General features: G+C 38.4%; 12 protein-coding genes, 1 long non-coding RNA gene, 1 other non-coding gene and 1 pseudogene across 16 annotated transcripts in view; 7 read left to right on the forward strand and 8 right to left on the reverse strand.

Moving 5' to 3' along the window:
* The window catches only part of LOC102710379 (proteinaceous RNase P 1, chloroplastic/mitochondrial-like), a 4,780-nt gene extending 4,584 nt beyond the window's left edge, over positions 1-196 (reverse strand). The window contains exon 1 of the mRNA XM_015833063.2: positions 1-196. This exon is cut by the window's left edge and continues 1,418 nt beyond it. Within this exon, the coding sequence (XP_015688549.2) occupies positions 1-175 (175 nt within the window). The 5' untranslated portion in view covers positions 176-196.
* Positions 197-1,391: 1,195 nt separating this feature from the next.
* LOC102721614 (protein FERTILITY RESTORER RF2, mitochondrial) lies at positions 1,392-6,453 on the forward strand. The gene is made up of 5 exons (XM_006647091.3): positions 1,392-1,549; positions 3,162-3,246; positions 4,343-4,416; positions 5,665-5,749; positions 5,832-6,453. Exons 2-5 carry the CDS (start codon positions 3,180-3,182, stop codon positions 6,062-6,064), a joined length of 459 nt encoding a protein of 152 aa, XP_006647154.1. The 5' UTR covers positions 1,392-1,549; positions 3,162-3,179; the 3' UTR covers positions 6,065-6,453.
* A 6,018-nt stretch (positions 6,454-12,471) lies between these two features.
* On the forward strand, positions 12,472-21,366 carry LOC102721898 (peroxisomal fatty acid beta-oxidation multifunctional protein). The gene is made up of 18 exons (XM_006647092.3): positions 12,472-12,695; positions 12,819-12,890; positions 13,815-13,877; positions 13,960-14,016; positions 14,166-14,233; positions 14,333-14,414; positions 14,521-14,576; positions 14,984-15,286; positions 15,695-15,781; positions 16,492-16,666; positions 16,849-16,970; positions 17,206-17,369; positions 18,250-18,504; positions 19,150-19,271; positions 19,409-19,530; positions 19,644-19,792; positions 20,377-20,515; positions 21,011-21,366. The coding sequence occupies exons 1-18, from the start codon at positions 12,599-12,601 to the stop codon at positions 21,056-21,058; spliced, it is 2,181 nt and encodes a 726-aa protein (XP_006647155.1). The 5' UTR covers positions 12,472-12,598; the 3' UTR covers positions 21,059-21,366.
* Positions 21,367-27,367: 6,001 nt separating this feature from the next.
* On the reverse strand, positions 27,368-33,859 carry LOC102710669 (protein tesmin/TSO1-like CXC 5). 2 transcript variants are annotated; one of them, XM_015833581.2, is made up of 8 exons: positions 33,494-33,859; positions 32,391-32,471; positions 31,618-31,795; positions 30,619-30,960; positions 30,416-30,492; positions 29,911-30,014; positions 28,341-28,706; positions 27,368-27,884 (listed from the first exon to the last, which is right to left on the reverse strand). In XM_015833581.2, exons 1-8 carry the CDS (start codon positions 33,601-33,603, stop codon positions 27,715-27,717), a joined length of 1,428 nt encoding a protein of 475 aa, XP_015689067.1. In that variant the 5' UTR covers positions 33,604-33,859; the 3' UTR covers positions 27,368-27,714. The 2 variants fall into 2 exon arrangements, with proteins under 2 accessions (XP_015689067.1, XP_015689066.1); XM_015833580.2 differs by having other exon boundaries at positions 30,416-30,516.
* A 980-nt stretch (positions 33,860-34,839) lies between these two features.
* On the forward strand, positions 34,840-39,387 carry LOC102722182 (serine/arginine repetitive matrix protein 1-like). The gene is made up of 3 exons (XM_015833065.2): positions 34,840-35,224; positions 37,899-38,178; positions 38,277-39,387. Exons 1-3 carry the CDS (start codon positions 34,840-34,842, stop codon positions 39,010-39,012), a joined length of 1,401 nt encoding a protein of 466 aa, XP_015688551.2. The 3' UTR covers positions 39,013-39,387.
* A 6,815-nt stretch (positions 39,388-46,202) lies between these two features.
* On the forward strand, positions 46,203-53,359 carry LOC102710952 (probable plastidic glucose transporter 2). The gene is made up of 15 exons (XM_040520730.1): positions 46,203-46,485; positions 46,737-46,823; positions 46,901-47,000; positions 47,106-47,173; positions 47,281-47,413; positions 48,779-48,878; positions 48,969-49,081; positions 49,173-49,266; positions 49,968-50,121; positions 50,228-50,371; positions 50,462-50,535; positions 50,602-50,690; positions 51,472-51,586; positions 52,316-52,500; positions 52,969-53,359. Exons 2-14 carry the CDS (start codon positions 46,742-46,744, stop codon positions 52,496-52,498), a joined length of 1,449 nt encoding a protein of 482 aa, XP_040376664.1. The 5' UTR covers positions 46,203-46,485; positions 46,737-46,741; the 3' UTR covers positions 52,499-52,500; positions 52,969-53,359.
* A 926-nt stretch (positions 53,360-54,285) lies between these two features.
* On the forward strand, positions 54,286-55,053 carry LOC107303695. Its single transcript, XR_001549668.2, has 3 exons — positions 54,286-54,423; positions 54,565-54,668; positions 54,843-55,053. It is a non-coding gene; the product is annotated as an uncharacterized LOC107303695 (long non-coding RNA).
* A 6,495-nt stretch (positions 55,054-61,548) lies between these two features.
* Positions 61,549-65,157, forward strand: LOC102722461 (cytochrome c-type biogenesis CcmH-like mitochondrial protein). Its single transcript, XM_006647093.3, has 4 exons — positions 61,549-61,755; positions 63,807-63,971; positions 64,137-64,268; positions 64,881-65,157. The coding sequence occupies exons 2-4, from the start codon at positions 63,831-63,833 to the stop codon at positions 65,064-65,066; spliced, it is 459 nt and encodes a 152-aa protein (XP_006647156.1). The 5' UTR covers positions 61,549-61,755; positions 63,807-63,830; the 3' UTR covers positions 65,067-65,157.
* A 653-nt stretch (positions 65,158-65,810) lies between these two features.
* Positions 65,811-70,124, reverse strand: LOC102711231 (galactoside 2-alpha-L-fucosyltransferase-like). The gene is made up of 2 exons (XM_006648474.2): positions 70,016-70,124; positions 65,811-67,297 (listed from the first exon to the last, which is right to left on the reverse strand). The coding sequence occupies exons 1-2, from the start codon at positions 70,122-70,124 to the stop codon at positions 65,811-65,813; spliced, it is 1,596 nt and encodes a 531-aa protein (XP_006648537.2).
* On the forward strand, positions 68,452-68,667 carry LOC121053674. Its single transcript, XR_005811219.1, has one exon. It is a non-coding gene; the product is annotated as a small nucleolar RNA U3 (small nucleolar RNA).
* Positions 70,125-74,496: 4,372 nt separating the features above from the next.
* Positions 74,497-79,986, reverse strand: LOC102711506 (annotated as a pseudogene).
* A 3,945-nt stretch (positions 79,987-83,931) lies between these two features.
* LOC102711781 (probable inactive nicotinamidase At3g16190) lies at positions 83,932-90,980 on the reverse strand. The gene is made up of 5 exons (XM_015833403.2): positions 90,821-90,980; positions 90,585-90,704; positions 84,860-85,091; positions 84,605-84,721; positions 83,932-84,264 (listed from the first exon to the last, which is right to left on the reverse strand). The coding sequence occupies exons 1-5, from the start codon at positions 90,887-90,889 to the stop codon at positions 84,200-84,202; spliced, it is 603 nt and encodes a 200-aa protein (XP_015688889.1). The 5' UTR covers positions 90,890-90,980; the 3' UTR covers positions 83,932-84,199.
* Positions 90,981-98,736: 7,756 nt separating this feature from the next.
* LOC102722831 (probable inactive nicotinamidase At3g16190) lies at positions 98,737-102,104 on the reverse strand. The gene is made up of 5 exons (XM_015833415.2): positions 101,714-102,104; positions 101,494-101,613; positions 100,255-100,486; positions 99,800-99,916; positions 98,737-99,156 (listed from the first exon to the last, which is right to left on the reverse strand). Exons 1-5 carry the CDS (start codon positions 101,918-101,920, stop codon positions 99,092-99,094), a joined length of 741 nt encoding a protein of 246 aa, XP_015688901.2. The 5' UTR covers positions 101,921-102,104; the 3' UTR covers positions 98,737-99,091.
* Positions 102,105-103,647: 1,543 nt separating this feature from the next.
* LOC102712058 (probable tocopherol cyclase, chloroplastic) lies at positions 103,648-112,896 on the reverse strand. The gene is made up of 10 exons (XM_015833067.2): positions 112,706-112,896; positions 112,229-112,473; positions 111,055-111,134; positions 110,354-110,430; positions 108,851-109,020; positions 108,016-108,113; positions 106,533-106,637; positions 105,586-105,702; positions 105,174-105,323; positions 103,648-104,218 (listed from the first exon to the last, which is right to left on the reverse strand). Exons 1-10 carry the CDS (start codon positions 112,879-112,881, stop codon positions 104,045-104,047), a joined length of 1,392 nt encoding a protein of 463 aa, XP_015688553.2. The 5' UTR covers positions 112,882-112,896; the 3' UTR covers positions 103,648-104,044.
* A 6,003-nt stretch (positions 112,897-118,899) lies between these two features.
* LOC102699283 (transcription factor bHLH133-like) lies at positions 118,900-128,053 on the reverse strand. Of its 2 annotated transcripts, XM_040520279.1 has the most exons (9): positions 127,461-128,053; positions 126,854-127,214; positions 126,457-126,534; positions 126,157-126,222; positions 125,093-125,158; positions 123,975-124,091; positions 120,583-120,627; positions 120,214-120,258; positions 118,900-119,747 (listed from the first exon to the last, which is right to left on the reverse strand). In XM_040520279.1, exons 1-9 carry the CDS (start codon positions 127,793-127,795, stop codon positions 119,595-119,597), a joined length of 1,266 nt encoding a protein of 421 aa, XP_040376213.1. In that variant the 5' UTR covers positions 127,796-128,053; the 3' UTR covers positions 118,900-119,594. The 2 variants fall into 2 exon arrangements, with proteins under 2 accessions (XP_040376213.1, XP_040376214.1); XM_040520280.1 differs by lacking the exon at positions 125,093-125,158.
* Between the last annotated feature and the right edge of the window lie 15,144 nt (positions 128,054-143,197).

Below are 143,197 nucleotides of genomic sequence, written 5' to 3' on the forward strand. Positions count from 1 at the left end.
CGTCTCTCCGGGGCACTACGTCGAGCACGTCGCGCGCGCGGCACGGGGGAGGCGGGAGGAGACACCTGAGGGCCCGGGACGACGAGGAGGCGGCGGCTGGTAGGAGGAGGAGGATGCCGGTGGGGAGCGAGGGAGGGGTGAAGATGGAGGGGCGCCATGGTTGGCGCGCTGCCATCAGAGCGGGAGAGGGCGGTGGTGGGTGAAGGTTTTAAGCGACATCCGGAACGAGCGGGGATAAGGTTTATATGTACTTGTTGTGTATACTCACTCCATCACCGTTGCATACGAACACGATCTAAATATATCTTTGTCCAAGTTTATTATACTATCATACGTTACATTTAATATTTGGTTTATTTTTCTGAAACTACTATTACTCTATTTACTTTTGGCATTATTATTTATACAAATTTATTTAAAAATAACTAAAAAATCTGATAACTTAGAACAGAGGTAATATTTCGGTGGTATCAGCTTGTCAAGTGATGTCACTATTAACGAAAATTCGCTCTATGTACAGAAACTTGACACCAAAAATAAACTAAATTTGTTATGATATAACTTTTTATAAGTTACTAGATATCATGGGAAAACTTGGATAGTCAATTTGCTTTCGAAGCTGCAATCCACAGTTGCAAATGCGGCATATGGGCCAAGATTTTGTTGGACGAAGACAGGTAGTTCACTCATCGATACAATCTAATTATAGTTTTAGGATACATGAATGCTTAAAAGAATCACCGCTAGACCTGAAAATTATGAACTTTAAACAAGCATAACCATTGTGACTGCTTGAAACAGAAAACGTTTCATGTTTCCGAACAGAAATTCAACTCGTTATAAAGTCTCATATAAAATTCATGTGTTGCAGATGTACCTCTATTGGCTTGGCTTGATGTTAATTGGGGAATAAAAGAAATTTAGGCACACAATTATCGGTGTGAAACAGGGCTAAAAACGGATCAAAAACTAGTCTTTTGAATGTTGTTTTGAAAATACTTTTTGGGAAATCGGAATCAAAATTATAAACCTAAAAAATGAATATTATCAGATACGTATATGGAGAAAATATGTATCGAAAAAAATACGGTAACAAATATTTACGAGAATAGAAAAACCCAATTCTCAACATATAAACGGGCATGGTCACACATAGTCTGTTTACACAGAAATAATTAACTTTTTTATCACTCTTTGTAACAGATTTGTCACTGAACCACGCAAGAACTCACATGTCATATGCAGCGAGTTTAAAAGTACAAAAAAAAAAAAAATCCCCCCCCCCCCCCCTACTCGTTAACACGAGACTAAATCAGGTGAGGCCAAATAATAACATCCTACATAACACACATTCTACGTTTCCTCTTCCCCGTGGCTGCCCGCTCCGATCCCACCCGACGACGGCGCACCGTCGCTCCCCTCCCCCACCCGACGCCGGCGCAGCCTCCATCCGCCGCCCCCTCCCGCGCCCCTTCCCCGTCCGCTGCCCAGCCGGCGCCCCCACCCGCCGCCTCCCGACGCCGGCCGTGCCCTACCTTCCTCCTCTCCGGTTAGCCCCCATCCCCGTCCTGTATCTGTTTGTATATGTGTGCCTGTATATGTTGATGTATATATTGGCTATTGGGATTTGAGATGGCTGTGTGCTTGTATGTGCTGATGTATATGTGTGCTTGTATATGCTGGTAGCTTGATTTTTTAGCCAATCTTGAGATGGCAAAATCGAAATCAGTACATGCATGGGTGGGTGGGGGAACAAATTAATCAAAGCTGTGTTGGTGCCGCTATAGAACGATTTGAGGGCAGTCTGTAGAAGTAAAAATATTGGACCATTGAAGGGCCTTTTTCTCCATATTTTAGATTGTTATGTTTTAATATTTTATTTTATGTTTGAGCAGCTGATATATTGCCGGAACACTACATTATGTTTGAGTAGCCCATTTTTGGACTTTCTTTAAACGAAGTTTTTGCCATCATTATTTGTAGTCTTTCAAACAATGGAAACTCCGGGTAGCAGTAGCCAATGCGAACAAGATGCAAATCTACTGTTGTCTTGTGGGGCTGTTATGTTGCATACTTGCATATGTTGTTGGCGGGTATACCCACCTCTGAGTGGCGACTCACCATGAGGCCGTGTGTGAGCAGTGTGGGTGTGCTGAGCATGTGCATGGCCATGCGTGCATACAACCAGGCCAAGAGCTGCACTGCCAGCCAGACTCAGCATGGGTGTGTGAGGGTGCTGGCACCCAGGTCCTGAGGTGGAGCCTGATGAGGACAAGATCACAAGAAACATGTTTTGCCTGGTTTCTTGCTTCCTTCCTCCTCGGCACGGTAGATTGGGCAGCCAAGCCAAGTAGCATCCGCCTTCAAAAACAGAGCAAGCAGTATAGGGAAATTCTGGCACTTGGGATCTATCTGATCACAATCTGGTAGCAAGAGCAAGGTCTTGCAGTCATTTTGCTTGGCCAACAAAATCAGTAAATACTAAAATAGGAACAAGGGCATGATAGGGGAGTGGTATGTGTAGAACTTCTGAACAAACTTGGTCATAGAGATTGGAGGTGAAATATTGCACTACTATTTGTTGTCATTACTGGAACTTTGGTGGTATAGATGCAAATTTCTCTTAATAGTAGTACTAAAAGGAAGCAAATTTGCAATAGACCTTTTTGGGGCAATGTGCAGAGTGGAACAAGGTCAGTTGCAACTTGAGGAGAAGCAAATGATCAACCTTCCCTTGAACTAATAGGTGTAAGGAGGATTGCACATTGGTTGGGATGTCAAGTACATTTTTAAAACTACAATGGTGTGTCAAGAGGATTGCGCGTTGGTTGGGATGTCACGTACATTTTTAAACCTGTGTGTTAGGAGGATTGAGCAATTGTTGGGATGTTAAATACATTTTTAAAACTACAATGGTGATATATGTGGACAAGTGACATACTTTACCTGTATTGCGACTTAGGTAAAAGAAAGCAATATGGTACTTTTCAATATTTATGATAATACTATCCCTGAGCATACTTTGTTGTCTTTCAAGCAGACAAACCAGGTTTAAGATGCCATGCATTTATGCACTCTGTAGTAACTAGTTATGTCAATCATTTGGCATGGTTTTCCATTTCCTGTCATGTCTCACAATGTTACGATTTGATGGCTTGTAGATCTTGAAAGCATCCTCTATGTCATCATATGCCATATCCCTCCCAGGGGCTGTAACCAATCATGCACCAGCTAGGAGATTTGGAGGTAAATAATTGGCTTTAATCGTTTACATTTGTTAACTTCATAGGATCATCCATGAATTTCTGTCGTCACCTTTGGTATCATGCATGATAAGCTGATAGCTATACGGTAACTGGAATTTATTTTGTTTTGGGCTTTTGGCAGGTGGTGCATTTATTCTAGTTGCTTGGTATCAGTTTTCAAAATAAAAAAATAGATATTGTTTTACTTTCAAAAAAAACCATGGAAAAAATGGAATTTGCCCAGTATTAATTACTACCTCCGTCCCAAAATATAACTTCCGGCAATGTATACTATGCACTAATTTGCTATTCCATTTGTTGCTGCGGTCTATGATTGCTGCTTATGATAAGTGGGTCTGGGCCATCGTCACCCAGTATGAATTTAAGAAACAGTAGTGGAAAGGAATATGTTTCCTTGATGGTTAGCCTTTGAGCTACTTTAGGTGCAATGTAGGGATGAGTTATATTGGAGTTGGTCTACTTTTGGTTTTTCTGCCATATCTTTATTTTCTTTGTTGATCAGTCATTTTGGTTTTGTATGATAAGTAAATGAGATGTATGACTTTAAGGATAATTAGAATTTACTAGTTCCACTGCAGCTCAAAACTGAAGTTTGATGGGGAATAGTAGATATTTGGTATATATTAATAAAAATATGAATGCATGGACCTTTTGTTGTTTTGCACTAGTTTGGCCATTATCTTCTTTCAAGGCACTCTTGAAAAAATACTCTCACCATGTTTCACAATTTCACAATATTTGTTTCTCCCTTACTCATTGTTACTACAAGTATCTTTGGCCCTCTTCTCTTTTCATTGAACTGTGCTGCAGCTAAAAAATTCCATAGAATGTGAATCTGTAATACCTCATTACTTCTTAAATTCATATGTATTTTTTACCTTCTCTCAATTCTTATGCTCTAATAGTGCACGAAGAAAATTTAGATATGGTAGCATCCATGTGGACTATGCAATATAGCTGCTCTAGCCTACAAATATGGCAATTGACAAGTACTCTGATTATTACCTGTCTGCCTTGTCTTTTTACTATCTGAATCTACCATTGAAGAAGGCTTATGAATACCTTGCTCTCGGCAGGTTCACAATTTCAGACATCTCAAGCTGTCTGCATCTCATTTAAAAGGGAAGTGTCTGCTAAAGCAGTGTTAAGAGTAAGTTGGAATATTTCATGGATTCGTGTCTGCTTCAATCTTCTTTCCAACAAATTTCAGTCTTCAATCTTACTGTAAACAAAATTGAATGTTCATTGTTTGGATAACTTATCATGAGTTTATGACATGAAGCCATCTGGTCAATAACCAAATAGGCCTTTATCACCCCTTCTTAATTATATGTTATAAAGATCTGGCATTAAGTCATGAACGTTTTGATTATATTTTTTTCATTTAAAAATATATTACATAGCTAATTTAAAATATATATTGTTATAAATAGCTGCCAGTAAGTCAAGAACCTTTTATGTTCTCTAATATCCAATGCCAATTTATCTCTATTAGAGTAGCTAAATTTCTTTTAATCGTCAGCCTCAGGTAAAATTAAGTGATACTCCCTCCACTTATTGCTAGCTTGATGTACATAAGCCATTTGAAGTTGTGAACCTTACAATATACTGAAGTCAGCTTGTTATGTACTGATGAGTGTAAGATTAATGCGATGATGTCAAATTGAATTAGGAGTAACTATTATGAAATATGAATGTTAAAAATGGTTTAGTTCAAAATCCAACAGATTAGGAATTTACCATGCTTTATTTCCTAGCTACTAATCATGGTATGTGCATACCTGTAAATATAAGGTGCTTTGAATTGTTAATTAGTAGAAACAAATTACATCGGTACCACTAGAGTTCTGATGGATGGTAATAAATACCATCAAAAATACCTTTACTCCTCACATCTCTTAGGCAGCTTGTAGTAGTAGTGGCTGGTGGCAGCATTTGTAGTGGTGGATGACGCTTGGTCAGTGGAGCAAAGGGACCTGGCGGTGGTTGAGGCTCCAGAGCACCTGCAGCCTAGCTTAGAACCCCAACTCTGAGTGGCGACTCGTGTGTGCACAGTGTGGCTGTGCTGACAGGGGACTGTTATGTGTAGAACTTCTGAACAAACTTGGTCATAGAGATTGGAGGTGAAATATTTCACTGCTATTTGTTGTCACTACTGGAACTTTGGTGGTATAGATGCAAATTTCTCTTAATAGTAGTACTAAAAAGAAGCAATATTATCCTTGGTACATGGTGAAGTTCAATGAATAGTATATGCTCTAAATTATTCATGATGCTTACCTTCAGTTATTGAACTACAAAACTGATAAAAGGGAAAATGCTAGCTTGCTTATCTGCATACTTCACTGTCAGATCTCTTCATTGACTGCCTTTTATTTTGTGCCAACATGTTTTACAGCAAAGCATAAGATGCAATGCTACTCAGACCCAAAGTGCTCAGCGGAAGTCCTCAACTGCAACTGTTAAACGATCCGACCCCAAAGGTCGGCATCTAACTGAATGTTGTTCTATAGGTGGCAGGAATGCAATTGCTTAATTTCACTTTCTGTTCTTGTGGACTTTCAGGAAAAACTCAAGCGCCTAAATTGGATGATGGGAGTGGTGGGTTCCCTCCATTCCGTTTCGGCAAAGGTGGTGGCGGCGGCGGAGGTGGTGGAGGCGGCAGCAACTACTTCGGTGGATTTCTTCTCTTCACCTGTGTGTTGCTCCTAGATTACCTGAAGGAGTTTGAGAGAAACCTGTCTGCTCGAAGGCAACGCGCTGGAGATGATGCAAGCAATGAAATGCTCCAACAATAACTATTACTCGTGAACACAGCTCCCAAATACTGCCGTAGAGTTGCATCACTGACTCTAGTCGGTGAAATGCTCTCAAAGACTGGTTGTGTACTGGAAAAAGTGAATCTAGTACTCTAGTCGGTGTGAAATGCTTGGAATGTTGAGAGGTGACCCTTTTTTGAACGTTTTTCACTTGTTTTTTTTTTTTCTGTTTGGAATTGGTTCACGGTTGGTCAAATAACTCAAAGATAGTGTAGCAAATGTTGGAAATTTGCCAGTCATCTGCTGATGAGAACTCGTGCAACCTGGTTGTGTACTGGAAAAAGTGAATCTAGTACTCTAGTCGGTGTCAAATGCTTGGGAATGTTGAAAGGTGACCCCCTTTATGAACGTTTTTTTTCACTTGTTTTCTTTTTCTGTTTGGAATTGGTTCACAGTTAGTTAAATAACTTAAAGATAGTGTACCAGATGTTGGAGATTTGTCAGTCAGTGGGCGAAGTTCACACTGAATTTCTCATATGGAGTCCTGGAACTTCTGAATCTGAAAGCCCTCCATGACCCCCCCATCGTGGACCATGGCGTGTGATGACCTGAAAGCACAATGATTTGTGGCAGATTAATTCCGTTGTTTCGCTGGGGTTTCAAGACAACTTCGCTGCTGTTTTATGACAACTACCCGTCTGAATTCCCCGGACTTGACGAAGACTTGACCTCCCTTGCTGGTTTCGTCTCGTCCTTTTTTGAAGAAGGATGCTCTCATGTTCTCTTGTACTACTCTCCTTTTCCTTTTTTCTGACCCTACTTTCATTTTTCCTTCTTGACCCAACGTGTTTGTCACAAACACAAGCAGTCCCCCCTTTAAAATCGTCTTGTCAGTTCCTGTTGGCCGTTCAAACATCTGTGATGGAGCAATCTCATGGAATCTCATGGACAGGGTGGGCGTTTCACGAAAAAATCAAACGATATATTTATAAATGAAAAATAGTATATGAATAAAAATATTATATATATATTCTTAATAATTAATAATCTAAAATCCAAGGTTAAAAAATAAACTCTAGTTAAAAAACCCACCAAAATCAACTTTAAATCTAAAATTAAAATTTTAAATTTTGACTTATAATCAAAAGCGAAAGGATGGGGTCGAGTATTTGGCTTACGTGTTTACCATACTGAAAAGCAATTTGATTGCCTATCTTACATGATAAAATTGTGTTCCTTTTCTAGATTATTCTTCAATTTATTCTCAGCTTTTACATGCACATTTTTAAACTACTAAACAGTGTCACCCACATTGGTTGACTTTTTAGTGGTAAAAAGCCAAGCGGGCAAAAAAATAATTTGTTGATAAACTTTTATATGCATGTTCTTAGGACATGGATTCGGTGACATTGCCTCGTGACATTCTCAGCCATTAAGTCATTGACGTGTGGGACCTATGTGGGTTCAGGCACATGTGGATCTCACGTGTCAGTGGCTCTATGTCACCAAAAATGTCACGAGACAATGTCATCGAATCTGCGTTGTGTTCTTGGTGATCTAAAAGTAAAGACTAGAAGATAAACTAGGATGATAAATACTTAAAATCAACTCCAAATTTAAGATTAAAAATTTAAATTTTGGCTTATAAACACGAACAAAAGCGAAAAAGATGAAACACCGTATTATTTTTCAAAAGTTTTTATATAGAAGTTCAGCGTCTCTCCTTCCTAAAATAGATTTTTTTCAATTTTACTGTAGCTAATTTCACCATTTATACTATTAAATAACCATAAAAATAAGATAGAGTTAAGTACTTGGCTTGCGGGTTTAGCATATTGTGTTCATGTCTGAAAGTTGACTGATTTGATTGTCTATCTTACAGGATACAGTTCTTTTTTCTGATTATTCTTAGATTTATCCTCGGCTTTTGGCACATTTTTTGAACTACTAAACAGTGTCACCCACATTGGTCGGCTTTTTAGCGGTAAAAAGACAAACAACATGTTTACAATCAAAAAATGATCTGTTAATAAACTTTTATGTTCGTGTTCTTTGAGATCTAAAAGCAAAGACCGAAAAATAAACTAAATGAAAAAACTCAAAATTAACTCTAATTTAAGATTGAAAATTCAAATTTTGACTTATAAACACAAACAAAAGCAAAAAGACGAAACATTGTATTTTTTCACAAAAGTTTCTATATAGAAGTTCATCATCTCACCTAACTAAAATAGATTTTTCAACTTTGTGGTAACTAATTTCATTGTTTATACTATTAAATGATCATCACAATAATCATATAATCTTTCATCTTTGGCCGAAAAAGAACACCGTCTATATCACATATTCATTTGTTTGGATTATTTCTCGGTTTTTGCGTGCATATTTCTCGAGCTGCTAAACGATATATTTTTTGGTATAATTTTGCATATAGAAAGTCATCATCTCAGCTTTTTAAGTAGATTTTCAATTTAGTAGTAATAATGTCATAACCTATACCGTTAAATAGCTACCAAAAATCAAACAATCTTTTATCTACAGAATGTCAAAGTGTGATTGTTTTTTAGCTAGTGTAGTAATGGTTGTAGAAACTACAAGGGGAATGGCTAGCGTGTCGAAATCCATGCCGGATCATAATTGATAGTATCAATTTGATACCCACGGGGCTGTATGTTGCAACATATGTCAAATAATGAAATAAACATGTTATAATATCTAGTGTCAAAAATGAAAATTTAGTAAGTATCCTCCTACTGTAAAAAATGCTGCAGAAAAAGTTTAAATTTAAATTAAAAGTCAATTTTGAAGGGTTTTATCATAGTTTATTTTGTTATATTTATTTTTAAATCACTAAAAATACATATATAAAAAATTTACCCATTAATTATTGTGCATACTAATTATACAGAAGACCATAAAAAACATTAAAAGCACATATGTACAGCTTGTATTTATGTACGAAGGGTCTTGACAGTGTGCACGTGTCACTCGCCATCACCCTGAACTCTTTTTTCATGGATTTATTGACGATTTGCAAAAGGCTCTAAATAATTCACGAAAGTATATTGGTAAGTATCTATGTGTATATTCATTAATATTTATATGAATGTGATATTCCTTTTATAAAATAGAGATCGCATGTTGCACCGGCCCTGTTAAAATAGCATATTATGGCCACGTTAGTTCCCCATGCTTAGCAAGCCCAATTAACTCTTTTTCCACGTTATGTTTTTCAAACTGTTAAACGGTGTACTCTCTTCGTCTCTAAATGTTTGACGCCGTTGATTTTTTTATATACATTTGACCATTCATCTTATTCAAAAAATTATGAAAATATTATTTATTTTACTTGTGACTTATTTTATTATCGAAAGAGATTTAAGGACGACTTATCATTTTTTATATTTATACTAAATTTTTAAACAAGATGAATGGTTAAACATTGACAACAAAAAAATCAACATCTTATGTTATATTATACAACGGAGGAAATATTACAGAGTTCCTAGTTTGAATAATTGTTCCTATCACTATCGAGTCTATGGCACGAATATATCGTGGTGGATGGCGACTGCCGAGTGCCGACGGCTCAGCAACGCGGCCCCTCTCTCTGTACGTCACTACCCATTCAAGGAACACGAAGACATTTCCTGTTCATATTTTCCAGAAAATCGTGGCCGTCCGTCCGGGCATCCGATCCGACGGCCAGGGATGCACCGTTGTGCTATTGGTAGTACGCAACGTATTGGGGTGGCCCTGCGTTGACAGGAGCCGTCCGGTCGACTTTGGACGGTGGGGATATATAGATTCGTAGTGTTAGAAAATACCTTTTTTTTTTCAATTATACATTCTACGGCACACGCACGTGCACGCACAACGTACTATACTCACGAATACACAATCTAAGGTACACTCCAATAGACCTAAACAACCAACTTATATCAGATCTCGATAATTTCTTTTTAAAAGCTAACTTATATATGTCTTTGATAGCAATGTAAAAACGAATTTTATAGTTTGTCTGAAAACCACGAGACGAACCTTTTAGACCTAATTAGCATATAGGCTCAAAAGATTTTCTTGTAATTTCTTTATAGTTTTTTATTTCATCTATCTTTAATGTTTTATTTAGACGTTTGAAAGATTACAAGCGATGAAATTTTTTTAAGCAGCCGTGCCGTGCCTCGGACGGCTCGTTCCAGTTTCCGGACAAGACACGAGAGACCCCGTTCCTCATCTCATCGTCGGTTGGTCGCTTGCTTTAGCTTGCGTGGTCGTCTAACCGTATGCCCATATCTACATTATTTTATCATGTTTACGTATTTCTTTTTTTTGGTCGCATTATTGACGTAGGGATTAAAGTAGTGACTTTAATCATCTGCTTACAAATAGAACTTATGAATTAATTTAAAATTTAAAAATTAATCACTAAAATAACAAAATTAAATCAATTGACATCTCCAAAGTCTATGATATATAAACACTCTACAAACGGAGGTACTGTATATTGAGACATTGAGCTAAATCAAGAACAAAGGGGATCTTTTCCACGAATGTACTGTATGGTTACTTAGTGAGAAGAGGGTGCGACTCCAACGCATGTGTTACGTCATTGCATGCGCATACATAAACATGTGAGAGTTCGGCAACGTGGCATTTTTTTTAATACCATTTAACCTTTAATCTGGTAAATTTATTATTATTGTGATTTGGATGCTCTGAGTGACTTTTCTCATCATATTTAACCTTCTTTTCATTAAATATATGGATTACACATATATATGAGCGTTTGCCATTTTACTAGAACGGATATGTTTAAGGTTGTGATGGGTATATAAAATCGTCAGAATTACAACCATAGCAAAATTATTATCTAAAAGTAAAAGGATAAATTAAGAGTTATTTAGAATAAAACTTACATAACGAAACATGGCCTAAACTATGATTCACTCTTTTTTAATCATCTTGAAAATTGATTACAATGATCCTTCCTCCTAATTTTTTTTAAGACGTTCGGAATTTTCCTTATGGGAAAAAGATACAACACTTTTGTGTATAACTAATGTTATAAATCAGATCAGGTTCGCATGGTTTATATAAGGGATATGCAACACAACACTGTTTCTATATTATTTAACAGTGATGTGGAGGGAGTAACATATAGACTATGGATAACTTTTAGGCACAAGCATAATCAAAATTACATTTATTTTATATTATAAGATTATCTCATATTTTCTATGCTAACAAATCTGAATACATATATAAAACATATTCACTAATATATGGAATAGGGAACACTAAGATCGACAAAGGCTCCATTCGGTAAGGGGTGATAAAGTTAACTTACCCGGTACGGAAAACGTAGTAATAGCTTATTATATAATTAATTAATTATTAAAAAATAGATTAATATGATTTCTTAAAACAAATTTCCTATATATATTTTATAAAAACACCGTTTAACCGTTCGAGAAGCGTGCGCGCGAAAAACGAGAGAGATAAGTTAACTTATGCCTCTGGACAAACACGGCCAAAAATATCATAGGATATCTCTACAAATTATATTAAAAGTTGTTTTATTGTCTTTTTTATTGGTTGTTTTTATTATCCATTGGCTTAGTAAATCTTGAGTAGAATATTTATTCTATAATATTGTGATTAAAAAAGGCCGATGACGTGGATAAAAAATTAGGGCATGTTCAATGGCTTTTGAGCTCTATCTCAAGCCATGTCAGCAACAAGAGTCTATTTTATAATGATATATACAATGATAAAGTCAGATGTGGTTTCTACATCAATGCAATAAAATATTTTCATTACATTTTTTTTATATACCCTCGTGCAAGAAAATTTCCTTGAATAAATGCTAAAGTCGACTCTAAGCTGTTGTCATTGATAACAACCGTTTTTCTCTCTCCTTCTCTCTTTTTCCTCCACGTCATCAAATTTGCTTACGTGACGATTAAAAAAGTCAGCTATTAAGCACGTTTAGGGCATTCCCAACCCATAACACTAGATGTAGTTTCCATAAACTCCACCATTATCAAGAAACTAGTAATAGACACTACTTTTTCAATGCAAACACCACTATTCTACACTTAAATTTAATGCTACTTATCTCACATGATATTTTAGATGTTGTGTAGAAATCATGTCTCATGCAAGACATGTTTCATTCTCTTTCTTAATTTATTCACTTGTCACATCATCTTTCATTCTAAGTGACAACTTATTTAATATTATGGACATTATCCTAGTCATTAGGTTGGAAATGTCTTTATGCGTGCCCTTAATAGAGCTCAGAAATACAGAGCACGAGGTTAGTGGTGGTAGTCTACAATTGGTTAGTTGGACTCTTGCAGAGACATACCATCATCAACCTCCCAAATCAGCCGATTAGGCTGCCTTGCCTTTGTCTTCTTCCTCCTCGAGCCTCCGCGATAAATACGGGAGCACAACGCCTCCCCGTCTCTCCTCCGATTTGCTTCTCCCACCTTCCCACCCTCTCCCCCTCCCCCTCCCCCTCTCTCTCCGTCGATCGAACGACCAACCCTAGCCCGGAGCGCCGTCATGGCGGGCTCGATCTGGGTCTCCATGGAGGTCGGCGCCGACGGCGTCGCGCTCGTCACCATCTGCAACCCGCCCGTCAATGCGCTGCATCCCATCAGTAAACGCTCCTCCCCACCCCTCTCGCCTTGGCCTCGCTTGGTGGCGGGGCGGGTTTCTAGTGTGCGAGATGGTGTCTCTGATTCCGTGTGCTCCCGATTGCTTTTGTTTTTGTTTTTCCCAGTCATCAAGGGCTTGAAGGAGAAGTACGCGGAGGCGATGGATCGCGACGACGTCAAGGCAATCGTGCTCACCGGTGAGAGCCACTCTGCTCATCGCTTCTCCCCCTCTCCTGCGGAAATTCTGATCAGAGAATGAATTTGGCTATGTAGCAGTAGCACCGAAATATCTGATTTGTCTGTCGCGGCGGCGGCCGACGAATCTCCGCTGTTTTTTTTTTACTCGATTGCCTAACGGATTGACGTAAGACGAGCAGCAATTTTCGTGTGTTGTTTTACTCGTGATTTTGTTTTTTCTGTGTGTGGTTTCACTGGATCAAGCTATTTTTGGGTATCGCGTTGTGCGGGGGATCCGAGTGGCTGTGGAGTAGTCGCTGTCCTATCGTATCATTGTGCTGATCTCGGTTAACTTATTGGGTTAATTATGAGTAGGCTACTCCAGCTGTACACAATTGCTTTCCTAGTGATCTGGAACTTAGTGGTGGAGCCATTGAACTAACCGTAAACTACGGATGTTGGAGGCTAACCCACTTATCTCACTAAAATAGGAACTGCAGCAATGACTGGTTATAGCCCTTGATCAGAAGGAACCCCACTTCTATGCAGGTCCCCAAGGAGATTCTTTTTTTATCCCCTTCAAGCTGTGTTTTCCTATTAAAGGGTGGGAATAGCTTGTATTGAATTCAAGCTGTACATGCCCGCCAAACATTTGTTAAAACGAAACATTGTACTCCCTTCGTTCCATATTATAAGACTTTTTGGGTTTGTCTAGATTCATTCATGTATCAATGTATATGTTTTGTATTTGTCTAGATTCATTAGCACACAAATGGATCTAGGCAAGACCAGAAAGTCTTATAATGTGAAATGGAGGAAATACTAAATTTGAGGGATGCAGGAATTGGAAAGGGGTTTGCTAATTTTAGTTCGTGAAAGTTGCTGCTTGACTTGTTTGTCATACTCATTGATTATCTTCTAAATTATGTTCAATCCTTTAATAGGTGCCGGAGGCAAATTTTGTGGAGGCTTTGATATCAATGTTTTCACAGAAGTTCACAAGACTGGTAAATGTCCTTTCGTTTTGTGGAGGCTTGCTTCTTATGACATGCTGCTCGCTTTTCTTACAAACATGACATTGGCTTGCAGGAAACGTGTCTCTTATGCCTGATGTATCTGTTGAGCTTGTGTCAAATTTGATGGAAGGTTAGCCATTTCTACGTCCAGTTTTGTCATAGCTTATCACACGCTCTTTTATCTCCAACATGAGTGGTGACATCCTTTGTGCATATGATTTTATTTTTTACAAAGATTATTATACCTGGACCTGACTACAGAGCTGTTTATATATGCAGGGGGCAAGAAGCCTTCTGTTGCTGCCATTCAAGGCCTTGCTCTTGGTGGTGGTCTGGAGTTGACCATGGTCTGTCAACTGTTATGCCAAATATTTATCATCTGATTCTAACCTTGCTCCAGGGCCTAATCTAAATTCCTTGTCTCGCATAAATGGAAAATTCTTCAGGGTTGCCATGCTCGGATATCTACCCCAGAAGCTCAACTTGGACTACCAGAGTTGACTCTGGGCATAATTCCTGGATTTGGAGGTATCAGTGTTTCTTTCTATGTCATTGAACTAACGCTTCACTAGTTTACTTCCCTTGCTTTGTATTAGTTCATATAATGATATGATTAAGTATGGTTACTATGAAGGAACCCAGCGTCTGCCGAGGCTTGTAGGTCTTCCCAAAGCAATAGAAATGATGCTGGTGAGTCTAATCTATATTCTGCCAGTTAATTAACCGGTCACACTGTTCTAGTAGCATCCGTTCCATCTAATAGAATTTAGGGCAAAAGGCTGAAAATGTTCCAACTTGACAATGAACTTTTTTTATACATACCTACATATATATATATATATATATATATATATATATATATATATATATATAGGCAAAATGAGTTATATCCGGCTTATACAGTTTTAACATTTCCGAGGAACAAAAACAAAAAAAAAAGAAAATGTATGATACTATGATTCATTTTAAATGGTAGGTTCCTCGTACACTCTACCTTCTATCTGATTCACTATCATACTTTTGAATTATGGTTATAATGACTGTCTTGAACATGATTCCATATTTTCAACTTGGGATTTGTGATGTTTTGTTCACAGCAATCAAAGTTCATTACAGCAAAGGAAGGGAAAGAACGTGGTCTTGTTGATGCGCTATGCTCCCCTGATGATTTGATAAAGGTGTCACGCCTTTGGGCTCTGGAGATCGCCAACTACCGTAAACCTTGGATAAGATCTCTTGCCAGAACAGACAGGCTTGGTTCATTGTCTGAAGCTTGTTCTGTATTAACTGTCGCAAGACAGCAAGCGCAGAAAGTTGCAGCAAACTTGCCACAGCACCAGGCCTGCCTAGATGTTATGGAAGAAGGTGTACGTTTTGGAGGCCATGCTGGTGTTATGAAGGTTAGTGCCTTCTACTGTTCTCCATTTTTCTTCCTTATGTAGGAAACTGATGCAACAAGCATGCCAGTTCTGCACTACATTTAGATACAAAGCTACATGGGCACCTTTTTGAACTCGTCATATTGTCTGTTGTGAATTTATTGGATGATAGATGTGTTATTCCTGAAATGCTTAAAATCTTTATGACTAATCACGTCCATTGGATGTTAGTTAGAAGAGTGTAGATTTTTACCTGTTCTTTTCTAGATTGACATATTATAATGGCATTTGTGTTGAAATTGTGCTCATGACATTTAAAACTGTAACAAAGTCCCATTTAGTAAGTTCTATGATTCTCTGTTTCTTCCATCATTAACTACAGCTTATTTGTTTATTTAATACTTACCAAACACACCTTTATAAATCCAGGAGGCCAAGGTTTTCAAGGAGCTGGTGATATCACCGACATCAAAGGCGCTTGTCCATGCCTTCTTTGCCCAACGTTTAACCACAAAGGTTATCTTCTAGAGCATACCACCATTTCTTTTCATGACGCACTTCACTGTTTGCCACTGATTCCTTTGACTTTGCATCAAATTATTATCTTACAGCCACTTCTACTTCACTTATTTTTGATCTTCTAGAAATGTTTCCAATGCTTAGAAGGCTTTAGCACCTGTTCTTTTGAATGGCAAAGCAGTTTATATATTGGAATAAATTCATTTTTCAAACCTAAACTTTTCAATAGTGTGCTTGGATCTCTGAACTAGAAATCGGTTATGTAAACCCTAAACATATTAAATTGTTGGCATTCATGTCAGCATAAACATTTTCTGCTCAAATAAGAATGATTGAGAGAAGAAAAGAAGAGGTGAGGAATAAAAAGCTTGACAATAATATGATGTGCTGTAGACATTTGTTGTGTTCCTATCAGAAAAACCTGATGTTACATCCACATTACTAAACTTACTTTGAGAGCTTGGGGCATAAATTAATCCTGTTTTTCCAACTATTTATTTGTGGATATGATATTTTAAACCACATTACCTTGACATTTATTTGGAAGCTATGCAAAATGTTCGGAGGTAGATTAAGCTATGTATCTAGATGTAGGCATGATACCAAGTTTATGCAGTCACAATGCTTAACACATCAAATTTCGTTTTTCCTTTTTTTGTTATGGATATCTTGGTGTCATTATCTGACTTATAGTTCATTATGTGTAGGTGCCAGGTGTCACTGATGTTCAATTGAAACCTAGGAAAATAAGAAAAGTTGCCGTTATTGGTGGTGGTTTGATGGGCTCTGGAATAGCAACAGCTCTTCTTGTTAGCAATACATCTGTTGTGCTCAAGGAAGTAAATCCTCAATTCCTGCAAAGGGGACAGAAAATGATAGCAGGTCAATTTTGTTAAATTACTGCTGTGTTTCTTGGGAGGCTATTTGCCATCAGTATTTTTTTGACTTTTCCTTAATGCTATACTGAAAACTGCGCTTTTCTTGTCACGGTTGGCTTTAGGATTATCTTTACCTGTTACATTTCAGTATTATGTAACTGATAAGTAGCAACTGTTATTCGACAGCTAATCTTGAGGGTCTAGTCAAGAGGGGCTCATTGACAAAGGAGAAGATGAACAAGGCCATGTCACTTCTCAAGGGTGCGTTGGACTATTCAGATTTCAAGGATGTTGATATGGTTATCGAGGTAGCCCCTCATATCTTTTATGGTTTTAGTGTGGCAAAGTACTTATCTTTAGTTGTTGACAGTCCCTCTATTGATTGAAGCATATGACTTTGTGACCATGACATTATATTGTGTTAGTGATTTTTAACATGGTTATTAGCTAACTCAGTTTAATTCTTTAACTCTACAACATATTTTCATGGCACATAATTGTTTGTTTAGTTTCTTATGACAGTATTTTTTTTTATTATTGTAGGCTGTCATAGAGAAAGTTCCTTTGAAGCAATCAATATTTTCTGACATTGAGAAGGTCTGCCCACCGCACTGCATACTTGCAACAAACACATCTACCATTGATTTGAATGTTGTGGGCGAGAAGACAAATTCTCAAGACAGAATTATAGGGGCACATTTTTTCAGGTATGTTATTTGTTACTGTATTTCTTATGGGTTTTGGTTGCAGCAGATCCTGATAATTAGCAATATGAAGTTACCAACTGTTGATTACTCATATGACTTGTGCATCTAGGTTATTGAAAGTCTGAAACACATCTAACTATCAAGTTTTTGGTCATACTTTCCAATCAAACTTTACATGTCTAATTTACGATGGACGTAGAAACTTATTTTCATAGAAGAGTAGGGAATATGATGGTTATATTAATGGAATAAGTGTCCAGTATTCCGTGGGAACTCAGTGTTTACATGTGAACCCTGTGTGAAAGTTCTCCCTCTTATTCTTTTTTTTTAGGGGGGTGGGGGGGAATTGCAGGATACAGGGTGAGGAAAGTTCAGAGTGTTAATTTTCTACAACAATTTATCTAAGTTCTCTTACTGAAAATTCATGTTGAGTTGTTGATTACTTGATTGTTGTTTATGGTACTTCTATCTGCAATGGCATGGTAATCATTATATCATTCAAGATACGAATTAGAAAATAACAGAATATAAGTATGCTGTTTCTTGAAATGCATGATTAATTATTTCATTTTAACTATCTCAAAGTGATTGTTGTATCCCTGAACGACAAGCGATGAATTGTTGAATGACTTAAGTCAAAGTCAGATTACTATGACTTATAAGCTAGTAGCTTTTTCAAACCTGGTATAATCTTTTATTTGTGATATGTATGGTAAGATGCATGTTGAACATTCCCATACAATGTATGGAGAAATAGGCTATGGACATGTATAAATAACACTAAGTTCTCCCTCCCTAACCTTTTCGTTTGAACAGTATATCAAACAATCGCTTCATACTGCTAACAATGAAATTTCCTGCTTTGATATGTTATTTCCAGCCCTGCTCATATAATGCCTTTGCTTGAAATTGTCCGGACGGAGAAGACATCACCACAAGCTATCCTTGATCTCATCACAGTTGGAAAAATGATAAAGAAAGTCCCTGTTGTGGTTGGGAACTGCACAGGCTTCGCAGTCAATCGTACATTTTTCCCGTACACACAGAGTTCTCATCTTCTAGTTAGTATAGGCATCGATGTTTTCAGAATTGATCGAGTAATAAGCAGCTTTGGCATGCCAATGGGACCTTTTCAGTAAGTGTTCAACTCTACCTTTTTATATTTAAATCTTTATATCGTTCGATTTTATCATCGTAAATATTGGTACTGAGAATTGTTTAAGCATACAAGATAAGATAGGAAATGTAATTTAAATAAATGCATGGCTGGATCTTACTTATTTCTCTTTACAACTTAAAACTAACATTTTCATTAGTTATTAGTCCAATTCAATTTATTTTTTGGGGCTTTAGTAAGCTACATCTTTTGAAATATTATTGGATGCCTCCTTCATAACTCTAATATTCTACAAATGAAAATCCTTATGGCATCATATATATGCAGAATGCTAAGAAATATATTTGCACTTGACTAATACTGGTACAAGGTCATGAAAGTTCTTCTGAGAAGAGGTTCAACCTTGATCAAATTATAATGGAGGTCACTTTTTCTTTATGGTTTCAATGCAACATGTCACTTATATACCTTTGGACATAAAAATTAAGCACCTCAAATTTCATTCCTTCTGTGCGTGAACAATCTACAATGAGATATTCTTGTCTGCCTTACCTAGATTGTTTAAATGAACAGTGCATTGCTGAGCCATTGTTGATTAACATGTTTCTTGTTATCATCATTCACAAGGGTTTTTATATTTAATAATCTTTCCACTCCTCACAGACTACAAGATCTGGCTGGATATGGAGTGGCATTGGCAGTAAGGCATATCTATTCAGCTGCCTTTGGAACAAGGAATTTCGATTCCAATCTGGTGGATTTGATGGTAAAGAATGGACGGCAGGGTATGCTTCCTAACTTTCTTTTGCTCCTGCAATACTGTTGGTCTTAGGCTAAAAGGCTTGTGGCAAATAGGATGGATTGCACAAGAACAGTAATCAAATACACCTTTAAAATGAGTAATTTTCCTGTTATTTTATAGGAAAGAGCAATGGCAAAGGTTATTACATTTATGAGAAGGGTGGGAAGCCAAAGCCTGACCCAAGTGTTCAGGTTGTAATTGAAGAGTACAGAAGACACGTGAAGACAATTCCTGGTGGACAGGTTTCCCTCCTTCCCTACCTGAGTCATGGATTTCTCATCTAAGAATTTTCATGCTATCTCAGCTGTTGATCGAAAACAAAAATCCTGACATCGAGACATTATCTTGCTTTCAGCCTGTTACTCTATCCGATCAGGAAATACTGGAGATGATTTTCTTCCCAGTTGTTAACGAGGCATGTAGAGTCATGGATGAAAATGTTGTGATCCGAGCTTCTGATCTTGATATTGCATCTATTCTTGGGATGGGCTTTCCCAAGTTCAGGTAAGCTATTGTTTATTGCTTAACTCTAGTTCTGGTGGCAATTTGCATTAACTTCAATCATTGTCTTATGTAACTAAATGATAGCGATTACACATGCATTTGAAATATGCCTAGGTATTGTTTTATGATATGCCAGATATTTGGATTGAGATTGCGTGTCTGGTTATGTGCACAAAAATACAACATATGAAACTAATTTAATTAGGAGTTGCCATTTCCATTATCTACTAAAGAACCTAATTTAAGCCTTAAGCAGGGGTGCGCTGCATGGTATATATCAAATGAGCATTGATTTTTATAAACTGTTGTTTGGCACTTGAGGCTTAGTTATCTGATACGCCTTGGAATTGTACCATACAGTATACCAAATGAGTGTTATTGCTAAGTTTATTTACATTGTTGACCATACCAAGCAAGTCTTAAGTTTTAACTAATAAGTATTATCCGTACATGCCAAACAATATTTCCAATCCATGATATTGGTTATGTTAGGGGTGGTCTTGTATATTTTTATTTCCTTTCTTTTTCCTTAAGGTGCTGTGGTTATTTGGAGTGTTGTTTGATCTTCCATGTTTTTCATGAAGGGGTGGCCTTGTATTTTGGGCTGATACTATTGGAGCACCTTATATATATTCAAAGCTTAGCAAGTGGGCTGAAATTTATGGCGACTTCTTCAAGCCATCATCCTATTTGGAAGAAAGGGCTAAAAGAAACCTATCATTGGTATCTCTCTCTCTCTCTCTCTCTCTCTCTCTCTCATGCACACAATATAGAATTCTCTCTCTCTCTCATGCACGCAATATAGAATTATGTAGCAGGTATCTGATAGATAGCGTGTGATCCTTGCATTAGTTTATTTTAGTAGTGAATTTTGAGTATAGTTGCTGCCATTATAAAAACTTATGAACTATGGTAGCAGGTATCTGATGGATAGCATAATCCTCGCATGTATTAAGTGATCATTAGTTCAAACATTTCAGTTGTAACTCGCTAGGAATTAGTAACAATTATATTAGGACGTGCAATCTCTGTCAGTACTGACCACCATGGTATGAAAAGAGCTCCAGTCAGAAGCTAAAAAACGGCATCTGCTCATGCAATTCGACCTTGATATTAGAGATTATACATGCTCATGCAATCATTTATTGTGTTGTTTGCTAGTAGTATTCTGTGATGCGATCGGCTTATTCGATATTAATAATGTACCAACCTCTGCAGAGCGCACCAAAGGCAACCCAGCAGGCTTCGTCGAGGTCACGCATGTGAGGCGATGTTCAGCTGATGGCAGAATAATTGCTTGATGTGCACCGGCACCCTAGCTGACCCTCACACCTGTGACCTGAAAAAGGAGGTCAGAGCAGTGCCCGCCCTGTAATATCTTTTTTGATATTTTGGCCTTTCCCGTTTTTCTTAGCTGGGCTGCTATGTTGATGGGATTAATAAATGTTGGCTCCGGATGCCTCAAAACTGTAACTATAGACGATAGCCTTTGCTCCAGTATGACATTGTATATGGTACTGTGATTCTTTTTAACTGGTAGCGAAAATAATATGTGCATGCTCTCCGAATAGCCATGTCAGCTGCCCACGTTTTACAGTCAGGTCTTGTTTGGACTAAGCCAAGATCCTATAGTCTATCTATAATAGTTCAAATAAAACAATAGTTTGGTTCATATTTAACAAATTAACTCAGAGTAATTGTATAAAATATTAGTACAAGTAACATTAAATTACACGTGCTATTTTACCAATAATAAGAGACATGATAAATGGAATAGTGTATGCCATTTCACAAAAAAAAAAGAGCCATAGAAATAACCTAGTGGCATCCAAACAAACATAAAGATCATATAATCTAAAGAAAAAGTTAAGAGGACAAGTAGACAGGCCGCCATGGCTTCTGGGACCGCACGACGCCTAGGTTGGCAACGGGATAGGTCGGAACCAAGTTGGGCAAAAATGGCGCCGCGGATCCTGTCACCTGATCAAGGCCATGTCACCTGATCGGTGGAACTGTGGGACATGAGAGGATAAGAGAATCTAACCTATGCTGCTAGCGTCGGGAGGAGGATTTCTATCCCTGTCCCTGTCCTTGAAATTTACCGGCCCCTTCCCCCATCGAGGCTGGTCCACGTTGGGGCCTGGGCCCACCGGGGAATTGCCAACCCTAGCCATGTCATGCTCGCTGGCTGCTCCCTCATGTCAACTTCACGTACCCCTTCCTGCCGTTCCTAGAACTCGGTGTTGTTGCGATGTCCTCAACGGACACATCATCTTCTCACGAGACGTCGTGGGAGGCCAGGCTAGGGATATCCAAGTTGATCCTGACTTCATCGAGCTCGCCGTCTGCTATCCCTAGGTGCTATGTCCTCTAGGTCGTCCCCGACGACCTCGCCATCGCTAGTTCACATTGGTGCATCCACCTTCTCCGCCTCTATGGATCTGGATCGTGCTTTTGGGAGAGAAAAAAAAGGGAGAAGAGAGTGAAGTGATACCCTCGTTGCTCACATGCATTGCAGGCACGTTCGATCAATTTTGGCAGATAGCTCCACCTCGAGTCTAAAGGGAATATTCTCTATTAGGTTCATCTCATCTAAATCACAAACCAAACACCCACAAAAATAGAATGGCTCTGATCTAACCCACCAAATCGTTGCAACTTGCAAGCAAACACATCCTAAGTGGAGTACATGCTAGGATTTAAGTTTTCAAATTTATTTCTACGTGTGGATGTACCCGGATTGGAGCCATTCCAAATAATAAGATTTGTGCATTTAAAAAGGAATAAGTCCATTTGTTTTACAAAGATTCTTTTTGGGGTCAGTTTATTTTGGGAACTGCCCATATGTCGTTTGATATAGTATCTTTTAGTTAAAACGATTCATTTTCCCACAATAATACTCTTGAACAAATTTTCGATTGCAATCACTTGATGTGCTTCCAAACCAACGTCAGTTATTTTTTTGAACGAAGGACAAAATTAACACAAATGACCTGTAATAAACAAGTTAAAAAATCGGTGTGGCATCATCGAATTTATATTATAATTATTACAGTGAAAAATTACAGTTCAAGTTGTAAAAAGACTTAATACTTAAGGGTTGGATTATAATTAGAATGGCACCATAGATAATCTATACCATACTAAAAAGACTTTAGCGGTGATAGCAATGATCTACCACCATCACTATAGTCAATAACACGTGGGCCCCGTGTGGTGGGCCCAAAACCGAAATCCAATGCATAGAGAGGAGAGCCGGGCTGAGCAACTCACCGTCAGTGGCGCGAAGCCGTCGGAGGAGGGTAACGACGCCGGCCACCGTACCGCCAGGTCGCCGGCCCGGATTACCGTTTATCTAGTTAAAACTAATCTCTAAATTTGTGCTTTGTCCAATGATCATTGGTCCCACTCAAAGTATTTTCACTTTCTGAAATGTCAAATAATTCCGTCCGGAAGCACTAAGTAGTTGTGTTCGTGGGTGTGCATTTAGGCCACGTTCGGTAGGCTGGATAAGAAATCTTATTCTCCTTGTTTTCCACTCGCACGCTTTCCGAACTGCTAAACGATGTATTTTTTATAAAAATTTTCTATAGGAAAGTTGCTTTAAAAAATCATATTAGTCTAATTCATATATTTTTAATAATTAATAATTAATTAATTATGTGCTAATCTAGTGCTACGTTTTTCGTGCCGGATAAGTTAACTTACCTTCCTCCCTATTGAACATGGCCTTACTACTATAACCAAACACAAGTGTGGAACCAAGTCACAGCAATGGTTAATAAAAATTGAGACGTTCCATATGAGCTATTATCATCTTTAACGGGTGTATTTTTCCAACTGAGGTGGCTGTATTGGTTCATCTGACCAAAATCGTTATTCACAAAAAATGGCACGTTAGCCTCATCGTCACTCCTGCTGTATCAATCGTAGACTTTAAAGCCTGGATTGCGCGGTGACGAAACGTTGCTGTTTTTACCATGAAAAAACAAGGAATGAGATATTTCTACACGTTTGAGAACAAAGTGCAGAAGCGCTACAGGGATTTACGAGAGCCTATATTTACAAGTGCTACAGTACCATTCTACTGTCCTAGCGTAGATCCCTGTAGCACATACTCAGAGCACTGTGCAAACAATGTCCTCTCGGCTGTTAGTGCAGAGGACCTGAGTCCAACAGACAAATGTGTGGCAAAAGATAGGTAGTACGGTAATATATCTCCGCTCCGCAGTATATCAAATAATATAAATTAATCAATGAATGAATATACAATATAAAACAGATCGAATATTGTATATAATATTCAAATTTGTTGTTGTTTTAAAAATAATATTATGATATTCTATCCGGTTAAAAATATTTATCGTTTAGAACAAGATTTGGTTAAATTTCTAAAATTTCGGCAAGCAATATATAAAATAAACTATACAATTCTTAAAAAAATATTCAAATTTTAATATATAAAATAAACTATACAATTCTTAAAAAATATTCAAATTTTAGAAGATTGACCAAATCTTATCCTAAACTACATATATTTTTGACTGGAGGGGGTATTTGAAAATGTGAAACAACTAGAAGAAATCTGATAACACTTTTTATGTTGCCGAACCAATATGTAAACTAAACCATATCAATTATTACCTCCGTCCCTAAATGATCGACGCCGTTGACTTTTTAATGTACATTTGACCATTCGTTTTATTTAAAAAAATTACATAATTACTAATTATTTTTATATTATTTCATTTATTGTTAAGTATATTTTTATGCATATATATAACTTTATATATTTAAAAAATAAATAAAACGAATGGTCAAACATATATTAAAAAAGTCAACTGCGTCAAACATTTAGGGAAAGGAGTAGTTTTTTCTACGGTAATTACAAAACAGGCGTAATGCAAAGTAAACGCAATAACCTCAAACAGTGCTTTTAATGCCGAGAGAGACGGAGCTGACCCTTAATCAAGGCATGACAATTATGTTTCAGTCATGTTTTATTTTCATAGATTATGGTCATATTATATTTAGTTAGAGTATGAGTGCATGCCGTTTCTTATTAAAAAACAATATTCTGCAGCATCAAGTGCGATGTACTATTTACTTTGTGTTGACTTTGTCTCTACTCCTTTTATACCCAATAATTCACTGTTTATTCAACTACATGTCATTTCTGTTAGCTCACGGCCACCACAGTTTGCCAAAAAAAAAAAAACCCAATCCCACAATTAGGGACTTTGAGTCAACAAAATTTCTCTAATAAATCCTCTGATCACCTGCTTAAGAATTTGAGTCCTCTTTTATATAAAACATTGCACTCCACAAATTGATAGTTGTGCTCAATCCCAATCCGTCGTGACGCGAGGGGAAGGGGGAATGTGGAAAAGGGAAAGAACAAGGGTGGCTCCTTTTTCAGTTTTGGATAGTCTGGTTTGGATAACCTAAGATGAGAAGTATATTGTTAATATGCAAACACTTATTAGAGATTCTTCAAGGAAGATTTTGGGATTGAAATTTTGAGGAACTATTGGTCATGCTGTTAGTTAGTTAGTTAGTTAGAGCTACTATTACTGAACAATACCAAGTGCATAAAAAAACTTATGCATCAATCGGAGCAGCCAAATCGTGCATCTCAAACTAATACAAAATTAGTTTTTGAGGGGTCTATAATAAGTGTGAGTTCAAGAGATAAGTTACTAGCAATTAATTAATTAACTATAAACTATTTTAAACTTGAAAAGTAGATTAATACTCCCTTCGTCATCATAATTCTTGATTCTTGTTGTTTTGGTAAGAATGTGGTCAAACTTTTAAAACTATAACTATTAATATTTTTTAAAATATTTAGTTTGAAACATGTATAAATAAATAATAAAAACATTTTAATAAAAGTAAACATTTATTTACCTTATATATATATTTTAATACAAAAATCACAGTACAAGATAGATTTAGAATATCATGTCATTGTCCAAGATGATAAAAATTATGAAGAATTATATTTTTCAAGCAAGTTAGATTTTTATAAAAAAACTTTATAGTTTATTAGTTTAGAAAATTTGCTCATGAAAAACTTTTTAGAGTTTACCATCCAGGCAAGTCAGCAAGTGAGAACATGCAGCAGATCGATGCGGAATTCTTCTTGGGTGCTTACTGGGTGATAGTTCCGTGCCGTGGGGGGAGGGAGGATTATGGATAAAAGAGTTCTACCTCCGTCTCAAGATAAAGAGTTCGTGGAAGTAATGAATAATACCTCCGTTTCAAAATAAGATTATTTTTCAGTTTTTATATACAATGACTCTTCGTCTTATTTAAAATTTTTTTACGATTAATATTTTTATTGTAATACATGATAAAACATGAAAAATATTTTATGCATGACTAATTTTTTTAATTTTTTACAAATTTTTCAAATAAGACGAATGGTTAAACTTTAGACACACAAAGCAAAAAATAAAGTTATTATGAGACGAAAGTCTTAAATGCATTGGGAATAGATAAATTTGAGATAGTTGTATTGGGATTCGATAAAGTAAAGGACGCCTAAGTCTTTTAGCTTTGGTATTGTTTGGTGTGTGATGGGTGAAAAATGAAGTTATTTTGTGACAACCTTAGGGATATAGTAAAAGATGATATGAATTTGTTTGTTTTTTTTTAAAAAAAAAGAGCAAAGAAATTGCGTTCCCAATAGGACACAGGAGCACATCCATGATGAAATGGTAATAGTTTGTGTGCATTTCACTTGGTTAGATCGCTAGAAACTCTCCCTTTTATTACACTCTTTCGGTCTTGCCACGGCAGGGCTAATTACATGGCCTTGTCCTACACGCCATTTTCATGTCGGATCAAAGTTTATCCTACATTAATGACAACAACAGTAATGCTGCCATCTAGATAGCCATAGGACTAAAAAACTATATAATCATTATCACTGAGACACTTTACGGTGACAATTAAAATGACCAATTAAACAATCAATACCAACAGTATTCTACTCTGGTCTCTGTCCACTTCTCTGACCAAAATTGCACATGACAAACATGCCCTAACTTCAAAATAAAAAAAGATAACTTCCAACTGAAATCGTATGATGGCAGAGAAGGAAAAAAGAACAGAGAGATGCAGTAACTCTGATGTGCAAGTACTCGCATGTGCAGACATCAGTTCCATCATTTTCGCAATTACTTACACCTGCTGACTAATTCGATGGATGGTCTCCACGGCATTCTTGATCAAATGCTGGTACTTGCATGATTTTGACGTGAAATTCCATCGGAAGCGATGTTCCGCGTCGAATAAAATCACCAACCAGATGGTAAGAAATAACAAGTACAATGATGACATTGATAATTTGAACGCATTGCCCACAATGCCTCTGAAAACATACAAGAGTAGATGTCAATAGATTATGATACTACATTGCATCTTACATCTGTTTGTTGCTCTAAGATATGATACACCCTCCATCTCATAATAACTTCATTTTTCTAGTTTAAATTCGAACTGGAGATAGAACTTTTCCTAGGACGGAGGAAGTAATCCAGCATCATTTTAACACAAGCACTGTTCCACTGTTGCCATAAGATGTACTCATAACGGCAGTTTATCTGTTCCACTGAAGTTTACATGGCAGTGGGCCAGTACAATATCTTGAAGATTATTATGGATAACCAAAAAAAATCCCTAGTGGTACTGGCTTTGTACAATATCCCAGAAAGACAGTTTCAAGACCCCAAAAATCAATTGACATTTTATTGGATTGAATTAATACATCAGTAAAACTGTTGCTTGCTACACTCAATAAATAATGATCGATTCTACCGAGGCCGGTTGCTCAGTTTTGGCAACGGGGATTATACTATCTATCTCACCCATCTATGTACAGAGATGATCATTTACAGTGCAGCCTGTATCTAGTACTACTTAACCTCACTCTTTCCCTTTTGTTCATCATTTGACATAGATGCTTGATTATTTCCAAGGGTTTCAGGACCGTTGGAAGACATCGATTTGTCTTGGCAAAAAACAGTTGCCCTATGATGCCGCCAGGAATCCAATTCCATTGCTGCCTCTGCTGAGGATTTGGTTGCTGTGGCACCAACCATCCATTAGGTTCTCAGATTTATTGGAAAGTTAATCAAATCAAAGATATTGCATATGCCATTTTTTTAAAAAAAAAACATGTGATAACGAATGCATTCTGATGTAAAGGTAAAAGCAGAAAAATACTTCAGTATTATAAATGCCATTTTCTACTAATCTACTGACATGTGAGAGTTGCCGACTATACAAAAACCATAATAGAAGATACAATAATGAAAAATTATTAAACTTATCTAATTTTCAGGTGATGCTATTCGTGACATAACAATCTTCATAAACATTGCTAGTGATTAGTGAAATTTTAAAGCCTACCATATTATCGTAATATTTTCTCTCTTTAAGTGTGTCATGGCAAAATGCATGCACAATTAACATTTTAGCAAACCCAATACGACATGCTAACTAGGATCACAATAACAGTGTGAGAGAAAGTTGCACTCACCATTTATATTTCCACGCGTGATAAGCACACGGAGATAGTCACGCAGCCCTGTCAATACCTTGTTTTCCTGAGCGACATTTAGCTCAGAAATGCCCTGACCACATGAAGGCACCATAGATGGGCTTCTATAATCATCATTTCCAAATGTAGTATCCTGCTCATCACACATTAGCGCTTGTGTTCCTGGTGATGTGGGCCTAAAATCTTTAGAAGTGTTAACTAGATGGGGCCCTGTTTCATTAATGTTCAACTGATCTATACAGGACTTGTTTTGGATGTCCTTGAGAGAGGCCTCCTTCAATTTTTGCTCTTTATTCTTATCATTGTTCATTTTATCATTCTCTTCTTGCATATCCACTTTATTGTCTGCAAATATGAGCAATAATATTTGGAGTTGAGCATGAAACATTGAAACTAGAGTGACACAATCACATACAAATTACAGAATAAACTTTTCCCTTACAAGTGTTATACAAAATTTAGGATGAGGCACAGTTGCATATGAGAAAACAATCACCATATCAGCTGATTCTCTCTAATAATGACATAATGATATCTATCAGTCTTATACACCAAGGTTTATTTCTCTTGTAGCTCATAGAGCTGACATAGGTTTGTCCTATTTTCTGTTATATGGAAATTCTGTACTTTGTAAATAGTTTCTTCCTCCCCTTTTCCTTTATGGCATGTTGGGTGTATACTAGTTTACATTGATCTGTGCTTGTGCCTGATATTCATTTGCATTCATATTCAAGTACACTGAGATGGAAGCAAAATGTAGTTCTAAGCTTAAAAAACTACTACTATTTGCAAATCTTGATTGTTCATAAACATATGGACATCTGAGGAAATTTTGAGGCCTGTGTACCTTCTGTTAACATGACATCGGTGACCTGCTATACAAAAACAATATTTGATACCGATGAACCTCTTGTTTGGTTGAGAATCTGTAACTGCCAATATTTAAGCAATTACCATGATAGCATGGCTTACTGCATGGTTGAGCTAACTATTTTTTTGCACCCCACATGAATACTTTGATCTGACAAAACAACCGTTGTAACATTTTATTCATGGTTGATCGGCTATTTCAGCTTAGTTCCATGAAGCACTTGTTATAAAAGAGTTCATTCAATGTAGGTGGCATATGAGGATATGAAGAAACTGATTGGAAAAGGAAAATGAACTGCGGCTGTGAAAAAGAAATTGTGGGATGTTGTTTAGATTGATACCATCGAGTGCTGGAAATGCTCCCTCCACTAGAAATAAAGTCATGATCTACTTTCCAAAATGATATTTAGCTAATCTAAAGAGTAAAGACTCTGGAGAAGAAATGAGTTTTCTTGTCCACATCGTATATAAAAAGAGTTCTAAAATGAAAACTTCCGAAGGACATATCAAATTCTGTTTTATGAAATCAAATTATCCAAACAATCTTAAAAGGTATAACTGCAACAGTGATGTCATCTCACATTATTGCTGATGCACACATTCACAAGGAACCAATGCCTTTTCAAATTTAGTTTCTTTAGAATAATTTAGCATTAAAAAATAAGATAGGAAGATCTACCAGCTTTTGCGGGGAATGCTTCTGCTTCCTTTCTGCATGCAACCACCACATGCTTGACAAGATCACTGACTTCAATAAGAGGGATAGTGTTTGCTAGTGGAGACCTGAGAAATATTATATTTAATCAAAAGAAGAGACATTAAGCAGTGAGAAGAGTGACATCATTGAATATACCTCTTAGCTATGATACTTTAGTATAATTAAATTAAATGATACTACATAGTACATATAACCTTTCATATAAACCATGAGGACTTTTACAAATAATGCTTCGGGCTGGACCATATAAAATGGCACTGGTTACAGGAAGCACATGACATACTGAAACTAGATTACATGTTGGCGTAGTAGAACCATCAAAAAGGCCAGAAGGGGCACTTCTGGCCTATGTTAACCAGAGTGCCTCAAAATGGCAGAATTGAGTTATCTCCTTGTCATTTAATGGTACATAGGCTCAAGTAATTTTTAAATTTATTTGAGAAAATATAAATATATTTCTACTTACCTATAGATCATTTTAGATGATTTACTTTGGTGATTGATAGCAATGTCCCATCCAGATCCTGTGCAAGATGGTGTCAGCTGCGAAACATCGGCATGGTCAGCCTAGTACACAACAGTAACAATACATTTAGCAAACTGCAATAATAAGCTACACAAAAACTTGTATCTGGTTATTTGGCACTGGCCAAATCAATTGGAACATACCGATTGAAATTGTGACTCTGACATAATTTGTTCACCAAGGGAATTTTCTTGAGATTTTTTCCTACGCTTTGAAGAACTTTTGTATCCTAAGGATCCAATGGCACCATTGAGAACAAAGTTAGCTGCTTCTTGAATGTGATTTCTATCAGATGCATTCTCCATTTGAACTAAAGTTTGTCGCTCTTCACTTCCTTCAAAATTCTTACAGTCCTTACATCCACAATTCTTAGAGCAAAGGATGTTTGCTTGGAAGCATTCACAATACTTCTTTAAGCATTCTGACTTCCTGCAATGACAGCCCTTATTGTGCTTTGGTACAACAGGTACGGCTCCAGAATTATCCTGACAGTCAAATAAAACTGTTTAAACACACATATTTCATGGACAAGAAAAAGGTGTTAATTTGGTTTATGGGGGTAAACAACACAGTTTTTTGTTAATCATTGGAGTTAGAATCATTGACAGGGTTGAACTTTTAGAATCCTGCTAAAAGATAGGAAAAGAAGAACATAGGAAAAATTAATTAATTAATTAGCCCTAGTGCAACATTAAGAATTACATAACATCACGCACAAATCCAAGATCACTTTGTACTTTATATTATATAAACCATGTAAACAAAATGTTTATACTGTAGTGTAAATGATATAAAGAGCATAATTACATCACGCCTCCATAAAAGTGGAAGTTCAATCAAAGGGACACAACAATGCATATGAATTCAAAATAAATGAAAAACTATAAAAGGTAGGCAAGAATGTCCATATGATATGAAAATTCTGGATGCTCACTGCATCGAGCAACCAGAGGCATGCCTTGGAATTATATTTCTGGATTTGATCAGGATAACTAAAATTATCTACCAGAGAAACTTAGACAAATTGCTTGCTGAATGCTCTTTTTTTCACTTGCTGAATACTGAAGGCAAATGAACACTGGTTGAAGGTTACAATGTGGTGTAGATGTAGACCGTACAGAATTATATTTGGAGAATAGTACCTTTCGAACATTTACAGTATTTGGGCTGTTTTCAATTTTAGGCTGAAATGCAAGTGGATTACGAAGAAGAATTGATTGAATAGCTTCCTTCCTTGTGTTTTCATTCTCAACCTTGTTTCCACAAGGTGAACAGTGGCATCCATCACAATAAACACTTGCAGCAAAACACTCACAATACCTAACAAACAAATATCAAGTTAGTGAGTTTTTACAAGCATAATGGGAATGATGGCATGTTTCATCATCAATGCATATCACCAAGAATAAATCAACTGATGAAAATATTAGTACATTCTACATTGCACTTATTGTTTTTCTTAGCAATCTGCCTAGGGAGATTTTGCCTTAAAAAAAGCAATCACAAAGATCAATTTAAATATTATAAAGCACAGAGATGGGACAGCAATAATCTGATTAATAGACAAGTGCATGAAACTCAAACTGCAAGGAAAATAAGACTGCCACAAGAGAAAAAGGTAACATTAATCCCGTACTATGTATCATCGTACCATTTAGGAATCTATTTAGGTATGTCGTTAATGATGTGGTATGAGGAAATCAAAGCTAACTCCCACCATAATTGAGCTTGTTTTCAGCATTCTTAAGATGGTACTAAATATTTCCCTGCAAATACATGCTGATAATAATTGCTTGGAAACCTACCTTAATCAAGTAAGGTGTAAAAGGTATCCAGTATTCTGTTTCAAAGTATTGTATTTTCTTTCTTCTGTTAACTTGACACTGCATCACAAAAAAAAGGAAGAGATACTCACATCTTCAGACATCGCGAGTTCTTACAGTTACAGTGTTTCCTTTTCTTTGGACTGGCATTTTTTACTTCAACAGCTGGCTTCCTAGGAAAAGTAGAGCAGTAGACTTGGTTAGGACAATATATGCACTAGATCAATCCAAAAGAATAGCGTAAATATTTTTTCTCTGAAAAATATTAACGAATTTGATTTGAACTTGGAATTGCATTTACTCTATGAAAAGCTCCACACAATTTGTTATCAATTAACTGGCTGACCTATAACTGACATTACCTCACTATAGTTCGAAAACGAAAATAAATAAACAAATGAATCAATTATTTAGGACAATTTAAGAGAAAACGAGGAGAACAATTGATTACTTCCTCTTCTGAATGCTAAAAAGGGAAGCATCCATGTATGGTAACACAGCAAGATCTTAGCTCTTAAACATGATTTCTTTCAATGTTGATCACAGATGTAAGTTGACATTAATTGTTCTGATAGTTTTATTCATTAAACACATGAAACTACGGAGATGCATGAAATAATAACTCTGTATTAGGCCTTATAAATCCCAAAATTTCCAACACTGTGTTTCAAATTTCACCACACAAATGCATAGGCATCAATCCTCACTTAGTAGGGCAAAAAGTGTGATAACCTATAACCCATCACTAATGCAATCACAATTGCTTCTGTTCACAGCACCAACGTGCTTATCTGCATTCACATTTATAAAAGGCATACAGTCAACCATATTAAACACCATAGTAAAGGCCAATCTGTGCCTAACTACACTTTTCTCACATTTTCAGATAAAGGCATAAATGCCATCTTATTTAAAAACGGTAATAACACAGAGTTAGCTACATATGAGTTGAGCAATCGGATGCTCACAATGACATCAGAATGCCATGAGTCACGAGACATCAAAATTCCATGTAACCAAACTCGTTTAAACAGAACTTCGTATTTCCGAAAAGGACAAGCAAGTAAGAGAAAATTCAAACACCTAAACTAAAACTCCCACCAAAGGTAGAAACAAGACGACATGCAATCACAAAAAATGACATACAAATTACAAAAGGTAAAATCTCCAAGCCTCAGGGGAGGAAGTTTCTCACGGCGGTATGAAGGCCACCGGCCACGACCTCGTCACCGGGACCGCCGGCTTCTGCTTCTGCTGCTGCTGCTCTTGCGGCGGAACCATTGGCGCGGGCCTAACGGGGGGCATGAAGCTTCAGCCGAACACGCACCCCACAAATTCCGTCCGAACCAAGCTGCAGTGGGTAGGCGAAGAGGAAACGCTCTCAGATCTACCAGAGAAGCTATAAAGTCGAGAGCGGAGAGGGAGTAGGCTAGGCGAGACAGAGGGACGCGCGTGGTTCGCTCTCACCGGCGAGGATGCGGCGGGGGGGGCAGCAGCTCGCCGCCGCAGAGGCGGCCTCGCGGGCGCTTCTCGGCGCGGGCAGAGGAGGAGGGGAGGGCGAGCTCGCGTCGCGGGGCGTGGGCGGGCGGGGGCGGGGGAGAGAAGCGGAGACGACGAGCCCGAGAAGAAGAGGGGATGGACCAGAGGGGATTCCGTTGGGCTTTCTAAGGCCCACTATCAAATCATGATCCGAATTACGTGGGCCGAAATTGTTTGTGGCCTGAATACGTTGACAGAAATAAAAAAAATCACAAAAATATTTTTCTTGACATAAAAAAATGATAATCGTGTGAAGTTCTTGCTGTGAGGATTTATTTAATTGCAAGTAACACATCGATCGGATAAATGGCGTAGGAGATAAAGGGGAATTTAACTATTTGACACTTTTAGGTTTGTCAATTAGCCAAATGCCCTTTTTAGGATTGCGGTTATTATTTTGCCACTTGAGAGAGAAGTTTTTCTCTCTTTTTTGCCACTTTTTGCTATACACCGTGACATGTGCATGCCAACATAGAATAGACGCGTAAAATTACCAATTGAAATACTATGCATGCCCGATTTATTAGCTCTGTTTACTGGAGATAAAATTAGGAAATAAATTGAAACATAGAAAGTAATTGGTAAGACAAATATAGTAGGAGATGGAGGAGCACAACCACCTTCTTATGAGGACCGGAACCTTTAACGTAACTGTTGTGCAGTTGTGTTACTGATATAGGGGTCATAGCGAGATGGAGCCCACCTATAAGTGACTGAACTTGTACCTGCAGTTACGTCAGAGGAGATAGTTCGTTATTATTGCGAGGGAGTGGGAGGCAGGAGTAATTTTGTGAAATAGTTGGGCTGAATTGTTGCGTGGGCCGGAAATCGTTGAAGGGGAGTTAGTGGGCCGAATTCAATTGTGGACTGAGAACCTACGGGTTGACGGGCTTGACCGCACCCACCGGCCCAGTCTACCGTATGTGTATACACACACTCGCCTTGCGTGGGCGACCGGAGCAAAGTCGTCCCGACGACCAGCCACAGAGCGGCGGGCGAACGATGCGGCCGCGCGGCGGAGACGGCTCCGACTCCGACGGCGGCGGCGCGCGCTCCGGCTCCTCCCCTCGCCCGCGCCGCCCGGACCCGTCGTCTGCGCCGGCGCCACGGAGGTCACCGCCGCGGCCCCTCCTCAGCAGCCTCGTGGTCAAGCCGCGGCGGCGGCCGGAGGAGGAGCAAGGCGCCGTTGACCGGCTGGAGCGCCGGCGCGATCCCCCTCCCGCCGGAAGGCGGCGGGAGCCCTCGCCTCCAGGATTCATGCGGCACCGGGAGTCGCGCCGCCAGACGCCGCCGCCGCTCTCGGCGCCAAGGCGGCGCCGCGGCAGCGCGTCCCCTCCTCCACCTCGCCGCCGGGGGAGCCCCCTGGGGTTTCGTCCTAGGCCACAAGGTATTGGGTGAAAAAATACTCTGTTGTTCTTAACCTCTCTTTTGTTACTACCATTTCCTTCCAGTATTAGCCGCGGATTGGTATGCTTCTTCGCTGTTAGTGCTAATGATCTCTTCCTTGTTGCCTGCTGGATTTACGCGACGGCTACGGAAAGATACAAGGATAGGTGTAGTTCTTGATTTGCAAGTTGGTACGTTTCATAGCAAAACCGTTGACTCGCTATGGTCTTCTACTATTCTCTGTTCGAGCGACTCCCCATTGCAGTAGTACATCTTTTGCAACCTAGGTTCATGGAAATCTCATATGGGATTGTGATTTACCACATCAGGGAGTTGCTGAAAATAAAATTGTATCCTAATTAGTGCAATTTGTAACAACGATTTTAAAAAAACTTAATATCTATGTCCCAAAATATAGGGATTTTGAGGATGTATCTGGATTCTCTATGCACATTCCTAAAACCCATTATATTTTGGGACAGAGGTAGTAGGTTCTTTTTTTCATTTGCATGCAGTAGTTACCTCATGTGTGTAATTACCAAATGGAACTATAATATCCAAACGAGTGACTTGAGTAGCCTAATAGAACCCATAAAATGAAAATATGTCATTCTATTTATCAGAGGTATGTTGTTCCTTGATTGGGTAGATTGAGTGATGTGAGAGCAAAGAATAGAACAAGGGAATATGGTTGGGGCCATCACATATGATATATGGTGCATTACATCTTCTTAGAAGAAAGCTTACATAAAGATATAAAGCAAAGCAAAAGAAAAGGCTAATGATAATCTGGTCCAAAATGGCGCCACAAAGTTTTACATGCTATATGCAAAGTGAGAAATGCTATGGTGTAACTATGGACCTTAGATCAGGGTGTTTTGAACTCTTGAACAAATAACCATCGCCCTGAAACACAAGCTGAAATTTATCTATCGAAAACAATTTTTGCATAGTTCATTGTGAAAATATGAAAGCCATACATAATTTGGACTTTGATATTCATGTTCCTAGAGCACAAAAATCACAATATTGTGGAATAGACATAATTGGATTTCTACTTTAATTTTTTGCTTTATTTGTATAGAGCAACTAGAAATTAAAAGGCTCTATCATATCTATGTTTAAGCAAAGCTTATTTGCTTCTTCATGAAGTAACTAATATTATCCACAGTTATATTCTACCAAGTTTAGTTTGTTGTTACATGTTCATGCATTGTAAGTGGTGTGGACTTTTTAAAATCAGCAAACCCTTTACATGTGTATTTCCTGTGCACAAAGTTACTTTGCTATCTGTGAATCCAAATTTTTTGATATTTAAGACTAGACACTGCTTTGATGAATTTTGGTATCTATATTTTCTCTATGGTTTCCATGACTGGTGTAATTAATATAATCTGCTGTACCGATTTATTTTTATATAGTTTATATGTGATAACTTGTCAAAGCATTTCTTTTTTCTGGCATTAGTCTTTGACTCTTTGCTTATTTAAACTTTTATTGTTTGATGGGTTTGTATTCTATTTGCTTCCTTTCTCTGTTGAGCCATTTTGTCTATCCTCAGATGCCACATCTCCGTTGGAAATGTCTTACCGAGTCTTGCATTTGGCAAGTTATGAGAAAATTGAAGGTGTAAACATGAAAGAAAGCTAAGGATGAGAGATGGACATTCGGCAATATTTGAATGGCTTGATTTGCTATAGTTTGATTATTCAATGCTAAATGGTCACAATGCTGGTATACTGTTAGGAATCACTACTCTGGGCTACCTGGCCATCCATGTTCTTGTTGAAGCAGACGGAATTATGGGATTTCAGCTCTTCACTTCTACAACCACTTCCTCATTAGACAAGGCCTTGCTACCTTATTTATAGAAATAAATTAGGAGGCTTTAGTTGCTTAAGAAAACATTTGCCAAGGAAAATGTTGTTGAAAATGAAGGTATTTTGTATTGCAGACTTGGTTATGAGTGAACTGGCTATTGAGAAGCCTAGTTTCCTGGGACCACTTAGACTGCTATAGAACATTTGGCACACAAGAAAACAATTCATGGAAACCTGGAAAATGGAACTGTCTCAGTTTCATATGAGGAGTTCAATTCATCAATTCTGCAAAGATCTATGGCTTGTATTGTAGTGCATGGGAAAATATCACATTTAAGATGGGAAAAATTAAGGTGGAAGAAGTGCTTGGTAAATTGGCAAATAGCTCAAGACACCACTTGTTTCTGGGATACCTGTTTGTTTCTTCAGCATGTAGGAACTGAAGGCTGGAACTCTTTGCAGAGGATTGCTCCAGGAGGCCTAATCTATGTGATATGAATTGGATAAAGATGAACCAGGTTTTAGGTTTTTGTATAAATGGTCTACTTTTTACCAGACTGATCCTGAACGTTGGTTACTGCATTGTTGATATAGTTACTGCATACCAGACAAGGGTTCAGATCGTGCGGTGTTGAGTTTACCCTCAATTGCTGTGCTGTATACTTGGCAGGGGTTATTTCCAGAGGTTTATTTCCGCAATCATTTTTTTTCTGGTTTGACTCTTGAGGACCTTTGCTGAAAGCAGCTCACCTTCAGGGGTTGCAGAACGCATGCATGATGCAAGTCCTACATTGCTGACTGTTCCTCCTTGTGGCTTCTAATGTTCATGTGGAATATTTGTCGCTCGCCTTTCAGGATATCACGTGCATTCAGGTTCCATGATACCTCCACATGGTCATGGAGTAGAAAGCAGCAAATTCAATGATGCAATCAGTTCACGTTATGCATCTGAGCTGGTAAGTAAAGGAGGTGAAAGGATCCAATATGTTTCTCCTCCCAATGGAAGAGGAAGACTGCACAAGAGGGATGTTGGTGCTCCTGGAAAAGACTTCATCTTCATTAACGGAGAATATGTGCACAGGAATGACCCAAACTTGTCTCCAAGAGAAGGTGACTGGATATGTCAGAATCCCATGTAAGTATTCTGAATGTATATTTGTTTCTTCTTCCTGTGTTGAAATTGATTCTTCTGACAGTCTTGTAAATTTCTTGCTTATTTCGTTTTGATTTCAGTTGTGGAAATCTTAATTTTGCCCGGCGATCACACTGTAATAGCTGCAACAAGGAACGGTATGCACCTGGCATATACAAGTCCAACTACAGTCCTGACAGACGCCAGTTCAACTCTCCACCTCAAGGGCCAGTGAGCAGGATTGTTGGTCCGCCAAGTGGTCGTGATCTGCCAAGGGAGAAACAGAGGTACAGATCACCACCACGTGGTTGGGGTATGGTCCAACCCGATGATCACAGGGACTATCCTACTAGGTTATCCCCAGATCATCCAGGACAAATGGCAGGCCCTACGCACAGGGACAGGATCAACTTCCAGGATGATCTTCAACACCGACAGCATAGGAAGTTTGATTGGGGTGTCTATAATCATCGGGAGCATCCACGCGATGGACTATATCTTGACCGAAGAGAACCTCGGTTGGGGTCTCCCAGGGGTAGCTGGGGACAAGGTGTAAGGGATAGAAGTCGTTCACCCATGCGTAACAAGCCCATGAACAGGGGACTAGACTTACGGGAGAGAAGTCAATCACCATTCCGAGACAGGGCCTTGAACAAAGCCTCCATTGGTAGAGGTGAACCTGACCGAGACTATGATCGTCCATTTGACACCCATGGGCGACCTCATAATTTGGGCCATAGCCGTGGCCGTGGTTACAGGCAGGAGGATGATCGGTTTCCTATTCACAATCAAGGTGACAAGCACATTCTTTCCCATCATCGGAATGGGATCCACTGAAATGTGATAACCTTTCAGCTGGATACAGATTCTTCGTGTTGATAGGCTATCTGGGAAAGCAAAATTTAATAAAAATTGTCTTGGTGCTTGAGGGTACCTGCAGCTTTGTAATGTTGGATTGTTTGTACTGTGTAGTCCCTTCCTGGGTTGTTTCAGTGGAACTTCTACCTTTTAGATGTCTTCATGAACTGAATTTAAAGGGCAATGCGAGGAATGATTGTTGGAGTGGTTTAAGACGGACGCAAACATAATGTGATGTGTCTGTTCCTATATTGTGTGAAATCATAAGGTGCTAACTTTGTGTACTGCAGCCTTATTGTACATAAACTGCTCCAGGTTTCATCAGTCAGGTAAAAGCAACTATGTTGTATGATCCGTAAAGTCTGCTGGAATGCTGCTGGTAACTGTTTGCTCGATTGTGCAAATATTTGTGAACGGAGAGTATAACAATACCAAAGCACGCGACTTCAAATTTTTAACACCTTCATTTGTATTTGTATAAGTTTGCGGCTAGTCATGCTACATTTCTGTTCTTTTTATCATTGAGGATGTTTTTGTTTGGATGCATAATCTTAAATGGGATATCCAACTTCTAAGTGGTGTTTGATTGATGGACAAGGATGAATCTTATCAAATCTCGATATCTCGATATGATTATTCTCTACTTTATCTATTCTCGATGCATATATTACTTGCTTTCACAAACTCTAATAATGTGATGATTACTCAAAAAATGAGTTTATTTTAGGGCAAACTAGAATGACTAAAAATGAACTTATAATAACTCGTAAGATCTATGTTGATAAGAAATAATTAGTCCATCTTGTTATTAACTAGTATAGATTATTGATATATTTTACTAATAATTAATAGTTTATTGTTTACATTCTATCCATCACTCGAGGTGGTCATATATTATTCAACCTTAACCAGGAACCACGCATCTTGGGATGATTGTTTGGTTTTTATGAAAAAAAAGACAAATGTCATAGCTTTCATGAGCCCAGTCATCGAAGCATGCCAAATGCCATCGCCACCACGATACTGATGAGGAGCTTGGCCTCCCATCTCAATCCTCAATTCCTCATCCACCCCTGTATGAGGTCAATTTCAATAAAAGTTTTATGTATAATAAATAATATTATTTATATATTTTTATGATGTGTCAAAATATTAATAAAGAGAGATGAAATAAGTTTCGTGGAGACAAAACCTTCTATATAGCTTGTGTCTTATATGTAACTAAAAAATAACAATAGATGAAACTATACATTGAGAGAGATGTGTTTTATCCTAATTTTAAACTTTTTAAATAGCATATCACTCTAGATACTCATGTCCATAAAATTTACATAATTACAATGAGAATGGCCTGATAGTCAATGATGGTCTTGCCTCGGCTTCCCATCATCCCATGGTGGTCGAGGCTCGAGCACCAACGTTGCCACGTGGGGCTCAGGCTTGCCTAATCCCGTCACCGATCTTTTGCTCGTGTAAGAGCCTTATTGACTGCCTATGGATGCGTTCGCAAGTAATAATCAACTTCTATCGTTCTCCGTGCGCACGTTTTTCAAACTGCTATATAGGGTATTATTTTCAAAAAAAATTATATGTAAGTTATTTAAAAAAATTAAATTAATCTATTTTTCAAGTCTAAAAAATAATACTCAATTAATCATATACTAATAAATTTTCTCGTTTTATGTGCCTTGATTTGACTGATGGCGGCCCAGTGGCACTTGCGAACGCTGCCCAGCATGTCCTGGCCTCATGCTCCTTCCCTAATTGGGCGACACTGTGAGCATCGTGAGCCATCGCTGTCGCATCCATACTAACCGGGAACGGGATCCTCATTGCTACTAACGGGAGCTCACGTTGGAGTTCTAGGTCGTCATTTGGATGTCGTCGTACGTCGTCCATCGGTGCTAGAGCTTGCTATCAGGGGTAGGGAGAGAGAAGATGAGGTATATTAGGGGAAGGATGAGGCGGACACAGTGGGACACACTAACGCGTGGCTCTTAGGAAATTTTAATGTTTTTTGTGTGACTAACACATTGATGCCATATATTGTTTTTATTCTATTTGTTTTTTAGATAATGTTTATTCTATTTGTTTTACTTTTGCTTGTAAGGCAATGTAAATACCACGTACTATCTCCGTCCCGAAATAAGATCATTTTTCGTTTTTCCGTATCCAACATTTGACCATTCGTTTTATTTGAAAAAAAATTACGATTAATATTTTTGTTGTTACTAGATGATAAAACATGAATAATACTTTATCCGTGACTAATTATTTTAAGTTTTTATACAACTTTTTCAAATAAGACGAATGATCAAACGTTGGATACGGAAAAACGAAAAACGATCTTATTTCGGGACGGATGTAGTAGAACATAGACTATGGGCATGTTTAAGGAAGCTTTAGATTATAAGAAGCTGCTGATTTGTAGCCAGCTTTTAAGAATATGGAAAAGCTTCTAAACCTAGCTTCTCCAGCTTTTGGATTCTTAGTTCATTTTCCAGAATCTATAACTACAGATTCACAAAAACTGTGAACCGTTTGGGGCAGCTTCTGGCAGAAGCAGCTTTTGGAAAAATCTGCAGCTAGGAGAAGCTTCCCCAAACAGGCCCTGTGTCAACCAGCTATGCAGACATCACATCAATCAAAACTATTTTCAATACCAGTCACCGATAAACATGGTTTGTACTCCCTATGTCCCAGATTATAAGGAATTTTGACTTTCTATTTGACTACTCGTCTTATTTAAAAAATTTAAAAGTATTATTTATTTTGTTTATTATTTTCTTTATTATTAAAAATAGTTTAAGTATTACCTATAATTTTTTTACATTTACACTATTTTTTTTTGAATAAGATGAATAGTTAATTATAAGTGAATAATCAGAATCTCATATATTATGGGACAGAGGTAGTACTAACAGCTGAAGTAAGGCCGCGTTCGCAGGCATGGGTAAGTTATCTTATCTCCCTCGTTTTCTGCGCCAAACTGCTAAACGGTGTATTTTTTGCAAAAAAAATTCTATAAAAAAGTTGTTTTAAAAAGTCATATTAGTCTATTTTATATTTTTAATAATTAATTAATTATGTACTAATCTATTACTCCGTTTTCCATGCTGGTTAAGTTAACTTACTGCATCACTCGCCGAACGCGGCCTAAGTCCTATATCCATTTTTGCTTTGAGGTGAGTAAATGAAATTCAGTAGCATGGAGTGGATATTCTTTTTTTCCTTTTGCGGAAACAGCTACAATTAACACAAAGATCAAGAAAGAGTTATTACTATCTTCTTGTTTAGATTATCTAACTACATGTAATATGGTCAAACGTTTTAATGGTGAAAAATATAATAATTAATACATGCTTATATGCACGTTGGGATAATTATGCTTTATATTATATAATGGGGGAGCACTTTAGAGCAAGTCCAATAGCAGGCTATAAGCCAGCTATAAACATATTTTAAGATGAAAAGACAGCAGAGAGAAGAGTAGTGAGCTACAGATTTATAACCAGCTGCAGCACGGACTCCAAGACATAATGTGTGTATAACATGTGTGATATGATAGTATATATGTTTTGTAGGCAGTTATTGTATGAATTGGCTATTAGATTGTCTATAGTTGAATTGAAGCCAGTAGTTGGCTATACCATTAAACTTGCTCTTAGAGCATCTCCAACAGCATGACTATTTGACACTCAAAGCCAAAATTTAGCAATTTTGGCCAAAACTGACGCTCCAACAGACTTGCCAACAGCCATCTAGCTAGCCAAACAAGTCTTCCATTGGCCAAAATTGGCTAGCCAAACCAGGATTGCTAAACGTGGACCATACCAGTAGGGCCCACACCCCACCCACACTATGTTCACATCGTCCACGCTCATCCCCTCCCAGCCGCACCTTGCCAAGCAGGCCTCCCCTCCAGATTCGGTTCTATCGCTGCCGCCTGCTCGCCGGCGTCGTTGTCGCTGCCGTTGCCGTCCGGGCTCTCCACCGCCACAGTATCTGTCTACTTCGGCATCGGCTCCAAGTGAGACAGGCGACCGCCACATCCTCCGATAGAGATAGGTCACTGTCGTTGTCGTCTGGGCTCTCCACCACCGCTCCGCTCTCCACTTCATCGTCGGGTCGAAGCGAGACAAATGGCTGCCGGCACCTCCGACCGAGAAAGGCCGCCATCGCCGCTGTCACCGTTCGAGTTCGCGCCGCCACTACCGTCCGCGTACGCCACTGTGGATGTCGTCGTCGTTGCCGTCTATTGCCATAGTGCCATGGAACATAGGAGGGAGAGAGAGAAAGAGGGGGAGAGAGGAGGAAATAGGAGGCAAGAGAGAGGAAGAGAGAGAACAGAGGTTACACAGGCTAACAAGTGGGACTCGGATATCATTGACTTAGAATAGAAAGATGAATGAAGAAGCTGTTAGAGTGAAAAACAAATTTAACTTGACAAATAAAATGGAGAGTTATAAAATAGGTAGTCAGAGAGTAGTCTCCAACTTGGATGGTGCTCTTGGTCGAGCGGGAAATTAATCAAGCATGGTCGTCATCAGGGTCAATCACCCACTCATCATTCTGTCTGGTCCGTCCGTGGGCCCACCACCACCGCGAACCACAAATTCGAGACCCTTCGCTGACGTCCGCGAGAAAACCGAACCCGAGACTCGGAAACGCAAGAAGAAAACGACCGGGCACCCAAACCGGCCGACGCCAACAGTGGCGGAGGAGTGGGACCCAGCCACTGCAGGACCCACCTGTCTGGAGGAATATTATTTTAGTGTGAGTAGGCATCTCCTTTTATGACCCGCGCGGGCGCCGACCCGGCCACCAGCAAGGTCGGGCGGTTGGTTCGGCGGCCACGCGTCAGCATGGCCATGGCGCCCGCCCCCACGTTGCGTACTGGGATTCTTTCGAGCTTCGGGGATCTCTTTGCACGGACGTCTACCAACTTTGTTGAAATTACCTCGTTTTGGCTTTTACATATGCACGCAAGCATAGTTTAAGGTCTCATCCTTTTGATGAAATTAAGCACGAGCAAAATGACTTATTAATGATTAAAAATAATTTATAAAAAACTTTTATATACGTATTCTTGACGATCTAACAAATAAACTATGGAAAAATAAACTATGATGAAAAAACACCGAAATCAACTCAAGCTATAAAATTTAAATTTTGGCTTATAATTGTAGGTGGAAAGACTGATCCGTAATGTAAGACTTTTTAATCTTACTTAGATTTATATGGATGTTAATAAATCTAGACAGACATATATATATAAATTATATACATTCGTTAATTGATGAATTTAGACAAAGGTAAAAAGTCTTACAATATGAAATGGAGACAGTAAATTTGTCCGAAACGGCCCATCTATACCATACAACGTCTTTTCCCAACACAAACATTTTCTAGGAAAATCGTTTATGTATATAAGTTTTTCACTTCTAAATAAAATCTAAATTAACTTCTCAACCCTAAGAATCACCGAATATTCTAAGGCTTAAAAACTATAATATTGATATGATTTCCAATAAGTCTAGGCGTAGGGACGACTGTATTATAAGAGTGTGTTGTTGTGAAGGAAATAACTAGTAGAAATGTTTTAAACTTTATCATTACCCTCAGGGTTAGTTTTGTGTTACAACCTTTTCATCTGCCACCGAGGGCAAAACTAAGGACATGCTAAGAGTAGGGCTCAAATGATATAATTTGTTGAATCGGTAAATTTTGGTAAGTTTTCAAATAAATTTACAAGGACTGAGAAGATAAACCTAGGGCTTAAGCCCTAGTTGCTGTAGGCTTGATTCCGTTAATGCACTGCCACTCTAACTATTCACTTTTGCCGAGGCAATCTAAAGTCGTAACGGGAAGGGAATATTGTTGGAGGCAGTGCTCATCTAGCAACCACTTGAACTAGTTGGTGGCTCACATATGCCAAAAATAAAATTTTGCAAATAACTATTTTTATATCTTTTGTGGTATTTTTTCATACTAGTGATTATTATTGAATATTGATTACTAGGAAAAATTCAATATCAGGAAAAAATAAGTATAAAACCGATATTCGATAAGCATAGATTATTTTGAAGATATATAGATCTAACTTTGTGCTATTTTTAAATTTATCGCGGGAGAGTGTGATAGATGGGAATAATAGAGAGGTCATAGTCCTAGGATCGTCCCCTCCCTCTTATCTAGTATGTTTGGTTCAAACTTTTAACATACGTCATTTCTTATATCTCAGTCGACTCGTTTAGCTTACTAGTCACCGACTAATACTAATTGACTAACTCGAATTTGACCAGCTTTTTTGACCAATGGTCAAACGAACTAATCACTGTTTAGCTCTTGATTGAGTCGATTTGACAGCAACTACTGAGTAGTCACCAACTAGTCATCTTAGTCGACCGACTAAGCAAACACTAGTTGGAGGTCACATAATCATATAGTTGAGTAGTATTTGTCACAAAGAGGAGAAGGTGAGGGGGGATGAAATTATAGTTGCCCTAAACATGTAGAAAGCATTAGCTTGATGATAGTTAGATGAATGATGATCGTAGATGTGCTTTGCTCGATAGCATGATGAAGGACAAATGCAAAACTCATAATTAAAGTGGAATTGAAGAATACAATGTTAATATAGAGACAATTATACACCAACTTAATTATATTATTATCTACTCACGTAATCTAGAGATATCATGGGGATAATAAAAATGAAGAATTCTAGAAATGGTTTGCGTATTAGCATAACTCAAGTGTATATTGGGGTTAGAGTTGACGTAAGCGGCATAGATGCATCTCAATTTCGTTTGCATCTTGAACATATGCATCACGACACATGGATCAAAACTAAATGGCTGCGTCGTTGACAATATCGTTAAAAAAATATACCCACAATAGTTTTAGATGGATAGATATTAATTATAAGATGGATTTCTTCACTAAAAGCGAAGACCAATAATTTTTAAAGGTCGCTAGACGATACTAATTCACACCAGATAAAGTACCGTCGGGCCAAATAAACCCTCTCTCTCGCTACTATCTTCACTAGTGAACCGACATGTCTCATAAATGGAAAACCCCATCGCCCCAAGGGCTATTTCGCAAAACTTTCCCTCTCTTAAATGAAGTGTACCAAAGACAACCAAGAGAGAGAGATACTAGTAGCAGCAGCAAAGGTGGCATCCGTTCGCAATCGCACCACCACCACCACCACCACCACCACCACCACAGCCTCACCTCCGCCATCTCCGCGCCTTCCTCTCCTCCTCCGTGCTACGCCACCAAACCCCACCCCACTCCCCCTCGAGATCTCCTCCCTCCTCCTCCTCCTCCTCCTCCTCCTCCTCGACCGCCACATATCCCCCCATCTGGCCGCCATCTCCCTTTCGCTCGCCCCAGATCCACGCCGCCGCCCGCTCTAATGCCCGCGCACGCGGTGGTGCTCAGGTAAACTCAGGCCGCCGCCTACCTCCTCCGTCTTCCTCCTCGACTTTCTTTTTCCTCTCTCATGTGCTAGCCACGCCACGCCACCAACACTACTAATACCCCCGCCTCGGCTCGCCGAGATCATACCACCAGATCCCCCCCCCCCCCCCCGTCCTTTCCCTTTTTTTTGTTTTGTTTCCAATCCCTAGGCTAGACTGACGACCTCCTCCTGCTTCTGCTCCTGTTGCTTGCCGTGCGTCGTCTCCGATCAGCGCCGATGCGGTGGAAGCTTAACTCGTCGGCGTACAAGCGCGTGCCGTCCAGAGAGGCCGCCATGGATCCCGACCTCGAGACGCCAGGTCCGTACCACCCTGATGACGCCGTTTTGTTTTTTCTTTGGGATGTGTGTTGAGATTTTGGGGGCTTTCCTGTGCAGTGAAAATGGCGGACGGCGGCGCGGGGCCGTCGTGGCGCATGTCGCTGCCGCACGTGTGCGTCGCCACGCTCACGTCCTTCCTCTTCGGCTACCACTCCGGGTGCGTGCCGCCCATTCCTTACCCCCTCTCGTTTGTTCCTCCGGTTGCGGTGGTTGTTCGGTTCCCCACTCATGTTGTGGAGCGCGTGTGTGATGCTTGGTGCAGGGTCGTGAACGAGCCGCTAGAGAGCATCTCCACTGACCTCGGCTTCGCTGGAAACACTCTCGCCGAAGGTAACCAGCCGCTGCAGAGATCTGGGACCAGGTTTCGGCACAGATTCTGCTCGAATTTGATGATTGATTTTTTTTACATGGGAGCGAATTGGTGGTCTTTGTTTCAGGGCTTGTGGTGAGCATCTGCTTGGGTGGAGCGTTCGTTGGGTGCCTGTTCAGTGGCTCCATCGCTGATGGAATAGGCCGCCGTCGCGCGTTTCAGCTTAGTGCGCTGCCCATGATAATCGGTGCTGCTGTAAGGTAATTCGTGGCATCACACTTCTGTTGTTGGTCTCTTCCACTGAATCCTAGTCCATGTGCAGTTTGGTGAGCTTAGACACTATTTAATTGCCGCTTGTTAGCATTCCTTATTGTAGCTGGGGATGTTGATTGCTGTGTTAAACAAATGAGGTCAGTGGCCACTGGTAACCTGGTTTCTTGTTGCTATTGTAAACTTGTTTGAAAAGATGAGTGTTGACAAAAACAACTTACTCTTTCTTATATATCATATTGGTATGGTGGTGTGACAAGTAGCAGCTCGACGGATTCATCCTTCCAAGGGATTTTGAATCTGAGTTACTACCTCTGTTTTTTTTTAATTTGACACCGCTGACTTTTGGATCTACGTTTGATCATTCATCTTATTTCAAAAATTGACATAATTATTAATTATTTTGTTGTGATTTGTTTTGTCATCAAAGATACTTTAAGCATGCTTTATAATTTTCATATTTGCATAGCATTTTTGAATAAGATGAATGGCCAAACTTAGATTCAAAAGCCAATGATATCAAATAAAAAAACTGGAGGGAGTATTTAGAAGATGAATAACCAATGTGTGGTCCTCTTTACACAGTGACGATACTAGTATATAATGATGTATACTAGGCCATCAGGAAAATCTATATGGTTTCTCTGACTGAATGTGGAGCCAATGTCATTTATATGCGAACACAAAGGCATCAAACTTTATGATAAATTGACTTTCACTAGCCACAATAGTCTGAAGACTAATGAAAATTAATTGCACCCAATTTGCTAGAAAACCACGGCATGATAGTAAGTATTGTTTTCTTAATTGTGCTCACGATGTATTTAGATTGATTACCTAAAAAAGGAAACCTAGCATTTCACTAATTCAACATTCTTCGTAATTGATAGCTAGTGTACCTTTTGGAGAAAGCATAATAAGTTAAGGCCTGGTTTATTTATCAAATTATCGGTGTTGTAGAGTTGCTGAAAAGTTGAATAGGAACAGAAGCCATATGTACTCTGATTACTTGAGGGGCTCTTGCACTGCCACAACATCCACAAACTAAGTTCAGCAAATGATACTGTTTAAGTTGCTAAACTTTGTTGAATGCTATTAGACAAAAAGACCTAATGCGTACATCTGTGGGCATTCTTTTCTTCTGCAAGATAATAGGGTTTGTTTTGTTAATTGCACTCCTGGTGCATTAAGGCTATTATTTCAAGAAAATGCAATTTCATAAAACTTACATCTATGGGCACCTAATACTTGAGAGTTGCAGGAAGGAACCATGCCTGATCTGAACTTTGTCAATTTATATACTGTTCCTATGATTCTGTTTCATTGAACCTCCCTGAAGAAGAAACATTTTGCAGCGCTCTGACCAATAGTCTGGAGGGTATGCTTCTTGGAAGATTTTTGGTTGGAACAGGGATGGGATTAGGTCCACCAATAGCTTCACTCTATATAACAGAGGTATGTAATTGGTGTTATTCACTTATCCCTCAAATGTCTGATTGTCAATATCAACTATTGATCTTGTTCGTTATACTCCTTGGGGTCCAGGTATCTCCTCCTTCCGTGAGGGGCACATATGGGAGCTTTGTTCAGATTGCGACCTGCCTCGGACTTATAGTATCTCTTCTAATTGGCACACCTGTGAAGGATATTGATAGATGGTAGGAAGCTTTGGTCTTTAGCTATCCATATATTTGAATAGTTAGAAAATCTGAAATCCATCTCTATTAACATTATCCTTGGCATTTACAGGTGGAGAGTGTGTTTCTGGGTTGCAGCTGTCCCAGCAACTTTGCAAGCTCTTGGAATGGAGTTCTGTGCTGAGAGCCCCCAGTGGCTGTATAAGGTGTGTTTATCCTTGGGGTGGACACTGCTTTGTTTTCTATGTATGGTCTACCAACTTAAAATCACCCTTCAGGTCTCCGATTCTCTAAAAATTTGTGTTGGCAAATTGATCTTCCGTGCCTTTCCTAGTCATAAAATTAGATATTAATGTTTGAGGATCATCTTGGAGTTGCTTTGTTCGAAGTGACATATAATCTCTGAAGCTACCTGCAAGTATCACACTCACTTATTTCCACAAATCTTTGAAGGTCACTATTTAGTCTGTTGGTTACAACTTGCAATCTACCACCGTGTGAGTTTTTTGTTCCCACAATTAGTAACTTTTTGACATGGAACTTATTGCCTACTGTTACTTAAATAGTAACACTCATGATTTCTATATTCTGGAAAAGAATATAAAAGAGTAGTCCATTGACACATGTATGTTCACAAAGAACACATTAGATATTCGGATAAATATCATTGATCTTTAGGTTTCCTCAATATTGTGTATGTTTCATGATCTTACGCCATGCAGATACAGCTCCAATATGTCCAAAATGTTTTATTGGGCTTTTTTCTGAGAAAAAAAATTCTCAACTAATTTCTTATATAACTCCTATACTTCTTTTGATTCAAATTGGTATTGATGTATTTTTATTTAAGAATATCTTGCTTAGCAGATACATTGAAAATTATTGACGAGTCTTGCTTTTTATGCAGTGTGGAAGAACGAGTGAAGCAGAGATACAATTTGAAAAACTTCTAGGCCCTCTTCACGTTAAATCTGCTATGGCAGAACTATCCCGATCTGAAAGAGGCGATGATGGAGAGAATGTGAAGTATACTGAATTGTTTTATGGTCGCAACTTTAATGGTACAAGCTGTTATTTTTTCCATTCTATTGTGCTTTTGCACTAAACTATAATGTAAATTATGTTTGGCCTTGAAGTTTGTTCATTACAAGTCCCTTTTTGCTACAGTTGTTTTTATTGGCACAACGCTCTTTGCTTTACAACAGTTATCCGGCATAAACTCTGTGTTCTATTTCTCATCAACTGTGTTCAGAAGTGTGGGTGTGCCCTCTAACCTCGCCAACATATGCATGGGGATAGCAAATTTATCAGGTGAGCTGTGAGCTCATCGAAGCTTATTGTTTCCGTTGTTCTACTGTTCTGTTTTATTGCTGGACTTTGTTTTGATGTGTTTACTTCCAGGTTCAATTGTAGCTATGCTTCTAATGGACAAACTAGGAAGGAAAGTGCTTCTTTCAGGGAGCTTCCTTGGCATGGTAAGCTATCATTGTGATTGGAAGATAATGTTGAACATTACTGACTGCACATCTTTACTGCTATAGGCTTTTGCAATGGGAATTCAGGCTATTGGAGCAAATCGTCACCACCTTGGTTCTGCAAGCGTGTATCTTTCTGTTGGTGGCATGCTGTTGTAAGCTTTAGAGTTTTATGACTTTCATTACCTTGATTTTACTATCTTGCAAGATATCTGAACTTAGTTATTAACATCTAGGCTAAACTAAGTACTTGCGGCTGCTAGTGGAATACCTTAAGCTATTAGTTGAGCCACTTTATGCTAGATCTTTGTGCCAAATGTGCCGTTATAAGGCTTAATAATATGTAAAATTCTTTACTTATTGTATCTGCCAAAAGGAGTTTTTTATGGTGCTTGCTCCAAATTTGTTTAAATCATCCATTGCACTGTCCAAAGTATATCATTTCTCTTACTTTGTTAGAGGTAATAGATTATTATAGAAGGGAAGGAAACAAATTCTTCAACCTGCTATAGAAACAAATTTTGCCTATAAATTCTTCAAGAACTTGTTCAGGCAACCTTTAATTTGCATATGGTAGAATAGTTTCTGTCCATATGTCCATCTGACAGGTAGATGGCACTGGGGCTACTGGTTGCATGTATGATATTGTACTGCTTACTGCAGTTGTTTTATCTCTGTTCCCCTGGTTTCAACCCTCAGTGCTGTTTTGTGACCTTAGAATTTCTCTATAAGCCTCACTTACGTTGACATATTTCCCACAAGGGTTTTCATCTGGTTTATACTGTAGCTAGTTAAATTATGAGACAGTTTGCCTTTACGCTCTGCTCTTAAGCAGAACTATTTAACTGTTCCTGACAGTCGTACTCTACTGGCTCCTTAAGTACAAATGTTATGGTAAGTTTGCCAGTTTCTTATAGTTGAATGCTTCTTTGGCAGGTTTGTCTTGACATTTTCTTTAGGAGCAGGTCCAGTGCCAGGGCTTCTTTTGCCTGAGATTTTTCCGAACAAAATACGGGCCAAGGCTATGGCTCTCTGCATGTCTGTGCATTGGGTAGGATTTCTGTTTCATGTCTGTGCATTGGGTAGGATTTCTGTTTCCACCATGGAGATGTTAGATCAAACATCAAAGTTCAATATTGAACTCTCTTTGCTGACTTACTTTTTTTCTGGTTTAGTGTGTTAATATTTGTTAAATGGAGTACACATGCTTACCGTTCCATAGGATAATGAAAAATAGGTTACTTACTGCTTGTCTGTAACCATAACAGTCACATTGCTCAATGATACAAAGGAATTTATTGCTAAATACCTACTGAAAAATTCGAGCTGTTGTTTAGCTTAGGCTGAGGTAGAACATATATATTAGATTGATTCAAAATATTCAAACTGGTACCTCAAGAGCAGTTCCACAATGTTTTCAACCATGCTTATGGTAACAAAGATAAATTTGACTATGTTAGCTGAAACTTTCTATGTAACAATCTTTTCCCCCCAATTCATCATAGGGACAATAAAGGGAAAAAGCTGTATTCTGTCTATCTATGCTGGTAGTAGGTGGGGAAATATGACTAAATGAATAATGGAGCTGGACTGTTAAATTATATAATTGAAAACATAGACATTTTGGCATGGCTGATTTGAGTATATAAAGGTTAAATGTTCAGTGTAGGATTGCAATGATAATTTGGTAGGGTGCACGACATGCTTCATTGTAGTTCTTGCTCTAAATTAGAGTCATATATATGTCTTGACATGCTGTGCTTGACTGTGAATGCTTCAGGTGGTAAATTTTTTTGTTAGTTTGCTGTTCTTGCGGCTTCTGGAGCAACTTGGTCCACAAGTACTGTATACAATGTTTGCGTCAGCTTGTGTGGTAGCAGCAATATTTGTGCGGCGTCATGTGGTTGAAACAAAGGGAAAGACTTTGCAAGAGATAGAAGTTTCGCTTCTACAACCACAATAGAGGTGATAACTCCTGTATTTGACAAAATGCAATTTAGTTCTATGAATCTGTCTTGTCTTTAAGGTGGCAGTTTTTTATTTAAAGGTGGTGTGCGATGCATATTTGCAACACACAAGATGAACTGAATTAGAGGGATCTTTAGTTAATACTCTCTATTTTTTATTTAATGTCGTTGACTTTTGGATATACGTTTGACTATTCGTCCTATTAAAAAATATGTAATTATTATTTATTTTGTTATGATTTGATTTGTTTCTAAAGAAACTTTAAGAATGACTTGTATTTTTGAGTATTTGTACAACATTTCTTAAATAAGACGAATAGGTCAAATGAATCTAAAAGTCAATGACGGCAAATAAAAAAAATTAGAGAGGGTATTTCATATGGCCATGTGGACCACACGCTTGGTTTTGAGACTCGACGATTTACCATACGATATTCATGATTCACATGCAACTCCTCCATTGCAGGTTTTTATGAGTTTGAGGTATCGAGTACGACGTACATGATTATCTGCCTGCTGGGCAAGTATGTGGCAAAAAAACTGATCACTGCATCAGGCCAACATTTCGCGGACCGGCAACGCCCTACATGATCCAGGGAAGTTCCCAGACATGCACCTGTGACCAGTAAGGGCAATCTATCTCGTGCATAAACCATGTAGTGAGTTCGCACCTGCATAGATCGTCGTCCTCAAGATATATCCGCCCTGTGTTTTATCGTTTGTCATTTGTACACTTGTGTGTTGGTAAAGGAGAAAGACCGAATTGTAGTTATAGTTTGAACAGTGGATACATCGTTTACATGTAGGTGCCCGTGTTTTGAAATAACATCACTTGGCTCTGCTCGGTTACATGAAAATAAAGTGCGTCCTGCGTGAGCTAATTTATTCTGCATATGTATGTTGTGTTCTTCCGTAGCTTATTCTTTTAGCTTTTTCCGTGAACTTTGCGCACATGTTTTCTAAACGACGGCCTTTTTTTTTTGGCAAATTCTTTCTATATAAGAACTCATCTTATCTTTTTAAAGTACATTTTGAAAGTTAATTTTTTAATGCTATCAACAATAAGATCTTTCTTTCCTCAAGAAAGAGAAAAAACAGTTACACAGTTCCATTGACTAGACGCGGCAGGTCGGTTCCAAAATCGATAGTTGGCATTCTCTTAAAGTAGAGTTTCGTCCGTCTATTCGTCCCCCTCCGAAATAAAACGTCGCACATCTCTTAAAAAAATATAAAAAACAGAAAATAAAAAACGCTTAGAAAAAAAAAACAGAAACCCTCTTCGCACACATCTTGAAAATCAAAAAATATAAAAAAATAGAACATAAAAAACTCAGTTTCCTCACGTTCTCTCCGCCGCTCTCACGCCGCTGCCTCACGAGCCACGACGCTTCTCGCCGCCGCCGGCGCCTGTCCGCCGCTCGCGATGCCTCTCGCCACCGGCGTTGTACGTCTCGCCACCGCCACCCCCTCACAAGTAATCTTCTTTTCAAATTTTAACTTCAATTTAGGATTTCATTTGGTGTGTTTCAACACAATTAATATTTAGGGCTTCTTCAAATCCCATAAATTTTATAGGGATTTTAGAGAAAACAGTTCAATTTCTTCATTTTTTCTTCAAAAATTCTTTCAACCGAAGAGGCCCTTAGGGTTCTTCAATTTATGGAAACCCAGAATTAGGGTTTCGATTAATTTGAGGATTTTAATACCTGAAATTAGGGTTTCGGTTAATTTGAAAATTTTAAGACCTGAACCCATACTGCTTTCTTGTGATCTTTGGCAGTAGTTTGGCTGCACTTTATGGTTGATGCAGTCAGCGACACACCTCCACAACAGCAGCTACATGTCTTATGTGCTCAAACCGCCCAACACCGCCCAACACATGTTCTTCATCAAAACATGGCAGTATGTAGTCTTATAAAAGGTGAGGGAGCACTATAATTTCTTCTCTACTACCAAAAAACACAAGTCTCATTAAGACATGTATTAATTATTCCTAATTATTAGTACTTTTTTCATTATGTTCTTCCTCTTACTCACATATTATGAAATCTTTCTCCTTCAGACTATGGTTATTGAGGTGCAGATATAGACCTGATTGCATAGGGAGTCAATGCCGCCGAGTTCACCACATTGCTTGACACCGTCTACAAGTACAAGTATCTCAAGGTTGGTGATAATATTCCTAGATTGACCGTTCTTCTTGATTCTTTTAGATGATTTCCTGAATGAAACTGGTTGGTGATCACTGTTTACTTGCCTTAGCTTTATACATTTCAATTCTTTTCATTTTTGGGGTTCTATGCATGCTGTAAAAATTGTACCCCAATGTCTGATTTTTAGTATGAACCGAAGCTTCACATAATCATACCGGCGACGACGCTAGGAGCGGGGGTGCAAAAGGGAGGATGGCGGCGGCTCGGGGAGGACGATGTCGGCGGCGGAGGAGGAGGGAGGCGGCGCTCCGGTGTCGACGGGGTTGCGTCGGCATCAGCGAGGCGAGGGTGTCGGCGAGCGGAGGGACGACGGCGAGGACCCAGGCGCACATGCACGTGGCGGCGACGACGACGACCTCGGCGACGGCCCCTGGAGAGGAAAAGGAGGGAGAGGGAAAGCGGCGACGGCTCACCGGCGACGGGGATGGCGGCGGCAAGTCGGCGAGACGGCGGGACACGGGGTGACGGCCGGCGGCGAGGGTGGCGAGGCACGGGCGGCGAGATCGACTATGGCGACGAAGGAGGAGGGCGCGGCGGCGGTTCGGGCGGACGGGGAAAGGGCGGTGGCGATGCTCGTGCAAGGGGGTTTTATAGGGGAGGAGGCACTGGCTAGGACAGGACGGCCGGTGGAGACCGAGTCGGCCTCGGCGGCGGATTCGGCGGCGGCCGTTGCGGGCGGTGGGCGGAGTCCGGTTCGGCCATGAGGTGGACTCGGGCGCGGCCGGTGCGTGGAGGGGCGGCGGACTTTGGCGGCGCGTGGGCGAGCAGGCTAGGCCGAGCGACGGCCCAGGGGGAGGAGAGGGAGGCGCGCGTGGGGCGGCGGGGAGCTGGGCCGTGCTGCAGCTGGGGCCGGCCCAGGAGGGAGGAAGGGGAGGCGCGCGGGAGGAGAGGGGGAAGCAGGCCGGCTTGGCCGGACCGGGCCGGGAGAGGGAGGAGGGGAAAAAGAAAAAGGAAAAAGAAGAAGGGAAAAAAAGAGAGGAGGAAAATTGAACTTCGGCCCAATTTGAGGAGGAAGAGAAAAAGAAAGAAAAAGAGGGAAAAAGGAAAGCCCCACTTTTGCCGAGTTTTATGTTAATTTTTGGGCAAAATTTTATACTCTGTAGTTTGAGTTTAAATCCTGTTAATCGATTTGGAACCTCGATTTAATTAAATTAATTCTTTAGAGGGATTTTTCCTGAGTTAATTAAGCCAATTATTATTTACGAATTTCTTTTACGAATTTAGGCTTGGGATAAAACTCCGGGTGTGACAGTTGGTTAAGATGCAGTTACTGTGTCTAGTTATTTTTAAGATAGCCCCCAAAACTATGGCATGATTGGCATTAGGTAATCACCAGTCCATCGCATGTCAAGTAAGTTGATTACCCCAAACGCCAACAACTATTAGGTTGCACCTTCCAATTTATATACAAAGAAAAAAAATGCAACATCAGTTATTTTTTTTTGTTATTAAGAAATATATATAGCCAACTTATATATCTACTACTTTAAAATTACCTAGTGTCCATGAGTGTGACCTCTTGTTAGTGGCTACTCCCAATACATTCAAGTTGTGCCCAATGCATCACCACTCTATCTATGTCTATTTAAATAATTAGTAGGCAACATATTTTTGTCACAACACATAATACAGTGTTTCTTAATGATAGGATATGGTGTGATGGTTAAAAATTTACCTACAAACGTATTATTAGGGCGTCGATACACTTCAGAAAGGGCATCAAATGCTTTGGGCATGGAGAAAACTGGCATGGAATGTTGTAAGGTTCAACTATTGTGTCTCGCCTAAGAATACACTCAAAACTATGGGCAATGTTATGAAACTTGGCTGCCTCTTCAAGATTTGGTTGGAACCTCACTCGGTGAATGGTGTATATGTGTCCTTGAGTGAGTAGGTTGTTAAACCTTTCAATGTTTTGTTCCCATGCAATGGCCTCTATCTTACAACCCTTAAAATTCAAATAGAGCAAAGTGATGTTTTAGTAGACATAATTTCATTAGTATTATAACATATTGTCTAACTTGTTGTGATACCCATAAGGATAAAGTGTTGTTTTTCTCGACGTGCATCAGCATGAAACTTTACATCCACTTTGACAACAATACTCCATACCCTGTATATGTCATCGAACTCTAGATCATCAAAATTTTTAAATCTATATATATATATATAACAAAAGATTAGGCAATAGGTAAATATGTCATGCTACAAGCTTAACACATTCAAATAACCTTAACTAACCTAGGTAAGACTTGCCCGGGAGCTGCATAAGTCCTCTTTCGAGAGATAGACTTGTAGACGCCATTGAGCTATGTATTTGTAGAATAGACTAAGAGGAGTTCAAGTACACAGGTAAGTAGACAAAAGACAATTTTAGTTCATATATAAAGTGCTCTTAGAACATTTATAGTACTTATTCATTTTTTGTTTGCTCATTTCGTATGGTCTACTAAAGGAATGTAATATATGTAGGTACTGTCCTAGAGGTATATAGTAAATGGAGGTCCTGTCCTTGGTGCATAAAACTCAAAACTGAAACATGGATCACATGATTTGTTTTGGATAAAAAAAAGAGCAGATGGAGCTATTGGATGTGTTGATATGAAAACTATACACTGCTACTTGGCTGCCAAGAAGTTGTTAATGCGTTAGGTTTCAGAAAAATGAATTGTCCTGAAATCTAAGCTCTAAATTCAGTACTAAGATCCTGTAGTTCCGAGAAAAAGAACAAGTTCTATATAGAAGAAACACACTTTATAAGTATTGTTTAGTTTCCACAAAATTTCTAAATAACAACTAGTTAAAACGATATAGCCATGGTGATTTTTTGAATGTGGGTACTGTCCTATAAGTAACCAATGTAGCAGATTTCAGAAAAATGAACTGTCCTGAAATCTAACAAAGTACTAAGATCATGTAGTTCTGGAAAAAAAAAACAAGTCATGTATTGTATAGAGAAGATACACACTTCAGAAGTATTGTTCAGTTTTTACAAAGTTTCTAAATAGCAGCTAGCTAAAACTATATAATTCCAGAATCTTATATGTTTATGACTTGTTCTATTTCCACATATATGACAAACAATAGTTTGTGGACTATGGAATAGTAAAATACATAAATATTAAGATGTTACAGTACACTCTACCATGTCGGTAGAGAAATGATTTTGCTTTACTCTATTTGATTTGCTAAATTAACAATCTTGCATGGATGATACTTTGGTTCACATGAAATGGACATACAATCTGAAAATTAAGCTGTAGGAGTTTGAAAACAATCCAGGGAATAATAAAATGAGAAGGCTTTAGGGAACAACTAGGTTGCCTCATAGCACACAAGTGCTAACCATAGCCAATGGAACCAGGCTAGCATGCAAACCCCAGCTAAGTGGGAGGGGGGGGGGGGGCATAAGGTGAGTAGTTTCCAGAAGAGCAACAGTGAGTTCACTTTCTTCTAGCATGTACAAATATAGTTTTGTACCTTGTAGAAGTAGCTTGACCCAAATGGAAATGTACCAGTTCCAAAATCAAAGTACTCTGCAGTCGATAGACCTGCAAAAATATACGAACAATCTTGAACAACATAATAATCAGTACTTGCAATTTTTTTAGCAGGAAAATGAACCACATAATTGTGGAGCACAATACCACCTTGGTGCTATCTAGAGGACATGTTAACTGCACCATAGTTCATTTGTTCACAAAAAAATATAAAACATATAGAGAGAATAAATGTGACGAAAGAATAACAGGCAAGCGGCACACTGTCAGTTCTAATGTGAAAACAGAAGGCTCAGAGTTAGTTTGAGACACAAAGTGCAAATGTTGGATATGTTCATATGAAAAATATGCCCTATGTCTGTCGAGTTATTTGCTATTATGGTACTCAATAGAGTGGACTTCGCTAAAACAGTATCCCCGTCATGGGCTTCGCGAAAATGGTACTCCTAAAAGAGTGGCTTCGCCAAAATGATACTTTGACTGATTTTCGCTCATTTTCTATTGTAATATCACAAAATAGACATATGAAAGGACAAATATACCCCTGGCGCCTATTTTATGATATAACATGAATTTAAAACAACTTTTACAAAAAACTTTGATTGGAAAAATATCATCTCACAACACAAGTAATAAAAATCACATATCACACAACAAATAATATATTTTGCAAAAGATGAGCCCAAATGACAAAAACAATATTTTGTGGCACTGTTATGATGCATTTTGAGGCACTGTTATGATGCAAGGTTTTGATGTTCATTATCATTTTTTGGCATTTGGGCTCAATTTTTTGCAAAAAATATTGTTTGTTGCATGAGATGTAATTTTTATTACTTGTGCCGTGAGATGATATTTTTCCAATCAAAGATTTACTGTAAAAGTTGTTTTAAATTCATGTTATGTCATAAAATAGGTGTTAGGGGTATATTTATCTTTTCATATCTCCAGTTTGTGAGCTAAAACCGGTCAAAGTACCATTTTGACGAAGCCTCCCTTTTAGGAATACCATTTTGGCAAAGCTCATGACGGGGATACTCATTATACTAATATAAATGCAAACTAAAGCTCATACTCATTACACTAATATAAATGCATTGGTATGATTATGTGAAGCTTTGGCTCATACTAAAAATCATGCCTTCACAAACAACACCTAACTACTCATTGGGGTACAATTTTTATAGCATGCATTGAACCCCAAAAACAAAAAATTGAAGTGTGTAAAGCTAAGGCCAGTAATCGAAATGTGTAAAGCTTAAGGCAAGTGAACAGTGATCATGTAATAGCCCGCCCTCCAGAACCGCACAGATCACCAACCTTGGGATCACCAACCATTTTCATTTGGGAAATCGTCTAAAAGAATCAAGAATCAAACAAGTGAACGGTCAAGCTAGGAATGTTATCACCAACCTTGGGATACTTGTACTTGCATAGGGTGTTGAGCATCGTGGTGAACTCGGCGGCATCGGCTCCCTATGCAATCAAGTCTTCATCTGCACTTGAACAACCATAGTCCGAAGGAGAAATGTTTCATAATATGTGGGTAAGAGCAAGAACACAATGAAAAAAAGTACCGACAATTAGGAAGAAGGAATACATGTCCTTACTGAGACTTGCGTGTTTTTTGGTAGTATAGAAGAAATTACAGTGCTTGCTCACCTTTTATAAGACTGCATAATGCCATGTTTTGATGAAGAAAGAACATGTGTTGGGCTGTTTGAGCACATCGGACGTGCAACTGCTGTTGTGGAGGTGTGCCACTGGCTGCCTCAAGCATTAAGTGCGGCCAAACAACTGCCAAGACCCACAAGAAAGCAGTATGGCTTCAAGTTCTTAAAATCCCCAAATTAATCAAAACCCTAATTTCAGGTATTAAAATCCTCAAATTAATCGAAACCCTAATTTTGGGTTTCCACAAATTGAAGAACCGCAAGTATCAATTGTGTTGAAACACACCAAATGAAATCTCAAATTAAAGTTAAAATTTGCAAATAAGATTACTTGCCGGGGCAGGGGCAACGGTGAGACGTGCGACGCCAACGACGAGAGACACCGCGAGTGGCTGGCGGTGACGGCTGTATGGGTGATTGTTTGGCCTTTTTATGAAAAAAATCAAACGACATATTTATAAATATGAAAAGTAATTTATAAATAAAACTTCTGTACATATATTTTTAGCGATCTAAAAGCTAAGACTGAAAAATAAACTTTGACAAAAACACCCCAAAATTAACTCCAAATTTAAAGCTAAAAAAATTCAAATTTTATCTTATAAGCATAAACATATGCGAAAAGATGAGGGTGGCTATATAAGGCAACTTGAAGAGTGTACAATGAGAAGAGGAGGCAAAGACGCATAGAAGTTTGGCTCCGTTCCACGATGTGGTTCCGACTGATCAATAGGGTTGGCAATTCCCCTGTTGGGGCTAGGGACCCGGTGGGGATCCGCCCCGACGGGGCATAATTTCCACCCACGGGGAAGCTGTCCAGGGCCCCGATAGTTCTAGGGATTGGGGCAAAGATGGAGAGTTACCCATGAGAAACCTGTTGTCTCCGAAATCTAAATTATACGTAATATATGATATACACCCCACTAGCTCACCAAAAGGCCACTTAACTAAACCCTATTTTTTTACTCACTCCCCCACCTCCTAGCCGCCTCCTCGAGTTATCCTCCGGGAACTCCTGGAGTTTTTAACAATTTGTCACTCTTCCGAAGTGACACTCTTGAGATGCTAACACTTTCGAATTCTTTTACACAGACACCACAAGAGATATATTTATTCTTTCGAAATTACCAATTTTGCTTAATTAAAGTGCCATATCAGCTTTGGAAGCAGGGATGGTGACTTAAAAGGACTCTTTTCTTCTTGATTTAACTATTGTAGCCACTGAGTATACGTCAAATATTTAAGCAATATTTAAAAAATATATATAAACATAATAAAAATATGGTCTAGCATGTCTTAAAAAAGGTTATCACGCGTAAAAATGAGCAGTTTGAACAAGTTCATCACAATATAATAATAGAAGATGACAACCCATGGAACTTTTTTGCCCACGATGTGATAACCGTTTTTTGAACATGATAGATCATGTTCTGTAAAAATATATTTGTATGTAATTTCTCAAATATTGCTTAAATATTTGAGGTATATTATATTCAGCTTCTACCACCGTAGTTAAATCCAGGGCAAAAGAGTCATTTCAGGTCACCTTCAATGTTGTCAAAGCTGACATGACACTCTAATTAAGCAAAGTTGATAAGTTATACAGAATAAATCTCCTTCTTGGGGGTGTTTCTGTGAACAAAATTGAAAGAGTGACGTCTCAAGAGTGCCAATCCGGAAGTGACAGATTGTTAAAACCCCCCACTCTTTCCAGGCGCCTCCTCCCCTCAACGCCGCCGCCTCCTCCCCCACGCCGGCGGCCGACGCCCAGGCCGCCGCAGCGCGGCCTCCTCCCCTCCACGCCGTTCGTCGGCCCCAGGACGCCTCCTCCTCCCCTCCCCGCCGGCGGTCGGCGCGCAGGACCCAGGTGACCTCCTCCTCCTCCTCTTAGCCCTCTACTCCTCTACCACGCCGGTCGGGGGACGGGGATCCGCGGGGCCGGCTCCGGGGATGGATTTTGCCCCGAAGTTCACTCCGGGGCCAGGGTCGGGGAAGAAAGTCTGGGTCAGGGTCGGGCCGTTCTTGCCCAACCCGGCCCTGACCCACTCCGTTGCCAACCCTAGTGATCACAGCCCCTGTTTAGGAAGTACGGTAGGAAGTCGGGGAAAAAAAAAAGATATGCCGTTTAGGAAGCATGCCAACAGAGAACAAGGAATCAGCTCATGCATACGGTAGGAATGAAGGAAGCCTTAAACAACTGTAGCTTGAATAGGCACATGGAAAAATAAAAAGCCCATAATGGCAGTGAACAATGCACCATGATTTCAACGAATTCCCAAACACCACCTAAGCAAAAGGAGATAGATGTACTTATGGAAGTACTAACCATCCACTGTACTGTAGTTTAAGGTTGGCCCAAAACATTTTTTGTGTATCCGACCCTTCATTTTTAAGTTCCAGCTGTAAAAATTTACCCTATTGTAGATTTAACAATAGACCCCTTATAGATATTCTATAAGGAAACGGCTGAAAATGATACATTTTTTATTTTTACGGAAATGGTTAAGAGTTTTTCATATTTATAAATTTAAATATTTAGTGCTAACTTCAATATGACATCGATGAAATTTAAAAACAAAAAAGGTTGGAAGAAATAATATTTTACATTAAATCTTGGAAACGTTAGTACAGACGGGAAGTTCGTTTATATCCCTACCCGTTAAGACAAAGTAATTTATAAAATAATCCATGGCCCACCAATTCATCTACTCTACTAACTTTCCTTTCCCTGTTCACTCTAATTTCATTCTCCAGTTACTTTTCTGTCTGTCTATTGACTAAAAATCACACTACAACGCCTCTACTAGAAATCACGCCACACCGCTTGAAGTCGACCCCATTAGCAAAAATCGGCGCCAGGTGCCTACCTCGATTCTAGTGTCTAGATCTAGTCACTACCCCTGTTGAGTTCCTTGGAATTGTTGCCCAGGTCTTCACCCTACCTGACTCCAACTGTTTCCCCACTTGGTATCTGTGGTTCCTAAATCATTGGAAGTTTATTCTAAGTACTTTAGACACTTTTGCAGCCAGTGTTCAATTCATAAGAACATTTTTAGTGTAAAAATCTATTCTTGTTCTTTTCTGTAAGACTCAGATATTGCAGTCACAATTTTTTCACTAATGACTATAACAGCGATGAATGCTTGGCCTTTCCTGTTCAATGTTTTTCACCCTCTAATGCACTTGGCAGAGCTCCTGCCCTTCCTTAGAAAGAGAAGAAATAAAGGTTTGGCTGTTTGTGAAAACTTTAGTAAGTTTAACATGGCAATGTGAATGAGTCGAAAATTTCCCATTGTTGTATATTATAGGCGCATATTCTAGGTTGGTTCCCTGTTGCTTAATGCTAACTAATGGACTGTGATGCATTGTTATGATTGTGAATAGTAAAAATATTATATTCCTATTTCCTCCACTTTCTCCACCGCTTAGCTCACCTGACACTTGAGGGACAAGCATCTTGCAAGCTTCCCACCTTGTACTCGTTTAGTTGGAATCTGATGATCATCTACTGAAAGGTCAGAAGAGAGGCACTAGATCAGGGTCATCTTAAAAGGCATGATTCTTGATACATGTAGCAGTGCTGCCAACATTAGTTGTCCATGCTCTAAACCTAACAATGCAATGGGATATAAGGTTTTGTCCCAAATTGTCTCAAGGTTTATTCAAGCTTGGAAGAGTAAATGCTCTAAGCAAAGTAGCATTGCGAAGCTTTCTTATACTTTAGACTGGATTTCTTTTGTTTTGATCTGGCACACGAGATGGTCATGCAAATACCACCAGTAGCCTGTCAAAAGAATTACTAATGACAAGTGTTGCTTGTCATTTTATCTTATAACTTTAATTCTCTTATTTTATTTGATAGCTTTCTTATTCTTTAAACCAATTACATTAGTGATAACTTGCATTTTCTTTCTTCAGGTTCTTATATAGAAGTCTTTTATCATGGCCACTGAAGAGGATGTGAAGCAGCGACAAATTATTGAAAGCCGTGCAAGAAATATTAGCCACAATGTCCGATGCACTGAGTGCGGCAGCCAGTCTATTGAAGATTCACAAGCCGATGTAGCAATTCTGCTTAGAAAGGTACCTGTTCTTTCTGTACCATATAATTCTATTTGCCTTTGGTTCTTTACCTTGTTGATTCATTTGTCAAACTTTTGATATGAATTGAGATATTATTACAATTCATCCTTATGTCAATGGAGCTTGATAGTCTATCTTTAAGAATTTCTCTATGATTTTTTGCAGCTAATTCGTGATGAAATTAAATCTGGAAAGAGTGATAAGGAGATATACAAAAAACTAGAAGATGAGTTCGGAGAAACAGTTCTATATGCCCCTAAATTTGATCTTCAAACTGCTGCCATATGGTTATCACCGGTATGCCTTCATTTATTTCCAGTATTCATTCAAGTGTGTAATTTCAGTTTTACTCCTTATTAGCTTATGTTTTATTCGTTTCCCTGTAACTTATATTTTTAAAAGTGGCATACGTGAAAGCAAGATTGTATACTTGTTTGGCATATGATCTGTTTGTTAATGAATTGCTTGTGAGTCATGATGAACCTAAGTATTTTCCTCCATGCTCTTTCCGCAAGAATTTTTTTGGCCTTAAGGAGAAACATGATAGTTGAACCTTCTGCCTGGACATGTTTATATTTGTTGAAAAATCAGATATGAAAACACAGTATTTCAATTTCAAAGAAAGTAATTCATCAGTTCAAATTCTGATAACATCCTGTTTTAGTTCAAGTTAATCTCCCTACATTGATAGCAAGATTTACTGAACACCGTTTTCTTTTTCTTGCTAATAAAATTCTCCTTTTTATTCTCTAGAACTTGATAGAATGAATCAGATGAGTCCAGTAATTGTTCTCGTCCTTGTTCTACTACGTATTGAATTTGAATTTTAATATGTTCTCTAACAACACAAACAACAATTGGCATTTTAGAGGAGGCTGTTCGGCACCTGATATAGTAAATTCTGACCAGGTGATCGTGGGTGGCGTAGCAGCTGGCATCTGGGCTTACCAAAAGCACAGGCAAAGGACCAATGTTCACATTATGGCCCTGAACCTTGTCAGGGGAGTTCCGCTGACACCAAGGGAGAAGGAGACCATGCTTGACATTCTTACACCACCACCTCCTACAAAGAAATGGTGGTGGCCAGGCAAATAATTTTCATGTGTTGAATGAAACAACTAACCAAAGTACTCTCCTATGTAATGGTGGCGTCACGCACTTCATCAAGATGGATGATTTTTACACACATTTTTTTTCGGTATGTCACACCTTTCCGCCTAGATCTCGTGTTTTGCAGATTGTATAGGCAGTTTTCTGTCAGGAAGGTAAACAACAGTGTCCTACTCAGTACTGCATTGAGCAGTGTTTCTGACTGAACTCTGTTTGATCTTTCAGCTGAAGCTCATGTCTGCTGTTAAGCTGAGAAGAAGAGAAGCATATCTTGTCTGAAAACAAATATCTTAGCACACTAGATCACAACCACTCCTGCCTAGTTTATTTCTAGTTTTACAACGCATGATAATCCCCTCTACATCCTGACACATTCCATTGTCTATGTGCACTTTTTTTAATATTTTTCAAACCTTTTTAATAAATAATTTTATTGCTAAATATTAGGGAAAAATTTATTTTCATCGTATCAACCCTTTGGCCATGCTATGCTGCCACGCTAATGTACTCTATGTGATAGCGTTGTTTTGCTACGTTACCAATAACGACATGACCAAAAGATTCATGCGGTAAAAATATTTTACTTCAAAGGTTTAGTAATAAAATTATTTATTAGAAAAGTTTAAAAAATAAAAAAATCGTCTGTGTGTGAGTGCATGTCTCATTGTTTTGTTTAATTCTGACTGAACATCTGAACAAATGTTACCCTGAAATTCAGTAAGCTACACACTACCATTGTCTGCTTCCATTGGCGAGCTTGATCCACCAACTCGCGTCCTCGCAGCGCTGCACGAATGGCACCACCTTGCCAATGTCGCTGTAGTTCTTCCTCGCGGCGCAGTCGTAGTAGGACGGCGCGTGGAAGCACGGCTCCGGCGACGCCGCCCGCGCGCACGGCGGCTCCGGCACCTCCGCGTCGGGCTCCTCCCACGGCGGCCGCCTCGGCATGAGCCACGGCCGCACGCCGGCGAGCCCCTGCGCGACGTAGCCGAAGGTGGAGAGGCCCGTGGTGAGCAGCACGTCGCAGGTGCTGAGTAGGTACATCTCGCTCAGCGCCCTCATGTCGTGCGCCGCGTCCTCCGACCGCTGCCGCCCCTCGTGGCTCGGCTGGTGCACGCCGCCGGCCGCCGCGCCGCCGAGCTCGTCGCGGATCCTCCCGTAGTACCACGGGCTCAGCGACGTCACCAGCACCGCCGTGTCCGACGCGTTCGTCGTCGTCCCTGCTGCTGCCGCTGCCGGCGGGGGGAGGAGGAGCTTCTCCCTGCGGGCGCAGGAGAGGGCCTGCTCGAGCACGACCCGCGACAGCGCCGGCGTCTCGTCGTGGTACGCCCGGAGCTGCATGCCGACGAGCCGCCCGGCGCCGGCGAGGTGGGCGCGATGGTAGGCCGTGACGGCGTGCCAGACGGCGTTGGCCGGGTGGAAGAGGTAGCGGCCGAGGTGGTGGAACACGGCGTCCTTCTCCGGGAACATCCGGCCGAGCTCGCCGCGGAGCGACGGCACGAGGAAGAGCCCCGGGGCGATGTAGCTGTCCATCTTCATCAGCAGCCACGGCACGCCGCGGAGGCGCCGCTGCTGTTCGTCGCAGTAGAAGAGCCAGTCATGGAAGTGGAAGCCGCCCTCGAGGTGGAGGTACACGTACGGCCACGGCGGCGACGACGACGACGACGACGACGCGTTGCTCCTGAGGAGATTCCCGAGGCTCTCCTGGGATTCACCGTCGAGGTCCCGGAGACGCTGCCGGATCGGGAACCGCCGGCCGTCGTCGTCGGGGAGAAGCCACGTCGTGCCCGGGAACGGCTCGCAGAAGAGGGCGGCGACGTCGCCGTCGTACGGCGCGACGAGGAGCGCGCGCTCGGTGAGGACGGCGTAGAGGAAGGCCGAAACGATGGCAAGCATGCGGTTGCCAAGCCCGCGGTTGTAGCCGATGGACACGACGTATCGGCAGTCGCCGCCGTCACCGGCGCCATCGCCGGACTTGAGCCGCCGGAGCGCCTCCCTGTACGGCGCCGTGCCGGGGCCGCACCACCTCTGGAGCGCCTCGTGCTTGCGGAGCTTGGCGACGAGGTAGAGGGAAGGCTTGTGCGCTGGCTTCCTCCTGTAGTAGCCGGCGAACTCGTAGCGGCTCCGGCATGACCGCCGGCTGAACGCGGCGGAGAGGAGGCCGTCGAGGAGCTGCTCGTCGGTGAGGTTCCACGTCGGCCGTGCGTCCTCTGAACCTGATTAAATTAATCGCCACAAAGTCCAGAACCGTTCGGCGTAAGTTTGAATGAAATTCATTATACTTTTTAAACCGAACCTTTACTTTTTTTGATTTTACAGTTTTCTATGCTAGTTAAACACGTAGGCTCTTAATTAACGTTATACCCTCACGCATTTAGCAGAGTTTCGATTCGTTCGTTATTGTATTCTCGTTTTCATTGAGATTAGTCCCAAATGTGAGATTAGTTTCATATGAAGTGTTTAGATAGGTTTGAGCTATCTTATATACCTAGTTTATCATAAAAATAGTATTTCAGCGTTGTCTTTTTTTACATAAAACAAGAATAAAAGTGTAAGCGGACTATTATGTGCATATATCATTAAGCTTATTAGTGGACTTTAAAAAGAATTGTTATTAGATGAAAAGTTATAGATCTCGTCGAGCGCAGTAAAAATACTTTACATCATGTCTTTCTCAAAGGTCATTTGGAAAAGCTAATGTTCATTTTAAAAATATATGATATGAGAACTTGTAACAAATATTTGAGCCACTGAACAAATATCAAATAAAGTAGTTGTCATGATGGCATCTATGAAGTTATAAATATCGTCGATCTCTAATTTTGATTTACAATCCGCATTCATCCCTAGTTCATATGAAAAGACACTTTGAATATTTGTGTGATCTCTATCTATGGAGACGTCTCTAGAAAAGACAACTGACTTTTTACCTGTAGACACGGTTATTTAAGCTAACTATCTAAGAGTAGATTTTTAAAGCTGGTTGGTTTAAACATCCATCCATGAGATGAATTTTCAGATGAAACGACACACCGTATATGAAGGTGATCAATTTAAACAAGCCTATCTAAAAATTTAATTTTAGTATTATTTTGTGATCATGCATTTTTTATTAGACGATCATGATACCAAAGGGTACACACATCATATTAGACATAGGAGTAAATAAAAGAGAAAAACAAAAATAAAGATTGTATAAACGAAAACAATTAACTACTCCAGTTCGGTTCTTAGTGATTATATTCGTTGTTTTTTCTTCGATAAGTTTAACTATTTATCTTATAAATAAAAAATATGTAATGGTTGTCTTTTTCTATTAAAATTACTTACCAGACATGTAACTAATAGTTAAATCATTTATTTATATATTGGGACCTTAAACTGGATCTGTTCTATATGCTGGTACCGTTGCATCCTTCAGCACAACGAGTCAACGAGTCAAGCACTCAAGCCTAGTTGATGAGACGTGGCCTCTGGCCAGAGCGTGATTAACGGCCAGGATGCTCTAATCACGGAGCCATCCGACGGCTGTAGAGGATCGTTCCTGCCTCGGTGCAGGGGTGGCTCAGAGGTTCTCTCATGATCCCCGTAATTTTGTTGTTTGTTTACAAGAACTTGCCGTGAACTATGAGATCGTGTGTTTAAATTATTTATTTATTGTAATTTATTTTATTATTAAAAGTGCTAATTTTTTTTTCTGTACAACTATAAAAAGTGGTGACGACGGGTGGTAAATCCGCCACTCATCCACCACTAACTTCGTCATATTTATTTTAAAAATAACCATGTAATGCATATGTTAATCACTTTAATTAACTTTGTTTTGTCGAAAGAAAAAAAATGACCCTAGGATCAATATGACGATGAAGTAATAGTATATGTGAAAAATAATAGTATAACATGTTAACGATAATGTTCTTTAATAAAATTCTATCACAGTCAATATGCTTCTTATATAAAATTTTTAAATAAACCGAATGACGTTGAACATTTCTTTAAAAATCAAAATCAAAGTGGTTGTCTTTTTAATTAATACAAGATGGAATAAGATATAGAGCGCTGGAATTAAGAAATGTTTACACTAACAGATTAATTAACCATCGTCTCACATGTGCACTGGAAAGAGCTACCAATGTAGTTATCAGATCTTCAAACTTAATTAACCGGTCGTTAAGTTCTACTCTAAGCTAGCCAGTGGGCGATATGCATGCATGCCCAGCCACCAAACCAAACACCGTATAGCCGCCGGGGTCAGGTCAGCTCTTCCGGCGAAACCGCACCAAGATTTGCTTTTCTCCGAGCACCAATTACTTGACTCTGCATTGTCTCGTCCTATCGCACGCGACTACCCTTTGTTATCAAGTCAGGATCGATCACCGTGTCAACTTTTAAATGGTGCGCACTTTGTTTCTAGAATAGATTGGCTGTTAACTTTTTGAATTGAATGAGATGTTTGATTATTGGTTTTATTTTTAAAATCGGTAAGAGAATAGTTAAATTTTTTGTAGTTTGTTTATGCTTAAAACATTTTTAACTACATATTATAGAAGCTGAAATTTATAGAGACAACTGCGGCCGTGTTCGGCCATACATACTGGTAACTCATATTAGCTCTTTTTCTATACGCACACTTATCATACCGCTAAACGGTATATTTTTTAAAAAGTATTACATAAAGTTGTTTTAAAAATTCAGATTAATTTATTTTTCTAATTTTTTTATACTAAATAATTAATTAATCATATACTAATATAATATACTAATATGTTACCACGCCGTTTAACAAACTGTCTGCCCAGACAGGGCCTACGAGGCTTTCCTAAGACCTAAATAACCTTAAAGGAAAAAATTAGGAAGATAAAATCGAGCTAAACAAACAAAGAGCACAAACATCAATCACTAACCCAGATGATGAAACAAATCGACGTACTTACCTCGTGTGGCAGCGGTGAACAAGGAAGACGGCATCTCGTCAGTGTCACCGCCCCAGCCACAGACGTAGGAGACGACGGCGACGGCGCCGATCAGCACGGCCGCCGCCATCACAACCCAGCTCCTCGCCGCGCAACCGCAACCCCACCGCCGCCGCCGCCGCCTCACCACCGCCGCCGCTTCCGTCAATAACGAGAACGACGCCGCCGCCGGTGAGTCGTCGTCGCGGCACTGCTCGCCGCCGTCGACGTCGTCCGCCATAGCTTCGCCGCGTACGGCACCCATGCTCGATCGATCGCTAGCTCGTACGCACGTAGGTAGGTCTGCTCCGATCCGTACTACCGTACTAGCAACAGTACGGCCTGCTCTGGTAGCTATAAGCTATATATTGGTGTATATATAAAAGGGTGAGCTTGCCATCTTGCTGTTGGTGGTGTAGGGTCCGGTTCAGCTGTAGTTGTTATAACAACCGTAACTTTGACAATTACATCTATTGTCCATAGATATAAATTGAATAAATTGAATGACTCAAATCAATCCGTAGCACAATAGCAAAATACTGTAGCAAAAATAATATAGCAGAAAATACTGTAGTGTAAAATCTAGACCTTGATTCTCAGAATAAATGGATAAAACTTCGTGCAATCCTAACTTACGGTGGCCTTGGTAACTTGAGCTGATCCTAGCTGCTGCTCTGCCTAGCTTGAACGAGCCTTCGTTGAAGCAGTACTGGATTATCGATGGATCGATCACGCTGTGACTTCATAGAATGGAATGCATGGATTCAACTGTCACATGCTTGTCGCGTTGTAATTGCATGTTACTCATTGTATTTGAAGCCAGCTATTTGCGTTGAATTAATGTATCGTGTCAGAGGATGATGATGACATCGATCTTGACACATATGCATGGTCATGGTACGTCATTGCATGCCACTATGAAAAGAAAACGATCTTCGCTTCCACGGTTCTAGTTCGATCCACTAAACTTATTGTCCTATCCCATGAACTTAGCTCCAAAGAATATATACGCCAGCTCCAACAAAAAAAAAAAAAAGGCTGGCTCAAGTGGCTATATCTAGGTCCAACCTGGGCCGCGTTCGTTTGGTGTGAGGGTAAGTTAACTTATCCTCGTACGGAAAATGTAGTAATATATTAGTACATGATTAATTAATTATTAATTATTAAAAAATATAAAATAAATTAATATGAATTTTTAAAACAACTTTTCTATAAAAATTTTTGTAAAAAATACACCGTTTAGAAGTTTGGTAAGCGTACGTACGAAAAACGAGAAGATAAGTTAACCAGTGGGGCTTGAACGAACGCGGCCCTAATGGGTTGTTTACTCAGCATCCCGGCCCCTCCCGGCCTCCCCAAATAGTTGTTAGTTTGTTCGCAGTTACACTGTCACCGCTACACCCCTAGCACCGTTGATGTGTGTGCTGTTGTGCTAACGTTTAACTATATACTCCCTCCGTCCTTAAATGTTTGACGCAGTTGATTTTTTTATACACGTTTGATCATTCATCTTATTCAATTTTTTTAAATATGTAAAGTTATATATATGCATAAAAATATACTTAACAATAAATAAAATGATATAAAAATAATTAGAAATATGTAAATTTTTTTAATAAGACGAATAGTTAAAAGTGTATTAAAAAATTAACGGCGTCAAACATTTAGAGATGACGGGGCAGTGTATGATAAGATGAGCACACCCTGTCGTCAAGTGTTGGAAGTGGTTTTACACCTCTTCCCAAGGTGAAGAAAAAACGACAATAGCTACAACCTCCTCCTCCTATGGTATCGACACAAACTACTATGTTGGCACTAATCCAAATTATCACATCATCACGAACGAAGTTGCACACAAGCTTTTTTTTTTTGTGTGTGTGTAAAGGACATGTACACACCGGCCATGAACAGGCTCACCACAGCTAGTAAGACAGGTGTGGAGATTAGTCACGTTGGTCATGCAATTGTGCTGCATTTATCCAATGTTCTCCATGTTCCAACTGCTCAAAATAATCTTCTATTGCGTTCACGGAAGTAAGTAAGTTTATCCCTTTCATTTTTCTCTTAAGGACTGGCCAGGCAACCGGGAGGGTGCTTTTGTGCAGAATACGTAGAAATTAATGGTCTCAAAATAAAGGATGTCCTCAATTAACACATAATTAATCATCCCATGTCAAGTGAATTGAGTCCAGAAACTAGTTTGTGATGCTAGCTAGCCAAAAAGGCAAGAGTCACCAACTGCTATTTTCTAAATGCATGTATAAGCGTGTTGTCTGCTCCCTTGGAGCTTATTTTTCATATGGTTAGGACCGGCCAATTGTCCACTTGTGTTGAAAATAAAACATATTATATATGTTAGTTTCAAACGATGAATACAACAAATTTACTTGACTATACTTGCTTCAGCACAAATATGATGTTTTTGAAAAGTTTTGGAACTACCTGACTCTAGGTGAGAGGCGTTTTGGCCATAAGATTTTAGTCGTGAAAATGGATTGGAGCGGTGCATACCAATGGTTCGATTTTTTTCAACATATTAGCATTTCTCATCCTGTTTCCTGCCCCTACTCAGCACTCGCATCACAAATGGTTTCGCTAAATGAAAGCACCGGCATGTTCAAATGATTCAGCTAATTAAAAACTTACATCGATAACCTCGACCAAAATTATTTTTTTTATATATATTAAATTTTTTTATTTGAAATCATTTTAAATGCTCAAACATATGCTTCAAATTACAGATAGGAAGGGTCAAAAGGAAAAGAGATGTTCCCGTCGGTATTATGCTAAAAATAACTATAGCGACGCATGTCATAATTATTAAAAAAATATAAAATAGTATTAACTATATGAGCAATGGCGGCAACATGTATTGCTTGGGTGACATATAAGGAAAGAGTGGATGTGTAACCAAGGGATTTAAATCCATCCACTTGAATATCTCGAAAATAGAAAAAAAACTATTATCTATTTTGTTAAAATTGAATAACTAGAAATTTTGAGTTTTTTTTTTCTGCTGATCGAAATAATTTCCTATCATGGTTTTATTTCCGCATTACATAGACTGGGACATGCATGGATATATCATGCGATGCACTCACGTCTCCATACTGCGCGTGCGCTCATCCACGTTTCCATTCCATGCATTGCATTGCACCTGCTTGGCCAGTTGAATATTAGTGCTCTCTCCACTGGCATATTTATTTGACTTGAATGCAATTATCAGTGCTACCTAGTCCATCACCACTTGCAGTATACATATGTATATACGCAAGTGTGGTGAGGCTAATTGTTCCTTAATTACTGTGTTAGAAAAATTCGAGGTCCATCAGTATACAGTTGTACATGCTGACGAGATATATCAATATATATTTACACGTATCAGAGTTAGGACAAGCCAGTCGTAGATGCCACAGTCACACCGAGCAATTTGGTCTTGGTCGTCTTCGGTATGCAATGAAATTTCGGTTAACGTACTGAATCTAAAAACCAATCGGTTCTAAACAAAAAATTGAAGACAAACCACTAATTCAATCCCCATCTAGATAGTCGATCATGACCGATCGAATTTCGTAGTCCAGACTAGGGAGTGAGTTTCAAATGTGTGCTAGGTGGAAAATTGAATGCTCCTCTCAATTCTTTGACGGGAAGATCAAACTCTTCATGATTTATACAGGTTTGGAGTGTTGTAAAATTACTCCTCCTTTCTTTTCTCTACTTAGTCTCCTACAGAGAGAGAGGGAGAAAGAAAAAACCTCTGATGTTTGGATGGAGGTGGAATGACTTGACGTGGTTACCTTCTCATGTTGTATTGGTTTGGTAAATTTCGCAATAATAATTTCGAACAAAACAATAAGTTTGATTTTATATTTAAGCAAATCAAGAACAGAAGGTGGTTGTACTCAGTGGCGAACCCAGGTGTAGCTGACCCCGGGTAAATTATTTAATTCTTACTAAATTATACCATATTAATTAGTATACAAGTATAAAAATAAAATAATTAGTACGTATTGGACCCTCGGTAATTTCTGTTCTGGGTTCGCCACTGGTTGTACTCTCGTCGTAGTGACAATGACAACTTGTCAAGGTGTGTGGTTTTCTAGCTAAGGCTGCTTGGAGAGCTAAAGGATAAAAGGGCCAACACAATCAAGGTGGATAATAAATCCGCCATCTCTCTCGACAAGAGTCCGGTTCTTCTGGAAACAAGCAAACACATTGACACAATATTTCACTATATAGTGGAAGCAATTTTATTATACTTAAAAAAATATCGAGAGAGATATCATATTTTTTTACACTTTTGCTATTGACAAATGTTTAATTTTTTTCTTCTGTCAAACATGTGCGCAATGCATAATGCATAGGGGTGGGGTGTATGGGCTTTTTACTTGCTTGTGCATACCTTCATATTATCATCCAACGGCATAGATGAAACTAAACTTTTCAAATATTTGATCACTAGGCATACCATATTTTTATTGTAAATATCTCCATTTGATTTGTATCTTAACGTATCAAATTAAATTTATATTTTTATGTATGACAGTAAAATTGCTGCCAATATTACCACTGGCTACTTCCATTGACGAGTTGGATCCCCCAGCTGATGTCCTCGCAGCGCTGCACGTACGGCACCACCTTGCCTATGTCGTCGTAGTCCCTCCTCGCCGCGCAGCTGTAGTACGACGGCGAGTGGAAGCATGGCTCCGGCGACGCAACCCGCACGCAAGGCGGCTCAGGCACCTCGCTGGCTGGCTGCTTCTCCCACCAGGGCCGCCTCGGCATGAGCCACGGCCGCACGCCGGCGAGCCCCTGCGCGACGTACCCGAAGGTGGAGACGCCGGTGGTGAGCAGCACGTCGCAGGTGCTGAGCAGGTACATCTCGCTCAGCGCCCTCATGTCGTGCGCCGCGTCCTCCGACCGCTGCCGCCCCTCGTGGCTCGGCTGGTGCACGCCGCCGGCCGCCGCGGCGCCGAGCTCGTCGCGGATCCTCTCGTAGTACCACGGGCTCAGCGACGTCACCAGCACCGCCGTGTCCGACGCGTTCGTCGTCGTCCCTGCTGCTGCCGCTGCCGGCGGGGGGAGGAGGAGCTTCTCCCCGCGGGCGCAGGAGAGGGCCTGCTCGAGCACGACCCGCGACAGCGCCGGCGTCTCGTCGTGGTACACCCGGAGCTGCATGCCGACGAGCCGCCCGGCGCCGGCGAGGTGGGCGCGGTGGTAGGCCGTGACGGCGTTCCAGACAGCATTGGCCGTGTGGAGGAGGTAGCGGCCGAGGTGGTGGAACACGGCGTTCTTGTCCGGGAACATCCGGTCGAGCTCGCCCTGGAGTGACGGCAGCAAGAACAGCCCCGGGGCGAGGTAGCTATCCGTCTTCATCGACAGCCATGGCACGCCATGGAGGAGGCCCTGTTGCTCGTCGCAGTAGAAGAGCTTGTCGTGGAAGTCGGCGCTGCCATCGAGGTGGAGGTACACGTGCGTCGGCGGCCGGCCGCCCGACCACGACGCTGTGCCGTTCCCGCCGCCAGAGACGACGTCGCTCTTCAGCAACGTGCCGAAGCTCTCCCTGGATTTACCGTTGAGCTTCGAGAAGCGCCGCCGGAGCGGGAAGCGCCGGCCACCGGGGAGCAACCACGTCGTTCCCGGGAAGGGCTCGCAGAAGAGGGCGGCGACGTCTCCACCGTACGGGGCGACGAGGAGGGCGCGCTCGGTGAGCACGGCGTAGAGGAAGGCCGAGACAATGGCAAGGATGCGGTTGCCAAGCCCGCGGTCGTAGCCGACGGACACGACGTATCGGCAGTCCCCGTCACCGGCAGTGCCGGTGCCGCCATCGCCGGACTTGAGCTGCCGGAGCGCCTTCATGTACGGCTTCGTGCCAGGGCCGCATCGCTTCTGGAGCGCTTCGTGCTTGCGGGAGCTTGCCGACGAGGTACGCGGAAGGCCTGTGCGTCGTCTTCCTCCTGTGGTAGCCGGCGAACTCGTAGCGGCTCTGGCATGACCGCCGGCTGAAGGCGCCGGAGAGGAGGCCGCCTAGGAGCTGGTCGCCGGTGAGGCTCGACGGATCCTCCGAACCTGATTAATTAATCAACACGTACAAGAGCTCAACATAAGTTGAACCAAATTTGATTTCTTAGCTCTCCCTCAGTCCCAAAACATTACAACTTCTAGAATTAATTCAAAGTTTGTCATAAAATACAACAAATTGTAAACTTACATTTTCTTTTCGACCAATGACGAACTTTGAATTACAGTTGTAATATAACAGACGAATATTTCTCAAACATTATTATTCCCTCAGTTTCGCACTACAAGACTTTCTAGTCTTATCTAGATTCATATGGATGCTAATGAATCTAGACATATATGTAAATTATATACATTTATCAATTGACGAATTAGACAAGACTAAAAAGTCTTATAATATGAAAGCGATTTTCACACTAAGGATTTCAATACTCTAGCCAGGGGGTTAGCAAAATTATTTCCTTCCAAGAGAGGCATTTGGCCCCGTTCGATGAAAATAGGGATTTCACAAAAAAATTAGAAAAAAATTAGGAAATACGTTAGTTTTGTCGATTAAGAATTGAATACATTTCTCCAGTTTGTTAGAAGGAATCCTATATAGATCGTATAAAATGATGTAGAAATACTTTGTAAAGCATATCTGAATTTATATTTTGATATGATCCTTACAGAGATATGAAAAAACATTTTTTTTAATCACAGGCACTCAAATCAGTCCGCTACTAAATAGATAATCCCTCAAAGAGGACAACATGATACGTGTCGGTTCCTATAAAACCGGCACCTGTTGACCATTTTGCTTGTCAGCGAGACCAAATAAAACATACGACTGACACATATGAGCAACTACCTAACCAGTAAATATACTTGGGTTTTAGAGAAAAGATAGTACGATATTAGTATCAGTTTTTTTTTTAAAAAACACACTGATAATATCTTATAGGTACCGGTTAAAAAAACCAACACACATACACGTGTGTAAGATTCTTTTCGTACGTCCGTGTGTATTTTTTTTTCGTACCGGTTACGCAAGACCGTCCTAGGATTGTTTGTACATAAAACGGTACATGGATTCCTATGATCAAATTCTTTTTTCTTGACGCCAGCTAATTATATATCTGAAACTTTTCGTTGCATGAACATTTAACAAGGTTGGAACACAAATACGCCAACTGAATTTAATAAAAAAACTATGGTTATGAAAGGATTTATCCTATGTTCCGCGCAAGCATCTGCTGTACTGTACGTTGAATGTATCTTCGCGGAGAACTCTTGATACCTCGTTTCATCGAGTCTGCATCGTCTGCGTTACTACCGACGGTCACTGTTCATGAAATACCATAAACAGTATGAAAACACCGTAGACGTAGGGCTTTTAGATACTGTAGCAAATAGCACTTGATCTAAACCGTTTGTTTTAATCAACAACAAAAAGGTAGTCCAAAATTTAGGTTACTGTAGCCCTCTGCTACTGCAGAGGAACCGGATTGCATGTCATCCGGTAATTTTTCCAGATGCCATATAAACAGTTAACTTCTGATGAGTAGTTGGCAATATTAAATGAGTAAAGTATGTATCTGATCCTTGTTTAGTGATGTCACCTGGATCTCTGTACTGTCAAAATAAATAAATAACGTTTTAGACTTCTTGTGTCATGTTATTTAGGTCCACGTACTCTGAAAATGATTTTCAGAATTAGCACTCTAAACTTGCTTTGATGTCCACCTGTACAAAAGGGTTATCGACAGACTCGATCTGCGCCTCCAGATGGTATACTGAAAATTTACTCCTTTTTAGAAATTAAATACGAATGCAATGTATGATTAGATGGTACCGATTGTATTAACATAGTTGGCAACATTTCATTTTTAAGAAGTGAGAACCAAATAATGCGAATGTGCATGCACTTGAGTTGAAAAATAAACTGATTTTAAACTACTTTCAATCCCGGTAGCGCGACAGATGTTCCACTACACTGTACGTATGACTGAAAAAATAATCCTAAGCATTCACATTTCGTACCCTATATCGACTCGGCTGTACGTACGCTATGTATAGCGACAATCTCCAATTTTTTTTATTAGGGATGAAAACGCTCAAATCAAATCTATGCGATATAAATTGTGTCAGATTCAGAGCTAAAGGTCGCTATATTTTGTGCAGAAATAGAAAAAATAATCAGCCTTGCTTGAACTCACGTACATGCGCTTCCACTTTTAGCTATTTCGATTGGATATTGGTTATTAGTGGAGCTACTGTATTAGTGCTGATTGAAAGCTCAAAGAGATTGTAAACTGAAATTAATGTTAGACGGCTCAATGGTGCTGCTAGCTAGCTAGACCAGGCTGTCGTAGTGTCGAGGAGATAGCTGATTAATTCTAGTTATAGTATAATTAATATTCTATTGGAGAAAACCTTACAGGAAATTAAACTCAGCAACATTGACCAATGAATCGGAAAGAAAGAAAACTGGGGCGAGTTTTTAAAGGATACTAATATGATGCTACTGTTCACACATGTCTCTACCATCTAGCAGGTGGCAATTTTGCAAAGCACAAATAGAGCCAACATTGCACTTCTACCCAAGGAACAGACGAGTTTTTAGGAATGAAGAACTATTGAACTAAGGACAAGAGACCTCACCAATAAGATAGTACCTCCATCCTCCATGTAAGTTTTTCTAGTCTTGTCTAGATTCATCCATTGATGAATATATATAATTTATATATGTCTATATTCATTAGGATCTATATAAATCTAAACAAAGCTAGAGAGTCTTACATTATGGAACGAAGAGAGTATATAATGAAACAGAAATTATATTGCGGAGCTAAAGACTAGCGGCAGTATAGCCATCCTGGAAAACTAGCCGGCGTTGTTTTGTTTTTGTTTTTATTTGCTGTCCTCCTATTGCCACAACTTGATCTAGTATTCTATCAGGTTCGTATGGCCGGTATATCTCCCATGCGTTCTATGGTCAGTTATGCATGCAACAGTGCAGGATACCAACCATTGCTACCGGTGCCATGTTTGGTCTCTACTTACTAGGTCTTCCATAATTTAATCAATATATATAAATACAAATATTATATATTTATATTTATATGTATTGTATCAGTCTCGTTAAAACTATAAAAAATCTTAGATCATATAATGGAGGAAGTAGTTATTAATTGTTAAAAACAATAACAATCTTGTCAAATATATTTTGCTTACATGGAGGGCGGCTAGGACTATTCCTTAACAGGTTAGCCAGTGACTATAATTGATTTATGACACCTTTTGCTTCTCTGACAGTGCAATCAGCCACTAGTTAATTAATGCATGTGCATGACTGTACAGTGATGGACTCTATCCATTCCCTAGTCATAAAGATGGTAAAAATAAAAGAAAACCCCGATTCCCTCTAGTGGTAGAAGATATGTGTTTATCTGAACTTGACCATGTGTACTTAATTCTTCCCTCAGCTAGCCCGGCGAAAAACGTTTGAGGATACTAATTTGTTATTAGTACGATTTACGCTCAAAATTAAGCTTTTTATTAGCCCTAGCTAGCTAATTAAGCTCAGGAGATCAAAATTCAAAAGAGAGCAAGAGTAGTGTTCAAGTACAAACCAACAACAACAAAAAGAAGATCTATAGTTATTACCATTTGATTAATTAACTAATTACCTTGTGTAGCATCAGGAGTGGGGAAGGGGTCGCCGCCCCAGGCGGCGTAGTAGGAGAGCGCGACGACGGCGATCAGCACGGCCACCGCCACGCCGGCCGACCTCACAGCACTCCTCCTCGTCGTCCCGCCGCAGCTCAACGACGGCGGCCGCCGCCGCTCCCACCTCACGGCGGCCTCCGTTGCCATCAGCGTGGAGCTCAGCTCGCTGCTGCTACCTCTTCAGTCGGTCAAATGTACGTACGTGTTAATTCCCCCGTTGTCTCGACGACACACACGTACGCGTGTTTAATTGTCTTTCTTGGGATAACGAGGAGTACTGAACCCAATCCGGATTATCTAATTTTATGCACAAAAGTCACATAAATATAAATAAATAGTAAAATGAGTCTAGGTCTACAGTACTGTGTAATAAAATACTGTAACAATCAATCTCAAAAGTTCGTAGCTAATTAATCGAACAGCTGAAAATCCGAAAAGTTATCGTACTGTTTCTCAGAGAATCCCATTTGGTGCTTAGCCTCTCGTAGATATATATTCTTCTTCACACGTGATCAAATCAACACCGTAGACTCTCATCGATACATTTTCTAGTATATTACCTGTTAGAATATGGTGTTTTTTCCACATTTACGTCTTTAAACCTTAAGTTGTACCCTCTATTTATTTTTCCGAAATCATTAGAGATGTCCCTTAGGCCACGTTTGGGTGTCGGATTAGTTAACTGGCGGGAAAAATGTACTAATAGATTATTACATGATTAATTAATTATTAGTTATAAAAATAACAAATAGATTAATATTATTTTTAAACAACTTTTCTATAGTAAATTTTCATAAAAAATATATTATTTAGCAGTTTGAGTTGTACGTGAAAAATAAGAAACCTGGGTTAGTAAGAAAGAGAGGAACACAACCTTAGTTGGTGTGGATCATGCACCTCTGTTCCAGTCAATGCTCGTGGTGCACTACTTTTCCTTTCCATCTTGTAATTGAATTTTCTTTTTCATTTTACTAGATAGGTGATACAAAGAAACGAATTTTCTATGGCCCATCTAGACCATCCTGCGTGAGCTCTTCAACCACACACTATTTGTTTGCTCCATACAATTTGGATAAGCCTTTTTTTTTCCTTTTATGATCTGTCCAGAAAGTTGCACCAAGCGTAAGCATCCCATGTTTTATATCCCTCACGCGGTAGCATTTGCATAAATGATGAACCACCAATATTGAAAATCCACCCGTGGCTTACATGTTACTATCTAAATAGTAATAAAAAATATAAAAAAAATAACAAGATAGATTAATATGAGTTATATCACTGCATAAACATACAAGTTTAAATTCAACTTCTACAAGTTATAGATGAATACGTGTATACTTAGTTTCAGATTTGTTTGTTTTTTTTTCTACAACTTGTAGAGGTTGAATTTAAACTTGCATGTTTGTGGAATGATATAAATCATATTAATCTATGTTGTAAAATTTTTTCATATCTTTTATGAATATTTAGATAGCATGCAAGCACACGGGTGGATGTCCATCCGTGTGCTAAAAACTGTTTTTCCTCAAATAGAAAGCATTTTTTAGCACACGGGTAGTTTCAGTTTTGTTTTTTTATTTACAACTTGTAGAAGTTCAATTTAAACCAGCATGTTTGTAGAGTGATATAACTCATATTAATCTATCTTGTCAATTGTTTTCATATTTTTTAATGACTATTTAAATAGAAAGCAGTTTTACGTAAATAATGGAGGGGTTGTCATGACATCGCTTCCATGGCGTTCGGACGCGTCATCGATATGGGTTCAACAAGCAGGTACGACCATGGCGCACCATGCATGAAATCGTGCCAGAGATGAGTAGCCGCAGCTATCGCAACGTACGGTGAGGATGTTCTCACCGGCACCCGCAGGATCAGAAGATGAAGCGGCAGGGGCCTCTAGATTGCCGGTGCACAAAAAATGGTGTTTTCGATCGATCGACAGCATGCTTGTTGGACAAATGAAATTAATCTCGGCCCATAGCAAGATTAATTAGCTGTGAACAAATAACTTTTTACTCGTCTAATTTTCGATCAACAACTAAATAAAATAGGACTTTTGAAGGTACTTCAAGTTTTATTTTGACCATTGATCCGATGGTTGATATTTGTCTTACCCCCATTGCAGATAATTAAGACCTTATAATTAGGAAATGTAATAATGGTTTTGCACCATTCAAGTGTGTGATAACATGATATTGCATATCATGCTTTATATCCAATTGATTGAACTATGCCTAGCAAAATCAGGGTTATACACAACAAATCTTCAACCACTTTCTAACCTATGAAAAAACTAACATAAAATCCTTGAGAAAAAAAACAATTTTTGATATTAAAACACCAAATTCCAAATGCTACAACTAACCATTTTTCCAATCTAAACACACATTTAAAATTTTCAAAGAATCCAGATATTTAAATTATATTTATTTGAGTATCACTTATTAAACAATCTTATGAAAGCTTACGTCTTACAAACTTCAATTTGTTTCAATTTAAATCATATGCAAACTCATCTTCCTAAAAAACGTGCATGTGAAGTCATCAATGATAAGCTTTGCGTGGAATAATTAGTTAACTCCTTTAATTTCTATGATTCATGATATAATTTTGGAGGTGTGTGTTACATGATACTTCTTTCCATTCAAGCTATTTATTTATCAACTGGTTAGACATATGAATTAACTATCAGCGGTAAAGATTGATTGGAACCTTGTACAAAAAGGGACAAGTTGACCACCTTAAAAAAAGGACTCTTCAGCATCTCTGATGTATGATGTGTCAAATTTGACTGTGAACAAACTACCTTAATTAGCACGAAGCCGCAACAGGAGAACGCTTTGTTCCAGCATTTCTGGAGGAAGGCATCGGCGAGGTTTGCGGTGATTGACGGCGGGGTGGCACGTGGCAACAGCGAGCATGGTGTTTGGGCAGGTGGCCGCCCACTACTATAGATGGCCAACTGGCCGCCCGATCAACATGTCGGGCCATGCCGTGCTAGCCCACGGTCAGCACCGGCGGGCCAGGCACGACCCAAAACCACTTGGGTCATGCCTGCCTGACTCAAAAGCACGATGGCCCATCGTGCTTCTTCGAAAAATAAGTCTATATCTCATCCCTCACTTCTTTAGGCCGTTAAAATAAGTCTATTTCTGCTCCCTCCTCTTTGGTTTGTGTTATATATATATATATATATATATATATATATATATATATATATATATATATATATATAGCTAGAATAAATCTATTTTACCTACTTTTCTTTTTAGCTAGACATTATATAAATAAATTAAGTCTATTTAAGGTCCCCAAATATTTTTTTATTGAACTAGGCCATGTTGGGCTGGTCCACCAAACCGAGGGTGTGACCCAAACACAGCCCAACCGTCGGGCCAGACCAGACTGGCCCGACAGCAGCCGGGTTATCAGACCTCGGGCCTTATGGCCATCTATACCCACTACGCTATTAAACTAGTAAAAACCCAATAAACTAAGTGGTTTATTGGTGAATCGGAACCTGCAGAGATTCTATAGAATCGAATCGATTTTTAGTTTATCACATGGTAATATGGCTTTATAATTTATCATACCATATTTATTTTCTAATATTCTGATGTCCATATATTTTCACCATTTTGTAATGGTTCTATATTAAAAATAATGAAAAATATAATAATAGAAAAAACAGATGATTCGACTGATCAACTATCGGACCAAATGCTACAATAGGTAGACCACTGGTCCGGTTTTTTTGCGCTATACCTTGAAGGTGTCGACGTGTCGTATTGTAGGTTACCTATTGGTGTGGTGTTCTTCTGGCTGTCTCTTGGTTTGGATGTCAATGTTAGTGAAAAGGCATGGGCAAAGGACTAATCTAAAGCACAGCTACTTCTCTCATTTTATTCCGCTATGGTTTGATGCCAATTGCGAGTGGTAATAAGAGCAAAATATATTCAATCGCTAAAAGGATCGACCACTGATTTTGGAGGTTCTAATTTTCTGGTTCGAGAAAGACTAGGACGACCAATTATGGATGGAGATATTGTCCTATTTATTTATTTTTTCTTGTTTTAATCCAGACATAATTTGGTAATTCATAGTTATTTGCCGTGTAACCTCTATAATAATTGGCTATAGCTCCTTTGAATTTCATTATTAAAGAAACCATACTTTATTGTCTCAAGCCTAGAGTAAAAAAAAACTTTGATACGAATCGAGGGTCCAAATCAACTGCAACCCATGGTTGTTTTGTTCCAATAAGGTAGAATTAACTTGCCATTATTCTACATGACACATGAGGTCAACATAATTATAATTACACCCACTGAGGCCGAAGGTAACAGGAATGCCTTAATTTATAATTACATCGAGGGAGGTAACCGTGTTGAGCATGCCGTATATAACACTAGCAGGCAGGGATTACAATTTTTAGTGTCGCCATTCTGCCAAGGTTGGTGTTTCCACTCCGATATTCTTCATATCTCTGATGTTTGCTGGTTAACATAATTAAAGTAGCATCTTTCAGTCACAAGTAATTAACCCCATAGAACAAACTAATTAATGACAATGTAAAAAAATATATAATCAATTTTCTTTAATTGTTCACCAGTTTATATATATGTCATCAAGAGTTGTGGGTACAATTCCTAATAGCACAAGTTTAATGCAATGCAGAGCTTTACCCCAATCCTGTTTTGTTTAATTAACTTAGTAAACTGAAAATCCTACTAACGATTAATAGTGGACCATCAGCTACACTAAAAAAAATACATCGGCAATTTTAAAACCATGCATGCTTTTTTTTTTCTTTACAAAATATGAATATATACTCACACAAATGGATATCTGGTGTAGCAGCAGCTGTTGCATCAGTGATGACCGTAACTTTCTCATAGTCCAGTGCTACAGCATCACACACCGTCTGACGAACGCAATTTGGAGTTTGAACCCCTGAAATTCAAATCAAAACATATAATTAAATTCTTCACAAATAAGTAACATGATGCATGCATGCTTGTGTAGTGTGCTTTTGAACCATGCATCCATCTCGATCAGGCACAAACAAAGAGTGCTTAATTAATTAATTACCAACAACAACCAAGTTCTTTATCCCAGAGGTCTTGAGCACAGAATCAAGGTGTGTGGCAAAGAAGGCACTGAACCTTGTCTTCACCACCTTGTAATCCCCTTGTTCAACAGTAAGCCCATCAGCCATCTCAACACCTTCTGAACCTTTTATAGCCGGACCCTTTCCATCAGAATACAAGTGTCTACGAAATAGTTCAACGTCTCTTCCAAAAGGGTCATGCTCCCTGACCACCTGTGACACGCCGGTTCATTATATATCAGCACCCACAAATATGTGCCACCATACGATGAAGAGCATAATGCTTTAATTGTGTTAGATGGGGGCACTATAGGTTACGCGTATTATCATCCTTAAAAAGATAGTAGAAAATATGTATCTTATTTTCTAATATAAAACTTGATACCTTCGGATGCTATATTCCTTCAGATAAAAAAGTTTGAATGTAAATTATAGTACATAGAGACACTTTTTTAAGAATGGGAAAAGTGCTCGAAGGTTAGATAACTTAGTGTGTGGTAGCTGCTAGTTTTCCTTCTGTGCAACTCACATCTAATGATCATCGATTCACAGAACAAGTTTTACCAAGTTTAAAATTGGAAACATATTTTGTTCGCACATACTTCCCGTGCAAAGAGCCTCGTCTTTTCGCTTTTGCCTTTTCTTATAAGATAATTTAAATTTTGAACTTAAATTTGAGTTGATTTTGATGTTTTTTCGTCATAGTTTATTTTCCTGTTTTTGCAAATATGTTATTTGACTTTTTCTAGGAAAAAGTCAAACAATGAGCCTGCAACTAATAAATGTCACAGTCAATTCTACAAAAATTCTTACCTATATTTCCAATAGTACTACGCCAATGTATAAAGCCTCATCATTAAATTCACTTTAGTTTAACCAAAAAGTTAAAAAAAAAATCTAATAGGTTAAAAAGTACAAATGTCAGAATTTTATTTTTTTTCCTTTGTATGTCTAGCGAAATAAATTTGCATATGGGACTTTTCTCGACTCTACACCATTTATTTGACTTCATAGAATAGGGTCAAACAAAAACTTTATTTTTAAAAAAATAGGGTCAAACGAGCAAACATTTAGGTCAAATGATAGTTGGATATTAAAATAGGGCTAAACATATTTATACCTTAATTTAGCTATATGGAAATATTACTTCACTCTTGCACCTCTTAAATCATCCCATATGTAATCACACTTCTAGGCACCAACATTATCAGCTGAAGTAATCCCAACCCATAGGCTGCTTCGCTTCACTTTCAACTTTTTCACTTTTACACAACAACCTTATTGTTTGAAGAATCTTCAATACAATATACCATTACTCTGGTCTAAAATCCATAGTAATTAAGTTTTCCATATAACCCATCAAGACTGTACTAATACCTCACGAAGACAAAAATTGATTTTATACATGCACATCGTGTACGGAAACATCAAAAATATACAACCATTTTTACAAGAACCTCCGTCTCAAGACACTGTAGCAAAAACATTGTGTAATGTACTTTTCTATAGATAAATTAAAAAAATGTTACTACTGATAATTAAAAGACAACCCTCTGTATTTTATTTTAGCGCCACCGCATACAGTACATTAATAAGCTGATGCTGTGATGCACTACCATGCATGTATCTCCGTACAGTCTTTCTATACCACAAATCACATATCAGGTCCTGGTTAGTTCCAAAATATTTTTTTTCAAAAACATCGCATCGAATCTTTAGAGACATAAATAGAACATTAAATATAGATGGAACAAAAAACTAAGTGGCTGTTTAGATCCAGGGACTTATTTGTAGTCTCTTGACATCGGAGATTTAGACGTTAATTAGAAGTATTAAATATAGACGGATAACAAAACTAATTGCATAAATAAAGGCTATTTCTTTAGATAAATTTTTTAAGCCTAATTAATCCATGATTAGCAAATGTTTACTATAGCACCATATTCATTAATTATGGACTAATTAGGCTTAATAGATTCTTCTCGCGAAATAGTCCAAAGTATGAGGTGAGTTTTATTAATATCCTATATTTAATACTTCTAACTAGTATCCAAACGTTTGATGTGACAGCGACTAAAAAAAGTCCTAGGGGATCCAAACACCCCCTAATTGCACAGTTATGGGAGAAATCGTGAGACGAATCTTTTAAGCCTAATTAGGTCATGATTAGCCATAAGTGCTACAGTAACTAGTATGTGCTAATGACTAATTAATTAGGCTCAAAAGATTCGTCTCGCGGTTTCTTGGCGGAATTTATAATTTATTTTTTATTTGTGTCCGAAAACCCCTTCCATTATCTAGTCAAATGCTTGACGTGATACTTCTTCCATAAATTTTTGGAATCTAAACACACCCAACATTTGTCCAAATTAACATGTAGTGTTCTTCGAACAGTGTACACCAAGCTAGCTATTAGTAGCATTTATACCATATCATTATCATATATGTAAACACTAGTACGCCTAGCGCTTTCCATTGTATAGTTTCTCTGAACCATAAAAATATGTGTACTTGCTTTTCTCATTTTCTGAGTGAACATCAAGACCCATCATGACGGGGTTTCTTCTTGTTTGTCGTGTCTTGCTTTGATGCTAGAAAATAATTGTTGCATAGGATTCAATTTCTTTTCGCACACTCTTTTTTTCCTTATGTTTATGCTTATAGCAAAAATTTAAAGTTTTTATATTAAATTTGAAATTGATTTTTGGGGCTTTTAATCGTACTTTAGTTTTCAAACTTGACTTTTAGGTCACTAAGCCATACGTATAAAAGTTTTATTCATAAGTATTTTTTGTTGCAAATATATTGTTTTGCTTATTCGTGGAATAAGAGAAACGATGGATACCCTAATTTTGTTATCATTATTTTTATCAACATTACAGTCATGCCATCATAAAATCTTTACTGGCACCCATAGCTCTAATAGACCATCACTCTGGTCTAATAGCCATACGAGTTTTTGGTATAACCCTTTAAGATTTTGCTAACATTCTGACGAACCCAAACTTTGATTTTGTACGTGTAAATCAAACGTACAAGTATATAGCCGTTTTACAAGCAGAACCCACAGTCCCGCACCACTCTAGCTAAGGTGATGAATAGAGTTTTTTCCCCCTTTTTTTTGAAATTATGAGTAGTATTTACATGTATTTCTGAACCATTTTTTTAATAAAATTAGCGAGACTGCTAGAGCGAACATAAAGACCAATCACAATGGAGTTTCTTGCAACTAGTTTCTTGTTCCTTTGGTTTTGATGCTGTTTCACCTAATTTGCTTGTCACTTCTGAATAACCATAGAGTTATCTCACTAGAAAGTAAATCCTATTTGATGTCAGGGAATTAATCTATCGGGCCGGACTGCCCTTAATAAATAATTGAATGTTTTCCTAAACACTTTTTACAGGTTTACAGGTATGTATAGAGAACACTAATTAATATGTACATGTTCATGTAAAAACACAATATTTCGTGCTTATTGATTTTGTTTGTTCAGTCTCAAAAGGTTAAAAAGGACTTAACCACATCTAAATTAAGAAATTCAAGAGGAGATCCATTTTTTTTTACCAGAGTAAAAATATCTCACGAGGGTCTCGTTAAGACAGATCCATATGCATGATAGTTAACCCGTTATAAACAGTCGGATATTTTTGGGTCCATTGTTACCAAATTCACTTCCGTGTATTCTTTGATTTGATCTGTTGGCTTGAGTACCAAATTCATTGAGGCCACGTTCGGTGCTGGGTATAAGTTAACTTATGCCCTGGCATGGAAAACGTAGTACTACCTCCGTTCCATAATAACCTTATTTTTCGTTTTTTCGTGTCCAACGTTTGACTATTCGTCTTATTTGAAAAATTTATACAAAAACTTAAAAATATTAGTCAAGTATAAAATATTATTCATATTTTATCATCTAGTAACAATAAAAATATTAATCGCAATAAATTTTCAAATAAGACGAATGGTCAAACGTTGGACACGGGAAAACGAAAAATAAGGTTATTATGAGACGGAGGTAGTAATAGATTAGTACATAATTAATTAATAATTAATTATTAAAAAATATAAAATAGATTAATATGATTTTTTAAAACAACTTTTCTATATAAAATTTTATAAAAGATACACCGTTTAGCAGTTCGAGAAGCGTACGTGAAAAAAAACTACAGAGATAAGTTAACTAGAGCCGTCGAACGCGGCCTGAGTGGTTTTGTTCTTTGATTCATTTCGCTGCCGCTCGATCCAGTGAATAATTTTGTACTCGATGAATCGAGCCGACTCGATTTTTTTTCTTGGGGTTTTATCATTCTTAACCATTATTATGAGATATTAGAAATTTTAGCGTAAAATTCTGATATGTTACGATACATCGTAACTCAATGTGCTAAACTTCTATAATAAAAACTACGTTATCTCAAGATACTTCTTCAAAAATAATAATAATAATTATCTATTTTTACTTCAGCTAATTAATCAGCGGTGAATGGGGACCCTGCAAGTGTAAGATTTTCAGACCGGCACTGTAGTCATTTCCTGCAGTGGTAGTATCAGCAGGGCACATGAGGAGATCTCGTGAATTAGGAAAATATCCATGCATGATCTCTGAAGCAAACCAATTGTTAGTAGTCAGATATTTTCGGATCCTTTCAATATTGTGACATGTACTCGCTTCATTTTTCTTTAGAGATATAACATTGGTTTGCAGCGTTCACGCTGCGAAAACTGTGACCCTTACCGCGGTAATCGCGCTCTCCGCCAGGAAACGGCTTCGGTATGCCGCGGTAACTGTCCGTAAATTTGATTTAAATATAAAAAAAATAAGAAAATTTGTGGAAAAAATATATGATGTAGAGATTGATTTGTAATGATGTTTGGTGAAAAAAATAATTAATGAAAAGAACTAAATTTACGAATGAATAAAAATCTGGTTGGGTAAAATAAAAAAGGTATTGTTCACACTTCATAGCATCTCGTTAAGTATGTATTTGATACATAAGGCACATATTTAAATGTTTGCATCACTTAGTTGACTATGTAGTTGATACTTGATACATGAGGTATATTTTTTATTGCGTTAGCTATCTGTGATGTAGATAGCTAGTACTTTTTTGTTGTCGGCTTTTTATCAATTTTCAGTACCCAAACTAAGTTAAATGATATATGTATTAATGTAGTCAGTAGTCACATGTTTGTAAACATGTATTAGTTTTATATGTAATATTTGATCGTTAGTATACTTGTGATGCCAAAAATTGTCAAGAATTTAGAAAAAAACATGTTAAAATTTTCTTTTTTCCCGTATAACATGTCATAAATGTCACAAATATAACTATGTACTAGTTTTCTATTTTTCTTGTATTTTTACAGTTTTTTTCAAAATTAATTTGCACCTAATTGTCGGATTACACTAGCCGCGGTTTTCGATAACCCTCAGATTTTAAATTTTAAATTTTTAGATTCAAATTTGTCATGGTTTTAGCGGTATCCGCGTGGGATCCACGGGTACACGGTGCCGCGGTTTTCGTGAGTTCGACGGTAAGTGAAACCATGTTGGTTAGTTTCAGTTTATGTTAAAGAAAAAATTAGGTGCATATATAGTAGTGTACTGCAAGAAGAAGAAAAAGCGATCATTAGAGGGCGAATTGAAAGCCAGTTCGTTTGAAGGTTACGCATGCAGCTTAATTAGCTAGCTACTGAGTACTGACCCAGACGATGAAGACGCCGCGCTGCCTGGCAACGGCGATGGCGTCGGCGACGGAGGGCACGATAGCCTCGCCGGGGGCCAACAGCGCCGAGCTGCCCATCGCCGGATCCACGAAATCCTTCTGCATGCAGCGCCGCCGCGCCCATCGAGCCAACAGCAAAAAAAAAAACCAACCAAAATTCAAATTCAATTCAGAGAGTACGTACGTTAAGTTCATATATACACACACAGATCGACCTGCATGTCCATGACGAGCATGGCCGTCTCGCTCCACCGGCCGCCGGAGACGGCCGCCGCCGGCGCCATGGATCGCCGGAGCTAAGCTAGCTAGATGATCAGCTGTTGGCTGCTGGTTCTTGGGATAGCTAGCTAGCGAGCTGTGCTGCTAGTGCCGGATCGAGCTAGCGCTTCTTATGGAGGATGCATTATGACGGCGACGGACGCCGGATCGATGTACGTGTGATGTCAACAATGATGCATCGATCGATCTCATCTCATGTGGCACGAACAATCACTGTACGTTACATTCGACGTTGGACTTGGACTATTCAGCAATCGACCTGCCAACAACCGGTAGGTACATACGTCTGTCCAGCTACTATTCATTGATATATATATAAAGGGATTTTCTTTAAGAGACCCTCAATCGACCGTGAGCCGTTCATTTGGATTCAATGGATCTAATTTTATTATACTGCACCATTATAGTATATTAGTATGTAACAAAGAAATTTAAAATTAAAACTATAATTTATAACATCGTGATAAATTGTGCATAGCTTCGCCTTCATACATCAGGCGAGAAATAATCTGACATAAGCATGGAGTGTAGATTGGTTATGACTCTTCCATACATTATGTGAACTAATCTGACATTGGTGAGAAATAATCTATATGAAAGTAACTAAGGTTTAGTTCAATGACTCTTTCATGACTGAATTGCATGCTTTTTTTTGTAATCTATAAGGTGCTACAACTCTAACACATGTAGCACTATCGAGAAACAATGTTTGGTCCATTAGAAAATCATTATGCATGAGTATTTGTGACTAATTGTTTCCCTCCATTTAGCATATTAGGCAGCATTGCATCAGGTGAAAATTCAAATAACCTTCATCTCTCGATTTGTGTATAAAAATACGAGTACATGCACAAAGCAAAACCATTACTTTTTTGTCTATCTATCCAAGTGAACTAAGTACATCATGCATAGCAGCAGCACAATTTTATACAGACAAAGAGTACAAAATCAAACATCCCCAGCTCCGAAGGAAACAGAGATATAGCTCTAACCTGAGATGTAACTTTAACAGCTTTTTCCTGCACTTCATCAGAGAGATCAGTGCAACAATTTATGGGGTATATATACACTTGATCACTGCACAAATAAAGCAATACAAGGAAAAATTAATATGCAACGGTGACAGGGAAAAGAAATTAGCAGTGGTACAGGGAATAGATATATTATTACCGTGAGATTACCGGTCGAAATTAAGGAGCTGTCCGGTGAGTGGTGAGCAGCAGCAGGGACACAGTTGACTCTAATTCTTCCTTATCCAAAAATAAACTAAAATTTGTCATTAAAAAAAGTTAAATTATTAGAACACGACGTCACACTGGTAATAGGAATTTGACCCTTCACGTCAAGCAGAAATGTTTGCAAAAGTTAAAAAGACTACTGGACCATATATCTGCTGCCCAATGTAGCAGCAGTTATAGAAAACCCAGTTACCAAGGGTAGCCTGTTGATAACATAATTAATGTTTCAAGATAGTTCTCGTAAGGTAAGACTTTCTATTATTGTCTAGATTTATATGGATGCTAATGAATCTAGACACATATATAAATTATATATATTCATCGATAAATGAATTTAGTCAAGGCTAGAAAGTCTTACAATATGAAACGGAGGTAGTATGAATTAGATCCAACCCTAAAGTCATAGGTAGAGCATTTGACACCAACCGCAATTTGCAGAGTTAGAGACACTAAGCTAGTATTGATAGGTTAAAAATGTACTAAAGTATTTCGTACAGAATTAATATAGAGCTGAAAAGAATCAGTACAATTCTCTCACTCTATCCCTTTTAGAACAAGCCAACTTGGGAACTCACGGTACGAATGATTTCTTTTAAGGAACCATCTAGAAATCTAATCAATCCCATACAGTAGCATGAGCGATGTTTTCGCTGTCTTTGCCCGATGCGTTGTGCGTAGGGGTGTAAGTGGGTTAGCCCACGAGCCCACTTATAGGTCAATTAAGTGGGTAATTGGCCTGTAAGCGGGTTGGCGGGTCGGCTTACTTACACCCTTAGTCATGCGCCATGAAAGAGCATTTCGTAGTTGGTTTGCAATATAACCATTTCATGGCAAAGGTATCAAATACAATGAATAAAATATGGATATGTAGTGGTGCCCATGTGTGGATATGAACAAATTCTTATTTCTTTTATGGAGCTTCTGAATTTGGATACATGATAGTTAAAAATGGTACTGTCAGTTATAAAAGAAATTAAAATTTCATTTGCTTCACTTTTATCCAAATGCATAGCTACATTTGTATAAAGCATCATCAAAATTAGCCTACTCAACTTAAGCTCTCATGCAACCTGCATCATGTGTAAAAAAACGTGAAAGGTTGTGGCAATCATAATAGCATGAACTGTAAATCAACATAGGCAGAACCTAAGGCATTACTATTATTTCGATCATAAATAGCTTATAAAGTGAGATTGTGCCTTCAGTACAATGTTACATGTAATTTATATCAATATAGCAAATTGATCAAGTAGAATTCATGAAACACCTATGTGGAAAATGGAACATATATATGTAAACCCACAATTGAAGAGCCTCATACATTGGGCTTCAAATGAAAAGACAATTGTTTCATCACAAGATAGTTTAGGGTAAGAATTACAGAGAGAACAAAGAATGGCCCTAATTAAAATATTAACAAAACATGCTCTGGATGTACATTTCCTCTTGAGATTTCTGTCGGTTCGTTCAGTATACTTGCTGCTGAGGTGAACCTACCGTTGACCAACCAAAATTTGCAGCTAGGAGAACGTCATAAATTTATAATTTAACAGGACAACTGGTATAAAGTCATGGCCGAATATAGATTAATGTAAAGCATTTCCTCTGTATCAATGTCACCAGCTTCATTATTTGATTCCTAGCCATTAGTAGCCAAAATACAAGGAAAGGGCATAAGTGACATCAAAGTCTAACCAGTATCTGCAGCAAAAGATTATAGAGGACACCAAAACCTGAAAGATATCACGCAGGAAAAGAAGTGTGTGCCAGTAAAAGCACGAGGCATTTAACTTTTTGCTACTCTTAAAATTGGATGATAACAGATTTATCACTCATTGTCTATGACATGTGGCTCTAGTAGCAAATCTGTTCTGACCAAATGTAAGAGTCCAAAAAGTTAATTATTCCATAAAAGCACAGTTAAAAACACGGAGAAGAATAGGAGATGTTAGGAGGGATTACGATAGCTCACACATGTTCCTTACTTTGGAATTTGGATAAGGCGAAGCAAAAGGAAAAAATAAAAATGAAGGAAAGAATCCACATAACCTGAATAATTCGATCTCTTTAGCAGATGACTATACGAAAGCTCACGGCTTAAGTCTTCACAGTTTCTAACAGCGAATAGTACAAGAATTCAATAAATCCATGAGTTTTCATCGTCAACCAAGTTCTGGGGCGGAGGCGGTGTCGGTCGCGGCAACGACGTTGGGAGCGGAGGCGGCGGCCGAAGCGGAGGCGGCATCGGTTGCGGCGGCGGCGGCAGAGTCAGGAGCAGAGGGGGGTGCGCGTCCGCTCCCTGTAGTGGCTCCCGGCGGTGCCGAGTGAAGGCGGCTAAGTTGGATGCGGGGGTCAGAGCGGAGGCGAGGGCACAAGGAGCCGAGGACGGGTGGCGGTGACGTTGGAAGTGAGGGAGGGGGCGTCAATAGGAGAAAACCACAGATTAGGGACGGAAGGATGGAAGGGGAAATCTAACGGGAGAGCGGATGCATCGGATTAAATGTGAGAGATGTAGCCCATTGAATCTGAGAGATGAGGACAGTAGAAGTGAGAACTTATGTTAATGCATTGTATGGTAGAATAGTTGTCGTCCTCTCGAGTCCTACCATCACAGTCCTTCTAGGAAAACTCATACTAGGAGTGTCGTCAATCTTGTGCCGGTTAGAAGCAGCTACTGGTGCTGGTTTTTCAATTGATGCTATATATGGAAGCGACATTCTTGTCCAATTCACCTAAGCAACAAAATCATATTTTATAATGGTACATATAAAGGTAGAGTCGGGTATGGTTTCTACATTAATACAATAAAATATTTTTTACACTACTTTTCTTTTTATCCACCCTCATAAATCAAAATTTCCTTAAATAAATGCTAAGAGTTGACTTTAAGTCGTTATCATGCATAACAGCGACTTTTCTCACTTTTTTCATCTTTTTCCTTCATGTCACCAAATTAATTTGCTTGCGTGGTGATTAGTAAGTAATTGGCACCGATGGTGTTTTCACGGGTAGAAAAAAAATAATTGGCTACAATCGTGTGGATGGTTTGAACCAGAGGCATGCTTGCGGCTTGCCTTTCTCCTCTGCTAATTGATTCTCTTGTTTTTCCATAATTTTGAATACAAATCCAACAGAAGTGGAATGAAGTTTCAATTGTTCATCTACAAATTAACACAATCTACCTATGCTTATACTCTCTCTGCTTTTTTAACTTTTAAATCTACGCTTGACCATTCATTATATTCTAAAAATTATGTATTTATTAATTATTTTATTATGATTTGATTTATTACTAAAGTAACTTTAATCATGATTTATAATTTCGCATATTTGCATAAAATTTTTGAATAAGACATAGATTCAAAAGTCAACGATGTCAAATAAAAACTCAATGGCATCAAATAAAAAATTGAAGGGAGTAGTAGACATTTGTTTATCTGTTGATGTAAAAAAACCACTACTGAATAACACTGACATGTGCTCCTCTCCAAAAATAAGCTATTCTATATCCCTCTCTTCCAAAGTCTCCTAAGACCCATCTCACCTCTCACTCTCTTTACAAGGCCAAAAATCACCCCCACCTCATTTAAAGGCTAGTCAAAGGGTTCCCTCCGTGGATTAACCCTCTTATGGGCTTTCCCCATGTCTATCTTAGTCCACCCCTCGTCTCACAGTAATTATACAGTAACAAGAAAGTAAAAATGCAGTAACACAACGACTAATTTACAGTAACAACGTCGAAACATACTCATGAGAGATCTACTTTTTAAAACATATTTTCTAACAATGTGGTATAGATATTTTTAAAAAATAATATATGAGGTGAGACATAAAGTTGTTTAAAGTTTAAAATCTTATGAATTATCTATAGGATTTATATTAGTATGCACTAATGGTATGATAATATCTGCAGTAACGTTGCACCTTCTATGTAGTAATAATGTTATGTTATAAAATATGTGTATTATTACTGTATAATTATAGTAACATCGTGATCGTAATACAAATGCAATAATATGTGCGTTATTACAGTAATATCACTAGAAGTGCAGTAACCTGTGTGTTGTTAATGCACAATTACAGTAAAATCATGATAGGAGTACAATAGCATCATGATAGAAGTGCAGTAACACACAATGTGACTGCATACTGTTACTATAGCACAACTAATACATATGGGAGAGTTAAAAGATTGTATTCTCAATCTTTACTTCTTTACATAGCAATATCTCATATGTCTTACATTATTTTTTAAAACCGTTTTCACCACAATAATTAAAAAAATGTTATTTAAAAAACTAGATTCGTTATGACTATATTTTGATGTAGCTACTGTATTTTATAAATCATGTTACTGTATTTTATCTTCGTGTTACTATACTTTTCAGATAGATTGGAGTGGACAAAGGTGGGATATGGAGTTTTGACTGACGGGGGAGCTTTGACCAGGCCATGATAGTGGTTTTGGGCCCTTGAAAGATGGGGCAGGGGGTTTGGGCCTTATGAGAGAAATGTGACATAGAATAATTTATTCTAGGAGAGAGGACATATATTAGTTTTGCTATATATGTATATATGTGTGTGTCAGGTACTCTCTCCGTCCCCAAAAACATTTGACGTTATTGATTTTTTTTATAGCATTTAACTATTTGTTTAATTCAATTTTTTATCAAATATATAAAGCTATATATATACATAAAATTATATTTAACAATAAATGAAATGATATAAAAATAATTAATAATTGTGCAGATTTTTTGAATAGGATGAATAGTCAAACATGTATAATAAATCAACGACGTCAAACATTTAGGTCCCTTCGATTCAAAGGAAATTCATGGGAATTGTAGAGGATTTCATTCATATATGAATTTTTCCCACAAAATCCTTTGAATCAAAGGAATGAACCCTTGAAATCCTATAGAATGCCTCTTTTCATGTAAGTGTTGAAGGAAATTTAACAAGAAGTAGAACCTCATGGAAAAAATTCCTTCGAGTTTTTACCTCTCTTAAATTTCTATGTTTTTCTTGAGGTCCAATCTTAAATTCCTATGTTTTTCCTATGGTCCAATTAAACGGTCATTCCTATGTTTCTCTGTGTTTTGCAATCATCTGTTTTACACTTACATTTCTATCAGAATCATATGTTTTTTTTTATTTCTCCGTTTTTTCATTCATATGATTTCAAGGGCAGGTATGGAGGGAGTACTATTCTAAACCGGCACATATACGTAGGTTTATTTTGTACACAGTTATTGAGGCGTTGTTAGCACGGCACAACATGAGAACCAAGCTTGGAATGTGCAGACAACCAAACAGACCCTCAGCCACTCCATGAGTCGCACTTAGGCCCGCCCCGTTCAATTACCAAAAATTTTTAGGAGAGAGATCAGGTCCGGATTGTCTGACAATCACTGTTCATGTGAAGAACACATTAAAAAATATCATGACCTATGTTTTGTCAAAACATGGTACATCCCTGTAGCATAGCAGTAGATCTTGTCCTTCTATTTTGATCCAACGGTCAAAAATAGTCCAAATTCCGGTTACTGCAGCCCTCTGCAGTAGCACGTGGATCCGGATTAAGAGATCACATCGATACATACTGTCACATATTTAAAGTATTAAACGTAGTTTAATTATAAAACAGATTTCAGATTCCGCCTACAAACCACGGGACGAATCTTTTGAGTCTAATTAATCTGTCATTAGCATAAGTTGATTACTGTAGCACTTATAGCTAATTTTGTACTAATTAGACTCAAAAGATTCATCTCACAATTTTCCGTAATTAGTTTTAGTATTCATGTATATTTAATAACTTATGGTGTTCAATGATTTGATGGGATGTTTTTAAGAGTTTTTAAAAACTAAACAGAGCCTTAATTACCCTGACATCACATCACATCATATCACATCTACCGTCAACCGTGACAACCATGGAGACCTACAACCAGGTGACAATAATGTGGAGTACTCCGGTCCAATATCCGTGCTTGCGTTTTAGAGTGAACAAAGTACAATTGCTGCTGAAGAAAGTTCTTGCCAGAAAATCCAAAAATTATGCTCCCGCCGTTTTCAAAGTATAAGTTGTACCTGTTTTGTTAGCCTAAAGTTTTGACCAACAGTTATTGTATTAATATTTATGACAGAAAAAGCATAATCATAAGAAATAACCTTTGGATACAAATCTAATAACATCAATTTTTGCATCACGAAAATCATATCCTAGTAGAGTAATCATCAGTCAAATCTTTGCCGTAACAAACAAAATAGTATGCATTAAATTTTAAAATGTACGGAGTAGAGCTTGAGAAGGATGTCCACAATAATCCATATGTAATCCACTGATCCACACCCTTAAGCAAAAGGCAACTTTGTTGAAAATTAACTTTCTAATCTCAAACAACAAATTTCAAAGTAAAAAATGACTATATAGACACAAAGTAGCAATCCAAAATTTATATAGGCAGCTTTCACCTAAGACCAAGAACTGTCTATTGAAATACTTTCAACTAGATTAAAAACTTCACTGCAAGACTTAAAAAAACATTCTTTCGAAAAGCTTAAAATTCACCTAGAAATCAAAATTCATATAAAAAAGAAAATAATACTTTTCATCACATAACTTTCATCTAGATATCAGGAATATCTCTATCAGAAAGTTTACAGTAGACATGGGAAAGTGGAAGTTTATATCCCACAACTTTCCACCTAGCACAAATCTTCTAATTCTGCATGCCTCATGACTCTAAAGACATGAAACTGAAAGCAGTCCAAATGTGATCAATTTCATATAGGAGGGGTTAGAAGTTGTACAGTTGAATATATATTAACAATATCTGCTGATGTTCTACTTGAAATAAGGTTAATATAATTACATCGATTGGGATGGAAAGGAACATGGATGCCTCCAATACATCCAGGTCACTGGTGTCGACCATCTGTATATTACCAGAAACATCAATTTTACCGTCGCCATTCTTCCAAGGTTGGTGTTTCCACTCCAATATTCTTCATATCTCTTATATTTGCTGGTTAACACAAATTAGCTGGGTTCAGTGACCAGTAATCCCAGAGAACAGAATATATAAAGACAATGACCAAAGGTTCAGTAGTGTAATTTAAGGTGGAAGAATTATAGCTGCCAACTAGATCTGTGACTGATTACTTGTTCTACCCTAACCCTTGCAACTTTGGTGCTAAATTATTGCACATTGTCAACTTTTCCTATCCTTTGATTCCTCGATTTCTAACACCTTCAAACTGTACTAATATTTAGAAATAGAAGGCTAAATCATCTGTTGTCCAATACAGAATGCGATCCGACAAGAAGCTCTGGAGAACAGATCAAGTCACTATGGAACAAGAATTTGATGGCACCGATAGTCTATCTTTATATGAGCATAGCTCTCTAGGGCTATATGCCATTCCAGAGTTCCAGTGTTCCTGGCCCAGTAATATTTCCATCACCAAAGACAATATCAGGGTAGTTTAAAATAGAGCACTTTACTGACATGAAAAGTTGTCTATTTAGTTTGAATAGTATATCTACCATCCCTTTAAAGTCTAAACATGTCCATGTCAAATTACCGAGATCCAGTTCTGTTCACATATATGGTCATCTTAGTGTTGACTGTGGCATAATATAGAAGAGGTGAGAAAACTGATACTCACACAGATGGATCTCTGGCCTAGCAGCAGCTGTTGCATCAATAATGACTGTAACTTTCTCATAGTTCAGTGCTACAGCATCAAAGACCGTCTGCCGAATGCAATTTGGTGTTTGAACCCCTGAAATTACAAAATAAAGACAGTTAAGTAGATTTTGTGCAATGTGGTATGGATCCTCTGGAACAAAAGAAAGGTATCAGTCTTTGTTTGTAATGTACTAGACCACAAAACAGTACAATCATTCAATTTTGAAACTTTTCACCACTTGTATATGATAGTTTTTACTGCCATTATATGTCAACTTAGAACATAAGGATGTTTTAAAAATTTCAAGGTGAGTTATTAAACAAAAGGAATTGTGTTACCCTTAAAGAACAAACATAAAATAAAAATAATTTACTACCAAGCTAAGAAAGCAATGATCATCACTGTCTCAATAGATGGATATCAGTGCTTACCAACAATAACCAAATTCTTTATTCCTGTGGTTCTGAGGACAGAATCAAGGGGTGTTGCGAAAAAAGCACTAAATCTAGTCTTCACCAACTTATATTCCCCTTCTTTGATGGCAAGCCCGTCAGCTAGCTCAGCCCCTTTCAAACCTTTCACTGTTGGGCCCTTTCCACCAGAATAGAAACGTCTGCGAAAAACTTCAACATCTGCTCCAGAAGGATCATGCTCTCTGACCACCTACATGCAGTCATCATCAACCAAAGGTCTCACAAGACAGAACTCAAAACTATGACAACATGTGAATCTATTGACATTAAAATCCCTATCTGGTGAAGCAAAATGCTTTGGGTAGGAAGGGGAAAAAGAAGATTGCATTAATATAGGTTGGCTGCTAGTTTTGCAACACATCCAACTATTATCATAACAGCAAGTTTAATAAATTTCAAATTTAGATGTAATGAATACAACCATGAACATGCATAAGTTGCACAAGCCAATTCGTAAGAAACCAAAATATAGGTTCATAATGGACATTGCACCTATCAGATTATTCACTTTGCAGATTTTAGAATAATGTCATACAGCTCCAAGCATAACACAACACACCTACCTTCTGCTATTTAGAGATGAAATAGAGGAAGTCAGTCACCTAATCCAGCAAAGCAGCAACCCTCCAATATGAAATTTGGTTTTCATCAGATAAAAGCAAATGTTTGTCTGCTGTCCCACATAAACTTTGTTCTTTGGGTACGATTTACACATGCAAAATAATGCACAATATCCGGTTCGTTGCATAGAATTTGCCAAGTTGGTTCTAATGTCCCGACAGGCAAGGAAATCAAAAGATAACTTTTATTCGTCAACCAGGCTACAGAATGAGGAACTGTAAGCACCATCGCACTTTTCCACGCCATCCAACGCTGAAATGCTGACAGATGTTGCAAACCCAAACAACGAGCAGGATGGTCAAACAAAGGAAATCTGCCCACAAATTTTGATCCCACACTGCTGCGCACAAATTGCATTACACCAAGAAATCTGTGGACCTGCCTAGAGCGCACTCTACATAAGATTCCTACTGAATTCGACCACGAAATTCGTAGTACTCGTCGCATCCAGCCAACCAACGAGACTAATTACGGGCTCAAAGACAAGCTACGAACACTAGGACGAAACGAAGATGTGCTACTCATCAAGAACCGAGAAACCCGGGAAGAAGAAGAAGAAGAAGAAAGAACTGGTACCCAGACGACGAAGATGCCGCGCTCCCTCGCGACGGCGACCGCCTCGGCGACGGTTGGGACCACGCCCTGGCCGCCGTCCACCAGCATCGGGCTCCGCATCGCCGGGTCGACGAAATCCTTCTGCATCCCTCCCCCACACAACCATCCATCAGGAGACAGACTCACCCACCAAAGCCAACATCTTTGAAACCAACAACTCCAAAAAGAAACCAAGAAACACCTGCATGTCGATGACGAGCATGGCCGTCTCGCTCCACTTGGCGCCGCCGCCGCCGCCGGTCGCCGCCATGGACCGCCGCGATTTGGACGGAGCGCTCGAGATTCTGGGGCCGGAGAGCCACCGCTTCTTGAGGTAGTGGAGGAGGAACTTATCGAGGGAGAGTACCAGCACCAGCAGGCACGACATCAACGCCAGATGTGATGTCATAAATCACCACACACAAAAAAATGCTGCTGCTGGTGCAGTAAAAGAGAAATCTTTTTCATCCCAAAGGCACACTACTGCATTTGAGACCACAAATTCTGAAAGAGAGCCCCCAAAACAAGAAGCAAAAATTGGATCTTTGGGGGTGCTAGCGATGGATTGAATGAATCTGGATGGTTGAACTGACTTGAGATTCAGAGACTGTAGTAGTGGTTTGGTTGGAGTCGGTGTCTTGGGAGGTTGGACCTTGATGATGTACTACTACTACCGTACAGGAACAGGATCAAGGAATTCAGGACTTGACTCGAGGAGTAGGGTTTTGAGGATATTTCTTTTTGGAATTGGGATGTGGTATCATGGTTTGAGATGTTAAGCATGTGCTATTTTTGGTTGGTGATCAGAACTTGTCTTTATGGAATTTACAGGTTACCAAAAAATTTGGTCTTCAGATTGGTTGTCCACGGATGCGCAAAATATATTGCTTTCCTATTTGAGCGCATTCTTAAGTTATACGACTATTATGAGTTTTACATGCGTAAGGCTTCTTTTTTCTGAAATTATGCATGAGAAAAACAACTTATTAATAATTAAAATATAATTGATGGTAAAACTCTTATATATGTGTTCTTAGCGATCAAAACAAAGACCGAAAAACAAACTATGATTAAAAAAGCTCTCAAAATAACTCTAAATTTAAGTTTTAAAATTTAAATTTTGATTTACAACTATAAGCATAAGTGAATATACGATGGACAAATAGTTTGCTTGCCACAACTGGAGTGAATTTAAGTTTGGACCCATTTTTTTTTACTGAATTTACATTGAACCTCCTATAGACACGCGTTCACTTTTTACAAAAATTTACAATGAACCCCCTATAACTTATGGCGGTTCAGGAAAGAGGAGTATAGCCAGGAAGAACATCACAGTTCTGCACTGAGTCTTGAGCTTGAGAGAAATAGTAAAAAAAAAGTCTGAAGTGAAAATAGGTAAAAAAAATAGAACCAAAATGAAAATAAGGTCTAGAGATGTTCAATATAAAAAATTTGGTAAATGAAGAGGGTCTAAACTGAAATTCAATTTATTCATATTTAAGAATGATTTTATGTAGATTTTTTATTTCTCATTTCCTGACCATAGAAAGGGAACAGAACAACAACAAAAAAAAGACTAAAAAGCCCCTTAAAATTAATCCTGAAATGGAATTCTCAAATTTTGAAAGCCAACCAGGCTATAACTTGTCTGTTGTGAGACTGAGGCCCATTTGTGACTTCTTTAGGGGGCGTTTAGTTGATGAAATTAAAATTTTTGTATGTCACATCATATGTTTGACTGGATGTCAAAAGAAGTTTTCAGACACGAATAAAAAACGAATTTTATGGCTGGCCTGTAAACCGCGAGACAAATCTTTTGAGCCTAATTAATCCGTCATTAGCGCATGTGAGTTACTGTAGCACTTATGGCTAATCACATACTAATTAGGCTCAAAAAATTCGTCTCACAAATCTCACGTAAATGCATTTCTCACGTAACTGTGCAATTAATTTTTTGTTTTATCTATGTTTAATACTCTATTTAGGTGTGCAAAGATTTGGTGTGATGTTTTTGGGTGAAAATTTTTGTGAACTAAACAGCCCCTAAGTGCCACGTTTCTGTCGGCAAGACTGCAAGAGGACATGTCAAAGATAAAACAGAAAAAGTGTGCTTCGTGACAGGATCCGCTAGCCAATTTTGACCAGATAGTGAGATGGGACTCAAATAGGCTCACTGCCTGACAATACTTCAAAAGTTTAGATGGGCATAAATGGAACTTACTGATATGAATTATAACATATTACACCATGTAGAGTACTTGTCATCTTGAATTACAGCCTCCATTCATGATCAGTAAAAATACTCTTGACGCATATGATTTCACCTCACCCCAACGGTTCCTGTTTCTCTAAACCAATAAGAAAAAAAAACTCTTATGCTGATTTGTCTACTGTTTCCTGTAGCTGGCTGGCTGAAACCATGATTGATGCTAAGTGAAGATCGGATCAAGACTCAAGGCGTGATTAAGGACCAGATGGCTTATTTCATCTCTCACCTTATTGATGGTTCAACCTGGGCAATGCTATGCTATGCTTACAGGCCAGGAGGCTTGAGAAATGGGACAGGGAAGAGGCTGTCGACGTCGACCGGTGTGCCGACGACGTTGCTCACAAGCTCGTTTGAGACAGTGGTGCCCTTCCACCCATTGAACCAAGGGCCTCCACCAACTTCTAGTGCCGCCATGTTGCTTGTGGCGTCGAGTATCATCTGCAAACAAATAGGAAATGCATTGTAGGTAATGTGCCATATAATCTTTGTTGTAATTCTTGTTACGGTTTTCTAGAGCAAATCGCAACACAAGAGCTTTCTTGATCCAAAAAAGGGTTACAAGCGTTAGTGACTAAATCAACGAAATGTCACTGTATTATATTCAACAGAAGTGTGCTAATACTGTCCATGAATCACGTATGCACAAAACCAGATATTGTTCCCACCAAGTGTGCATGTAAAGACTAAAGAATGTGTTTATCTTGGCCTCAAAATATTCTTTTAGTATTTGAATATGGAAAGCATGACAGCATAGTTGGCAACTAGCATCATCCATAAGTAGTATCCTATATTCAACAACCAACATTGAATTGGTGAAAAAAAAATTAGTTGCGCCAGTATTAGAGGTCATCAGGGGTCATGGTGGCCATAATAATTGTAAGATTATTTTAAGACTAAATAGTGGCATTTGTGTAATCACTTCGTTTTCTTTTTACAGAGATGAGGGTGACGTGGAGAAATTGCTATATTGTAAGACAGAGAGGGTAGTACAATTTTGGGTCATATACTGGTTTGCAATTATAAGCCCACACCTGGCCATCCTTGTGAATCGTATAATACAGCTCTGCCACTATCTCCCCCATTTGCTTTCTACTCCTACAAGCCAGCCACACTTTCATGGGACAGGCTCTACAGATTTTGTTTGACAATTAGCTCAGCAAAATTATGGAATTGTATTTGCATTTATAAGTACTTTCATATTATTATGACTCTTTAGCTTGCAACACCATAAATTAAAACAATCTAATGATCAAAGTTCACTTTTTTCAGCAATATAAAGTTCAATTTTGGACGCAATTAAGCCAAACGGCATGTTAGATTTTGCAGGAGTAATAACTAATGTCTAAGCTAACTGAAAACAAATTCAGATGGCTTCATCATCATGCATACATACCTTTCCCTTGCCACCATCATCTCCTTTTTCCCACATTTGCAGCTTCAAGTCTCCATAGCAGGTGTCTTTGCATGCTGGCACTAATCCAGCTTCTATAGTTGGAGCTCGCAAAGCAGTGCCTGGTTCATTGGTGGTTGCTTCTATTTCCACCTGTAGCGTAGTAGTGCATGTTATTAACAGTAGTGTTCACCAGAGAGGAGCTAGGCACTAGTCTGGTGACAGACTAGCCCTAGGTGTTTAGGAGCCCTCCTCGGAAAGCTATACAGTCTCCTTTTCAAAGACTGAATACTGATTAAGGATCATAGAATGCCATAAATAGAACCTAAGAAACATCTACAATACAACTAGGAAAGCTAAGTAGGAATCTTTCTCAATTGTGAATAGTAGCCAATCAACATTGGATGGTAATTACCAGATGATTTTTGTTCTCGCCAGACATTTTCCAGTGACCCCAAGGAGCAATGTCCCAGCTTACTGTTCCAGTCCAAGGCACAAATTCATAGAATTTTCCCTCATAATGAATACCAATCTGCAGAGAACAAACAAGGACTGCTATGTGGGTAGTTGAATCTGTGAATCTTCTGTTTGGTCATTACATGTTTATGCTTGTGAAAGAAAGTTCATGTCACATTTAGACATGAAAGTATCGATGGCACAAAGAAAACGGGCATCCCTTTGAAATTACTGACTAAAGACAACTATATCTATCACCTAGAACCCCATAGTTGCATTAATGTTGAGGCTCGTAGTACAAAATCAAGGCAAGAAAGTTGATAAGAATGGTGTCGGACCTTCTATAAAGAAGAAGAATCCATAATAACATCACAGGAACACCATAGGACATGTAAAGGAAACAAAGAATGATGCACTTCTTTTTGGAACAAGAGATTATTCCAAGTCTCAGGCAGCACTGACGATTATGCTGCCAGTGCTTTTGCCATGCATTGGTTCTGTCAAATGCCTAGTTGTTGCGGTACTGTCGGATGGAAGTTGAGCAGATACATACAAGTATTGAAACTTTCATGATGCATAAGCATAACAGATCTGAGTATGAGCTTAAAACCACTGTGGTAAAGGGGAATAGGGGATACTAATTTGTGGCATAACCACCGCAATACACTTGTCCACTAAATCCCTAAATTGTCATATTTGTGGCCAGTCTTGAAATTAAAATAAACCCATACTTCGAAAATGATCTGTCAAATCATTTTTTTTTACAAACGGGCCTACCAATAGTATTATGTTTTGCCTTACTAGCAGATATCCAGTAATCAAGCTTGCATGATGAGCTAAGTTGCAGCATAAACTAGAAGTATGCATCAGATTAAAAGTTTTAAGTGTCAGGACTCAGGACTCTACCAATGAAGGACTTTCATAGGTTTCACCTAATCCGATTTTCCTTTGTCCACCAGCAGCCGTTAAAGAAACTTCACCAGATGCGCCTGAGAAGACATTGCACTGGATCTGTATGAGCAAAGGTGTACAACTAGTTAGTTTGGCCGTGCATGTAAATTGTTGAATCAAATTAAAACATAGACAATAATAGTATATTTCATGAAATATTAGTCCGTTTCACGAAATTTTAGAATTGTATAGCCTCTATAATTGATATTCAGAAGTACCAGTACAACTCAATACTTTTAACTAACTGAGTTATGTTTATAGAAGGTATTTTTTTTACTATAGCACACTCCGAATGTTTATAGAAGGTTTTTTTTTACTATAGCACACTCGGTGTGTTCAGACTTCAGAATCTTCACCCAGCTTCCTACAAAGAGAGGCACGACGAGATGAAAGCCAAACCTTTGCCCTGTGAGCAAGGAACTTCACAAGCAACAATATCCTTACTTTATGAGGTAAGGTTGGCTGGCAAGGCAAGCATTTTTTTTGTTCTTGTTTTTTGTTACCAAAGGCATAAATGAACAAATCCATGTGAGGCAAGGGATCCAAATAACCAACAAATTGCTTTGAGAATTGGGATGTAAGGAAAAGGAAAACCTAACATAGTATAGACTTCACAGGAAGGGAACTTTTGGAGAGATCTACAAAAGTATCTGCATAGTCATTGAAAAATAAAATAAACAACACAGTGGATACTCCATAAGATTTCAGGACTTTAAGGTCAAAGAGGATAGCCAAAGTGCAGCAATGCCAAAAAAAAAAAACTATTGAGCTTTGAGTAAAGAATTATATCTTGTAAAACCATTCTTCCGTGCCAATTTATTACTGAAACTATGGGTGAATATTACTGGCAACACCAAACACAAAATTAGGCCCTATTTATTGAATTGTTGTAATCAAGATTATTAAGCCAGATTACTATAAGCTAGAGTAGAATAATTTGTGGGTTATTTGTTTCTTTGGATTATTCGAGGCCTGAATTGCTCAGTTTGCAAGACTGAAGTCTAAAATGCCCTCAACTATTCTCAGGGAATGGATGACAAGGTGGGTAATTAGTTTGAAGTACCTAAGGGTAGTGGCCTAGTGGGTCTTTAGCCACCCCCATAATCTGAAAAAAGCACTCTTTTTTTAGATAATGGATTAAACCGGCCTCTACATCCAAGAGGATGTACACAGCCAACGAAAAATGCACTCTTGGAGGAGCTTATGAGATTATAGTAATCTGGGCTCTATATTATAATAAGTTGTCACAATAATCTATTCGTTTGTTCTAAATTACTTCTAATAATCTAAACGACAATAGTCCTAAGTGGAAACAAATAGGGCCTTAAACAAAGAAAGAACATATTTTCTTGTCGGTAAATGATGCAATACTTATTCAGTATTACAATGTAGCCATGACATCAGGATGAATGGTCAGAAAGAAGACAGAAAAACTCACCCAATACCACTTCCTTGGAAAACCTCCACCCCAGTTCTTTTCTGAATATGAAGGAGCATTTTCAAATTCAAAACGCTCTCCATCCCATTCAATCCATCCTGATTAGTCCATTCGCAGAAGTTATTATTAAGTTATTAACTTAATATTATCATACGAGTTTTGTATAAGATGCAGTGTGACCTCCTTTATAGATTAAATACATAAGCTATTCCAGTACAGGTGTTTATTATACAAGGGTACAAAGAAGTACAAAGAAGTGATATAATATGCAAATGTCATGGCATATAGTGAACTTTCATAGACTATATAATGAAAAACTCGCTTGAAATATTATATTATGTATTTCAACCTTCTCAAAACTGTTAGCCCAGATATGTTCACAACGTGCAATACAACCTTACTTTCGCAGCTTGTGCTTAGCATCATTATTTATATCTGCTATGGCACTGAAGACAATGTTTAAAAATTTCACCTTCTTAATCCAATCAATAAATTGTGCACTACTATAGGACTGAACTGGAGACATCATACTCGATGGAATAAAAGTTTGGACATATAGATAGGACTAGTCATATTTCCTGATATTTTTTAGTGTAAATTTGTGTTCTTACAGGAAATATTATAGAAAATAATGAGGTGAAGCTTCATTAATAGAAAACAATTTTTCACAATTTCGGTTAAGAATTACAGCTCCATCATACATGGCGAATTTACACAAGAGATGAATGTCTCATTCAGTGAATTACTCGGTGGTTCATGTGTCATCTACCTAGGATGAAAAACAGTTTTTAAAGACTAATAAAATAGTTCTCTGTTCAGCTTATCAAATACAAACCTGTGGACAAGCCACCAGCCATGCATATTTGCCAATGAGGTTCAAAGAAAGGAAAAGCAGCAAGCCACCCAGCAGTTGACTTCTGCTTTGATGTGACATCACCCCAGCCATATACTGGACGAGTACTGTACTCCCATCTAGCTGTTTGAACATTTGGCACGTACTTTGACCTGAAAGGGGGGCAACAGGTAATTTTAAACAGCCTTTTCTGCTTGATCGCTATCTACATTTTGGAGGGAAACATTACACATGGTATGATATCGTCCTAACATTAACTGGTATTACCTCTGTTCCATATTATTAAGATTTTTTAGCCCTCCCTAGATTAATATGGATGCTAATCAATCTGAACACATATATAAAACATATAGATTGATCTAGGATGAATTTAGGTAGGACCAAAACATCTTATAATATGAAATGGAGGGAGTAGGAGTTATCTGGGATTTGCGTGCAATATAAGCATCATCAGAATAATAAATTAATAATGCACATTACATAATATTAGTACTAAATAAAACTGAAAGCATTTACCAGATTTGCTTACAGTTTCCTACAATATGTAACATCCAATACAATCAAACCATGAAAAGCAATTTTGTTAGTTATCTGCAATCATGGCTACACATGAACTACACAATCCGTTCTATATTGTAAGACTTTATAACCCCGCTCAGATTCATATTAATGCTGATGAATATAGACACATATGCGTTCGTCCATGGATAAATCTAGATATGGCTAAAAGGTCTTACATTATGAAATGGAGGGAGTACTATTTTTTCCCAAAAATAAATTTACATAAAAGTATAAGCAACGATAGCACCGCATCACCGTATTTCCACTCTAGCATGGATTTGCAGTTAAAAATCTCTTACGGCACAATATATAGTTCAAGAAGTGTGGAGCAGCTAAAGCCTACAAACTTCTATATTACTCTCTGAGAAGGCAAATAGGCAATAAACATGTCAAGTGTGTTGTCCTTCATAACTTGGAAAGTGCAAGATATAAGGTTATATTTGTTGAACATTTTACCTTGTCCTGTTTTCAATTACATCAGTCCCTTTCAAAGATTAGGAAATTCATCTGCCTGGTTAGTGCTTCGGAATTAAGAATTCAGATCCAGAAAATCATGGTGTTCAAAAGATAATAGTATTGGATGTCTCCTTGTACAAACAAGCATCCTTCCTTTCCAATAATTTTGTACTAAGCTGGTATTTCAAATTCTGTACATGATTCTACAGTAATATTTTCTGATTGGCCAGAATACAATTCTCAGGTTATTTCATTTAGCATTGTGCTGATGAGCAAAATTAATAGATTCCCAACATGCAGATCCAACTATCATCTATAGTTTTATCTATGGGAAGAAACTTTTCAAGCTTAAGTGATAGAAAAATGCCCAGTAATAAACTGTAATGGCTAATGACTTACAAATGAACCTGAAAAAACACAATAGTAGTTAAAAGAATAGATGTTGGATGAATATTAAGATACACATGCCTTCCATCATCTCGTATAAAGCCCTGATGCCAAATAGGTGTGACTTGGAAGCCTTCCAAAACTCGATTAGAAAATTCCTAAATAATGAAACATAACAATTGCTGATTACTTGAAGAAAGTTGTTTGCATGTAAAGTGAGGTAGAAAGTAAAAAGCTACAAACCAGAGGAAATACAAGGTGAATAGAACAATAAATAAGTCCGCTTATTATTAAATCAGAAACTTGCATGCTAGTACCAAAGCATACAAGAATGTATACTGAGAATATCCCTTACACAAACACCAGCTTTACCTTAAGTATAGACTTTTTGTAATGCATTTTTTTTTAAATAAGCACCACACATTATAGAATGAGAAGCACTCCTAAACGAGTAAGTAGATGATGATTAAGTATGTGTTTCATTACATACATTACCATTTATTATTTAAACAAAACTCATGCACATTAGCTAGTCAGTTAAATAATCATATATAAATCCAATGTATAAATAACTAACCATGCTAGATATGAAAGGCAGCCAGCTAGTAAACACAAATTAAAAAATAAACTTAAGATTTTTCTTATGAATTTACTGGATACTAAATAGATGTGGCATAGCTCAGGGCATGGCATTTAATATATGTTAGTGGGAACAATATTTAGAGAATAGATGCAGATCATTATGAGTTTTTACAATTCATAAGAATCCATAAAGCATCTACCTGAGGGGGAACCTCCCCTTCTGGGGGTGTTGAGTCATTATTGGGAATGAAAGTGTTTCCAAGCATTAGTTCATGCCTACCTATGAAATGCAGCTTATTAATTTAGAAATCAACATATTGTGATGCACTAGTAAGTTTCATATGAACAGGAAAAGCAATACTAACTGCAAACAAAAGGAACATGAAGTAATCAATACTTGTATCGCATCTTAGTTTGTAGTGTTCTAACTTTTGATATGGGGTTTTCTTTTACTATGTTTTACCTTTTTAGATGTATTGAATACTCACTATATTGAAAACAAATAAGGCTCCCACGAATATATGAAGTTGAACTGTATGTGAAGGTGTGGATTGAGTATGAATGCACAAGTATATCCATCAAGAAAACAAAATAACTTCAAATAAGTTCTAGTTTTATTAGTAACTTCAAATATAAACCAGTAGAAATTGTTCAAATTGACATATTTGTTGACTTTATTAATGACAAAAGGATCACTGTTTTGTGACTGATTGCTGTAAAGTAGTAATTGATATGTATCCCTAACCAATAACCTCGTGTTAACCACATTAACTAGATTTTGCAGCATAACACTCCTATCTGAACACATTGCATTCGATAACTTTCCCAGAACTAGACCACAAGGTCTGTCTAATACAATTCCCTGTTGATATCAAAACATTTTCACAAATTTATCTAAAATCAATGTATAATATGAAGGAATCTTGCTTTCACAAAAAAGTTGATTAGCTCCGCAAAAAAGTCGATTACAAATTCTAAAAAAGAATGAAAGAAGACACGGTGCATTGTAGTGAACAACTTCTTCTTTTGCAAACTCAGGTGATGGTTCAGACCAAAGATCTGCACAAGCATCTTTGCATCAATCTGCAGCGGGCAAGCAGGATGGAGCGGAAAAGCAAGAATTAGCTGAGTTCAGTTTACCATGATAGAATTCGTTTGTTATGGTTTAAAGTGTTTGGTATTGTTTTGTAGTTGTTAACAACCTTGTCTATTCTTGCTTTATTAAAGATTTTACAGTCAGCTCTTTAGCATTTTGCGTGGAACAGAAACTGATTGTTAGCGCGGATATGTTTTCCTGTCAACACTGAACAGAGAACAGGAAAGGAACAACTTTTACAATGGAAAAAGAAGGGATCTTTGACCAAAGTAGCTTACTCCCCCAAAAGTTGTTTGATTTCTCGGTGAACTGGCAAATGTACTTATCATCGGCGCCAAGAATCTGCGCCCCCACGCCAGTGAACCGCGGACCATGTATGAGCCGATCAAGATCACTCATCCCGTCCCGGAACAAGGGGTTCTCGACAGAGTACATGAAGCAGAAGCTCTGCCTGCACTCGGGGATGGCCACCTTGAAGTACCATCCCTCAAAGAAGGGCCTCGCGGTGCCGTCGTAGTGATACCTGCCAGAACCATCCCATCATCAAGAACATTCAGTTAGAGATAACTGCGCCTCGAACCTGCAAATCATGTAAGAGTGTTCTCTGAAGCATCCAAATCCGAGCTAGCCAAGAATCCAAATTGAATCCTACATTTCGGAATCAGGATAGAAGGTAGTAACAAAATCATGCAGAGTAGCCATCGACTATTGTAGAGGAGGTTGGGGAGCGGGAAAGAGATTTTTTTTTTCCTTACCCGCTGTGCGGCGTTCGCAGGGCCCGGTCCCGCGGCGTGGGGGCGTAGGCGGGCGCCGCTGACGCTGCGGCGGAAGAGGGCGAGGCGGCGGCCGCGCGCGGAGAGAGGGTGGTGGCGCGGCGGCGGGGGCCGCGGAGCCGGGGAGCGGCGCGCGGGGCGGCGGTGGCGAGGTCCATGGGGTGGAAGGGTGCGGCCGTGCGGGCATGGGCACTCCGGTTTCGCTTCTGCTGCGGCTCGCTCTCTTTGAAGCTAGCTAGCTGCCGAGGTGGTGGGCCCACCAGTCAAGTACTTTGATCTGCTTACGTGTCGGCCCAGGATCCATGTGAGTGGGATGGGCTGGGGATCCACAAGTAGTAAGTTGCTCACGTGTATGGTGGGGGAAATAAGAGATATTGATGGTGAAATTCAGTCCTAGGTAGCGAAGGATTCAACAAGTTCTGTTATTTCTTTCGTTTAATTAAAAAATTGATCTAATTCAACATTATATTATATCTAGTAGTAGGTTTTTTTAACTCTAGTTTTCATATCCATACTCATACTCCTCGTTCACATATCCAACACAATAAGAATCTTGCTTGGCATGTTAACGACCTATATATATTTTTTTTATACAAATCTCAATCATTTATTTAAATAATGGAAGTGTTGTTGATTTTTTGGTCATGACCAAGACAGAGACTATTTTGTTAGTCTCGTAATTAATCGAAATACTCAAATATCCACCCTTACTCACCGAGCCTGAAATGACCAGCTTTAATACCTAAGGCTCCATCGATAATGGTATCAAAGACTCATGTCAGAGTTGCACCATCACCGCAATCACAACCATGGTAACGTGGGGTCGCACATGATCTGCAGAGATCATAGTGACCTTATGTGGCATTAGATCAAACCCATACCCTAGGGCAACGTATTGGGCGATGATGGTGCAGTGCTTCGAGGATGAGCTTGACAAAGGAGGAGATAAAGAAAGAGATCTGGTGGAAGAAGCTAATTAGGAATGGTAATCGGGCATGGCGGGCACGGATAGTGCATACCTATACCCATGCCCGCGAGATAATTTTGTGCGGAGGGTATACCTATTATCTATGATGTGTATGAAATCTTGCTCATACCCATTACATGTGGGAGGTAAATACCCATAAGTTTGCCCATTTACCCATCATAATACATACCATGTGTGTATTACGAACAATAGAACATTTGTATAATAACAAATTTTATTCGTGGGTTAACTTTCAACTACCCTATCTTTTAAGCGGTTTAAAGAAGAGTTCAACTTAAGATAACCATATTATGTGCAAGATATAAATTAAAGTTGACTTAACTATACATTAAACATTTTGGACTACTAACACTCATATATCGATTGGTTGTGGTGGGTAAACGGGTAAAGAGGGCATGGCAGTGGCTACCAATACTCATGCCCATTTATCCATCGGGCTTGGGTTTTCACCCAATATCATACATGCAAATACAAAATGAATAACATAACCTATCTTAATAGAGTTTTTACCCCCGGTTAAATGGGTAGTTAGACATGATTGTCATCCCTAGGCTAGATAGAGGGGAGTACCAGAAAGTGACCCAAGTAGATATATTACAAGTGAGCTCCTCTATGTTGATGAGCTCTGGATCTACTAACAATAACCTTGTCCTTGTCATCAAGCTTGTCCATTCTATATCTTTGAGCTCCTCAATGATGTTCTAGAAAGGTTGCTCTAGAGTGGTGGGAGGAGAGAGCGATGCTAGTGGATGGGAGACTAGAAGAGAAGAGGTGGGGAGCGACAGGGGAGAAGAAGATTTAAGTGAGAAGAAACAAGATGGGAGTGGAAAAAGATAAAGAGGGTATATAGGTCTTTTCGGTTATGGTACTATCTAAAATATAAAAGTTTATTGAGTAAATTTCACTTTGGGACATCTTTTGCGGTGGCATATTAAACTAGGGTTAGGTATATCTCACTACCAAGGAACCTACATCTATGGAAGGGGTGAAGCTCATCATAGATAAGTGGTTACTGATAAGAATCTCTTATATGTGATGAGCGGTATGCATGGTCACATATCACTATCCACAAATCCACAAATTTTCAAGGTGTCATATAGGACATGTGGTTGAGAGGGTTCGAAATCTAAGACCTCTCTCCCCCCAACACGTCACCAATACCAACTCAGCTATAGGGCTCAAGTTGTCAACAACAATATTAGTGCTATCCTTTTGACTATTCATATCCAAATTATTTAAGATATATTTGATAATCTAGGTGACATAAATAAAAAGGTTATCACCGCAAAGTTTTACATATCACTGTGTTTTATAACTTTTGTGTAACGAATATCTCCATCCAAGGCTTTTTTTTAAGAATTTAAAATTTTATTTTTTTCAAAATGGATCTCACCTTATAATGTATATTTGGGCAAGTAAATAATCTCAAATGGAAATATTGCTAATTACTCCCTTCGTCCCAAAAAGACTTTAGCAAACTACAATGCAATAACTGCTAAAAAATGAAGAATTTGTGGGACAAACAATGTAAGCCAAGTATGAAGTGTTTTTGGGTCAAAGGGAGTATAAAATTCTAATATAGTTGAGCTATATAGCTCTGATATATGTCATTTCTCCGTACGAAGTCATTTAAAAAATTCAAAATTTTGATTTTTCTGATCATTTAGTAAGCATATTCGGCAATGTAAATGATCTCAAATGAAAATGTTGCCAGTTATATAGCTGTAGATAATGTGCTAAGATCTTCAACTTTGATATAGGACATGTCTCCATGCAAGATCGTTTGCAAAATTCAATAATTTGAATTTGCATTCGTGTAGGTCGTTTTGATGGGTTAAACCTAAGACCGATCACAAATGACCTTTCATATTTGATTGGTCATTTTTCAGTACTATGTCTCAAACGAGCTACTTTTTGACCAATCAGAGATGAGTCATCTCAAATACATCGTTTTGACCCGTCATGGACGCTTAAATCTGTAGTAGAGTCTTTTCACTTAACACCACCTTTCTTTACCGTGCGTTGCAAGTTAGACTAGGTTTGTTGTTTGGTGTCCAATTAACATTGAGTAGTGGTGTTTGCTTGTGGTGGTGGTGATGAATAGCTCAGCTCTGCCTAGGTAAGGGGGTGACCGTCTAGGGCCCATAACCCTCCATCGAGCGGGAGAAATATATGTGGCCCAGAGCGAGCTGGCGTCACTGGTGAAAATCAGATTGAAGTTAACAAAGAAAAAATTATGGTTCTTATATTAAGCACAAGTCGATTTAGTTATTTTAAGTAATTAAGTCATAAAGGCCTATTCTAACATCTAAAAGTTTAAACAGTACATAATATCTACTAAGCTAACAATTACTAACTACAATATTAGAATATCGGATTGAACCGAGAGAATAAAAGATTGGTGTTAGTGAAAATAAACTCAGAATAAATATTATGTGTATTTAATGGACAATTAATGAAATAGGGTGAACTATTGGCCTAGGTTAAGCCACATATAATTTCTCACAAGCCTTGGTCTTGTTAAAGATAATCCTAATAGATTGGACCAAATCGAGACATTATACAATTGATATTAATAAAAACAAGGCTTAAGCTATCAGTTATATCAACTTAAATGTCTAGCTCATAGATCACTTGGATGATTATTGGCTAGAGCTCCAATAAAACAGATGATATATGCACACAATTTGATCTAAATTAACTAACAACAAACATAATTGATCAGACCGAACCAAGCAAAAATTAAGTTTGAAGTAACTGAAAATTAGAATTAAACTGATACGATGTATGAACTCTAATAGGTAAATTGAAATAGATCTAATCATGCAAAGCAATCTAGATCATAACAGGATACTAGATAAACCCATCGAATTAACCAACCAGAATATCAAACTTAATTGAGGAAGTCCTAGCCGATCTAGCGACAAAGCTAACTTACATTACAGGAGATCGAATAGAATTGATGCAATCGTATGCCGACAGCTCACTCCGTCAAAAGTGTTAAAGTGGCGATGCACCAAAATTGTATTGATTAAAATCTGAGTTACAAGGACCAAGAGTGCACATATTTATACCCTTGGTATGATATTGTGTTGATCGAACTCGTACCGGAACTTATTTCCTATTTACGATTATAGAAACATACTCAATATACCACACTGGCCTAAATTTACTTGCGTAACATAAACTCTCGTATTACCTCCGTTTGTATTTGGTAACAATGTTTGATTGTTCGTCTTATTCAAAAATTTAGTACAAATATAAAAAATGATAAGTCATGTTTAAAGTTCTTTTGATAATAAAGTAAGTCACAAGCAAAATAAATGATATTTCCATAATTTTTTGAATAAGACAAATGGTCAAACATTGCAAGCAAAAAAATCAAACATCTTACATTATGAAATGGAGGGAGCAGTTGATTACCTTTTAGACTCCATCTTCAACACGGTCTCTATTTTTCAACCCCTGACCATTTTGGAATTCCATCTGCCGCTATCTCCTTCTACTATCCGGTTGCCTCTGTTCATCCATCGGCTTTGACTTGGTCAATTTCCAATCTAATCTATTGACATCTATAGGTTGTCTCGGTGGGCGAGGGCGAGATCCTAGATACGATCTGGCAAGAAGGTAGCTATGATCTCTCCAAGTACCTGCCTGTCTCGTCAGGGCCAGCTCGTTGCCAATGGGGCTAGGGGTGTTAACGGATCGGATAATATTCGATCCAAATCCGCTCAAATTGAGGATGTGGTAGGGATTTGCAACTATCCAGTGGATACGGACTTGGATTCAGATAGTGAGTTGTTGATTTGGATACGGATGTGGTATCATTAATATCTAGTGGATGCGGATTATCCGATTTTCTTACCGGATTATCCGATAGTCATTCTAGCAGATAATCCGAGTTTGTTAGCCCATAAAGCACTCAATCAAAAGTCCTAGCCCAAATTTTTTTCATCAATATTGAATGACAATGTATTGATAACATGCACATATCACATCCGGTTATAACAATCCGTTTCCAAGCCGACTCCGCACTATTTCGGACATACACAACAATTCGCATCCGCATCCGAAAATATCCGCATCCGCTACACATCCGTTAAAATTTATGGTTTAGCATATGGTATGACTACTATCTGTCCGAATCCGCTCTGTTAACACCCCTAATTGGGAGGTCGCCCCAAGGACCAAAGGCATGATTGAGGCATGTCAAATAGGACCAAAACAGTCCCACTTTTTTGTTCCTTAACTAAAGAAAGCGCAGCGCTCTGCCAAAGGAGTATCAAGCGGAGTAGCAGACCAACAAGTTTCAGTCACCACAATGCTCTAGGCCTCTTTTGGTAGCATATACAGCTAGAGGCCCTGGCCGGTTTTGGGCCCAGCTTTAAGTTGTTGCCACCTGAACTCACATGTATATATTTCCTCCCTTTGAATTCAAACAAAGTTGTCCTTCACACAAGAGGTTTGGCACCGTGTCTCACGGAAAGAATTCATTTTTTCTTTCTATTTTATATGTCCATTTTGATTGTAGGAATTAACTTGCAGTCATATTATCTAGTACTATTGGATCGTTGCCAGATACAATTAATTTAGTAGTGACCGATTGATCCTTGTGATCCAAGCACATACTCCCTCTGTTGTTTAATAAATGATCCTAGCTATAATGTATGCAGTTAAATATCAAAATCTTAAACTATTAATAGGTAAAAACAGGATTTAATATGTGACAATAATATTTTTTTAGATAATGATGTGAAAATAATATTAGGTCATTCGTCTTAAAAAATTCTATACATATCTATATTTTTATTTATTACTATCAATCTATAGTTTGAAATAGTAATGATGCAACAAATGCATTAAAAACCATATAAATATCTATAACTTAGTGTGAAGAAAAAAAGAATAACAAAGAGAAAGTCAAATAACATGCTTGCAAATAAAAAATAATTTGTAAATAAAACTTTTATATATGTAATCTTTGTTATCTAAAATCCAAGGCTGGAAAATAAAACTTTGGTGAAAAAAACTCAAAACCAACTCCAAATCTACAATTAAAAATTTAAAATTTGACTTATAAGCATAAGCTAAAGCCAAAAGATAGGTGCGTAGATGTGGACTAGTATATGCAAGGACGCAAACCACTGGTACTGGATTGTAGCCGTGGATTGGGGACGATGGACAACGAAGGAAAATGAGACAGTCTGCTAGGAGCATCACTCGAAGCAAATTACAGCAAATTGCAACGAAATAAACTTAAATACACATGCATTACACACTCATGACCATTATTATCGCGTGGCAATTAAAGCTAGGTGACATATATGCATGCATGCATATTCACCGTGACAAAGACTTAATTAAATTACAAGGTGTTACCAATGTTTGATCAATACCTGCAGCTAGCATTACATATACTAGAGGTACTTGAGCAGCTGTCTCTCCATACATTACCTTCTTCTCCGGTGCATCCACATCCAATTCAACAGATCAATCGATCTCTAGCTAGCTACACAAGCTCTAGATCGATCACACAAACACACACATTACCAGATATATACTCAGTTGCATGCATCAGTGGAAGCAAGCATACATGCATATGTGAGATTCGTTCTGCAATGCATAGCATCAAGAGGAACCAGCCTTAACAAGGATCTTTTTCTTCGATCAGCAGGATGGCTGCTCCTGATGTTATGCAGCTCGATCGATCAATGCAGTTAAGCATGCATGATATGTCATGTACGTGAGATGTGATTGTAATTTGTAATGTAATCTAATATCCCCCATTGATACGATTCTCCAGCCGGCCGTTTTTTCTTCATTGGGCACAGATCGACATCGCCGCCGCCGCCGCCGCGGGGCTGCGTCGGTCGGTCGGTCGAGCTAGCGGCCGAAGCCTATGCCGAAAGCCGGCGGCGCCGCCCAGTAGTCCGCCGGGCCGGCGTCGACGCCGACGTCCACCGTGCAGCTCACAGGAACAAGGCACAGGCCCCTGCTCCTCAGATCCACCTTCTTCGCTTCCTCACTGATTTCATCCTGATTAATTAAATTAAATTAATTAATATCTACGTCTTATATATAATATAAATAGTCCAATTCCATAAGTTTTTTGTTGTTTTGGATGAGTGTGTGATCAAACTTTTAAAACTTTAACTACTAATAACTTTCAAAATATGCAGTTTCAAATTAATAGGGCAACATGTATAGATGAGTCATATAGTGTACCTTCATAAAAATAAACATTTATTTATTTATTTATTATATATTAATAGAAAATCACAGTAAAAAATTGATTTAGAAGACCATATCCTATGTCCAAAATGACAAGAATCATTAAACTGGAGTATCTATCTTTAGCTTATGAATCCGGACGGGCTCGTTCATATGTTTAGTGAGTTTTTTTACACGTTACAAATATTTTTTTTCAAACCACTGTCTATACATTTAATTACATGAAATTTAAATCAATGAAATTACATATATATATGAGATGATGACTGACCTGATCAGGCTGTCCTCTCTTTTTCATGGCATTGTCATGTAGGAGCTGGTGGTACGTACCATGGAACCACATAATTAAAGAGGGTATATTGTGTTAGTTAAGTAATTAAGCAAAGCTAAGTTTGCAGTGATAGTTATTAAAGGTGTAAAGCTAGAGACAAGTACTGGCCCCATACATGATTAACTTTCCAGGATGCTTTTATGGACCAATGAAAGCAAATTAAGCTTTAGACAAACTAAAAGCTCCTTTGGGAACAAAAGGATCATCTTTTCTTTTGTGCTTTACTTAACTGATCAGCTGGGTATAGATCCCATAAAGGAAAAAAATGACTAATTGATCAAATAATTCATTAGTTACACTTATTAATACCTGGCCAGGGTCCTCTGGAAATATGCTGCTCCTTTCTCCTTGCACCTATAAAAATAGCAATTAAAGGGAATCAAACAGCTAGCTTTTTTATCGACCAGGCATATATATTTGGTTCGTCAGGCATAAAGTTTCTCTCAATACTTTTATCGAAAGATCTCACAGAGATACGATTCTCTGAATAAAATCATAAGCATAAGCTTTTTATTCTTGATTATTGTGTGGCAAAGTTTGTTCTGCCATTACGTAACCTAATCTAAACTAATCTAACCCATGCATGCATGGCAGTTTTTATTGTTCTCTCTTGCAGTTGTACTGCAGACTCAAATGCATGTGTCACCTTGGATCAGAAGAATAGTCTATTGCGACCAGTACAATCCAATTGCAATGATTAGATTAATTAATTATAGCAGAATGAACTGTTCTCTGCAGTGTGCATGTGTCAATGTGGATCAAAAGAATATTATATACTGAGACCAGTACATGAAGAACGTAACCCTAATATTAACAACATGCACACCTGTGCAGGTAAGTAGTTTGGAATTGAATAAAGCCACAATTTAGATAAAATATTTCAAGTGTATGAGATACATGAAAAATCATAGCGAGGTTATATATAGTTGTGGATACATATTATATCTAAACTTATTAGCTGGGTCAATATCTAGTGAAAACCAAATTAAACTACCAGATTATTAAGGTTGGACAAGCAGACATGAAAACATCAAACGAAAAAAAAATACAGAAACGATCTTGATTATTGTTGTTTGCTAAATTTGCTACTTGTGAATTTCATAGTGTATATATAAATTTGAGTTTGATCTTATGTATGATCGTCTAGCTAGTATCACCTTTCCTAAAAGAGAATTTTTATTGGAAATTAAATAATAAAAAAGCCTTTGTTTCGCCGGTGCGGTTACAAGTATACATGTACAAGCAGTTTTTCTATTATATACTGTATATTTTTGTCCCGACAACTTAGCCTAGCTGCCAAAAACATAAAACAAAAATGTAACCACCATTGTACTACTTGACATAGAACAGATGCATGCATGACAGATGGTAATTGACAACGTACTTGGAACACAATCTCTTGACATTAACTTTTGTCTATGGGACAAGCTGTGGGGGCATTTCATTATTAATTGGGTATGAGAGGGTCATGCTTCCCAAATAAATTAATTAACATAACTAGAATAAATTGTAGCACTGATGAAAGAATTAAATTTTGTGTGCACTTAAAAAGTGGCATGTATACTTTATTAATTGTGAGGTGGTTGTATGACACAATTTTTCATCGGTTTTCCACCCACCAAATCGATCATTGTGTTTGTGTCATGACAAAGCCTTATGCCACCTATTAATTACTCACAATCAATGTATTCTACTGCCGTACATGGTGGAATAAATGTTTGTGTCAATCCTACAAAGTGATTTGTGTCAATAACTAGTAATATATAGAGAGAGTTTTCCTCTTTGAATACGCCAGTTTTCACACAATAATTACTCCTATAAAGAAGCTACTAGTATATTTGATATGTGCAGCTACGGTTTATTCTTGATATTTTCTTAAATTATTTATTTTAAATTCAGTAGCGATGCACGGGGTTATGAACTAGTAATAATAGAAGGCACCATATATACCTCTGAATTTCTTGAAGGACCATAAAATCATTTTAAGAAAAAGGCTAGAGATTGCACCAAGGATAAATTAGTAAAGATCTGCGTCTAAACTTTCAAGCTAGTGTGATCTATGTTCGACCCCAAGCAACAACCATATATATGAGCCAGAAAATAATGCTACAACAACTAAGTAAGGACGAAAACATTTTTCCTACATACATGGACCACACCAACAAAGTAGCAACAACGACCAAATAAGGACCATGCAATCTACGGCCCTATCGGTTAGCAAATTACCGAAAATAAGTCAAATAATGACGTATTAGCGATAAAAAAGAATAATTTATCGGTAAAACTTTTATATTTATATTTTCAACAACTTAAACACCTCTGCTACAAGAGATTAGGCCCCTAGCTACCTATCAGGTCCCACCCAATAATGAATCTGCCTGCAGCATCTGCATATATAACTGCATTGCCATAGTGAAAAGAAAATTAAAAAAAAAAGAACAGGCTTAAGCCAGCAGCTAGCAGGTGCAGACACAAACCTAGCTATTTTCTGCCAACATGTACCCTCCCTTTCACCCCTGTTGACCCAACCAAAACAACCCATTCCACAAACACACACTATTAAAATGCAGCAGATCAAATATGCGCATGAAGGCGTGCAGATCTATGCACCAGGGTTTCCCTTGCGCGCCCTTATCGCGCAAGCCACCAAAACCGTGGTACCGCGCTTCCGCGCGGTAACCGCAAAAACCGGGATGAATTTGAATCCAAAAAATTTGAATTTAAACTCGCGCGGTTTGCCGCGGTTACCGTGCGGTAGGCCACGAAAACCGCGGTACCTACTTGCTGGAACAACATACAAGAACATCGGTTACCGTGGCTTACCACGCGGTTTTTTAGCCGAAACCACGGTTACCACGAGAAGACCGCGGGTGTGATGTCAAATGCAAAAAAAACTTTAAAAAATCTAAAAAAATACATAAAAATAGGAAAAATATTTTGTGACTATATTTATGACAATAGGACATGTTATAGGGAAAACAAGAAAATTTTCACATAACATTTTCTAAATTCTTAATATTGTAACATACACATACACCGGCATATCACCCTTCACCAAATAATTCACTCCAATAACAAGTAATAACAACTTCATTTTGATTGTTGCGTTATAACTATACCTACTACCCATTATTTTGAATAAAACTATTATGTACGTACTAAGATGCACATATAATTTTTCTCTATACATATTTTCCATATATCCATCGTTGTATATTTGTATTTCAACATTATGTACTCTAGTGTCTAGTGTAAATTAATAATGACTCAACACAAAATATACTTGACCATCTTCCTATGAAATATTACTTGCAATAGATTATTTTTTAATTTTGTTTCCCGAAATACTCGTTTATGATTTTTAATTACGCTAGGAATACATTTTTTTTCATTAATTTTTTTGACAAAACTACAATATATATCAACATATACCACATATATTTTTCTTATTAAATTTGCTCAAATTTTTTAATTTACTTAAATTTAAACTCGGTTACGGCGGCTTACCGAGCACGGTTACCGCGGTAACCGCCGCGCGGTCTTGCAAACCCTACTATGCACACGGTGATGATGAGAAAACTTAAACCCTGCCCTGCAGCAGCAGCCAACCTCGGGAATTGTGCACACATCATGTGGTGGGGACAGGCATGCACAGTAGTAGTCCTAGCTACAGTGCTGCAGTTATCGATCGAGCTACTCACTCTGCTGCCTGCTTGTAGCTGCTGCTGCTGGGGCTTGCTGGAGCTGGAGCCACCACCACCTCCTCCTCCTCCATTGCTGCTGCCGCCATTGTTGCCAAGGTACGGCGAGCTCAGAGCCTGGAGAAATCAACCACAACAGGAGTAATTAATTAATTAGGAACTTAATAGTATAATAATTGTGTAGTAGCAGTACTAGTACTATAAGCAAATAAGCTAAGGGAAGGGAAAAAAAAAGAAAAGCTGTTGAGATGGCAATGCGCAGAGGACAACGTGTGGCTGCTTTTTTGCGAAAAGGCAAGCAAGCACTGTTGCATGAGTTGAGAGCCGCTGCAGGCTAAAAAGATTTGCGTTCTGGCTCTCCCTGCCCTGACCATCCCTGCATGCATGCATATGCTGCATCGATCGACCATCGAGCGAGCTTGCATGCTAGCTAGGGCGACGCATGCACACACTATGCAGCTTTTTTAACATCTCGTCCGGCCTCCAGCCTCTGCCTCTTTTTGTTTCAACCTGTCCAGCTCCTTCCTTAGCTACCAGCACATCCAATATCTCGCATGCATTATTACTCCGTCCGGCCGTTCTATATTAGATTTTTCAGGTTTGTCTAGACGTATCAATTGTATATGTTTTCTATATGTGTCTAGATTTATTAACATACAAATGAATCTAGTTAAAGCCAGAAAATCTTATAATGTGGAACGGAGAGAATACCTGCCGATCTATGTAAGCATGTGTGTATGTATTCGTATGTATCATTTTATGGAGCTAGTTTGTGTATAGCACAGTACATGCATGCGTCTACCGTAGATAGCTATATAATGCTCCAATTAGCTAGAATTTTAGTACCATGTGTCAAAGCATGCCATACTAGCTAGAAATGCATGGAGCTATCTCCAAAAGGTATATTGTGTCAAAAACTCAAAATTGCACAACCTGCAATCATCCTGCATGCATGACCAAGAAAAAATTAATATATATTTTATGATACATGGATATGATCGATGTGGTACTACTAGTGTTTGAGAGCTCCTGCAGAGGTATGGGCCTGCATCTGCATGGAGGAGGGAGAGAGAGAAGGGTAGAGAGAGAGAGATGAGAGGGAGAGAGAAGAGCTGGACCTCAATTTGACCGTGTAGGAATCTGATGTACCCAATGGCTTCAAGGAGTACAGACGCAGTGTCAGTCTGGCATAAAAGAGAGGTTAGCCCATGTCAGGATCTCTTTTTTGTATTTTTCTCTGGAAATTTGGATCTTCTTTTATTACATGCCTGCTCATCAGGGGCTAAATAGAAGATACAAAAGAATCCACCACAAGATACCACTGGACACACTTTCATATATATATATATATATATATATACACACACTCATATGCACATGCATGCATATAAATTACATTTAACTAGAGATGGTCATATATACTTTCCTCTGTCCCAAAATACGACGTTGTAATACTAATTAGAGATCAGCTAGTAATTCCAACATGGACAGCTTATACTACTCTTTGGTGTCTAATCATGATAATAGGTTGTTATATTTTAGAAAGGGGAGTATATAGTTGTGTATATTTTTTAGTAGCTGGACTTAACATATATAGTTCTCGCATGTATAATTAAACTCCTTTGCTTTCTCTAAAATTTCATTAATTTTTATTTCTTTATTGAGAGATATTTTTATAATTTTATGAACAGATATTATAATGTTGACTTGAATTAATTATGTTAGAACTCATTTCACTGCTTAAAATAAGCATAATTTGCATTAATGTGAATTTATATATACTTTAAGACCATAGTGATAAACCGGTGCCACATATTAGATCTGTGTGCATTTATGTACTCTTTCCCTTTTCATATCCATTAGGTATCTATAAGGTATAATCATTCTCTGGATAATTACAGCTCATCTCAGAAGATGCTAAAAATGAGGACTAGTTGACATTATAAATGTGGCCATAGCACCATAATTATAATATTGTCTTATCCATTGTCTTTCCAACTGGTTTCATGTATAGTACTGTTGTTTACTGAAATAATAATAATCTGTTTATATAATTAAGTAACTCTACCTTATCAACGACTCACTCATCAGTTGTTGTTATATTCTAGTCTAGTGACAATTATTCTCTTCTCATTGCTGAAATCTAAAAGCTAAGTACTAACACACATGTAGTGGCATGTACCTTCCCAAATGGGGAGACAAGCTGGTGAAGAGCAGTTATTCTATCCCCTAGCTTCTCCTTCCTCACCTGAAGAAAAAAGCACAAGCAAAACATACTAATTAAGAATGCCATCATTTCCATCTCCTGCCCATCTCACCTTATCTCTTAACCTACAATGATTCCATGCCTGTCCGTTTCAGCAAGCAAAGCTTAGCTTCATTGCTAGCTTAATTAGATTGCTCTGAATGGTTGGCCCATGCTCAATGAGAGATCTAGAGAGAGAGAGAGAGAGAGAGAGAGAGAGAGAGAGAGAGAGATGACCTTGACTGTAGATTGAGCCGGGGAGGGTTCTTGGGTCCTAGCCTTCTTGAAAGCTGCTCCAGATGCTGTGCTGATGCACTAGCAGAAACACAAAAAGGATTATTGAAGCAAAGTCCCAAAACTTTCATACATACATAAGTAATTAATTATCAGCATGGCCATCCATCTTTACTGCTTCCAAGAGAAAAACTTTTATCTATCTACACACACAAAGTAACAGTACTGATCTCTTTCTAACCATCCAAAAGGTGATGAACTTCATTAAAAAAAAGCCCTTTAACTCTTCACTCTGCAGTAGATGAGAAACATGCATGGCAACAATACACCAAAAAGGCGACTACAAAACAAATTAATCTAAGATTAATTAGCTTGTATGTATGAGTACTGTATCCCCTACCTCACGTGGTGAACTGTTGTTTGAGAACTCCAGCATGTTGCTTCCAAGGGAGGTGGTAGAGGTGATGCAAGAAGACCTAGGAGAGGAAGCAGCAGCTGCTGCAGCTGCAGCTGCTGCTTGCTGCTGCAAGGCGTTGTGGTGGTGATGGATGCCGCCACTGCCCCACGGAGAAGAGGACGGCCTTGCGACCAATTGGGAAGCATCGTCACTTGTACTGCTCCCATGGCTAGTTGTGGTGCTGTAGATGTTGTAGCTGTTGCTCCCATGATCAGCTTCTGCAGCAGATGCCGGTGTGGTTGGGAACAGCACCTGGCCTTCCCAGTTCTTGCTGTATCCCTCTTCACCATTAGCCAATCCACCTCTGCATGATTGCAGTATATATAAAGAGGGAGGAAGGCATGCAAGAAGTTTTAAGCGTGATTAATTGTGATATTATCGCATGCGGTTATTCAGAACAATTGTAGAACAGACCATTTCCCTGAACAATAACAAGTTAGTTATAAGAATATTAACCTTGTGTGATCACACACACAAACACAGAGAGAAAAAGAGAGCGAGAGTTTGAGAGAGACAGACAAATGAAAGGGAGGGAAAGAAAGAGACTTACAGCAAGATATGGCTCCATGGGTCCTGGAGCGGCGCCAGGCCATGGCGGCTGCCGCTGTCAAGCCAAGGCACGGCGGTGCTTGTCGTCGTGGCCGGCAGAGGGTAGTGATTCGAGAGCAGCAACGAGGAGAAGGAATGGAGAGGAGAGGAGGAGGAGGAAGAAGAAGAAGAAGAAGAAGACGACGACGAAGGAGTGGTGGAGGATGGCAAGAAGAGAGAAGGATTGTGAAGCTGCTCAGCAAAGGGGGGCCTCAAATTATTCACACTCCACCATCCATGGCCTTCCCCCATCTCCCCCACTAGAGCTGATGATTTGTGGAGGACTCCCCTATCCATATTCCCTCCCTCCCCTCCCCTCCTTGATATGCTGATATGATCTTCCACCCAAGCAACCTCTCTAGCTAGCAACCAAGCAAAGCACTCACTCTCTCTCTCTCTCTCTCTAGCTTTTGCTCACTAGCTCTCTCTCTCTATCTCTCTCTCTCTGTCTCAGGCTCAGCTGGTGATCTCCTTTTTGCTCTTGAGGTCAACCTTTAGAGAGAGGGGAGGGGAGAAAGCAAAGGAGCCTTTGGAGGGAAGGGAATCTCTCATGGGCACGAGAACTTATTAGTGGAGGAGTGTGAGAAGCTTGAAAGAAGTCATGTGTTTTATTTTGCCTCCCTCTCCCTCTCCATCTATCTCCACCTTTACTAGTTATCTTTTTCTTTGGCTGCCCTTTCTTTTCTCTCTCTCTGCTGCTCTCCCTGGCAAAACCCTTTTGTTTTTTTTTGGGGGGGCCTACTTTTGCTTTTATGAAGAAATGGGTCAGTGAAAGGTGTAGAATTGCATCCAGGCTTTAAAGAATAGCCTTAACTAAAGGAAGATATGGAGGGTTAAGCTTTTTGGTTTTTGATTGGGGATGGTAAGTCTGCAATAAGCAATATGCATGCATGGATGGGCCAACAAGTACTTCTGATTGACAGACCAATTTCTTGCTCTTATGTTCAGGTATGAGCAATGCACCTAACTAACATAAAGTCTGTGACTTGTAGCTAGTAAAATGTCAGTTTCTTAATTTTGATACATAGAGTTCCGTTCCTCATCGATCTATTTCGTGTGATATATCTTATTACAAAGTTATGCTAGTGCATCTTAAAAAGGTCGAGTTTTGTTAGTCGAGGGATCGACCAAGTATTACAGAGAAGGATAGCAAATGAGAGATGTTATTATCTTTTAAGTTGTGCTTCCAAGTAAGTAATGTCGATGCGGACTATACTGAAGACACCTTTTATATCGATAAATGCCCCTGATTTATCTACCCATGGAAAAAATACACCCTCCTGTTTGTATTGTTCGACGCCATTGACTTTTTGACATATACTGAATCATTCATTTTATTTAAAACAATTATGTAAATATGGAAAAAAGTCATGTTTAAAATACTTATAATAATAAAAAATCACAAAAAAATTAAAATAAATGATAATTATGTTTCACGAATAAAACAAATGGCTAAACATGTATTCAAAACTCAATGGCAACAAATATTAAAAGAACGGAGGGAGTATTGCTCAAGCTTTGCAATACATCTATAGTATAGAAACGAAGCCCTTGGGAAAAAAAATCCCTGCATAGTTTGTATTGTCTTAGAAATTAATCTTGGTAATATATCCATTGGTAATGAAATTGACCTAAACCGTAGAATCAACTAGCTATAGGTTCATAGCTTACAACACTCGATATATGCATACTCCAATTTGTGAGGAAAAAAAACCCAACCCTCTCCTGTCGAAGCACAATCAGTAGTGAAAAAACAAAAAGACTATAGTCTCCTCTAAATATGTGAGTGTAGTATTGATGGGTAGAGATATAACAGGTATTGAAGAGATAAAATTTCTCGATCGGTGGGACCAAATGTGATATTTAAGAGCGTAGGAATTGATTTACTGCAAAAACTTTAAACTCTTAATTCATTTGGGACGAAAAGTACATATATACCGCCCTCTGCATTAGCGCTCACACATGCATGTCTAAACTGCTGCAAACTTTCAACTCGTGATTAATTACTTGAAAGTTTCTTCGAGGCTAAGTTCCATTCGTAGCTAGCTAACTATAGAGTCCGGACGGCCTGGCCTGAACTTATCATATCTTCTCGTTTTATCTTTTTCATGCACAAGTACTGTCCTTCTTTGCATGGCTTTGTGTGCTTTCTTTCGTTGCATGCATTCTCCTCTTTTCTGCAGCTTAGGGATGCATAAACTAGAGATCGAGCCTTAAACACCGAGCCAATTTCTTGCGGATTTCAGGGATGGAATTTGCATATCTTTGCTGTTGTTATCTTGTTGATGAGATCGAGACAGTACCAAATCTTTGTCTAGCTTGCTTTGTCCTTGATATTGTGAACTCTTCTGGAGAGGTGTATCATTAGCATATGGTATTGTACTGTCCTTGCCCTAGCATGGAAAAGAATCATATGTGTAAAGTGCTAGTGTGTATGAGTCATCAATCAAAGGCACACACATATATAGGTGTGGCTCAGCGCTCACATCAGATAAACGTAGGAGATTTATTGATTATTAAAAGTCTTAAAAAAGGTTATTAGGAAAAGAAACAGCTAGGGACTACTGCATAATTGCATATCATGGGCTACCTTGTAGCTGCATGCAGCTCCTGTTTGTCAAACCTATCTGAATATAGGAGTATTAATTTGTCCTGTCAGCTAGAGTATTATTGAGTCTGTCAGTTATACAGGAGAATGCATATATAGTTTTGTCTGATGGGGTTTGTGGAGAGATCACCAAATTATTCCCTGTCCTATGTGATGTTGCATTAGAGTGACCACGCACAAGATATATAGTACTAGCCTAGAAAGGACAAAAATAATTGTGCAAGGAGAAATTAGCTTGTTTAAACTACTGTAGTCCATGTGATTAATGTGGGTTATCGATACCAGACAAAAACAAAACCAAACACATATTAAAGTATTAATTAGCTTATCTAATTTGAACATTACCACTGTTAGACAATTAATATATTGGTACGCGCATATTACGCGGGCTAGTATCGTTATAAATTATAGTTATATATGGTCTCTTATCTTAATAATAATTACTTTTTAATTGTTAATTTGAATTTAATTTTTCCAAATTATATTTTTACATCAAACCCCATTTACCTGTATTCTAAAATATATAGTACATAAACTCCTTTTTATATAATATTTAATTTATAATTGAAAGTTTAGATATTTCAAATTGTATTTATATATTGATTTTTTTCTCTCTTCATTTTTGCCAATTTTTAACCGCAAATATAGATCCTTTCAAATTGTATTGATAGATGAACTTTTCCCTCAATATCAAATTTGAACAAATATAGATCTTTCAAATTGTATAGATAGATGGACTCTTCTGTCAATATCAATTATTTTAAAATTTTTAATCGAGATTTGAATTTTACTAAACTGTATTTACACATGAACTTTTTTTTATTTTTTTATTGCTAAACTTTATTACACATCGACTCTTGCAGAATGTATACTTTCCTTGTCCGATTGATGCTTCTCCGATCTTTTATTTTATCCTAATCTTTCCAATCAAATTGACGTTTATCTTTTTTTGTCCGATTGATTTTTCTGATTGATCTTTTCTTTTTTTTTATTGTGTCCGATTGATTTTTTTTCCTTTCTTCCGATTGATTTTTTTTTTCAAATTGACGTTTCTCTTTTCTGTCCGATTGACTTTTGTGATCGATCTTTTCTCCCTTTTTATTGTGTCCGATTGATTTTTTTTCCTTTCTTCCGATTGATTTTTTCTTTTTTTATCTTATTCTTCTTTGATTAATCTTAGAATTTCTAGCCCGCGAGAAGCAACGTGAAGGCTTTTTTCCTATTACTTTATATATATAATAGATAGTCCGTTGGTGAGCTAATTAACTATGTACCCTCTCCGTTATATTTTAAAACATTTTAGTCTTGTCTAGATGAATCAATTGATTGATGTGCTACTTACATTTCATAATGTAAAATTTTCTAACATTGTCTAAATTTATATGGATGCTAATAAATCTAAACACATATATAACAATATACATTAATATATAGATGAATCTAGACATAGTCAAAACTTTTTATAATATAAAATAAATAAGACGAATGGTCAAACATATATACAAAAGTCAACGGCATCAAATAAAAAAATGATGGAGTATATCTTGTCTAGTCACATGTACTTATCAAATGACATGAATTATTCTTTAGATAGATCTAATAATTTCCATTACATATGACAAGTCTTAAAAACTTTTTGTGTGATCTAATAATTTCCATCATATATGACGAGTCTTAAAACATTTGTGTGTATTTGATTAGTTGCCCAAGTTTTTAATTCAGGTTTACCGACACACATTCTTTTTACACCGTACACATGCTCCATCAACCACCTCTGTCCCAAAATAAGAGTAGAGGGCATCCCATCAATATATGTAGAGTTAAGTTGGGCTCTCCATGGAAATTAACCGACCATGGTGGGGCTTAAACTGATAAGCGATTTAGAAGCTTCGTATAGCCTTGTAGGAAAGGGAAAGTCATAATTAAACAAGTTGGCATGCTACGTGGCTTCAGTTATGGACAAAACTGTAAAAGCCATATATACATATGAAAGTAGATATAGCTAGCTAGCTTATGAATAGTGATCGAATACCTAATTCATAATCGAATATATCAAGCTAGCGAGCTAGCTTTATTGTTATACCCATCTAATAAGCAGCTATGAGGGCATAGTATATAGCAGCCTATCATTTTCTGTTCCCAAAGACAGGCCTGTCGGCGCTAGCTTATGATTAGTTGATGAGGAACACGTACATAAGTCAAATTATTTTAGCTCCAAACCCTTGGTGCTTAATTAGCAGGTTTGGCTTGGCATGGAACCAAGCGCGTCATGCCGTCGTCATGCTTAAGTCATCGGAGAATGACAGCTTCTCCGGCCTGGAGCTGCGTTCTAGCTAATTAGGCCCTGTTTAGTTAAAAAAAAACGTAGCATTGAATTTTTGAATACATAAATAAAGTATTAAATATACATGTACATTAAAACTAATTATAAAAATCATGAGACGAATCTTTTGAGTCTAATTACCACGTGATTAGCTATAAGTGCTACAGTAACCTACATGGGCTAATAACGGATTAATTAGGCTCAAAAGTTTCTTATCGCGGTTTCTTGGCGGAATCTATAATTTATTTTATAATTAGACTACGTACGTTTAATACTTCAAATGTGTATCTTAATTATGGCAGCTCATCTTTTCACTTATGTTTATACTTATAAACCAAAAATTTTAACCTTAAATTTAATGATGTTTTTAATCGAAGTTTTTTTCAGCACTGACTTCAGATCGCTAAGAATACATATACAAAAATTTAATTCACAAATTATTTTGAGGTTTGGCATTTTTCGTAAAAATTTCGAACAATCACCCGCTGGCTGATTAGATCGATGGTCCACGCATCCAAATATGCAGCAACACACACAACATGGCTCTCTGTATGGAACCAGCTAGGGACCATGCATGCATGAGGCCGGTGAGAGGAAGAGAAAGGGGGCATGTACAGTTCGGACAAATTTTATGTTTCTAAAGTGGTAACTTAGAGTGATACAGTACTATGTAATCAAACTGGTTTCCGGCCAATATAATGCCCATCGACCGTGTTATTCATTATCTAAATGTCCACAGAGTATAACTATCATCCATCTAAATGTTTGCATATATAGCGACTACGATAGGTGATGTAAGCGGACTTTATAAATCACCATCTCATATTTATGATTACGTGGATAAGAGAGAAAATGAGAGAAAAGAAAAGCGGGCCACATATTTATAACCCATTGTAGCATAAGTTCTAGCTAGTTATAGCACAAGCTCCGAAACATTATGTATGTATGATAGATGGACCATATATCGATGATGTAACATATGTTTATATGTAACTATTATACAAATTGGCTATATATATTAACTCTCAGTGATATGGAAGAATTTTAGAGCTTATAGTTCACACTTTTATTGACCTTGCTCAAATTAGGGACACAAAATATTAAATCCTAGTGACACGAATATTATATACAAGTGACACTATTGATGTAAAATCTATACTTCACGTGCTGAAGGACTTGCTTAACTCCAGTGCAGGTCCTAAACCTTCGGGTTCAAGGCGTATCAGTCAATTTGATCATACAATTGACAAGGAGAAAATAAAGTTAAATTCAATAAGATGATTGTCCTCTGTGCTGATGATTGATTAGATCGATTGGGTCTATAATAGCAATGATAATCAACATAAATAAATTGGCCAGATATAGCTAGTTAGCAATTAATTTTAATCTATTAAATATCCAATCTACTTTATACAAATAATCTTGTTACATCGGACTGAATCGAGATATTATAAGATTATGACTAATAAAGATAACTCAGAACATTAATAAGTCAAGATTAATTAGTAAAGTTACACTAGTAGTCATCAGTTGTGGCTTATTATAAATAAATATAGGTTTAACTTAACAATCAACTAACTTAATTTAATATAGCCTCAATAGATCGGACTAAAGTAAGACTGTATAAGGTTATATTTATCTAATAGCGAGATCGGACTAAAGTAAGACTGTATAAGGTTATATTTATCTAATATTGCTAGAAAGCCTTGGTAATTCTATACTTAGCCATCAATGTAACGAGCCAATGACATATGCATGACAAGATAACTCATCGACTGAAACTCCAATGAAACAGAGAATAAGATAGGATAGTTCGATAACTACTATTTGATCAATACAACCCTATATATTAGACCTAAGCGAGACAATATAAGATAAAAGATAAGAAATAGTTTTTAACTGAATTAAAATAATAGTCAAAGTGATTGATTCGTGCAATTCAAGAAATAAATTAGACAGTCAAAAACATAGATTTCGAGGAAAAAAATATTAGACTGAACCAAGAAATTCTTAATCTAGAATAATTCCAAAGTTAAATACTAGCGAGAACACCCTTCAGCTAAGACGTGACAGAACCTCAAATCTATATATGCAATCAAATTGAAGAAATTCCCAATAGGAGGAGAAGAGAGATGAGCAAGCGCGAGGGGGGATTGATGGGCACAGCGATAGAATAGAGAATGTTTGGCGGCTCCAACCCTGGTTTCAATATTCAACCGACACGAGGCACAGATGAGTCTATATATATTTTCTTGAAACGAGAGTAAAGACCAGGCACAAATGGGCACCATTTGTGCCGGTTGGTCCCAATACCCGGCAAAAATGAATTTGCGGATATTTTCTTGAAACGGGAGCAAACACCTGACAAAACGAGGGCACCATATCATGCATTTGTGTCGGCTGAGCCTAATACCTAGTACAAATGTGTTTGTCGACCATTGCTTCAGGGTGGGAGCAATACCAAGCACAAACAGTAGCATCATTTTATACTGATTGGCCCTAACCGGCACAAATGATGTCGCTAATAATACCAGTTTTCATAAGGACACAGCACAAATATTCTATTATCTCCGTTTTCTTTCTAGTCTTTGCATAAATTCATTCATTGATGAATGTATATAATTTATATATGTGTCTAGATTTATTAGCATCCATATGAATCTGAATCTAGACAATGCTAAAAAGTCTTATATTGCGAAACGGAGGGAGTATTGTTTGTGCCGGATCATCCTTTTCGCGTGCTCCAGAGAAGGTTAATTAGTGATGGGTATCGGGGAAATCGGCACGTACTAATGCATCTGTGCTTTTTTATGGTTCTTTGGCAGTGGAGGAATTTAATTGTCGTGGTCTGCCTCTCGGGCACCTAAATGCGCAAATGTTTTCCATCTAATAAAAAAGCTATCGTGTGTTGATGTTTTTTCATATTTGGATTACATTCCCTTTTTACTAAACAGACATCTATTATATCGGTGCTAGCTTTTAATGAACAATCACCGATATACATTGATTAAGTTATGTATGTGCCATTTTTTTAGGGAACCGACACTAATTAGAAGCTCATGGGATCAATTTTCAGTCGTCGTCACTGACTGATCAACTTATATTAATTAGTGTCCTTTTTATAAGCTGGCACTGATCGATCAGGAGCACAGGGTGTCTAAGGAGACGGGAATTATATTATGCACATGTTGTGCAAAATTTCATAATCATATTCTGATAATATTTGGTATTGTATAATAGACACTACTATTTTTGAACAATTGTTTTGTATTGTACTATGTATTGTATCATGGACACTTTATTTATCCTACTGTCTATGGATACTAGTTTAATTATGGTTCTTCCTACTATTTATTGTGTGAAATGTGATTGGAATATCACCTGTGCTGTGCAATAATTATGACTTATTATTTGTCATGTATATATTTGCTGCAATGTCACAAATTTAGTAAATGTTATGCCGAAATTTTCTTTCCTGAAAACATGTCCTACATATCAGAATTATAGTTATGTACTATTCCTTATTTTTCTACAATTTTACAGTTTTTTTTATTTTCAGAATTATAGTTATGTATTATTCCTCTTTTTTATAATTTTATAGTTTTTTTTTAATTTTCTACCTTCAGATGATGCTTGCCAAGGTTTTCGGTGAAAACCCCGCGGTTTTGACTTAAAAATCACAGCAACCATGGATTTTGAATTCAAAATTTATAAATTCGAATTTACCGCAGCATCCGCCAGATCACGGGTTGAGGTCCAGGCCCGGTTTCGTTAACCCTAGAGGATTGTGAGTACAACATGTCCTATTAATAATCTCCCATTTAATTTTCGCTCTTTTTACACTAACCACACTTCCATCTGCCCAACCACTCATCATTTAATGAAGGGTGCCATCATACATATTTTTTTTCTCTTTTTTCTTTAATGTCTTCAGAACCATCTAAAATCCTATACATATATGGAATGCGTACGTACTCCCTCCCTCCAAAAAAAAATTGTTTGTTTGTATTAATGCGTTCCATTAAGACTTTATCTTTAAAATAATCAATATATTTTGGTGTTCAGTAAAGTGAAACATAAATGTACTAGAGTTTATTGAAAAGGAGACAAATGCATTAGAATTTAATAAAGCAAATGGATAGATGTATTACAATTTGTTATAGTAAAGGATATAGTACTATTTTTAGGTTCACATTGATACATATGAAATATATATAAAATAAAGTCTTTTGGAGATGGAGCTAGTATATCATTACTTCCCCCTCAATCCCAAGCAATAACCATTTCTACAGTGAGGTTAGGGGCTTAAAAATGTAGGTGAATATGATTTGAGGGAGGTTGTGATGAGTTGATAAGAGCATATATGTGAAAAAAACAAATATAGAATTTCCGTGATTGATTAAGGCCTCTGTTTCTTTCAGCTTAGGATTATTATAATCCAGATTATTGGGAGTAAGCTGAAAGAAACAGACAACTTATTGAAGTAGCTTATTATAATCTGGAGTCCAGCTTATTATAATTTGATAAGCTCATTTAGGTGAGTTTTTTTTCCAGATTATTGGGTGAAAAATTACCCACCATGCCACCCCACTCCCTTTTTAGACTTACAAACGCAATAATCTAGACTTTAATAATCTAGGAAAGAAACAACTCATGGCTTATTGTACCACAGAAACAATCTAACTTATAGTAATCTGACTCAATAATCTATAATCTTAAGCTGAATGAAACATGACCTAAGATGATAAGGTAAGTGAAGACGTAACTTTACTTTCAAAATAAATGGTAGATGATATTAATAATGTGAGGACGTCCCAAAGCCTAGGTGGTGTAATGCTCCGAGACATGTCAGCGCGAAATATCTGGATGGATGGGGTTTCAGATAAAACCCAAATTGTTACAGTAACCATCCAAACTCATTGCAGACCCCGACATGTCTTGAAGATGGCACTACAAAGGCTCTAAGCCATCGGATATGAAATAGAAGACATTACCATTGGAATAGCCACGCCAGTCATCTACGTCATACGCCCATCAACCACTCGATGGTGGCAACTAGAAGCGTACCCCAGAGACTCGATCTCAACACAGGCATATTCTCCGGTTATCTCAACCATTTCAAACCCATCCTCATGTGGGGCTAGTCGCCCAGGAATACAACATAGTCTCACATAAATCATCTCAAGCATAATATCCGAATCATAAGTGGTTCTAAGCATAAAGCATAAATAGTCTTAATAAGTTCTAAGTAGTACTTGGCGACAAGCCATACATATTGGTTCATGCGGTAAGCGTGCTACCCAAAAGCCCATAGGCAAACCGGCTAGGGTAAATCCCTAGTTAGAACCATCCTAGAAATTACAAGCTGCATCAAACTCCTCATCCAAACAGTCATTACCTGCAGCAGGGTCTGAGCCAAAAACAAGTAAAAGAAAGCAAGAAATCAGTACATTAATCAAATTAATGTACTGGCAAGTCGGTGACAACCTTAGCATGCTACATGTTGGCCATATTCAAGGATAAGCTGTGTATAGGTAAATTTTTGCATAAATGCCAATTTTTGTTCACAACATGTTTCACAGCGGAAATTTTATAACAATAGTATAGAGTAAGTAAAGCTTGTTATGTAAATAAATAAATAACACACATGTACCCCTCAAGGTAGATCATCACCACTTACCATCATATCATCACCATTCACCGAACTTTACCCAAGTTCACCAACAAAACATTCCAACCATTTTCCAAGTTCACAAGAGTTTATCAAAATCACAAACTATACTCGTGACATTTCACCATGCCGCTCATGACCGTGAGCACAGCTAATCGATTAGTTTTAGACTCTGCAGAGTTTGTATAACTTTTAAGCCCACATGATATGGATCGCTTTAGTTTATCCGATACCCGTCGGTATCACCACACTCTACACATTGAGTGCGACCTAGAGGTCATAACGAAACCGTTATATTGTTTATTGTCTAGCCTTGCATCAGCACGATGTGTGTTTTACCCACGGTACTAGTAAAGTAGCACCACTAGGTAGCGGGCCCACGCTTTAACCTAGCACCGTAAGGAACCCTACCCGCAATCCCTCACGAGGCACGACACCGTTGTATTGGACAGACTGCCCGCTCAAATCATCACATACCACATGTCATCAATCAATTTTAACAAATCACAAATCATATGAAGTTCCGATAAGTTACCAAAACCCGGTAACCCATGCTCTTCGGCCTACCAAGATGCAAGGCTAAACTCTAAACAACTTAATAGGTTAATGCCAACCCATACTTAGCACATGTGATTTGTACTGTTTTCATTAGTTGGTGACATAGAGTGAGGTTCTTAATCGACCCGGGCGAACGCTCCCCCTATCGGTGCACATCTACCACCATATGTACATCACTCGCCGCCCAAGTCTAAAAACAAGTTTTCTCCATTTTCTGTTCACAATACTCACACATTTAAAATTTTGTCCAGCAGCATCAAAATAACCTTTTTCACATATAACATTTATCGAAATGAGTAATTTATAAGGCGGTAACCGAATATATAAGCATATAGCGGCAATATAAGCATAGCATATTCCCAAATAACACAATAATTGTATCCAAGAGCACCCTATGGTTACAACCAGCAAGGATTCAATATTTCAAGGTGGGTTATGCAGTAATTAGGTCATATCTACCATTCCCACATTTATATAATTTCTTTTACTAAAATTAATACTAGCTAACGTATGCATATTTGCAATAGAATCATTTAGCCCAATAAAACATAGGATCAAAGTAGTCAAAGGAGGGGCTGACTTGCCTTCGTCCGTAAACACCTGAACCTGGTCTTCAACAAACTCACCCTCTTCTTCTTCGACGTATTCTTCCTCTATTCAAAATACGCGTATACGATAAATACAAAAATGCATAAAAACCAAAAATGCATGAAAATGCATGACACTTATGCAGTGAGTGTGTGCTGGTCTCAGGTGACCTCTAGTGAAGAAATTTTTATTTTATCACTTTGTTTTACAGAGATATGCATTTAATAATTAAAAGGTTTAAAAAGGGCTAAGTTTTATTAAGCAACATTTTTGTATAGAAGTGAAGAAAATTACTTTGACAAAGTTACAGAGCATGATTTTATAAAATTAACAGAAGTGGTTTCACCTTTTTTAGAGCTATTTTCAATTTGTTATGGATTTAACAAGCTCTAGAAGACATTTAGGGTAAAACAAAAATAAAGGAAAAGTTTGTACAAAAAGTACCAAGTTTTATATTTTTCTAAAATAGTTCACAGTTCCACGGATCTAACAAAACTGGTTTCACAATTTTCGGAGTTAAAATGAATTTTCTACAAAATTTTGAAGTTCTGCTCATTCTCAGCTTAAAAAAAATAGAAATCAGTTTTCAAAATTTAATTTCAGCCGGGCCCACATGTCAGTGAATGGCGTTTTCTGAAGTGAGGGGCGTTTTGCAGAAAGGCCCTCGGAAGATAGGAAATCAACCCGCACTCCCTTGCTACAGTAATATTTGTCTAGCCAGTTTTCGGATAGGACCCTAGTTTTAGTCGAATTCTCCGAAGGAGGTCCCTGGTCGGGCTCACAGGAGGGGCAATCATGCCTGGCTCGATCTAGGGGTCGTCGGCGGCGAACCGAAGCTCGGATGGGGTCGTGATCAACAGAGAAAATGGAGAGGAGGTCAAGGCGAATCTAATGGTAGTCGTGGCGACGATGACGGTGGCCTGTGCAGCACCGACGACGATGGCGAGCGGCGGCCTTCGGTTGGGCGACGGTGCATGTTGCTATTCTTGATTGATCCGGCTAGAATGAGGCATGAAATGAGTACCTAGAGGTTCTAGGGAGCTTACAACACGGCCGGCCGGGAGGAAAAGCGTCGATAATGGTGAGGGCAGCGGCGACGGTGTTGTGCTCGACGCGAAGGACGTCGGAGAGGCGGCGTTGCTCGGTGGTGTTTCGTCTGAGCACAAGGGTAAAATGGGTTCACTGAGGTATGCTAAGAAGGATGACGCGGACGGTTTCTCGTGAGACTCACCAGGGAGAGATTAATGGCGACGTGGGCTTGCCGGCGCCGACATGGGCGCTCGCGTTCCGGCCAGCCCAAGGGGTTTCCTTTCCGGAGTTCGCTTGGAACGTGAAGAGGCGAGGTAGGAGAGCCTGCTGGCGCGGGGGCTGGTTTAAAGGTGGAGTTTGGACGCGGTGCCCGTGAGCTCGGTCCATGGCCTAAGCTCTGTCCCTGCGTTCTCGAGCCGTGCGACGATGGAACAGGGCGGCTGGGCGCGTCAGGACGTGTGCAGCGTGCCGTGGAAGAGTAGTGGATGAGGAGATTTGGTCTGGGCGTGGAGATTTGGTCGGAACGGCCTCGTCTACCTTCAATGGAGTGGTACCCGGGTGGTGATTGGGGAGAATGGCGCGAGGTGGACGATGGGTATGGAGACACGGTGTCTAGACCCACCAGCAGCGTCGGCTAACATCTTAGCTTCGTGGAGAAGGCCCGGCATGGCATGGTGGGAAGCTAGGGGTGCTGTTTTCTCCACTCCAAGGAAGATGCCCGCTAGGTGTTCGACGAAATGCTTATAAAAACTGAGAGAGGAAGAGAAGGTGGCTGGTGCTATGATGGGGTTTCTTGGGTTTCCATTGGCCATGGGAGGCGGTGGAGGCTATGAGGAGAGAGTGGGAGGCTGCCATGTGGGTCCTAGGGGTGTGGAGGCTAAGTCAAGTAGAGTTGGCTGCAAAAGATTTTTGGAGGGTGAGAAGAAATGGTTAGATAGCGATCCAGCGTGTGCCACTCCTCTTGGTGTGTTAGAAGAAAGTTAGTAGAAGACTTTGGCTGAAACAAAAATTTTAAAAGAGGTTTTTAAATAAATTTTTCGAAGAGAGCAAGTTTGAATCTATTAACAGTTTTTCAGGTTTTTGGAGAGATTAAAATAAATCAAAGAGTTATCAAACCTTAATTAAAAATTATAAAAATTTGTGGGTTGGTTTCTGACATATCAAGGTATTTTTCAGAATTTTTGCAGAATTTTTTTTGGAGGCACATAAATACCAAATTAATTGTTTTTGTGACTCTAGGTCTATTATTGCATGTGATGATGAGATGATTAAGCTCCAAAAACAATTAAAATCACTCCCAACCACATGATGCATTTAAGTTAAATTTAATTCTCGGGTTTACGGGCTTGGGTATGTTACAAATAACTTCATTATAAGACGGAGTAAGAGCATCTCCAAGAGAATGACCATCTCACTTGTCATACTTAAATTTGATAATTTTGCATAATAAATGTTCTCCAAGAGAGTGGCTATTTGACTTGCCATGTTATTTGAATGGCTAAACTTGAGTTCTCAATGGCCAAATCTGGCAACTCATTTCTCAACTAGCAAAATTGCTATCCGTGGGTCCCACGTGGGTGGGACCCCTTATCATCCTCTCCTTACCACGATTTAGAGAGTAGAGATGGAGAGTCTCTTGGAGATGCTCTGAGAATTCGAGTTGCCAAAACTAAAATGAATGGAAATTTAGTCATTCTTTTGGAGATGCTCTAAGGCTATCTTCAATGGGTATCTATAAGCTATTTATTTGATATACTATACAATTTTTTAATGGAAATGAAAACTATCTTTTAATCAAGAGGTAGTCTCTTGCTCATATTTTAATGTCAAGTGCGAATGAATTATAGGGTCATTTGTATTATGAACTATTTGTTAAGAAGTAAACTATTAAAAAAAGCTGTCTTTTAGAATGCTTAGAGATAATATATATGTTATCTCTATTGTTGGAAGGTGGTCTAACCGGCGGTAGTACGTGATGATGATTTGGAGTTAATCATCGGTAAGTTGACCAGAGCAGGGCCAGGTAATAATATTAATAGGAAACTGCTACCACCTATACTTGCACACGCTGGCAGACAGGCGGCACTGCTTGCAAGTTGCAACTAGCTGGCAAGAAATGTGGACAGAAAGTTTAAAAGCGAAGGGACAAGAGAAGTGGGCAGAAGTGCCTACCGTTAATTCGTTCCGGGCCATGAGTCATGGAGCTGTAATGGATCAAAACATTTGGGTTTTTTCACAACTCTATTATTTAGTTCAAAACTCTACGTTATTTTATTTTCAACATTTTAAACATAACCCTTAAATTTATAGGCAAAATGTTTAGGCTCATTACGAGTCGATGGCGGATGTTGATTCACACGAACATATCCATATATATATACACACACATGTAAGTCCAGCTACGATGAGTCCCGATTTACGGGTTGCTTTACGACTCAGGTTCAAAAACATGTCAAATTACCTTTAAATCTCGATTTATATAGCTCAATAAATTCTACATATCAAAATCTTATAGCACGCCAAAAAAAAATTATTTTTGGAGATTTTTAAAAGTGTTTATACAATATTAATAAAATACAATGTTTTATGTATCATTTAAAAAATCTAAAACAAATATTTAAAAATCTTTTAAAATGAAAAAAATTTGAGTGCTAGAAGATTTTGATACGAAGAATTTATTGAGCCATATAAATCAAAATTTAGATATAATTAGGTGTGTTTTTGAACCCAAACTTATGAAACAGCCTGTGAGTCACGACTTTGCCGTATATAGACTAAACTGGACGACCAGAAGCGAAACTTAAGTAACTTATGCTCCATGGTAAATTAATTGTTTAGATAATGACACGGGAAAATTAATTGATAAACTGATATATCTTACTATATTTATTCTCCGCTGTTACGTAGTATTCCCTGCATTTC

The sequence above is a fragment of the Oryza brachyantha genome, chromosome 2, assembly GCF_000231095.2.
Source record: "Oryza brachyantha chromosome 2, ObraRS2, whole genome shotgun sequence".
NCBI classification, from domain to species: domain Eukaryota; kingdom Viridiplantae; phylum Streptophyta; class Magnoliopsida; order Poales; family Poaceae; genus Oryza; species Oryza brachyantha.

Coding starts and splice junctions, on each gene's coding strand:
- LOC102710952 (XM_040520730.1), top strand. CDS start 46,742: ATGCGGTGGAAGCTTAACTCGTCGGCGTACAAGCGCGTGCCGTCCAGA. Junction 49,267..49,967: donor GCCCCCAGTGGCTGTATAAG/GTGTGTTTATCC, acceptor CTTTTTATGCAG/TGTGGAAGAACGAGTGAAGC. Junction 50,122..50,227: donor TTATGGTCGCAACTTTAATG/GTACAAGCTGTT, acceptor TTTTTGCTACAG/TTGTTTTTATTGGCACAACG.
- LOC102721614 (XM_006647091.3), top strand. CDS start 3,180: ATGTCATCATATGCCATATCCCTCCCAGGGGCTGTAACCAATCATGCA. Junction 4,417..5,664: donor CTGCTAAAGCAGTGTTAAGA/GTAAGTTGGAAT, acceptor CATGTTTTACAG/CAAAGCATAAGATGCAATGC. Junction 5,750..5,831: donor TAAACGATCCGACCCCAAAG/GTCGGCATCTAA, acceptor GTGGACTTTCAG/GAAAAACTCAAGCGCCTAAA.
- LOC102712058 (XM_015833067.2), bottom strand. CDS start 112,881: ATGGACCTCGCCACCGCCGCCCCGCGCGCCGCTCCCCGGCTCCGCGGC. Junction 112,474..112,705: donor CTGCGAACGCCGCACAGCGG/GTAAGGAAAAAA, acceptor TGGTTCTGGCAG/GTATCACTACGACGGCACCG. Junction 108,114..108,850: donor GGCTGGTGGCTTGTCCACAG/GTTTGTATTTGA, acceptor TGGACTAATCAG/GATGGATTGAATGGGATGGA.
- LOC102721898 (XM_006647092.3), top strand. CDS start 12,599: ATGGCGGGCTCGATCTGGGTCTCCATGGAGGTCGGCGCCGACGGCGTC. Junction 14,234..14,332: donor GTGGTCTGGAGTTGACCATG/GTCTGTCAACTG, acceptor AAAATTCTTCAG/GGTTGCCATGCTCGGATATC. Junction 15,782..16,491: donor CCCAACGTTTAACCACAAAG/GTTATCTTCTAG, acceptor CATTATGTGTAG/GTGCCAGGTGTCACTGATGT.
- LOC102722831 (XM_015833415.2), bottom strand. CDS start 101,920: ATGACATCACATCTGGCGTTGATGTCGTGCCTGCTGGTGCTGGTACTC. Junction 99,917..100,254: donor AAAGAATTTGGTTATTGTTG/GTAAGCACTGAT, acceptor TTGTAATTTCAG/GGGTTCAAACACCAAATTGC. Junction 99,157..99,799: donor TAGGCCAGAGATCCATCTGT/GTGAGTATCAGT, acceptor TGTGTTAACCAG/CAAATATAAGAGATATGAAG.
- LOC102711231 (XM_006648474.2), bottom strand. CDS start 70,124: ATGGCGGCGGCCGTGCTGATCGGCGCCGTCGCCGTCGTCTCCTACGTC. Junction 67,298..70,015: donor GTTCACCGCTGCCACACGAG/GTAAGTACGTCG, acceptor TAATTTAATCAG/GTTCAGAGGACGCACGGCCG.
- LOC102722461 (XM_006647093.3), top strand. CDS start 63,831: ATGGCCACTGAAGAGGATGTGAAGCAGCGACAAATTATTGAAAGCCGT. Junction 63,972..64,136: donor TAGCAATTCTGCTTAGAAAG/GTACCTGTTCTT, acceptor GATTTTTTGCAG/CTAATTCGTGATGAAATTAA. Junction 64,269..64,880: donor CTGCCATATGGTTATCACCG/GTATGCCTTCAT, acceptor AATTCTGACCAG/GTGATCGTGGGTGGCGTAGC.
- LOC102699283 (XM_040520279.1), bottom strand. CDS start 127,795: ATGGATAGGGGAGTCCTCCACAAATCATCAGCTCTAGTGGGGGAGATG. Junction 125,159..126,156: donor TTGTCTCCCCATTTGGGAAG/GTACATGCCACT, acceptor CTTTTATGCCAG/ACTGACACTGCGTCTGTACT. Junction 119,748..120,213: donor AGAGAGGACAGCCTGATCAG/GTCAGTCATCAT, acceptor TTAATTAATCAG/GATGAAATCAGTGAGGAAGC.
- LOC102710669 (XM_015833580.2), bottom strand. CDS start 33,603: ATGCCCCCCGTTAGGCCCGCGCCAATGGTTCCGCCGCAAGAGCAGCAG. Junction 32,472..33,493: donor CCGGTGGCCTTCATACCGCC/GTGAGAAACTTC, acceptor TACTTTTCCTAG/GAAGCCAGCTGTTGAAGTAA. Junction 30,517..30,618: donor CAGAGTCACAATTTCAATCG/GTATGTTCCAAT, acceptor GTTGTGTACTAG/GCTGACCATGCCGATGTTTC.
- LOC102722182 (XM_015833065.2), top strand. CDS start 34,840: ATGCGGCCGCGCGGCGGAGACGGCTCCGACTCCGACGGCGGCGGCGCG. Junction 35,225..37,898: donor GTTTCGTCCTAGGCCACAAG/GTATTGGGTGAA, acceptor CTCGCCTTTCAG/GATATCACGTGCATTCAGGT. Junction 38,179..38,276: donor TGGATATGTCAGAATCCCAT/GTAAGTATTCTG, acceptor TTTTGATTTCAG/TTGTGGAAATCTTAATTTTG.
- LOC102711781 (XM_015833403.2), bottom strand. CDS start 90,889: ATGGCGCCGGCGGCGGCCGTCTCCGGCGGCCGGTGGAGCGAGACGGCC. Junction 85,092..90,584: donor GCGGCGTCTTCATCGTCTGG/GTCAGTACTCAG, acceptor GGCGTGTCACAG/GTGGTCAGGGAGCATGACCC. Junction 84,722..84,859: donor AAAGAACTTGGTTGTTGTTG/GTAATTAATTAA, acceptor TTTGAATTTCAG/GGGTTCAAACTCCAAATTGC.